The 144,179-nt window shown below is 41.8% G+C and overlaps 3 protein-coding genes and 1 long non-coding RNA gene across 9 annotated transcripts; 2 read left to right on the top strand and 2 right to left on the bottom strand.

Annotated features, from left to right (window-relative positions):
• The first annotated feature begins 55,541 nt into the window (after positions 1 to 55,541).
• ATP6AP2 (ATPase H+ transporting accessory protein 2) lies at positions 55,542 to 67,029 on the top strand. Its single transcript, XM_053386911.1, has 9 exons — positions 55,542 to 55,671; positions 60,664 to 60,794; positions 61,219 to 61,347; positions 61,558 to 61,653; positions 61,833 to 61,970; positions 62,712 to 62,765; positions 63,936 to 64,085; positions 65,055 to 65,171; positions 66,238 to 67,029. The coding sequence occupies exons 1-9, from the start codon at positions 55,626 to 55,628 to the stop codon at positions 66,430 to 66,432; spliced, it is 1,056 nt and encodes a 351-aa protein (XP_053242886.1). The 5' UTR covers positions 55,542 to 55,625; the 3' UTR covers positions 66,433 to 67,029.
• Positions 67,030 to 71,620: 4,591 nt separating this feature from the next.
• C4HXorf38 (chromosome 4 CXorf38 homolog) lies at positions 71,621 to 85,992 on the bottom strand. 3 transcript variants are annotated; one of them, XM_053386912.1, is made up of 7 exons: positions 85,678 to 85,992; positions 79,437 to 79,571; positions 77,509 to 77,631; positions 76,482 to 76,631; positions 75,050 to 75,217; positions 72,056 to 72,224; positions 71,621 to 71,796 (listed from the first exon to the last, which is right to left on the bottom strand). In XM_053386912.1, exons 1-7 carry the CDS (start codon positions 85,891 to 85,893, stop codon positions 71,762 to 71,764), a joined length of 996 nt encoding a protein of 331 aa, XP_053242887.1. In that variant the 5' UTR covers positions 85,894 to 85,992; the 3' UTR covers positions 71,621 to 71,761. The 3 variants fall into 3 exon arrangements, with proteins under 3 accessions (XP_053242887.1, XP_053242889.1, XP_053242888.1); XM_053386914.1 differs by lacking the exon at positions 85,678 to 85,992 and adding an exon at positions 79,760 to 79,779; XM_053386913.1 differs by lacking the exon at positions 79,437 to 79,571.
• Positions 85,993 to 87,850: 1,858 nt separating this feature from the next.
• MED14 (mediator complex subunit 14) lies at positions 87,851 to 125,524 on the bottom strand. Of its 4 annotated transcripts, none has more exons than XM_053386906.1 (31): positions 125,134 to 125,524; positions 123,643 to 123,669; positions 120,479 to 120,584; positions 118,624 to 118,797; positions 117,642 to 117,771; positions 117,164 to 117,292; positions 116,718 to 116,825; positions 114,370 to 114,502; positions 113,235 to 113,385; positions 109,312 to 109,423; positions 108,132 to 108,257; positions 107,235 to 107,313; positions 104,937 to 105,096; positions 103,213 to 103,407; positions 101,548 to 101,682; positions 100,484 to 100,560; positions 99,694 to 99,857; positions 99,436 to 99,582; positions 99,233 to 99,324; positions 98,679 to 98,831; positions 98,025 to 98,294; positions 97,015 to 97,152; positions 96,189 to 96,297; positions 95,839 to 95,970; positions 95,142 to 95,324; positions 94,328 to 94,563; positions 93,024 to 93,203; positions 92,471 to 92,578; positions 92,244 to 92,369; positions 90,646 to 90,835; positions 87,851 to 88,439 (listed from the first exon to the last, which is right to left on the bottom strand). In XM_053386906.1, the coding sequence occupies exons 1-31, from the start codon at positions 125,313 to 125,315 to the stop codon at positions 88,366 to 88,368; spliced, it is 4,326 nt and encodes a 1,441-aa protein (XP_053242881.1). In that variant the 5' UTR covers positions 125,316 to 125,524; the 3' UTR covers positions 87,851 to 88,365. The 4 variants fall into 4 exon arrangements, with proteins under 4 accessions (XP_053242881.1, XP_053242882.1, XP_053242883.1 ...); XM_053386907.1 differs by having other exon boundaries at positions 97,018 to 97,152; positions 125,134 to 125,523; XM_053386908.1 differs by lacking the exon at positions 92,244 to 92,369.
• Positions 125,525 to 125,968: 444 nt separating this feature from the next.
• On the top strand, positions 125,969 to 127,397 carry LOC128413091 (uncharacterized). The gene is made up of 2 exons (XR_008330231.1): positions 125,969 to 126,342; positions 126,853 to 127,397. It is a non-coding gene; the product is annotated as an uncharacterized LOC128413091 (long non-coding RNA).
• Positions 127,398 to 144,179: the final 16,782 nt, after the last annotated feature.

Here is a 144,179-nt window from a genome sequence, read left to right as displayed (position 1 = left end):
AGAATTTTGATTTGGAAAACCGTTAAAATGATGTGCATTGAAATTCAACCAGGGGGATACGAGGAAGTCACTTAACAATGTTAATAAGATTAGTTTTAATAAGGTTTGATTTCTGTTTGTTTAATTGTTAGCGTGTTTATAATTTTGTGAAAATCAATAAAAAAATTTGGGGGGGGGGGAAATAGAGTGGACAGTGGAGATCTACATCGGGAACAAAGGGAGGAATCAAATCAACCTTACCAGATGGTTGAAGTGGGAACCAAAGGTCCACAGTGGAGAGAACGACCCCTGCTCTGAATCAATCCAGATGGAAGCAGAGCTCAGGAGAACCCCCCCCCCCAAAGGGCAGCACCCACCATTGGGGGGGGGGGAGAGAGAGAGGCGGCAGCAGGCCATGTATCCTTGGAGCATAGGAGCCAACTCCTAGGAGGTGAGGTCCCTTCAGGCCCCCCCACCAATAAAATATGTGAGGGGACTGGGCTCCCCCAAAGTTGATGTGCATTGCCTCTGGCACTAACTCCTAGGGGCCCAGGCACACACATTTTTTTTCCTATGGGCGCCTGGCCTCCACCCCTGCCACTGCAACCCACTCCTGCCACTGCACATGGCCACACCTCGCCATGCACTGCTCTCTGCCACCACCTGCTAGTTAGTGTATCTTTTAATGCCAATCTTCAACAACACTGGTCATGATCCTGCCAAAGTTAAGCATGATCCCCAGCATATCTGTGGATTTGTGGTTGAAGATGGGATTCAGCACATCCATGGCGTTGAATATTTGCATTGTGCTTTAATTGTATTTTATTGCTTCTTTTATTTCTTACATTGTATTTTATTGTATTGCAATTTGAATTGTATGGAACTACAATTGCAGCAAAAGTGGTCAGCAATTTTTCACTGGCCCATTGGGAAAAAGTTTGGGAATCACTGCTTTAGAACCCTAGCTGCATTTGTTATCTAAGCTCCCTTTTAAAAAAATGTAGATATTGGTTGTTCCTGGGCCAGCTGCTCCTGTATTTGATAGATAGGACTTAAAATATGCTTTATAATAAGATTGCTTGACTAGATCTCTGGCTGAAAGATTAGAGGAAAACTGGCAACGCCACTGAAGAGCTCCAAGATTAACAAACCATCAGCATTGTATCTATTAAAAACCATAATAATTAAGATTGTCTCCACCAGTCTTTCTATAGTCCTGATCCCATGAAGAGAGATCTGCCCAGGCAATGTGCAAGAATAATCTCTGTTATTGTATGTCCTGGGCTCAGCCAAACACCTACCACATGCTCACTCAACACTGAACGGAAGACTCATCACCAGGTAATAGGAGGGATATTTCATTTCCTTTATCGCTGCTGGCTGGATCCCTTTCTCGCTGACTTTAAGGCCTTCACTATTTTTAATGTTTTGTGTTAAATATTAAAGAGATGTGTGGGTACATGTGCAATCTAGTTCAAGAAGATATGGAAACTTTCTGATGTTGAATGTGGAGTTCGGAAGATAATGATAACAGAAGCCAAAGTTTTGTCTGATGCTCCAGACATTCATAATTTATCTTCATTTGGTAGTGGTCTAGTGTCAAAATGTTTTTTGTATCTGAAAGATTTCAGGTGGATTGCATTTATGTTATTTTACACAACAAGCCTTTCTGCTTGTTTGTTTTGCAGAGGTGTCTGCTGAGTCAGCTAAGATGGACAAGTTGTGACTGTCTAACTAATACTGAGAAGAAACAGTAGGCTTTCCTCTGGGAAATTCACACTTCTGTTGTTTGCAGGCAAAATCTAATATTTAATTCTAAGGTCTTACCTTGGAAGTATTATTCCGCAGCTCACCCCTGCCCTATGAGCCTAAGGAAAGTTTTACAAGCGAAGACTTGCACTGATGAGTTGTAGCAATTTCCTTTGCTACTTTTGCTATGTATAAAATATCTCTGTTGTTTAAACAATGTTTTCCCTCCATCTACTCAGCCATCTGCTGTTCCCATTCAATCCTTCAATGGCAAAACGTTGCATATTATATCACATACATTTCCAAGGCAACAGTGTGATGGCATAAATACCGTATGATGATTTCATGCAGCTGAGTTAGGAAGAGGGAAAACCTTTCACGGAATCAAACATTTGGAACAACTCTGTGGGTTAAACCACAGAGCCTAGGACTTGCAGATCAGAAGGTCAGCGGTTCGAATCCCCGCGACGGGGTGAGCTCCCATTGCTCGGTCCCTGCTCCTGCCAACCTAGCAGTTCGAAAGCACATCAAAGTGCAAGTAGATAAATAGGTACCGCTCCGGCGGGAAGGTAAACGGCATTTCCGTGTGCTGCTCTGGTTCGCCAGACGTGGCATAGTCATGCTGGCCACATGACCCGGAAGCTGTACACCGGCTCCCTCGGCCAGTAAAGCGAGATGAGCGCCGCAACCCCAGAGTCAGTCACGACTGGACCTAATGGTCAGGGGTCCCTTTACCTTTACCTTTATACTCAAGCAATGGCTTTCAAATGGGTTTCTCCCCATTATTTTTCCTTCACATTTATCCAAGATTCACTTTAAAGGATGAATTCCTCTCAGTATGAATTCTTACATATATAAAAAAAGGTGTCTGTGTATATATTATTAGTATCCCATCCTAACTATGAACATGATCCAGGCAAAGTTAAGTTGTTTCACTTCAAGAGTTAAGCATACACAGGACTATGGATTCAGCTCTATGTTTGCTTCATGACTCTTCACATCCTACTTGATTAAGAGTCAGTGTGATGTACTGAAAGGAGTGCTGAATTTGTACCAGAGACCTCAGGTCATGCCCTTGCTTGGTCACGAAATCCCTGCAGTTGCCTTGTACGAGTCACTGTCCTTCAGCATCCTGTCTACCTCAGAGGATAATCATAAGGATGCAGTGGAAGGAAATCCCATATACATTGCTCTGTGTCCCTTGGAGGAAGGGTAGGATGAAAATGTAATAAATACATGATGTTTCTAAGAAAGCACACTGGAGATTGTAGCCTAAAATTCAGTACAGTGTTACCTCGGGTAAAGAACTTAATTCATTCTGGAAGTCTGTTCTTAACCTGAAACTGTTCTTAACCTGAGGTACCACTTTAGCTAATGGGGCCTCCCGCTGCCGTTGTGCCACCACTGCGCGATTTCTGTTCTCATCCTGAAGCAAAGTTCTTAACCTGAGGTACTATTTCTGGGTTAGCGGAGTCTGTAACCTGAAGCGTCTGTAACCACTGTATTTCCCCCCAGAGGATATATAACACCATTATGACTACTAAAAAGGAAATGAAAATGGCTATCCAGCCCTCTTCTAATGTACCAACATCACTAAACTTCTAACATAATGACTTCTTTTACTTTATGTATGGTATTGTCAGTGCACCTTGCGAATGCAGAATAATGTAAGGAAAAAGTTCTCTGCTCTGGTGTGTATACACTCTACCCATGCTCATTGTCACTCCCAGGTTATATTTTTTGATTTCTGGACAAATGTACAGTTATGAAAAACTGGCCTTTTGGCTTGGAAATTGTGGGATCAGTTAATGGGGGAGCATAAAGAACAGGGGTAGCATAGAGGAAGTCATGAGAGCAAAAAGAAATGTAAGCAGCCCCTTCCATTTTGTGCTGGCAATGAGAAACCACAAAGCATTGGGCGGGGGGGATGGACCCGCAAGAGCAGAAAGTGATTTATTCAAATTGAGATTTGTGAGAGTCACAATTCCTGATAGTATTTTTTGTTTAAATATATGTACAGTGAGGGGGGAAAGCATTTGACCCCCTGCTAAATTTGCCCATTTGCCCTCTGACAAAGAAATGACCAGTCCATAATTTTAATGGTAGGTTTATTGTAGCTGTGAGAAACAGAATAACAACAGGAAAACTCCCAGAAACCCACTGTATTTTAGGATAATTGTTTTTCATTGTAAGGAAGGTGATGGAGAACATTTGCCAGTACATAAGCAGCAGTCTTGTCTGGTATTCATCATGGAAGTTGATCCTGCAAACTGAAGGATCCTGTCCATTTGGGTTTTATTCTGGGGAAAGGAGAAGACAGTGGGATGGAATTCTTCTATTATCATGTAGAAATTGAAATGGCTGAGGAAAGAATGACATTTGTGAGTTGCCTAATCTGGAAGGCATATTGCATGGAATCAACTAGTCTTAGGCTGGGTACACACTACTGGCTTAAAACACAGTGAGGTTCCCCCCCCCCCGCTACATTTAAATTATAATTTGTGCAGTGTGGTACACACCACTATGCTTTGATGTGTTTCTACACCAGGCCCTGCTGTCCCTCCAAATGAGGGGGGCGTCATGTCTTCACCAGATGCAACTTGCTTGGTTGATTTCGCTACCACTCCTTCCACTCACAATTCCTATTGGTGAAGCTATCATCCCCCTGGAAATCATCTGCAGCCATGGTCCTATACATTGCCAGATACAATGGGATTTACTCTTAAGTAAGAGAGGAAACATCTAAATGGACACATCACAGATTCAATGTTTAAACTCCCTAGCATTTATAGCCCCTCCCTCCTTCCCTCTCTCACACACAGAGCTTCCCCTCATGTCACCTTTTTTAAAAAAAGCCAGCAATCATTTATTATAGCGAGTGGCACAATTGATGCTCTCTTGTGCAGAGATGGACGGGGTGTTGTTGGCAAGGGGGAGGAAGGGGGAGGGAAGGGGCTGCTTGTGCATTCTAGGCTTGAATTGTTCAGACTGTCTTTGTGCTGCTTGCTTCTCTGCCTTTTTGCAGCACTCTCTGATCCCTTTACCCTCCATGGCTCCTGACTATAGAGAGTTCTCCCAGTATTGGCACTTTTGAAAATCAAAATGAGTGAGAGGAGACAGATCTTCCCCTTCCTGTTTGCAGATGCTCTGGGTGGGCAGAGATCTCCCCCTTCTTGCTTTAAGGCAAATTTATTTGGGAGTAAAGATTACATTCCTAACCCATTTACCAGGAAATAAGTCCCATCAAAATCAATGGGACTTACTTCTGATTAAACACAGTTAGGATTGCAGCCTTAATTCTGAGAACAGGATTAAGACAAGGCAGCAGGTGGGAAGTGGGATGTCCCTCTGTGATCCCTCTCTGCTGACATGTGGGACCACCCCCAGCAAGACAGGCAGATGCTTCAGTTATGCCCAACAGGGATCCATGAAGCATTGAGTAAGCCTATGGTTCTCAAGTCAGAGTGCAGCTGGCTTGGGGAAAACTGCATCAGAAAAAAATGACATGATACCTGTGGACTGTGGGTAACATCATCAGTCCTAGCAATCTTAACTATAGAAAGCCAGTGTAATTTATGCCATTTCAAATTAACCCTATTCCAAATCCCAGTCAGGAGTAATTTGGCTTACACCACCCTTTTTTGCCAGCTACGTTTGACTAGGTTGAGAGGTCGTGTGACTGAGTTGAAAAGGGTTTGAAACAGATGTAGACCTCTCCTTGCCCTGCCCCAGCCACACCCCTGGAACACCCCTTTTGCAGGAGTTCTGCCAGTATAAATTCTGCTGGCTTAAATTCTGCTGTCTGAGCTACAGTGAGGAATTTATACCAGCAGGTGGCTCAGCCCAGGTTCAGGACTTATACCAGGGAGGTCCTGGCTCAGGTGGGAAAGCCCAAGGTCCAGTGCATCTAGACTCTCATCTCAACTCTTAACCTGGCAGATATTATTTCTCTGCTAGAAAGGAGATTGAGAACCAGTTTGGCCTTTGTGTACACAGAGTCAGTTGGCAAGGGAATTTTAGGTTGCTGGTTTTGCTTTGGTTCCCAGCTGCACCCTTCCTACTCCTTGTCCCTATAAATGTATAAAGAAACATGTTTTCAAAAACAAAGACACCATAAACGCCCAGTGTTCTCCTTCCAAAATATTGATCTTGCAAAGGTAACCCTGATTTCCCCATTACTCAAGGAATGGCAGAAAATGAAACAAAGGGGATGTTTAGACCATCACTGAAAAGACCAAGAACTCTGGCAAGGTGCTGGGGGAAAAGGATCAGAGAGGTTGCAGGAAGCTGAAATGCTGAAGAAAAGAAAACATACTGGTCAGATTAAGAGTGGATTATACTGACATACTCCACAGAAGCATAATCAATCTTTGATTTAATAATTCAATATCCCTGACTGCAACCCCAAAATAAAGTGTATCAAAGCCTGAAGTATCGATATAAAAGAGCATTTCTTGATATAATGACTTTTAACTGTAACTTCCTGTGGTTGGAACACAGAAGACAAAAGAGTTTATTCATGGTTTCATCCAACATCAAAGTCTAGAATGTTCAGAGAAAAAAACTAGAATCCTCAGAACCAGCTTCAATGAGACCGTCAGTGGCCTCTTCAGAGAGACAGGAGGAGAAAGCTGAGGATGAACTAAGAGCCTACAAAAGCTTTCAAATGTCCCGGGGAAACAGTGGCAGTAATTTTGTGTAGTTAAGGACACCCAAGATGCTCAAGAGATTTCAATAGAGTCAATCTCCATTAATTTATTTTTAATTATGTATGCATCATGGGCAAAACCCACAATCAGTTTTCTTGGCCCCAAATAGCATGTGTCCAATGGGAGACCATTAATCATGTTCTTAAAGAACCTTACAGCCTACCAGACTGTTTTTTAAAGCCCTAAACAATTTAAGACCACTTTGTCATGTTATTTGGCTTTTGGGCCACACCAGCATAACCACCGTGAGGGACTGGGCTTTTTCTGCAGTGAGACCTCAGTTGTGGAATTCCCTCCCCTGCATCTCGCTTGCCTTGTGTTGAATTTGAATGGCTTTCAGATGATAGGTGAACGTGTTTTTATTTCCCCCAGCTTTTAGTGGTTAAAATAATAATTCCTTTGGTTTTGCTCCTGCTTTTAGTTGTGGCTGTGTACTGTCATTTTACTGTGGCTGTATTTTAGTTCATAGAATCGTAGAATTTGAAGGGACACCAAGGGCTATCTAGTCCTTGCCCCTGCAATGCAGGAATCTCAACTAAGCAACCATGACAGATGGCCATTCAACCTCTGCTTTAAAAACTCAAATGAAGAACAGCCCCCCACTTTCCGAGGGAGTCGTTTCCATTGTCAAAGAGCTTTTACTGTCAGAAAGTTCTTCCTGATGTTTCGTCGAAATCTATTACTTTGTAACTTGAATCCATTGGTTTGAGTCCTACCCACCAGAGTAGGACTCAAACCAAGCCTGCTCCATCTTCCATGTGACAGACCTTTAGAATCAAGTTGCTGGCACCAAGTACATGGAGTTTGCTGTGAGCAGAGATTGTGTGTCCTGTGTGTCTGTGGAGTGAAAGTGCACAGGAGCAGCAGAGGAAGTCAGGCCATTGGCTCCATCTAGCTCAGTAGTGTTTACACTGGCTTTCAGCAGCTCTCCAGGATACTGGCGGAGGAAGAGGAGTGCAGAGGGAGCGCACCCTCCCTGGCAGCGCAATCCCGGTGGGGTGCCATCACGGCTGCCACCCCCAGGATGCGCGCCAGCCCCGCCCCCGCCTGCTCTCAACCCCCCAGTGCCAGAGCATGAAGCTCCGCCCCTGCTTCCACAGAGAGATTGCTGTGTTGTTGTTGTTTTTCACTGCAAAAATCAACAGCTAGATCAAAACCTAAATATATGCAAAAAAGAGGGGACCAGGAACAGCACTCTCCAGGGTTTCAGTCAAGCAGTAACTCCCAATCCCACCTGGGGAGGCCACCATAGATGGAACCTAGGAGATTCGGTGTGCATAGCAGGCCACGGCCTTTCCCCTAAAAAGGAAGTAAGACTCTAGTCCTCATGATTCCAAACAGTGCTAGTTGTTTTAGGTGACATTGGGGGTGTTCATACCTGAGTACAAGTTTCTTACACATGTTCAGCTGCTCATGAGAAAGTTTATGTATGTTTATTTTTGTGTAGCTGTTCTCTGAAGAAAGTGGTGTTTTGCTCATGCTTTGATTTGCCCCTGCATTCTGTCCGCGTGGCTTTGACCATCTGCAATCTTCTGCTATAAGCTGTCTTCAGATTTTATACTGAAAGCCAGAGGAGAAAGAAAGGTGATTTCATGAGAAAGAGAAGTCAGGTTGTGCGGTGCATATGGGTTAAAATTAGGGCTGTCAACTGGCTCAATAATTTCAGTTGATTAATCATCTATCTGCCTTTTAAGCAACTGATCAATCAATTAAATTGTAATATATTTGCATATTATTAAATCCTCATTATAAGTAGCTATTTTGAATTATTGACGGTACCGTAGATAATGAACAGCCTCATAAACAAAAGCTAACACTAATTGTTAGAAAGTTAATATTTTCTTTCCCAATCCCTATTACAAAGCACTTCAATGCAGCCTCAAAAAATAAAGAAGTGTGCCCTTAACATTCTTATTAAAATTTGCACCACCAGATAAAACGAAATAAACTGACAGCTACAATGCAGTCCTAAACATTGTAGTCCTACTCAGAAATAAGTCCTGTTCAGATCAAATAGATTTGCAGCCTAAAGCTTGTAGTCTTAATTAAGACTAGAGCTGATGGAGAAATTTGATTCAGTTTGCAATTAAAGCTGAACATTCCTAACAATATATGAACTGAAACAAAGCCATCCTTCAAAAATTACACTTTTCTGAATTTTGAATGCATATCTCAAGCCAAGTGATATGTAAAAAAGGAGAGCATATACTAGGGTATAGCATGCATTAAAATGCACATATTAGTAAAAATAACATACAAAAATTCATTATATTAGGGAAAGTTGCATCAGAAATGTACATAGTAGGATAAATTTGCACTAAAAGCCAATGTATTTTCATGATGACTTTTATTTTTAAAATTGCACACTGGTGTGGAAATGTGGAGATCTGAAGATCGGGGAAATGAGAAATTGAGAGGAACTGAAAGCGAGGATGTAGATACTATGAGAGAGCAACATGCTTCTTGAGGAAAGTACCAATGGGGGAGACAATAAAAACTGGTCCACAGTACACATGTGACAGATTCATGAAAAGTGCTGCCATTTTTCAGTACCAGCATAATTTTGGGAGTAGGATTCAGGGATTGCCAGAACCATAGATCTTGGCCAGAGTGCTGGCTTTTGTTTTTTCAGAATTTGATGGCAACAAGCCAGAATAACTGTACTGTTAACATTTCAAAAACTAATGGATTTCCTTAGATATTTAGTTTAGAAGAGATAATGTTGCAATGTATTTCCATACTGTCCCAGGCCAATAATACCTGGCTTTATTTTTCCTTTCCATTAGTCGTCAACCAATGACTATAGAAGATAAAATGCCACGCTTGTTTCTGTGGTTTAACCTTGGGTCCCTTCGCATCCTTTCCTTCTCCCCTTTAAAGACAAAACATTCACTTATGTATAGTTCCCAAGGTTCATTGGCAACTACATGCTATTCTTCAGTAGGTGCTAAAGCAGAATAATTTGAAAGGAGGGAGAGAGCAGGAAGTGTGAAGACTGTAGATCTGGGCTTATTCACACATGTTAAGGGGGTCGGGGCAGGGAGAGGCAGCTTCACCTTTTGGTGCAATGGAGAGCATTGCAAAGCCAAAGTGTGTGACTGTTATAAGCCAGGGGGAATATCTGTTCCCATCAGGGATGCTTTAGCAGAATTCAGAGGAGGAGAAATCTATCAGAGGTAGGGAAATCCCCACTCTGGGAATGTTTAGGGAGGGAGGAGAGAATATATTATTTATTAATATCCTTCCTAACTTGCGCTAGCAAGTTCTATAACTTAGCAGAGTTTACATTCCCCTTTTAAATGCACAGCAGATAACTGGTTGCAGGCTTGTTTAAGCCTCTCAATACAGTGCTACCTTGGGTTAAGAACTTAATTTGTTCTGGAGGTCCATTCTTAACCTGAAACTGTTCTCAACCTGAAGCACCACTTTAGCTAATGGGGCCTCCTGCTGCCGCTGCGCCACTGCTGCGCGATTTCTGTTCTCATCCTGAAGCAAAGTTCTTAACCCGAGGTACTATCTCTGGGCTAGCGGAGTCTGTAACCTGAAGCGTCTGTAACCCAAGGTACCACTGTATTAGACTTCTGGTAAGTTCCCTTATATCCCTCTTAAAAGAATAAACACGTCACAATCTTGTGTAAAGTATATAAAATAAGTTTATTCACATCATACTCCTGGTATGCCCCACGGAGAGCCTCAAGGTCCATAAATAACAACACTCTAGTGGTCCCAGGCCCTAAGGAAGTTAGATTGGCCTCAACCAGAGCCAGGGCCTTTTCAACTCTGGCTCCGGCCTGGTGGAACGCTCTGCCTCATGAGACCAGGGCCCTGCAGGTTCTGATTTCTTTCCGCAGGGCCTGTAAGACAGAGTTGTTCCGCCTGGCCTTTGGCTTGGAGCCAATTTGATTCCCTCCCTCCCTCTCTTTCTTTTTTCTTTTCCTTCTCCTCCTGCGATGAGGCTACATTTTAATATTTTAATGTTCCATTATTTTAATGTTGTATTTTATTTTTGTTTTTAAGTTGTAATCATTCATCTTGTTTTTATTATTGCTTGTAAGCCGCTCTGAGCCCGGCCTTGGCTGGGGAGGGCGGGGTATAAATAAAAAATTATTATTATTATTATTATTATTATTATTATTATTATTATTATTATTTATTATTATCATCATCATCAGTTCACAGTTGGATCCCTGAAGGCAGACTTAGTTACAAAGTATATACAGGTAGAACTATCCCATATGGAGATATTCCCAATGTCTTCTGTTGGCTGAGAGCCAACAGAGCAATTCTAGCTAAGAGCTGCTGCTCCAGAGACGAGGAAGTCAAAGAGAGAGAGTGTGCTGCGTGCCTTGTCCTTTTTGTTACCTGGACAGGTAAGGTCATGCCCGCCTCTAGTCACATGCAAAAGGAAGCATGCACCAGCCAGGAGGAAACAGAAAGTTTTCGACTGGCTGGACCAAACATCCCCCCACATGTCCACTCAAGGAAAACAAGGAATGTTGTACTTGACTGCTACTTACGGTATGTATCACATCCCACACCCACACCTATTGTCTGTTATTGCCTTAGAGTGCTTTGTGTTCTAGGGGAATGAAGAGGAAATCTCACTGTGCATGCTGTGCACAGTTTTCAGGAGATGGGGAGTCAGTGGCGTGTACTAGGATCTGGGAGACCAGGATTCCAATCCCCGCTCAGCCACAGAGCTCAGTTGGGTGACCTTGGGCCAGTCTCTCACTCTCAGCCTAACCTACATCACAGGGTTATTATTCTGAGGATAAAATGAGGAGGAAAACTGTGCATGCCACCTTGAGCTCCTTAGAAGAAAGGTGGGGTATAAATGAATAAATAAGATAAGATCAGATCAGATCAGACAGGGAGCCATCCTTTCACATTTCTTACTATTATTATACCCAACGGGAGGAAAACAAAATACATTACAGACCAACCAGAAAAGGATGGAGGAATGCAAGAGCTCCACTCTCACTTCTGCCCTACTGAAGAGCCTGGCAGTGTGTTGGGTAAAGTGGATGAATTGCCTTTGGTTCCTCCCTCCCTGCTTTAGGATTTTGTCCTAAACCTCCATTCCCAAATGGGAAGAAAGGGCTGTGCACATTAGGAAGAGTATGGCAAGCTCCACCATAAAAGACCCCCCGTGGATGGTCATTTTTGATCCAACAGCACTGGGTGAATTAGCACTGGAAGATTAATTCCTTCCTGTCATCTCCCCAGGGGTATTAAATGATATCTGGTACAATTTTTCTTGCCTACAACGCTGTAATCTGGAAATACATTGCTAACGGCTTCAGCTTATAAGAGGTCTAATGAGACCAAACGATTGTCCAGCTTCTGAGAATGGATTATCAGCCCAAGGTATGTTTTCTTAATGAAATGGTGATTTCTTGCAAAGCAATTCCTCTCTAATATGAAAAGCCCAGCAAAGCAGTTAGGAGGATGAAGCTTAGACAATGTTGGCAAAACACACACACACACACAGGGTGCTAAGTCTCATTTTCACTGTAAGGTACGTTTATTTCTACGTTGGTTTCCCCCATCTCTCAACCACAAGGTCTCCCAAGGTGACAGCCACTCTTTGGGGAGCCTTCTTGTTGAAAGGTAGGGAATGGATGTTGAAATAAATGAAGACAAATAACAAATGTTTTTTTTAAAAAAAATCACAGTAAAAAATACAATTAGTAGCAGTATATAATAGCTTCTCTCAGTGCTGACCCAATAAGTTTTGAGATTTAAGGCAGACACTACAAATGACTCCCCTCCCCCTTCAAGTTAAAATGTAACAATTTAATGGGATATAATAAGTGACAATTGCCTGCTCTGGAATGATGCTCAAAATCTGCCACAGGAGGCAGTCATATCATTCCACCTAATGATAAGGCTGGTCCTGGTCCCCGACACTATTTGTGCAAATGTCTTTAAATGTTGTTAACGTAGAAGAGGAACCAAAAGGTACATTCCACCCTTGGTAGCTTTTATATTTGCATCTGAGACTGATTTAAGCAAACCAATTTTAAGTCTCACATATTGAAAATGCCCTTATTTCTTTATTACATTTGCCCAAGTGCATTTCAGTGCTGTTGTACAAATTTAGCAGAAGATGCGCTACCAACAACCCCATTGTGCAAGCTCTTTATTATCCTTACCTGTCTAGCACCTTAGATGAGGGTTGGCACCTGTCAGGTTTTTCTTAGACCTTGCTGGCAGATACCATCTATCATAACACTTATATCAATAAACAGTGTGTTGCATCTCCACAGTAAATTATGCAGCATCCTGTTAGCATGCTTTTAAAATGAACAATTGTCCTCATCCGTCCACGCATGCCCTGGTCTGGTTCTGATAACGAGCCCTCTGGGCACTGCAGGACAAAGCAGCACCTCAGTCTCCAGGTCTGGGTCTGGGTCACTGGTCACATACCCTCAAACATTTCTCCAATGAAAATAGGGACGTCTCATTCCATAATGATAATTTTGCTACTTATACCTCACACATCTTACTGGGTTGCCCTAGCCACTCTGGGCAGCTCTCAACATATGTAAAAACATAATAAACATTAAACATTAAAAAAAAACTTCCCTACACAGGATTGCCTTCAGACTGTTTCCAACATTGGATACCCTCCAACATTTCTCCAATGAAAACTGGGACAGCCTAAGGAAAAGTGGAACCTTCTGGGATCAAATCAGAAACTGGGACGGCTTATCTAAACCAGGGACATCCCTGAAAAATGGGGACACTTGGAGGGTCTGTGTTCATCTCCAGGTTCATGACAACATACAGCATTTAGTCCCATTAAAAATCAGATGGAAAAGATGGCTCTTCGGACAGTAAACAGAGACAGACACTTTGCTTCAGAATTCTACAAAGGGCATATAATAGTGAGCCAAAGACATACTGGGTTCACCAGCATACATGCAGAGAGCAACAGCGCCATTTGCAGTTCTGGATAATAGCAGACAGTGTCAGACTTATGCATAGTTCCATCAGGATTCCATCCTTACAAATGTGTTCCACTCCATACTGTCAAAGAAACAAATGGATATTAGGTTCTCTTTCTGGCATATTATAAAAAAAGCAGGAAGCAGGCAGAACCTTATCCCTAGAAATGCATTCCAAGGCTTAAGAGTTATATATTCCTTCACAATGACCAAGTTCTGGCACATGGAGACCCTTTCCAGTGTAATTCTGTATACATGGTTTTCCTGTTTTTCATGGTATGATTTGCACTTCCAAATGAACATCCAGAGGTCATTTTTAAATGCTATCTCTGTGTCTTTTCCTGTGTTTTCATTTCACTGTCCAAATTATCATATTCCAGCAGAACAATGCCAACATCTTTGAATTCAAAGATGATACATGTATAAGGAATCCTTTAAAACCCTTGGGGAAGGGCCATAGAAGTTGGAGCTTTGCATGCAAAATGTCCCAGGTTCAGTTGCTGGTGTCTGCAGGTAGGACTGGGAAGGATCCCTGCTTGAAATCACAGTAGAACCAATGAAATTAATGAACTCAAGTCAGTCATATTAATTGGCTTCAGTGGGTCTGCTCTGAGTAGGACCAGCATGGGCTACAGCCCATGGAGAATTGCTACCAATTAGTATGAACAAGGGGCAGCCAATGTGGTGTCCTCCACATGTTGTGTACTGTAATTCCCATCAGACCAAGACAGCATGACCAATGGTTAGGGATGATGATAGCAGAGGACCTGCTGTTCAGGGAATGCTGCAGTGCAGGCCCATGCAGAGTTGTCTGAGGCCCGGGATGGGAGTCTTGTTAGAATAAAGTTAGAAACACAAACAAAAAAGCGGCTGCTCTCTGGCAGGATCCCCTGGCCAGCTTAGCCCTCTGAGGTCAGGGACAAGGGTAAGCTGTCCTCACCTCTGCATGGGCTTGTTCCTGTGTCTAATTTAGTGATTTTGGGTTTGCAGCCCAAACTGGAGAAACCAAGGATGTTGGCCAAGCTAACATATTGCTGATAACAGTGACATCCAATGGGCCTCTCTGTGAACAGCATCTTATATTTCTGCTACATCTTCTTCATGACTTGTTCTCTCAAAATCTTACATAGATGTTGGAGGGCAAAGCAGGGCCACCTCCAACATTTCACCACCTGATCTAAGTGCTCCTTTCTCCCACCTCACTGCCCGATCTCCAATCTTCAGTCCACAAAAGCTTACAGAATAACAAATGCTTCAGTTTTTATGGGGCCACAAGAGTCTTGGTCATTTTTTATATTTTTTATATTTTTTGCTGCAATACAGGTTAACAGTGCTACCCCTATGGAAATTATTGTCAGATAAATAAACCTGCATTTCTATGAACACTCTGATTTTGGAGTCCCACTAAAAGCAAAGAGACTTACACTTGAGTGAATGTGTGTTGGTCTGCTCATACAAATCACTTCTTTGCATATTCTGTGATGGTCAAGTTGCAAGACTTCAAGAAAGCTAGCAAACTGATAGTGGCACCCGGTGGCTGGAAGGGTTAACATAAACAAACCACCTTTGTCTTCACAAAGCTACTCTCCTTCCAAAATAATACTGTTATGAGTTTTGAGGGGGGAGGAATTAGGCTGCATGCAAGACCCTTCTAACCCCTGCATTCTGCAAGTGTTAAAATATAAGCCAGGTTTGCTTCCTGTGTTGAGGTGATCGCCTGGGTGATGGGCCATTAAGGGAAACAAAGGAAAGGGGCTCTATGTGAGATGGCAAATGGGTGGGGACTCTCCCCAGCTCACGTTTAGTTCAAAGGATGAAGGCAGAGTTTGGAGCAGAGTAGCAGTGATGTGACCTAGAAACAAAGCCGCTAGCTGGAGAGTCAGAGCAATGTTTGACAGCAATGTTTGATTTCTTCTGGAATCCAAGGCTGTGGTTAATCTATGCTTCTGTATCAGATAGTCATGTTTAGTCTTTGGATTTATTGACATTATAATTTATGAGCATATAAGCCTAAGTGTGCTTACAGATAACCTCAATTGTTATCCTTTATGGTAGGGATGGGGATTTGGGGGTCAACTGCAACCTTCCATTCCCCCCTCTCTCTCTGGTCCTCTGGACTCTTCCCAACACATGCCTTTTCCCCAGGCTGATGACATTTGTAGTTTACATGCATCAGCAAAAGTTGAATCTAACACTGAATCACTGTGGAAGGAGCACACTTTACCCTGGATTACAATGAAACTCTAAATTTAGGAAAACAAGAAAGCTTCTTTTATTGCAGGGAACACATGCTTGATAAGAAAGGTCCTATTTCTAAATAACTAAGGAGGAGATGCAACAACCTTGCTCTTGCATCTTGGATGGAGAGAGATCCAAAATAGACGTCTCCTTTCCCAAGGTGAGAAGGAAGGAGAAGGAAGTAGGAAATTCATTCAAATATCATGGAAGAAATCCTGCAGTTCCAGCCCTCTGCGATCTGCAAAATACAGCCACTTTATCTAGTTGCATGTGAAACAGGATAACAGCTCAGTAACTTCCTGGTAACTCTGTGTCTTGCCCTGCATTTGCAGTGATCAGGGGAAACTTTGTTAAGAAACTTAGAATGTGTGTTCATGCACCGCATAGGAATTGGAATGTGAATTTTTCTGTGCAGTTTCATGATGTTCATACAGGGGTGCCAACTTGAATAAAATACCAGGGGGGCAGTTTAGCCCCACCCCACATAATTGATCACATGACATGGCACCCCCCCATTTGAATGGCAATGCCCAACAACTTTGGGGGGGCTGGCCCCCTCAAATAATTTATTGGGCAGGGGCGAAGTGACCTTGACCCCTAGGAGTTCGCTCCTATCTGTCCATAACTGAAACCATTGCTGTCTTTGACATAAATATCTGTGCAGCATTATTATTATTATTATTATTATTATTATTATTATTATTATTATGTTGCTTATGTTGTTCATCAGATGAAAGGCCCATTCAGAGGTTCTCTACGAATGTATAACAATCCTTCGGTCCTGTGCATGTGGAGCCCACACTTCCCTGAGCAGTGCGTGAAGCTAAGGCTGCACTTGGATGGACTTTGAATTGCTCCCTCCTGGCTGAAGAAAACTTAGGAGCGATACATTAGCTGAGGAATGTTCACCTAATCTTTACTCACATTCTGCTTATTTTGTGGCAAGAAGGCATCTGCTTGGAATTAAAAGGTTTTGGGGGAAATGATCTTCAAGCAAATTATTGAGTTTGCTTACATTCTACCTTAGAATTTATATTTTTGTAAAACCCCTCTTATCAACATTCCCAGCTAAGGATATTATTCGAATTTGATGGCCTAGGATTTGAGTTGTGGGAAAGATAGAAAAGAACTGAGAACGTAGTGAATGTTCAAAATGAAAAGCTTCAAATTCTGGAGTATCACCAAATTTCATATTGGTGCAAAATTGCATTTTAGGTCACACATAAAAGAGAGAACAAAGTCAGATATTAAATAGCAGCATCCTGTAAATCTGAGGCTACAATGAGCTTTGGGTTTGATCTGCCGTATCTAGCAATCCAGCCTTTGGGTAAGATTGACCAGTAGATGAGAGCCAGCCCTCTTCCCCGGCAGCTATAGCATTCTTCATTTTCACTCCAAGGCTGAATGCACTTCATTTTCACTCCAAGGCCGTGATTACTGAGCACAAAGGCCAGTGCCATTTTGTTTTTTTCTCACAGGAACAAGGAATCAAAGCTGTGTTCTGTCTCTCTGAGGAGACATCCTGCTGTTGTTTTTCTCTGGGAGAAACAAAGCATCACACCCTATGACAAGGAAGTGTCCAAAAAACAGTCCAGTCTTCCGAATTAGATTATTATTTTTTAAAATTTGGCTTAAAGGGCTGTAGATCAGGGGTAGAAATGATGTTCTGCATGCAGAAGGTCCTAGGTTCAGTCCTCGGCATCTCTAAGTAGAACTGATAAAGAGCCACTGCCAGAATATTGAGCAAGGACTTGGTAGGCAGCTTTCTATGCTAGTTGCTGGGTTTCCACATAAGAAATTTGCTTGGATCCTATAATAGGTTTAAATTAAGGTTTACAGAAGGGAAGCTTCTAGTCTCCTTCCCCAAATGCAACTCCCTCTCTGGGTAGCTGTCCTCCAGAACAATGTGGGTTGGGGCAAAAGGTGCTGTTAGGGAAGGGAGAAAAGTTCCCAGTTTTGTGCAATTCTCCCTCCCACAACCCTCTCCACACCTACATTTATACACTTTATATGCTTTATATTTACTATGACACCAGATGGCACTGTGGAGTCCCGTTTTCCTACAACTGAACTTCCCTGTATGAAGTTTACAATGCTTTTATCACTTCTTTGATGTGTCTAGATCCAACACTAATCTCTGATTGTTCATGAGGTTCTCTGGCCCTGAAGAAAGAGGCTTTTCTGTGGGTCCAGTTGGCTGCAGTCAAGAGGAAGGACAATAAATTTTGCTTCTGTGAGGGTAAATTAACTGAACCAACTTGGGTCATGTGGGGTAGGAGGATAGCAAACAAACTGAAAATGCTGCTTGAGTAATTTAGATGGAAAATCAGTCAGCTTACCTTGTGTGAAATTTAAATTCTAGTAATGATTTACACACCCACACACCCACCCCAATTTTATACAAATGTGTATCTATGGACCTAGGCATCTAACAACATCCCAGCATGGTAAACCTCCTTAACTCATCTAGGATCCATGCCATTGTGTTGAAGGGGTGACAAAGCGAAAACAGCAGAAGTGAGTCTGCCGATTTCTGTGGCACTTACTCCAGCCAGAGTAAGTGTGTGCATAAGATTTCAGCCTTAAATCTTGAAGGGTCATGGTGACAATGTTTGACAATCTTTGATTTAATGTTTAAACAGTCTGTAATATTCCTTTTAATCTTCACAGTGGGAAACATCAAAGATTTCCCATGTTCTAACAAAAAATATAGCGTTTCGTTTCTGAAAGGAGAGCTGCTGCACCTCAAGGCAGCCTGAATCTTATACCCTCTGATATATGGAAGTCCTCTACGAGGATACTATGGACACTACTCAGGGGAGCATTTCAGGCACTCTGCAGATGCTCACAGGAACTCTGTTCTTTACACGATGTAGAGAAAAGCTGCATTCCCTTCTGGGAAGCCACCTGGGAAAGAGTCAAAAGTGGGCAGAACAACAAACGTAACATTTACTTTTGCACAGTGGGCTCATTCCCTCACATGCTCACATATCCTTCTTTTATCCTCCACCCCAGCACAGTTCAAGGACGGATTCAAGCCTGGCATAAACACTCAAGGAGAGAGTGAAGCAGGACCAGTGAAGGGTGAGGCTGAGTGAGGGGTGTGGATAGGGAGGAGGTGTGGCCTGCAGAGAGAGTCCCAGTGGGCCAATGGAGAGAGTTGGAGGGCTGCATTCAGCTCCTGGGCTGAAGTTCCCCACTCCTGACAGCATTTAGGTATCATGTTGAGAGTCCCATGGACTGCAAGAAGATTAAACCTATCCATTCTTAAGGAAATCAGCCCTGAGTGCTCACTGGAAGGACACATCCTGAAGCTGAGGCACCAATACTTTGGCCACCTCATGAGAAGAGAAGACTCCCTGGAAAAGACCCTGATGCTGGAAAAGATGGAGGGCACAAGGAGAAGGGGACGGCAGAGGATGAGATGGTTGGACACTGTTCTCGAAGCCACCAGCATGAGTTTGACCAAACTGCGGGAGCCAGTGGAAGACCGGAGTGCCTGGCGTGCTCTAGTCCACGGCGTCACAAAGAGTCAGACACAACTAAACGACTAAACAACAAAGTCATGTTGAAACAAGTTTTAAGACCAAGCCCCCTTGAGCCCCAGTTAAGGTCTGAATTACCTTGGCAATAGACGGCAATACTCATTGCCTTTAGAAGATGGTATTTATGACGTATAGAAGCAGGGGTGGGAAATATAAAAGGCATTCCGTGGAGCAAAAGGTATTTGCTGCTCAGAAGAGGACAGCACAGAGCTCGTGTCCTTGAAAGCTATTTTAAGCCTGGGCTAAGTTGTTACATCTCTGGTGGGACAAAGGGGACAAACAGCAAAAAAGAAAAATTACAAATGAAGGAGAACGAAACCTGTTTAAGGATGATGTTTCAAAGAGCGTTTTAGCACCGACATAAAAGTGATTTATCTTTAGCCCAACAATAATGCTGGATGCAAATGTTACCTTTAAAAAGAAAAGAAAAAAGAGAGCAGAGACTGTTGAGCAAGGAACACTCTCACCATGACTGCTTCCAGTGCCAAACAGAGATTTTCTGGGGCGCTGGGTGCACTGATTCAGCACTCTGCCCCCAGCACATCCCCATGCTGATTCTTGCCAATGCAAACAGTAGGATAGGAGGCAAACAAAGTATGTGGGGATTTCAGAGGCCAAAAGGGCAACTATGGGACTGAACTACCAAACCAGTGGGTAACTCCTGCAACCATTACATCCCAGCTTCTTTGTCATTTAGTATAGCAATGGATCATGGATAAGGCCCAAGAGATAAAAGCCAAACCTCGTTAGACTAGCCACCTTTTTTGTATTTGTTAACAGTCCCACTTCTGTGCCCTTAACCATAGCTGGCAACACAGATATTTTAGCAGCCGAAGTTTTTCTGTTGCTTATCTCCTTGCCAGGAGAAGCTTTGGCTCCCAAATGTAAACGTGTCAGGCTGCCACTAAAGGCAGGGGAGCAAGGCCATTAAAAAGATGGCAACCTTCCCTGCCAGACCAGCCAAGCCGGGGGGGGGGTGCTCCTCTTCACCCCACTTGCAGGGCTGCCTGACTCTTTGCCTGCTTACTCAGAAGCAAGTCTCACTGTGTTCATAGCGCTTACTCGCAGCAAAGTTTTAAAGGATAAAATTGCAGATCTCTGCCACTTTCCCCCACGTGCAGCAGTGCCTCTGATATTACAGGGACCTTCTCCTTTAACAGCAACAACAAAATTGTTTAGAAGACTGTAAGTTCCTTGCTCCAGCACAAATCTTCGGTTTCTGTCAGCTTCACTTGCTTGTGAGGTAGGATGGCAAGGTGCAAAGGAAGAAAGGGCTTTGGTATCTTCAAACGCTTTGCAGAAGTGGGCGTTTTGGCAAAGGAAGAAAGCTATGTGTCTGCTAACGTTCCTTTGTGTATAGATTTACTAAATGTGCAGGAGCCCTGTTTCCTTTTGTATCTAGTAATCCTGATGAGAAAAGAGGAGTGGATGCTTCATGGAGGCACAGGGCAACACTTTCTTATTTCGCCTCAGGTGATGAAATGGGATGGGCCACCGCTGGACCCCACCCACCTCTGGCATGCAGACCCTCAGAAGGCTGTTCCTGAGGGAATTTAGCTCTCAGGCTGGAAAAAACGTTCACTTGCCCCTGCTCGAAAGTGTTAGCAGAGCATTCGTTTATTTATTTATCCATCCATCCAGGGAGTTTCCAAATAATGTGACAGGCAGTTACAGTTAGCCAGCAAGAGCTGAGCTGCTAAATCGTCCCAGAGCACTTTGGATTTTCAGTCCCATAGTTGCCCTTTTGGCCTCTGAAATCCACACTTACCTTGTTTGCTCCATAGTTAGCATTAGCCTGAGTGACAAAAGTAGCAGATCTTTGCAATCCTATCAAAAGTAACATACAGAATAGACGGAAAACAGGCTTTAATCCAGTCTCTCTTGCCTTAAGCATGATAACATGAAGTGTCTCGCTTTTGTAGGTGTTTTTGACAAGCATTTTTTGCTTTTAACATACCTTGAGGAATATGATTTGAATGAATCCAAATTTAAGAGTGGCTGACCTAGTTTTATTGGCCCAGGGAATGGGGGATATTAGGTCAGGGGACAGAGCTAAAATGCTCCTCTTAAGCTTTTCAAAAGTTTACGATGATATCATAACAAAGAATCATGTGCATCTTTAAAAGATGAACAAGTTTTATTATGACCATCAGAAGCTTTCATGGACCTGGGCCCACTTCATCAGGTACCTGAATTTATTAAACGCTGTCTGCAACACACTTTTTCAAGAGCATGATCTTGATAATTAGTTCTTGGCCTTTCCAGCACTCAACAGAGAACAATGGAGGGAGAGATACTTTTAAGAATGACTCAGACTACACTCAGATACTATATAAAGCTAAAGAGCAGGGGGGTGGGGGCGGGGGCGGTGGGGAGGATTAGGGGCTCAAACACCCCACTTGGTCTGCAAGGTCTCCTCGCTCATGCCACAACAACACACAAAGAGAAGGGAGTGAGGAGGGGAGAAAGAGGGAGGGAGTGGAGAGAGATTATGTGTGTGAGAGAGAAGTCTGTCTGTCTTCACTGTGTGACAAGTGTGTGTGTTTGCTAAGTGTACATGATTGTGTCTTGCCCAGTCTCTAGTAGTGTATCTGGGCTCCCTTGCACCCTTGGCAAAGAGCTGCACTGGTACCTCCCCATCTTGCCTAGTTGCCCAGAGCAGTGGAGAGGGGCCAGGGGAGCATGCAGGTGGGTGGGTGAGATCCTAGCCATGTTGAGCAAGAACGGAGAGGTTATATTTTTGCTCCCACCCACTCTGGGCCTGTGCCCTTTGGCAGGGTCTGACCTAGCCAACCCCCAGGTATGCCCTTGCCATTCTCACCCACTTTGGGTCCTTGCTCACTATTGGATTGCAGCTCTCAACAGCTTTCCACCCAAATAATGAGATTTTTCAGCTCCAAAATACTGTAGGTTTCTCACCTCTGCAGGAAAATAAGAAGGGGGGCGGAAACCAATATTTTGAGGTGAACATTGAACATTTGATACAGCAACAGAGTTCCCTTCTCTCAGACACTAACAGACATAGTTTTACTTCTGCATATAGTTTTACTAGGCATAAATACATATTTGTTTGTTTTCCATCTTTGGGGTCTGAAGCAGATTCCCACCTCTCCCACCAATTGAACTGGAACTCACCACTGCCATCAATTCAAGCGAATCCCACTTCTGTATACTGTATAAACACCATGGGTTATCTTATGGTTTTATTGTGAGGTATAACTTTTTTGGGTGTGTGGGTGTGTGAGGTAAAACCTTGATACTTGGAGACTCAGGCAGAAGCTGAACATATAAGAAATATTTATTTCACAGAACAAAGTTGGTAAAATGAAAAGATGTGTCGGGTTAATTTTATCAGTTAACTTATTCATAATTATACTAAATTTAGTGGATGTTACAGTGCTATCTTTCGGGTCACAATGCAAAGCCTGCTTTAGGGTGGCTGTGTGGGGTTGTTTGTTTTAGGGAGAATGTTCTTCCTTTTGCCCCTCTGTGAAAGGGGCAGTACTGTATTTTACTGGAAATCTATGGTACATACACACTGAGCAACTTAGATAAGACACATCTTACAAACCAGATAGTAAGTAAATAGTCTGGGGAGAGCTACAGCAGTGTTTTTTCAGCCCAGGAGGGAAGTGGCAGTGACTTCAGTTCAGAGCAAGGTCACAGTGCATGCCATAAATTTCCCACACTTAGGGTTTCCTTCATGCCCTTCAGTTAACTTTTTTAAATGGGAGGTTTGGCAGCAGTCAGATAAACATTAATGAATCTTTCTCTGCATAGCCCTTCCATTGTGCATAGTTCATGTGTTAATCCAAGTACACATCTATTTTAGAAAGGTTTTAGCCAGCTGACCAGGCCTCCCTACAGTGACCCAGAGTGGGAGATCAGTTTAGGACAGAACAAATGAACAAGGTCACCACCTCTTTCTTGTCAGGGCTCTGGGGCTGCTGGGGCAGACAGAAGTTCACCCAAGGCGGCTTTTCCAGGCATGAGAGTATACCTATTGAGGAAAGCACCATGGATTGGTTTTCTGCTTGCCACACAGCTGTTGAGGGCACACAAGTCCTGCCTGCCTGAAAGGTGGAATTCTTAGTGACCAGATTGCTCAGCTCAGTTCACAGGGCATTTACAGCAGAGGCCTTTAAACTGGTGTATATACTGATAGGAAGTAAACAGCATTGTTTTAAAATGGGACCCAGAGCCTCTTTGCACAACCACTTAGGAGGAGGGGGAAATGCTTTTGGTTGTGTGTGAAAAAGCATTTGGCCTGAATTGCTTATCAGTGTTAGCAAATATTTCATTGGTAGGGATGGCAGGTTGCAACCTGAAGATCCATGATGTGCCTTTAAATCTCCCCATGCAGTGAGAGTTGTGTCTTCCCCTATCCATTTCTCATTTAGTCCTGTTGCCTCCCTTCTTTGTCAGCTGTGCAGCACACCTGGATTCCTGCTTGTTACAGCAGGCAAGGGAGGAATCAGACAGAGGAATGGACTGAGTGGGGGAAATGGACAGGAGCAGAAGCTATAGCTGCCTTGTCTTCCACCTTAAAACTACAGCATGAACCTCCAGGTTGTTACTGTTGGGAAATAACTGCTGAATACCAATTAATCCTGAAGGCCCACTTGTGCAGGAAACTAAGAAAGAAAGAAAATGGCTGACTGCCTGATTTCAAAAAAGCGTGGGGCTTGATTCACTCTCTAGTCAAAAGAGCCCCAGCAGTTTCGAACAGATATGCATGCAGTGTTTGCAAAGCATGGGAAAGATAGGTCTTAAGCGCTTACAATGTGCTCCTCTGCCTCTACTTCTCTTGGAATGAATAGAGTACAACCTTAAGTAAGCTTAAATGCTTTACTTACAGAGGTTTCACTCATGCATTGTTCAATGCTACAGCAGACACAACACAGGCAAGGTATTCTTGATTACAAAATGCAGTTTCAAACACGCAGTCTGAGTCTGCAGCCCCAGCTTCAGACATCTGCTCAGTTACATGGTTCGAAGAGGAGATATGGACATGGACACCCCCCTCCCTCCCTCCCTCCCTGAAGGTGAGGGGGTGTGACCTAGCCTTGCCTTCTCTAACAATTTTCAGCTTTGTAGTCCCTAACAGCTTAACTCCTTCATTTACTAACTAGCTCAGATATGCAGATGACATAACCTTGATGGCAGACATTGTTTGGTTTGACTGAAAATCTCCCACAACAACCTACCAATCCTACCCAAAGAACTTAGATTCTTAAGGTGGGAGAGCTAGGCAGACTTAGGGTAAGATCTGCAAATTATATAAATGGCTCAGAGATTCATCTGTGAATGAAATACTGCTAATAAATGTTCTCTCCCCCCACCCTCTCATGCACACACATACAAGCAGAGCAGAGCGAAGGTAGACTTTTACAGGAGTGTCCAAAAATGCTGACCTAGCTTCACACTCCCAGAGTGCAGCAGTGAGGACCCTCTGCTGCTCCCAGGCCAGCTAACCTCACAGTTCTCTCTCTTGCCTTCCAATTCAATCTGCAAAACCACAATTATTTCTCTGCTCCTCCCACTAGCTGAGGGATGTTATTTTCCAAAGGGTTAGGGAAAGTGATTTCTACTCATTAACTTGCCTTCAGAGACCATCAACTGATTGTCTTTGATTATTATTATTATTTTTAATAATCAGTTTGTCTCCGATTATTAGCGAGCAATCAGTCTAACAATGAATGATCACACGGCACCCCTAAGATCACATCTATCTATAAGCTAGTTCAAAACACGTTATTCCACTCTCCCAGCAAGTATGACCAAGAAACAGAACTCAGAATATAACAGTGCAGAGAGCAGCTGCCTTTCTTCTTCACTGCTGAAGTCACCGAGGGCAGGAAGCAGATTTCACTTCTTTGTCAGTTGTGTCCCTCAGTAAACCCTTTTATTTCCTTCAGTATAAAGCATTGATTGTCATTCAGCCCAATGTGGGGGAAAGTCAAGCAATCAACTTTGAGCACATTGTTGCAGCTGCAGCCAAACCTACTCTCTGACGCTGGCAGCAAGGGGCCAGACCCTCATTGACAGTGATTCCACAGCATGGGGTGTGTGGGTGTGTGTACAGCTACACACCCAGCAGCACCAGTGTAATATAGAAACCCTCCTTCCACACACACTATCCCTCATGATGCTGGGCATTTTACAAATATATGATATAAGAGGCCATGGAGGTACATGCAGCTGCAATCCTATACAGCAGGGGAGAGGAAATGCCAACCCATGGGCCTAATTAGGTCCACCAGGTCTCCCCATTTGGTCCACCAGGTCATTTTGGCCAAGCCACAGTCACCTGTCTATCACCAGGTGCCATATATACGTATTATGTGCAGGCTTCTGAAACTGATCAGCGCAGAATTAGCTGATTGCCAGGGCTTCAAAGGGTTTTTTGCAGGGACCCTCAGAGACAACCAGCTGATTGTCAAGACTTCACTTTTTTTTTGTCAAGACTTCAAAAGACCACACCACCTGACATCATTGTGATGGCAGGTGATTGGCATGTGGGTAGCCCCAGAAGGCTCTCAAATTTGGCTCACAGAGATAGTAGAGATAAGGGTCTGGCCTACAGCTGGATCCAGTTCCACAGCCCTACCTTTTGAGTTGACCTGCGTGTTGGACTTCAGTTCCCATCAACCAACATGGCAATAGGGTTAGGAAGATGGGAGTTGTCACCCAACAACATCTGGAGGGCCTCAGCTTCCCTGTCCTTGAGTTATAGTTAATCTAGCCGACAGCAATACTAAAGGATGGGGGAAGAAAGATCAACAGTGGCATATTTCTGCTGCTCTTGGTCCATTCACTTCAATGAAACAAAATCAGTAAAAGCCACAGCATTGGCCCTGAAAGCTGGCATGTTTCTTGGCACATGGCTTTCAGATGCTTATTGACATAAGAGGAGGAAGAAAACTCTCCCAAATTGATTGCAATTAATGCAATTAGTGCTTTACAGTTTTTCCTAGCCTTGTCTTTTTGCCTTAGAGACCTTCATTCACTGAAACATTTACGTGCATTCTTAATTACTTTTAGTAAGCCAGCTGCAAATAGTAGATGCTACTCTTTGCTACTCTTCACACTTTCCTGGTCCAGGGCTGGTGGTTCCCTATCCCTGCTCTGCAGGAAAATAGAGTCATAGAATACCAATACCAATAGCTAGCCATAAGGACATGAAGTTGTATGAAGATTGCAGGATTATTATTATTTTTGTCTCATCCCAGTATTGCAGCTAATTCATCATGTGACTTTGGGCACAAGATGCCCTTGATTATCTTTTGAGGGACTAGGAGAATGACAGTTTTCTAAGGAGGTTCTTTCTCAGAATATCCACGCTGTTTCCACCTGTTCTTAACATCTGAAAAGTCCTTCAGTAATGTAAGCACCATTGTGACTTAGAAGGCTGTGATTGAATCTCTTGTGCCTCAGCACTTCAAAGCAAAGTAGGTAACTAGTTTCTTCAACAACTTAAGCCATCTTTTTTTTTTTAAAAAAAAGAATCTTTTGTCAAACTGCAAAGAAAACAAAATACTGTAATGAGTTTATGGGGTTTCTAGACTCCCCTTCAAAATTCCTGTGCCCCCCTTTTCTAATTTATGGGTTCCACACACTGGATTTAGCATGTTAAAATACAAGCCAGGAGCTAGCCTGGTGATGGCCCACTAAAGATGAATCATTAGGTGACAAAGAGTGTTTTGCCAGAGGGCAAATGAGAGGGGCCCTTCCCTCAATTTAGAATTGGTTGGAAATTTATAATTTCATTAATTTAGTCAATTTAGAATTTTTTTAGAAAGACAAAAGCCCTTGAAGTGGAGTTTTAGAGCTGGAAGAAGAACAGTTGTTTTTAGTATTGCAATTTGGGGGTTATGTGGGCTGGATGAAAAATAGCTGCTGTCAGAGGGCCATGACTGATTTTTGCTGGCATCCAAGACTGTGGCCATGGAAGAAGCAAGAATCTCTTGGAGTGTAATGCTGTAAGCCCCTGCATTGTAGGCTCAGGTTGCATATGTGTGTAAAGAAACCATAGATCATAAAGATACCACAGTCTCTGCTGTGCCTCATTGTCCAAAAAGAGACAGAGTCCTGGGATAAATGCCTGGAACCCCTGGAATCTTGCACTGCTTAGAAAAGATTGCCATACGTCTGGATTTTCCCGGGGAATTTCCAAAAGGTGGTACCTTGTCCTGAATCCTGGCAAGTCAATTGAAAAATCACATGTTTTTGTAAAAACAACAATTTCAGTCATTTCCTTAAAAGTAAAGCTCAGCAACTTTCGGGGTGTCCTGGTTTTTACTTTTTGAAATATGGCAACCCTAGCATAGAGATTGGGATGGCGTGTATCAATATATAGGGCAATGATCTAGCAAGTCCCATTGATTTCATGCCATTTCAAATCATGGAAATTCCAAGTCCTAAACGAAGAATGGGTTATGAATGTAATGTAGAAAAGATGTGTTTCTTTTTTGAAAAACAACACATTCTAATGTTAAAACTGTTTGCTTCTGAACAGTTTGTCCCATTCAGAAAAAACCCCCAATTGTTTTGGAACTTCGTCCTGAGAGAAGGCTGAATGAACACTTTCCAATTCCACTTTTATTCACTTATCCATCAGCTGTCATAGTTGCTGCCTTCCTTCTCCAACTCCAGGAGACTAGAGACATCTAATGGAAAAGTTGGACATTGCAAGCTGCACGTTTCCAATGAAGCACCAGTGTTCTGTATGAAACATTGGTTCCAATGTTGCTCCTTTTAGAGCTTTTTTTGTTGTTGCAAAAGACACTAAAAGCAGATTTGCGTTTCCTGCATCTCTAAAGTGAAAGCAAACCTATGTTGACTGCAATGTACACTGCATTTAAATATGGCATTCATCTGCTTTCTATTATTCGCTAACAATATTGTGCAGCGGCATAGCTTGGTTGCTAAGAGACTGAACTACAAATGAGGAACCCCCAGTTAAGATCTTGCCTTTGCCATGAGCAAACTAGGTGGCCTTAGGGAAGCCACGATTCTCTGCATCTTACCCTTCCCCCAGTAATATAGGAATAAAAGCACTGGCTTCTTTTTATAGGGTTGCTATAAAGATTACAGTAAGATAATATATGTGAAGTAGCTCCCTGGACACTCTAAAAGTGCTATAAAATGTATATTTATTATTACTATTACTATTATTTAGTAGTAGCAATATTTGCAAACAATGTATTCCAGATTCAGAAGTGTTTTTAGTGTCCCTTATGAAAAGCGCCCCCTCAGGATCTCCAAGCCCTCAGCATGTGAGTCAGGAATCATCTATGTCTGTGGCTGCATCTGAAACCATTGTTTTCCATTGAAAGCAACCTGTTTTGTAAATTGTGCTACAGACCACATATTAATTAGCTAATTCAGGGCACACACCCCACATTTCACTCTTTTGCCCCTATACATGCAGATATAAGAAATTCAGGAGGAGAGTGAGAGCCAGCAGTAGATTCCTGTTCTCATACAATGTCCATCAGAGTACTCTCATTTTAAGTCTAAGGGTTACATTGGTGTCAAAGCTGCATTCTTGACAGTTGACAAGCAGCAATTAGAGTTACTCTCAAGCTGTATAAATGTCAACATAGAAATAAAACCATGCCTGCTACCTGAGAACGGGTGGGGTGGGGGGTGAGGATATCAAAGAAAAATTATGGGTTGAATCCAATGCTGGTCCTATTCAGATAAGACCCCTTAAAATGGACATGGCTAATTTAGTCTAACTTAGGTGGATACAACCCATAGTCATATACAAACACAAGTGTCTCATTTTCTGTTTTCACAGTTCTGTAAACTTCATTACTGAAGTCAAGTAAGGAACACATCTGCACAGACTGGGCTGTAGCCAACTAAATCAGGCTCAGAGCAGGCCCATTGAGGCTAATGGACAATGACTTAGTTGAAGACAACCTACTCTACTCATAGACAATGGATGATGCTACTGAAGCCTGTGGCGTGCAGCGAAAGAGAGGTTTTGTCTCCACAGGCCATATTGAGCAAGCTGGATCAAACTTCCTACAAGAACTGGTGCTACTGCTGTGTTTACTGTCCTGACAGAGCCCCTGAGGCTTTGCTCACCCAATGAGCCGAGGATAATAGCAGTTTTCAAGCTGGTTTTCAAAATTATAGTGCCTCCTCAAGCTGCACAATATGAAGAGACTGAGCATGGGTGACACATTCTGAGGACTGACTGAAGCCTTTCTAGGATCTCTGTTCAGGAAAACCAGGGAGATGCGGCTGCAGGCCTGCTCCCTGCGTGAGTAGAACAGAGTGCAGAGCTGCCTCCCATAAGAAGCAAGCATTGCTTCTTCTCCTCCCACCAGGACATCTCTGTGCTCTCTGTGTCACTGCCATGTCAAGCACCCTGCCTCTAGGTGGGCCCACCCCCCTAAACCAGGGAGCCTTTTCCAGTCCATGGGCAGCCTTCCAGAGGCCACATACCAGTGATAAGTGGAGGCTGAAACAAAGGATGGGGATCTTACCTTTGCATAGTAGTAGAGACAGTGTGGTGTAGTGGCTATAGTGCTGCACTAAGACCTTGAAGACCCGAGTTCAAATCCCTTCTTGGCCATGAAGCTCACTGGCTCACTGCCTCTCAGCTTAACTAAATGTGGAGTGGTAGAACTATGTATGCCACCTTGAACTCCTTGGAGAAAAAGGCAGGATAACATACCTTCCAAGTGCCCTGGGAAAATGGGGGACCTTGCTGGCCATTTTGGTGCCGCAATCTCATGCTCTTGGGCTGCGCTCTTGCCTGAGAAAAGTGCTTTTGGGGGTGAGAGCAAGACATGGATCACATGACTCACCCGGAAGCGCATCCCAGAAGGTGCATGTCACGGTTTTGGGTTGGAAAAAGTTGGATTATATGGGATAGAAATGCAGTAATAAATGAATAAACAAATTTCAGTCATGCAGAAGTAATTGATTCTATTCCAGAAGCCCCATACACACCTCTCCAGCCTTCAACAAGGAAAGCAAGAGGCATTGTCCCAGTTGCAAAAGCACTTGAAGAGGGTGCTGACCAGGGCCTGGGAGGGTTTTGGCCTGGGACAGAGGGTGTGACCTGAGTAGGAGAAGGAGACAAGTATTGTGGACACATTTTAGGATAAATAGAGAGGTTCAGAGGGCCACATTCAACCCCCAGGGCTGAGGATCAGGGTGGGGGCCAAGAGAAGGAAGCTGCAGACTGTGCTTTTCTTCTCACTTTTACTACTATCTCCTTTCCCTCATCAAGCATAACTCCAGGTAGGAGGAGAAGGCAGCAGGGACCAGTGTGCACACAACATAAGAAGCTGTCAGGATGCTGTCAGAAGCTCCCGGCTGGTTGCCCAGGAAAGTATAAAGACAAGGAAAAGTTTCTTACCGTGCTTTTTTATTTCAGTCTTTACAGAGAGAGGCTATAGAACCCAGCCTCTTGGATAATGGCGTTGTCCACTCCGTCTCTCCCACTTCCTCATTCGTCATTCTCATCATCTCCTCTACGGGTGCTGCTACGTGCCCTCTGTCTTTGAGCTCTTTGCTCTCCTACTTTTAAGGCTCGCCGGATTCTGGGAGATGAAGGGTCTGGAATAACAACATGACAGCTGGATGTTGTTCTGGCTCTCCCATGATTTCCCAGCTTTCCCCCTCATCTGCCTCTGAACTGCTACCTCCCTCAAACCCCTATTGTAAATCTATATTGTCTTCCTCTTCCTCCTCCATGGAAGGGTCAGGATGGGGAGGCGGTCTCCACCATTCCTCCTCTGCCAAGTCCCTGTCAGAAGTAGTGCCAAAGCACATGGGAAACAGGGAATTGAAGACCGTTATAATATATGTGCCAAAAATCATATGAGAAGGAAGGCTGGTAATTTTATGAACTTCAAACAGGGAAGAATCATATGCTGATCATTAATAGAAGTACAGTTTGGTCCAGTTTGGTTCATTTTAGAGTGAAACCCCAAAATTTAAAGGCATCTGCCCAATTCTATCTATGTATACTTAGGAGCAAGATCCGTTGTTATGGGTTACTCCCATGTAAACATACATAGAGTTGTAGCCGATATAAATTGCCCTAGGATGTGAGACGGTGGGATAGAAATAATTTTTAAAACCACAAGAATGGCATTAATGGGTTGATAACACCCATGCAACCTCTTGCTCTCCACTGAAGAATTCTGGAAATTTTGAAATAATCCATATGCTCCCTCCTTACACACAAGCATTGGTTGTGTCCCACTTCTGTATTAGCAAAGAAAGGAATTGGTTTCCTCTTGACCCTACCATGAAGCAGAGTGAGGCAGCTGCCTCAGGCAGCAGATGCTGAGGGACAGGGAGTAGACAGAGACCCGTGTGTGCCATGTGCCCTGGCTTGCACCCCCTAAGTCAGACTGCTCCCATCAGGTACAGTGGAGGGCACTATCCTCTTGCTAGCATCCAAGTAAAATGGGCAGTTTAGCAGGCTTTTGGGAGAGGTGCTATCTCATCCTTCACCTTAAGCATAGAAACGTCTTGGGCCTGCCATGTTAATAGGTAATTTAATTAGAGAGGCCAGACACAGCCACCACATAGGCCTAGTTGGCTCAGGGGGAAATGAATCAATTTGCAGCCAGACAGAAATGCATCAGTCAAAGCAGAATACACCATATGAGTAATGAGCTCTTAAACACACAAATGGTGGGAAAAAACCCCTCACCACTAAGCAGAGCACCAAGGACTAGAGCCGCATGGAAGTTTTGCGAAGTTTGCCACCTTCCAATGCGCCTCAGGCTCTGGTGCTTATGAGTCAAAGAGATTCCAGTGAAGGATTCTTCCCTAGGAGGTTGCCTTGGGCTGTGTGTAGATGACAGCTTTTCAGAGTCTTGGCAGTTGTACAGTAAGGTGGGCATTGCCAAAGGTGCTCATATTCATAGTTTGCATCCTACGATGGTCACTGGTCAAAACAGTTTGGCTGGTTTTCATAACCCACCAATGTGCATCTTGAAAAAGCTAGAATTCTATTATTCTCCCCCTCTCTGTTTTATCATCACAAGAACCCTGTGAAGTAGGTTAATTTGAGAGACAACAGGCCCAAGGTCACCTAGTGAGGTTTCTGGCTGAGGGGGGATTTGAACACTGCTCTCCTATGTTCTAGTCCAACATTCTAACCAGTACACCAAACAGGATTTCAATACAATAGCCCTTTCCTCAGCAATTGTTATTCAAAGGCATGCTGTCTCTGATCCTGGAGGTAGCCTGCATTTGTCATGACTTGGGATAGTCAATGTTGGGATAGCCTTATCCTCCATCAGTTTGTCTAATCCCCTTTTAAAGTCATCTATGGAGCCAGCATTTGTCCGCAAACAGCTTCCGGGTCATGTGGCCAGAGTGACTAAGCTTCTTCTGGCAAAGCCAGAGCAGCACCCAGAAACACTGTTTACCTTCCCGCTGGAGCGGTACCTACTTATCTACTTGCACTTTGATGTGCTTTCGAACAGCTAGGTGGGCAGGAGCAGGGACCGAGCAACGGGAGTTTACCCCGTTGCGGGGATTCGAACCACCGACCTTCTGATCAGCAAGCCCTAGGCTCTGTGGTTTAGACCTATAGAGCGAGATGAGCATGCAACCCCAGAGTTGTCCACGACTGGACCTAATAGTCATGGGTACCTTTACCTTTACCTATGTTACTATAGGCGCCATGTCTAGTGGGCCCTGGGTGCCAGGGCACCTACAACAAGGGGCTCTCACGCGACTTCTGGTTTTTACTGGAAGTCGCGTTGGAGCCTCGATGCAATCTCCCAGAGAACATTGAAGGCCCTGCCAGGCCTCCAAACACAACTCCCAGTAGAAACCAGAAGTCACGTCAGAGGTCTCGCGAGGCCTTAGACGTGACCTCTGAGACCCTGTGTGGTCTCAGAAGCGACGTCCGAGGCCCTGCCAGGTCTGAGAACACAACTGCTGGTAGAAACTGGAAGTTATGTCGGAGGCTTCGTGAGGCCTTAGACATAATTTCCAAGACCCCACAAGGCTTCAGAAGTGCCTCTGCTGCAACATGACATCATGACATCACATTGCATCACACCTGCTACTGGGCACCCATAACCTGGGGCCCAAGTCAGCACCCCTGTATGTTACAGACTGTCAGCACATCTTGTGGAAGCCAATTCCATACTTAAACTATGTGCTATGTGAAGTACTTCCTTCTGTCTGTCCTGAATCTCCCACTGTTCATTGGGTTCTTGTTATTATACTTGGTTGGCATCTCTCTGTCTCCGGAGGCAGTGGAAAAGTGTGCCTTTGTGGGTGAAGTTAAACCATTGGAGAGTTACAGCGACTGCTGTGGCTGCAGAGACTGACTGGGAAGAGACATCTTTTATTGCAGCTGGGGAAGAGGAAGGTATCCGGTTTTGCTGCTACAGGTGCACCATGGTGTTCTTTCTCTCTGTGCTCCTCCCAGTGGTCGTTCCTCCTCTGGTCCCTGCTGTGGATACATGACCTGACTGATTGACTCCACACAGCGGGGTTAATATTGCTAGCCTTCACCTTTGCAGGTACCTTTGTAATGCAGTGGGAGAAATGCCGCTCTCTAGCCACACTGTAGATAATTATAAATGCTACCCTGTCCACCCCTTACTTGAATATTTTTAAACACTAAAATGCTCCCAAAATATTGTAATCTTTCCCTAAAGGGGATTTTCTTCAACTCCCCAAATATTTTGGTCGCCCTTTTTCTGCACCTTCTCCAACTCTACAATACGCACCTGTATGTGTGACACTGACTATACCTACATTTCTTCTCAGCAAAAACAAAAACAAAAGCAAAATTATTCAGGACAGGCTGTGGGGTGAAAAAAATCCACATCCAAATTTATTGTTCCTGCTGCAAAGTACAACAAGAACAACACATGAGAATTAAATGTGAAAGGCAGTTCAGGTTGGTCGAGGCCTAGCCATCCTGGAAGTCACATGTAACTAAACTCCTGAAGCCGACACAGGACCCTGTGTACAATTCAAGGGACAGTCCGATCTCTAATCTCAAAATTTATGTAACAGGGATCTGATGCAGTGGGGGATGATATCAACCATCATTTTAACATGAAGTCTGTTGGGATTTAGTTATTTATTTTCACCTTCATAATCTGTAACAGATTTATGTTTAATCCCAACACCAATCTGGTTTGTTCGCAGCTCATTATGCCATGCAATGTAAATATAATTGCCATAATATTTTTATATACATGCAGCAAAGGAGCATGCTTGATATCAGCAAGACATCCTATTCTGGTCAGTCAGAAACAACTGGTCAAGTAAGAAATAAAGCATCTCTTCTTGCGGAGGGTTATCTTTTGAAGAGCTGGCTGTCACTGTTTATCTTCTGCACCTGGGCTTGGAACAAAGATGTATCTCAGGAAGCAGCCGAGTTGTCAGCGTCTAGATTCCAGTGGAACAAAGGGCTAGATTCATTAACAAAGGAAATGTTTCTCCCCCATAATGCTCCCCAGAGCCCCGATTCACTTTGGCCCAACAAAAAGCGAATTGTAATTGGGTTTAGCAGCCTGCTGTGGACTCTAAACTAGATCAGCATTTCGTTAACTTGCGACGACAGCTCCTTGTATGAATCTGTCTTCCTAAGGATCAGAGGAGGAGGAGGAGTGCCTGGAATGTTGGACAAGCGTGTTTGTTTACAACAGTTTCTGAGAAGAGAGTGAACATTTCAAGATAGTTGCTGTGGGTTTAGTCTGTAGCCAGTTGGCTTGTACTTAGGGCACCTTAGAGGCTAAAGGGTAGTGCAGGGAGCTGCCTGTTGGCTGATGGCCTGTTCTTTGGTTCCCACAGCACTGGGGTGAAGAATGGCTCGTTTTATATGGCAACCCTTTCAAAGAGCTCTGAACAGAGGTGTGCAAAGTAGCAGGTGCTGCTCATGGTATGTATTTCACCAGGAAGCAGCTGCCACAGGCACCAGAAAGAGAGAGTGTTTCCCTCTGAGGCATTACAGTGGTACCTTGGTTTAAGAATAGCTTAGTTTATGAACAACTTGGATTAAGAACGCTGCAAACCCGGAAGTAGGTGTTTTGGTTTGTGAACTTTGCCTTGGAAGCAGAACACGTTCCACTTCCTGTTGAGTGTAAATTGAGTCTCCCACTGCTATGGGAAAGCACACCTTGGTTTAAGAACGCTTTGGTTTAAAAACAGGCTTCCGGAACGGATTAAGTTCGTAAACCAAGGTACCACTGTACAGTGGTACCTCGGGTTACATATGCTTCAGGTTACATACGCTTCAGGTTACAGACTCCACTAACCCAGAAATAATACCTCAAGTTAAGAACTTTGCTTCAGGATGAGAACAGAAATCGTGCTCCGGCAGTGCGGCGGCAGCAGGAGGCCCCATTAGCTAAAGTGGTGCTTCAGGTTAAGAACAGTTTCAGGTTAAGAACGGACCTCCGGAACGAATTAAGTACTTAACCCGAGGTACTACTGTACAGTTTTTCTGTTGGAGACCATGCCCTGCTGGTGTTTTTAAATTCTGCATACCAACGATCCAGTCATATGATCAAATTTGGCATGCTGGACAATGTGGGTCAGGTGGACCTGTGTAGGGCTTGTCGGATAGCAAAGCAACCCCAATATTCATTCTTTGCCATGTGCTCATTTGGCTATTGGTACAGGATTTCGTAGTGAGAATGCCAGTGGAAGATAGGCATTCAGGTCATATTGCTGTGTTAGTTACATGGGTTGCCTATTTTTTTCGGGGTCCATTCCAATTCAGAGTGCTGGCTTTGGATTCAGAGAGGTAGCTGCATCATCTGCCCTCAGACCATGCCTTGGAACACACAGGGATTATTGCCTTAAGAACAGAGAAAAACAGGAAGGTTCCAATGAACGCAAGTGCTTTTAACCACCACAGTTTGTACAAGCATTTGACAAATGGATTAAGTCTTTAAAGTCATAACATACTACCTAAAGACATGCCTCGATGACATGAATGTATAATACACCAGGACTGAAGGAGCCAATTACATCCAGACATTTCTATGTAGTTGCGCCATAACAAGGTAACATTATTTCAGTGCACACCGATCATTTTTAGTTTTAAAAAGCTGTTTCTTGGTCTGTTAACTTGCGCTTTTCAGAGTAACGTAGCTTTCCACTGCAATTTCGTTAATGCAATGCAAAAATAGAAGGGACTTTTATTTTCATTTTTCAGGGAAAATTATTCCATGGCAATAGCCATGCATGAAATATTTCAGAGTGGGATTTTTTTATAAAAGGAATGATGTTATCAGTGAGTGTGTACAATACATATTGATTTACAATATGATTGTTCAAAGAAAATTGCTTTTATTAACTTTCGGTTTTATACTTTCTATTAACTTTGTATTTTTCCTGCTTCTGCTTGATGGTTGTTTTATAGTTGGCTAATTTTAATGGTCATCATCCAAATGTTGTGGGGAAAGAGTTTTTTTAATAATTGTTTAGGAATTAGTGCATGATTACTTTTAGTGTTTTCTTCTGTTTTAATATTTTATATAATTTTTATATTGCAATGTACTGTGGTTTTTCAGTTGTAAGTTGCCTTGGCACTCCTCTGGAATAAAGCAGTTAGCAAATGAAATTAATAATAAAAAATAATATTCTTACAATTAATTCAATCATATTTAGAATTTGTCGTATATCATATATGAAATTTTACAAGCCAAAGCTCCCTTGCAAATTAGAAAAGTTGGAAAATATATATATTCACATTCTGGGCTAAGCCACTGAATTAAATATTTCCATCAAGCGTTTATATCACTTTAGACTGTTGAAAGGACTTCAACATTCTTAGCTCTTTTCTTCTTACCATGCCACCATGAGGAAGCTTAGGATGAAGACTTGACTGAGGACATCTAATGGACTCCATGACTAAGCAAAAAAGTTAGAGGCAAATCTTATAGGTTCACCCAGTGCTTTTTTCCTGGAGGGACGCAGGGGTACACATACCCCTAAACATTTTGTGAATCTAAGTTTGACCTCATTGAGGGGCAGTATTTCAATATGAGTAGGAAAATGAGAGCACCCCTAAACATTTTTTTAAGAGAAAAAAAGCACTGGGTTCACCACTGACAGAATTTATGCAAAGTACCCAGAGAGAAAACTAAAAACACTTGAGAAGTGTGATTTCTTCTTTTCCCCAACTAATCATATTATTTGTGTCCTTTTTATTGTTCCCCTTTCCACCACCAAATTGTTTCTCAATTTGCAGAAAATTGAGAAATCTTCAGCAACAAGGAAGTAGTGACACAAGTTGGGAGTGTGCATCAATGAAGCTATCAGGTCCTCCGGACTCTCCCCAGCTATGCACACACACCTCAGGCCACATCAGTCTTGCTCTGCATCCTCCTTGGGGTGTTTTTCTCTGACCTAAAGGGGTCCATGAACTCTGATAATGCTTTTTTGGATACCGGAATGGGGCATAGAGAGGCAGTGGTGGAGCAAGCCGATTGGGGGCCTGGGGTGGCGCGTGTGCCCTGCGGGGGCGGGGCAAGCTGGGGCAGGATGCTCCACAGGGCTTCTGAGGAATCTGCCTGCCTCCTCCCACTCAACCACCCTACAGCTGAGGGGGAGGCAGCGGGCAGACCATTTGGGCAGCGCAGAGCCTGTGCGCACTTGAGCCACCGCGTCTCTCCCAGGAGAGATGCGTGGCTCGGGCACACTGCAGGCCCTGCGGTGAGTGTCACCTGGCATTTTGTCACCCCCTCATTGGTGACACCCAGAGTGACCCCCACCCCCTTCCTCCGCCCCTGTAGAGAGGCATTTGTGACTGCTCAAAGCCTTTTGCTTTTATTGTAGAAAGCCACATCCAAGCTTGATTTGAGAGGGTTCACCCTCTAGAAGAAGGGAAACCCAGCCAGATGGGTGGGTAGAAATAATAAATTATTATTATTATTATTATATTATTATTATTATTATTATTATTATTATTATTATTATTGAAGATATTAAGTTATTATAAAAAGACTGGCTTTGTGACTGTTCAGGGTGCACTTCCCTCATCCCTACAAAACTGCAGCCCATCCCCAGATTTCTGGGATTAGCAACAAGTCTTGGTCAGAAAGAAAACTCCCTAGATCTGACCTGAGTTCCAGCATCTTTCTTATTTCCCATCCCATTTTAGGGATGGATACAGCTGCCAGTTTTTGCTCTCTGAGCTTCTCATTTTTCTAATATTAAATTCAGCTCTCCACACTTCTGCAGCAATTTCTTTTTTGGGGGGGATTAAACCCTCATGAAAATGCATGAAAATTCTTTTAGCATTTTAATGTGAATAATAAACACATTTTTGTATGCTATTTTGACCGATGTACACCTTTTTGTAGTGCTTTTTGTATATTTTCATGAATACATTCATTCTGATGCACACATTTACCTAATACATGCATTTTTGCAAGCCTTGTTTGGTTGGCATCCCAACATTCAGATAGTTGTGAATTTCAAATGATGGTTGTGTTTCCGTTCTCATCTTGTTTTGGAAAGCGAAAATTTGAAACATCTGCCTTTAAATGAGAACTGAACAGAGTTTCTTCCCATCCTGACTCTGTGCTATGCAAAGTTACAAACAACCAGACTTTCATATCTTGAAAATATGCCAGGGTGCAAATTTAAGCCACAGCACAGGCTGCAGGTAGGAAAAGGTATTCTTCGGATTTAAAAGTCTCCTGCTAGCCCCTCAGAGTCACATTGTGGCAGCCTGCCTGTCCTATTCCAGCACAGACCCTCCCAATCATGTCAGGCTCACTGGCCTTCTGATGCTTTTCCTGGGCTTGGAATAAAAATAAAAGTAGAAGAAAGTCCCTCCCCCTCTTTTTTAGACCCCAATTACTTTCTCAAACTGCTGAAGAAAATTAAAGCAGTGGCTAGAAAGCAAGAAGAGAGTTTTATAGCACGGAAAAGCCCTGAGCAGGGACTATTTCAGTGTTATTCCAACCAAAGTGTATGGGGGAGGAAGGGGGAGAGATTGACAATGAAAACAAACAAGGCAAGCATTACATATTTCCCTAGGCTTGGGAAGTTTGATTATTGGTTTTTAATTCTGATGCAGTTTTTCATCCTGATGGCTCTTTTGCCTGACACTAAATTACCTTGCTGCAAATTAAATACAATAAAATTGCTAATAAGCCCATTGGAATATGCTGACAGTGTGATATCTGGTTCCTGGAGAACACTGTCCCCCTTCAGTGCTTCTTTACACTAAACCTGCATGATGTCCAAATCAATCCAGATGCCTATCCCATTCCTTAAAAAATAGAAAAGTCCTGCGCATGCACGCACACACACACACACACACACACACACACAGAAAGCAACCAGATCATCCACCATGCAGCACGACCACTCCATACAGACTTTGTGTGTGTGACACAGAAAATCTGTATTTACAAACTTGTATACTGATTTTAGATCAGCTTGCCTTGTCATTGTTCCCCTAAAGAACCCTAAGAATTCTTGTTTGGAAAAGTTGCTGATGTGAGTGTTCTCTGTGAGAGTTTTCTTTACACTTCATCAAACTAATTGAAATAAAGAGGAAAACCACCCCACGCAGGCCAATGAGGCCTGAGCATGCTTAGTGAGTATGCAACACTGACTGATGAGGAGGGAGAATGGGCAAATACATCCGTTTCTCTCAGTTTCTCATTTTTCCAATGATAAAATCAGTTCTCAGCATTGCTATATATATATATTTATTTTTAAAGTGCTCATGGAAATTCATCAGCATTTTTGTATGGATTTCTTCTATGGTACACATGTTTATATGCAATTTTGCCTAATACTGTATACACATTTTTGCACATTTTCCTATTATAATTCATTTTTATAGTATCTCTATTTCTATATTTTCTACATTTTGATATTATCTTCACTAATATATGCACACTTTACCATAGTGTATTTTTTTTGGTACATATTACTTCACTGGCGAACTGCATTGCAAAATTTGGATAAGCGCAAATTTCAAAAGATGTTATGTTTTGGTTTGTATATTGTTTCAGAACAAATAATAGCAATATTAATAATTCTGGAGAAAGAACAATATATTCCACTGCACTTGAGGCGAGCAGGCAGACTTAGGGGTGTCAGGGCAAGCCATATGGCACTCACAGATCTGTCCCCTCCCTGAACCTCAACATTTGTTGCCTGAGGCTGCTGCCTCACTTTGTCTCATGATAGGGCCAGCCTTGATTCACATGTTTCAAGACTAGGCCCTAGCCTTGAAATAAATTGTTTTTAATCTCCCATAGTTTTGTTTCTCTTAGCCACAAATAAGAGCAGTTTTGTAAAATGACCTTCAGAAGATATCCCTATAATTGTTGCCTCCTATGCTTTTTAGTTACACATATTGACTGTGGGCTAACAACACTTAGCAATTTCTTAGCTATTGAAAAAGATAATGAACTTGGAGTGTAAAAACGGGGCCTTCAGCTTAACTCAGGAAGCAGGGAGTCTCAGTGGTAACAGGGGGACTGCAGTATGTGCCTTTTTCCCTTCTGTCAAGACGAGCTAATTGGAAAACAATCATTTTTGTATTGGCAAAGAGTCCCTATCTGCAACAGCCAGAGATATAATCCTCTTATGTAACAGGTCAAATAATAATATATCTTCAAGGTGCTTTTAACTTCATTTGTAAAATTCCCCTTCACAAATGACATTTTAATTGCATTATTAGATGCAGGTCTTAGGAACTTAAGTCCAAACCACATGTCGTTAATATTCCTAAAATAACTGAGAATAGGGGAATGGAAGTCCTAACAAATATTTTGTTGAGCATCTTTGCTGCGCAAATGGCAATATTTTCAATGTTAGTCTAAACAACAGGGTAAGAAAAACTACTCAGAGAAGTTGTTTATACACTATGGCTACAGACCATTTTTTTGGTTAAGAATACAGTGGTACCTCAAGTTACATACACTTCAGGTTACATATGCTTCAGGTTACAGACACTGCTAACCTAGAAATAGTACCTTGGGTTAAGAACTTTGCTTCAGGATGAGAACAGAAATCGTGCTCCGGTGGCACGGCAGCAGCAGGAGGCCCCGTTAGCTAAAGTGGTGCTTCAGGTTAAGAACAGTTTCAGGTTAAGAACGGACCTCTGGAACGAATCAAGTACTTAACCTGAGGTACCACTGTACTTAGACTCACTGAAATTAGTGGAGTTAAAGTTGCAGCCCCAATGACCCTTACTGGAAAGAAAAATTTGCTGAACACAGTAGGACTTACTTCGGAGGCACCGTGAAAAACTGTAAATATGAGTAACTCTATGCTGGATTTGTGTGGCCTGTGTGTTTTGACTTTTTTTGTAAGCTTTTACAGGTGCTCAGGTTTACCTAACTCTTGCATATCCAAATATGCACAGGTGCCAGTGGGGAATTTTCCCCAAAGCAAATACCAGATTTAGAAGTCTAATTTCCCTCAGGACTACAGCAGGTTGAATCCCCCCTCCACACCTGCTCTGATCCCATGAATTATCAGCCACCCAATGCTGATGTAATATACTTCTAAAAATCCAGTACCCCACAGTAGTTGGGCCCTGAGCCACTCCCATTATACAGAATGATGCTGACAATAGGACAGTAATTTTTGCTTTATCCCTATTTTGCAGCTGATTTCATGTGAGCTTCTTGCACTTTGGATGTGGCAGCAGTCCTTCTGACGATATATTGCTAATCCGCTCTGTCCTGAACCTCATGAACTGTGAACGACTTAAAAAGGAAAATTGTGGGATCATCTTGAGATCGCACTCAATTGCGCTGGCTCATGTTGCTAACTGAAAACAGTTTACAAACTTGTGAAATTTCTTAATTTTTCTAAAACTGTTCTTGTGAGGAACTTTTGGCTAGCATAAAGTGTTATCTAGTGGCTGACCTAAACTGCAGCAGTTCAGATGCAGTTTCTAACTCAAGTGATAGTTTGTTTGAGGCAGAGCTTTGTAATTATTACTTGAAAATGTTGTTTTCTGCTATTAATGGCTGTGTTTTGCCATATGCCCCACTATTTGCTGCCAGCCATTATTCATAGATAGAACCTGGAAATAAATCTTGTCAAGTACAGTGTAGTTGGCAGGACAAGCTGGGAGCACCAGAGGAAGCCAGTTTAACAGAAGGACTTGGCTTCAAGTCAGTCTCTGCTCTAGCCCTAAGATGTGCTGTTCCAGCGCAAAAAGTGCTTAGGATATGAGCATCCATGCTGTAATATGCAGAGGCTTTCTTTACATTGTTTTTACGTTTCATATCTATAATCCAGAGCTCTGGAAATGTTTTTAAAGTTGAAGGGGAACATAATGACTGTTGCCTACATATCACGTGCATTTTTACATCTTTATTTAATAAGCGACTAAAAAAATTATAAGCCATTGCATTCAATATTTGTAATAATATTTTTATTTCCTTTTCATCTTGCCATCAATACGTACTCTGTTACATTCGTGCTTAAAACAAAAATAAAGGCGATAAACTAAATATAAAACATGAGCATATACTGTGGTACCCTGGGTTAAGAACTTAATTTGTTCTGGAGGTCCGTTCTTAACCTGAAACTGTTCTTAAACTGAAGAACCAAATTTAGCTAATGGGATCTCCCACTGCTGCCGCCATGCGATTTCTGTTCTCATCCTGAAGAAAAGTTCTTAACCCAAGGTACTATTTCTGGGTTAGCGGAGTCTGTAACCTGAAGTGTCTGTAACCCGAGGTACCACTGTAATAATAATGGTAACATATCTACATTCCTCCAAGTTGTTTAATTCTTATATGTCTTTACTTTTACTTCCCTTCTACTCTTTCCATGATTTCCTATCTCCTATCCTTTTTAACTGTGTTTTCTTATTCTTCTACATTATTCTCATTACCTTACATAGTCTCATGTTGTAACATATACTGCTGAGTGTTTGTTCAACCTGTTATGATAATTTTCTTGTTATAATATTTTTCCATATAATATCCAGTCCTCTTTCAGTCTCTTATCATCTTTATCTCTTAATCTATTTGTCATACTGGCTAGTTCTATTACTTTCAGTATTGTCAACATGAGTTTAGCATAATCTTATGTACACTGAAATAACTAGTAATTCTTCATGATGATAATTGTAGACCATTTAGAGAGCATCACTTGGCTTTGACTTCAACAATGGTCTTTTCTTCTTTTTTTACAGATCAGCTGTGGGGTGAGGTCACACAGCCCCGCCCCCAGCAACTAGGGCAGTGCTACCTCGTTGCATCCCAACTTTTGGAGCCTATGGGTGCCTTCCCAGTCATTGATTTGCAGGAGGGATTCAAGCACACACCAGAACTTTGGGTTTGCACATTTAAAGTGGATTAAAGGGCTCTATAAGCCTAGCCAATAAATCCACTTTTATAACTGTTTTGTACTGCTTTTTTGAATGGTGTTTTATTGTATACATATTGTTGCATACCTTCCCAACATTTCATTATATATATATATATATATATATATATATATATATATATATGACACACACACACACACATTTATATACATTTCAGTATATACCGTATTTTTCGCCCTATAGGAAGCACCTTTTCCCCTCCAAAAATGAAGGGGAAATGTGTGTGTGTCCTATGGGGTGAGTGCAAGCTTTCACTGAAGCCTGGAGAGTGAGAGGGGTCGGTGCGCACCAACCCCTCTCACTCTCCAGGCTTCAGGAAGCTATCTGCAAGCCTGCAGCCCGAAACCCAGGGAGCGCAGCTGAGCACCCCCGGGCTTCGGGTAGATATCCGCAACCCTGGGGAGACCGGCGGGAGTTCCTGCCGGGCTCCCAAGGCTTGCGGATAGCAGCCTGTTCTGGGGGCTGGGGTCGGGGGAAGCTCGGGCTTCCCCCGCCCCAGCCCCATGCCTGGAGGGGGAATAATTTTTTTCTTTATTCCCCCCCAAAAAAACTAGGTGCACCCTATGGGCCGGTGCGCCCTATAGGGCGAAAAATACGGTAAGTATTTTTATAATTAAGGACCATATTTTTCTGTGTATAAGACACCCCCATGTATAAGACAACCCCTATTTTTTGGGCCCCAAATTAAGAAATAAATAATTGCAACATTCCGTGTATAAGATGACCCCCAATTTTAAACTTAAAAAAATTGGGGAAAAGTATAGTCCTATACATGGAAAAATACAGTAATTCAAGAATCAGACTTTCTGACGTTTGGAAAGCAATGGAGAAATGCATTGCAATGTGTGGGACGATTGAATGACTAACGGTAAGGTATGTAAACACCCTACAAGCAAATCAGGAAAGAATGCAGCCTGAAAGCTCCTTGCCGTATGCTTTCCCCACAAACAAATCCAAATGAATGCTCAATAAACAGCTGATCTGGATGGGCTTTCTGTCTGTAACTCAAATGCAAAACCTGCCTAGCATGTACGCCTGATTTTTAAATGAATCTGCTTGCTTTGTGTTTTGGAAGTGAAGGTTTCTAGCCAAAAAAATCTATATTTTCAGGCTCAAACTGTTAGTGAACACACATTTGCTGTGGAAAATGGCAGCTGCACATCTGGTTTCCCCTTAACACTTCATTAGGAAAGTATGATGTGATGTCACTACATTCTGCATTTCCTGCTCTCCCCTCTGCTCCAGTGGTAGCCAGGGCAGGGAAATACGTGACAGGAGTGTTGCTTTGACACCCCCCCCCAAAAAAAATCCTACATGAGGCAGATTGCAGGGCCTCAAACCAGCCATTCCACCATCTGCACCACAGCCATGCTCACATATCCACACTTGTGATCTCTGCATGTGGCTGTCATGTGAAGGGGCTCTACATGTGTACTGACGTATGTACATATGGCTCCCCTATGCAAGGGGTATCTTGATGTGCAGACTGCAGTGGCCCTCCACATGCCAACCAAACATGCAGGTGATGGGAGTGTGTCTGCTGCTACCTGGGTCAGTGGTGGGGCTGGCCTATGTGGCCCCACACCCCTCACACATCCTTTCAACATGGGCTGTGGGAACTCCCCTCTTGTGATGCTTCCCTAACTAGACGTTGAAGAGAGAGGAAAGGAAACCAAGTGCATGCTAGTCTTTTTACATGGCAAACACATTTGCCGTACATTTAGAGCACATGGCTTTCCTCCAATGAAACCTGGGAGCTGTAGTTTGATGAAGGAGTTGGTAATGGCGGTTCAATGACAGTTTCCACTAGAATTCTTTGGCGAAGCCAGATACTTTAAATGTGCTTTATATATGATATGGATGTGACCTTAGCATCTTACTGTATATTTTGTGTTATGTAAGTGCAGCCCCTTCCCTATTTGTTTTTCAGGGCTTTGTGTCTAGATGGCCTGTTGTGAAAGAAAGAAGTGGGAGAAGGGAAAATGGGAGAGAAAGGGAAAAGGAGGCAGAAACGGTAGGAAGCAAAAGGTGAAGAAGAAGAAGAAGAAGAAGAAGAAGAAGAAGAAGAAGAAGAAGAAGAAGAAGAAGAAGAAAGATTGTTTACATCCTTCTTCTATGAACAAGATACAAAACACCATTAATTGCCAGGAAATGTGATCCTGTAAGCTGTGTGTTTAGACCAGATATTCTAAGGTTCACATCTCTAATCAGGGTAGAACTGGAAATCATGTAATAAACCAGACTGAGAAAGTGAGAAACTGAGAAAAAACCAAAATTGACACCCTCTAATTCTCAGTGGCTTTGGATGTCTCTTTCAGTCTTGGTTGGTTGCCAGTCATCTGCCTACCTCACAGGGACGTTCTTTTTCTTTTTGTTTTTAGTTAATCCATACATTTCAAGCAGGACCTGTGCTTCAGAATAAAAGGTGACTCAGAGTTTGATTTGCATCCAGAATGAAAATTTGTTTGCCCAGAATCAGCCCAGTGAAATTTCAAGCAGCTGAGATATTAAATGCACCAAAACAGAATACATAATGGAAATGCTGGCAGGTTTTTAATTATTGCTGTATGTGTTGGGCAGTAATATAATTTCAGAGGGAGAGTGATGCAATCTTTGCCGATGAAATGCCCTTTCTTGTCCTCCCATCTCTCACAAACACTCTCTCCCTTTTTTTAAAAAAGCATTTTTATTTAAGCAGCAACTAAAAGAGAGCTCATACTCTCTGAGTCCCTATTCCAAATACTATGATTTAAAACCCAGGATTCTATGCGTATTGTGGATTTAATACAATTCTTGTTTATTGATGTTTCCCATTAACTGCAATATGAGCTGGAGTGCACTCCATTTATATTATTTATATTTTAACCATTGGGGGACATTGTTGATTCTGCAGTCACCAGATCTTGCCCATGTAACTGGGAAAAGGAATCCTCATTAGGAAGAGCAAGGCTGAAGCAATGCTGCAGGCTTCCCTACAGCGCCGCTTTTGATAGAGCCAGCTGCTGTCCCAGCAGAGGATCCTTCTAAGCAGGACGCAGATGCTCCCATTTTACATGGCCAGATGCTCTGGAGACAGATACCAGGCGCAATATTTCCACCCAAAATGAAACAGTGCAAAGTTCCAAAAGCTGAATGTAAACTCCTGGTTATCAGTGGCATGACTGATATATATAGATATAGATATATATAGATATATATATCACCCTAGTCTTTATTTAGCAAGTGTGATGATAAGGAAGATAATTGTTCAGGGTAATTTCTGCCAGTCCATTGTTTTTGTTCAGGAGTAGCTCAGGAACGGAACTTAAACTAGACCTGCAAAATGGCCGATTGCACCATCTCTGGGGCACAGAAAACAAGGAGCTTGTCAAAGGCACATATTTAATTGGACTCATGGCTGGCAGACTGACATGTCAGCACTTGCTCCAGGCGGCTATTCTTTTGCAGGAAATGTGCTACCTATGTTTGCCATTATACTGCTTCACGCCACCCCAGTCTCTGAGCGGTGCGCAATTGCAGGGGTTCCAGGCACTTACCCAGGGTCCATGTTTCCTTCTGAAAATGAGCCACAATGGAGACTGTGGTGTCTTTATGATATATGGCTTATTTATAGATATATACAACCTGAGCCTATGATGGGGGGGGGGGGGTTCACAGCATAATCACCCCAAGAGGGTCCTGTTTCTCTCATCATGCATCCTTGGATCCAAACAGACATTGAGCATCATGCTCTGCCTCTTTCCCTCTGGTTCACCTCACAACAACTCTAACTCTAAACTAAGCTTCTGGCTCTCATTGCTTCCAACTCCCTTCTCTAAACTCTGGCTTCATCCACTGAGGGAGCCACCCCTATTACTTTTTTAAAACAGCAGCAGCAGCAGCAGCAGCAGCAGCAGCAGCAGCAGCAGCAGCATATAAATCAAAATAAGCCCTCTTGGCAAGGCTTGTGTCAGTCTACATTAGGTATATAAGAGATGGTTGAGGAGAAAGAGGCCAGAATTAGCAAATGAGTAGCAGTGGCATGATAGAAGAAAGGTAAAAAGTGGAAGCAAGATGAAGTTAGGGTGGTTCAGGAAAGAAGCAACTCTTAGTCAAGGATAAAGACTACATATTGCTTCATCCCCATATCACATTGTCTCCAGAGCACCAGCTGGTGAAGCTTGCTGGGATAGTCTCCTCATTGTATGCACTGTTTCCATGCTAGCAACAGCCACCTGAAGGACCACAAAGGTGGTGAGGAAATAGAAAGGTTCCATGAGATCAGAAGCATCCACATGGCAAGCCATGTTGGCTGTTAGCAAAGGAGAGTCATAGCAGGGAAGTGGACATGTGACGGAGATATGCATATAAGAGGACAAGAATGCGCCATTGCTTTGCCGTATCACAATATCTAGCTATGTAGCCCTCTATAATTTTAAAGGGTGTACTTCTTTACCCCAGGAAACTTCACATCCTGGGGTAGGCTCCCTGCACAATTGAGAACATTGATTATCTCTATTTTGTGTCTTTAAACGCCTAAACGAGGCTATGTTGATCAGGCAACGTGCACCAATTCCTTAAAAAGTAAAGAAGGCACATGCAATAATAATAATAATAAAGACCAGACACAGATGTATTTGTTCTCATTTTGAAATAATAATATACAAGCAGAAAACATAGAAACTGCTGCTAAAGTTTCCAAAGAATGAAGGAACCAGATATAGAAGCAAACAGCTACTCTATCATCACACGTCTTACTTCTGTAGCTGCCTAAGTGTGCAAAAGAAGCACTCAGCTAGCCTGGTAAAGAAAAAGTGATTGATATGCGTTGTATATGTGGTATAACATTGTGCCACCATATGATGCTGTGGAGTCCCATTTTTCTCTGCCTGTTATCCCTGTTTAAATGTTGTTGTTGTTGTTGTTTAGTCGTTTAGTCGTGCCCAACTCTTCGTGACCCCATGGACCAGAGCACGGCAGGCACTTCTGTCTTCCACTGCCTCTCGCAGTTTGGTCAAACTCATGCTGGTAGCTTTGAGAACACTGTCCAACCATCTCGTCCTCTGTCATCCCCTTCTCCTTGTGCCCTCCATCTTTCCCAGCATCAGGGTCTTTTCCAGGGAGTCTTCTCTTCTCATGAGGTGGCCAAAGTATTGGAGCCTCAGCTTCAGGATCTGTCCTTCCAGTGAGCACTCAGGGCTGATTTCCTTCAGAATGGAGGGGTTTGATCTTCTTGCAGTCCATGGGACTCTCAAGAGTCTCCCCCAACACCATAATTCAAAAGCATCAATTCTTCGGCGATCAGCCTTCTTTATGGTCCAGCTCTCACTTCCATACATCACTACTGGGAAAACCATAGCTTTAACTATACGGACCTTTGTTGGCAAGGTGATGTTTAAATGTACAACGCTTTAAACTGAAACACTTCTTTGATGCGTCTCTAGATCCAGCCAAAGTCTCCAAGGAAGCCAAAGGAGGTGAAAGGTTAAAAGTGTCATCGACAGGTGTGGGAAGATAAGGAAATTGCTAATGGTCAAAGTCACTGGTTGAAATCCAACTTGGAGAGATGATGACAGGCAGGGTTGCACTGAATGCCATGTCTCAGAGCTTGACAGCATTGATAGCAGCAGAACTGCGGTACTGTATATCCCAGTACATCATCATTGCAAGATGCACTGGCCAGGAATCGGCTCAACCAACTTAGTTCAGCTCTATGTAAAGGCCAAGTGTGTGGGAGAATCTACTTAAAATTTCTGATGACATTTATTTTTTGTAAAATATCAATATTTAATGTCATGCTGATTAGCTTCACTCTAGTTGCTAAGCAATGCAATATATTTGAAGGTGATTAAAGAGGAACAAGTTCATATAGCTTTTGTGTAAACATTGCCACGCTTTCTTTCTGCCTAAATGAAAAGGGGTCTGGCAAAATGTTGATGGGAGTTGTAGTCCAAAGCATCTAGAGAGCACCACATTAGAGAAGGTTGTGCAGCTAAAAAGTTGTTGGATGGGGAAGCCTTAAATGAGTCCTTTCAGTGATGCACAGATTACAGAGAGCCAGGAGGACCATGCAAAACCTGGCTGCCAGCTTCAAGGGCTTTAGCATCTAGTACAGTATACAACTGGGAAAATCTGTTTCAGTGCCATATTATCAGAGATCCAATTCTGAAACCGTCAAACATTGCATTAGGGGGGGAAAATGTACAAGATTCTGTGGTGTGCATTAAGAGAGGGGAAGGAAGTTTCAGAGGGAGAAGTGTAAAAAAAAAATCATATTAATGTGGCTGTAGAAAAGCAAATCATATCACTGTAACATGGCATCCTCCACAGCCCGCTTTAAAATAACTCATTTCCTGTGCTCTATTTTTGCCCAAGATGGAAATAATGATGCTGCCCCTTTTCTATATTCAGCATTTCTGTTCTCATGCAGGAAATCAATAATGACAAGGCTGAAACGGAATGCAAAATAGCTATGGCAAAAACATCATTGACTTCTCCAAATCCTAAACCTTCAAAGTTAATGGGAGTTTAGTCTTTGACACCAAACAGAACAGAATTTGACCCTTAATGTATGCAGTGCCAGGGTCTAAACACTCCATTAGTGGCAGAGTTAAAACATAAGGTTAGAAAAAGCTAAATGGAGAAAAGCAAAGCTACCAGTAAGTAATTCCCAGTGTCAGAGGCCAGAATGGGAACCCAAATGCTTCATTAACTGGGCATCACATTTAACACTCATAATTGAACAATGTAGGTTCCTATACTATATTCACTTACACAGGAGTAAGGATGTACGGATACAGCTATCTCCATCCCATCCTGTGTTTGTCACAACCAACATTATGTCCATTCTGCTACAGTTCAGCTTCAGTCAAAACCTACATTATTCATCTTGCTTCCCGTTATAGCTAAAGCTAGTACCATTAATTACACAATTTCAGTATAAAGGAAATGTCAAAAACAAAGCAGAAAACACCTTGAGTCAGCACATAGCGATTTTCAGTTCCATTTCTGACATTCCTACCTGTAAGCTCCATTGGACGTAATGGAGCTTACTTCAGAGCAGGCATGTATAGGACTGTGCCAATGTTGGTTCTGGCGTTTGTTCTCCTTCTTCTTACCAGAGTATTTGTAAATGCACATTTTCCTGTCACCTCACACTCCCAACCCCTTAGTAACCTGCCACTTCTCTTGTCTTTGTCCAGTCCTCAGAGCTGTGGGGAAGAACAGTTCTTTTGCATTGCCAATGCCTGGTTAGGCTGGTTTGCATGAGCCTCCTTGTCTGGCATAGTTCTGCGGCTTGCATTTTCCCTTCCTATCCTAAATATTAACTAATTTCTGACATTCGTTAATTTATTGGGTTTAGGGGGGCGACTCTCAAACTTAAAACGCTTTGTTAAGGGTTGATCACACTTTCCTTCTGCAGCCTTTTATCCTTCCTGAAGAAGCAGCCACCCCACTATATTTTTACAATTATCAAGCTACTGAAGAAGGATTGCAGATAACACCTTCTCACAGCAGTAAGAGGAGAGTTTGTCACATTCAGCATCTCCACTTATGGTAAGTTGTTTGTATGCATCCTTAGAAAGAGAAGCAGAATAGGTATGGAGATACGCTCATTTCTGTAGGAAGGACTCAGAAATGGTTATCAGACGGAATAGTATTTCAACTGCCTGCCGAGCTTTTCAAGGCTTGACAAAAACAACCGTTTTCCAAAGGTCTTTCTGATCTACTGAGCCTCACAGAATAGGAAGAGATTCAATTTGTGGTATATTTGAAGAGAGGGAAAATTAGTGTATCATTCATGGGAAACCTCCGGCCAGCAGCCCTATGAGACCCAATGGTGGTTCTAATTTGGGCAGCTAGGCTGCTCTCCCAATTCCACACTCACTTGGCACATACCTGATGCCATAGGATATCAGGTGTGGGACAGGTAAAAATGCAGCTGCAAAGGAACAATTAGGAACCTTCAAGTGCACTACTGCTTTTTCCATGGCAAGCAGGACTTTTAAATTTGGCTACAAATGCAAGTCCTACTAGGAATGATACCACTCAGGAGCAATTACAATAACAGTTATGCTATGTGTAAGGCAGAAGTGCTTGAGCATGTTTTAATGACAGTTCTCTCATGAAAAATAAAATGGAATCCCAGGAAGCAGTCAGTACTTTCCCCCAAATCACAGTTGACTTGCACAAGGAATGCAGCTAACAGCAAGATAACTGCTGTAAACCAATTAGAAAATGAATGATAATAGATTCTTTTCTCAGCTGAGAAACAGCACTCAAAAACAGCATTAAAAGATGTGCATGCACAGGTACAGAAGTCATTGTGTACAAGCCCAGAACAGGTAAAGGTAGTTGAGGGTGGGAGAGGAGGTCGTAATTAAAGATAAGGGTTGGGAAACATAGCATAGCAATGTTGCACCAAAGGTTGCCTACTGATATGGATGTGAAACAGCAGAATACCTATGAAAATGTAAGACTAAAAAAAGAGAGTGTATGGATGTTTGTGTGTCCATAATGTACCCAGAAAAATTGGATCTGAACAATCCATTTGCGACATGAAGTCCCTGCCTGGAAACACCCAATGAAAGTTATTTCTGCCTGGTGTGTCCTCTAAGCCTTCCATGGCAATCATTTCATTTAGTGGTTTGCTAAGCTATATCATTAGGTATTAATGATGCAAACATTATTCCTTAATGTTTTGATGCTGCCCAGCACATTATTGCTCTGGGCCTGTGCATTTTAAAGCTTTGTGCCAATGTTAGAAAACTATAAAAACATGCTTTATTGCATTTCTTATTGTAATATCCTCCCTTTTTCAGAACATAAGCTCTTTAGAGCTAAGTCTTATATTGCTTTTGCTTTAGTTGACTGAAAATTTACTTTTACCCTGAACAGAGCTGTAGTTCTTCTCTATTATTTTTCTTTTTAATCAGGAACATGTATATACCACCTTCCCACGAGAAATCCACAAGGCATCTAATAATCAATAAAACCCAGTGGCAAATATTTAAAACCCCAATATAACCAAAAGAGAGTAAAAATCAGCAGGAGCAGGTAAGTACAACCCCTACTACAGCTATCATATAGTTCCAAAGCCCAGGGACTCGATAGTGTCTTGCCAAGCCAGGTAAAAGACAAGAGGAACCAAGTTGTGTTGGTGCCACAGCTGAGAAGACCCTGCATGATCTCCACAATCAGGACCAGCAGGACATGGATGGCTTCCCACAGCAAGCATGATGAAGAAGAAGCAAGTATGTGAGGAGAGCCTCCAAGGAAGATCTTAATGTGTGGGTAGGGTGATGGCAGAAAGTGAGGAGGAATTAAAGAACCTTTTAATGAAGGTGAAAGAGGAGAGTGCAAATATGGTCTGAAGCTCAACTTCAAAAAAACGAAGATCATGGCCACTGGTCCTATCACCTCCTGGCAAATAGAAGGGGAAGAAATGGAGGCAGTGAGAGATTTTACTTTCATGGGTTCCATGATCACTGCAGATGGTGACAGCAGTCACGGAATTTCTTGGGAGAAAAGCAGTGACAAGCCTAGACAGCATCTTAAAAAGCAGAGACATCAACCTTGCTGACAAAGGTCCATATAGTTAAAGCTATGGTTTTCCCAGTACTCGTAGTGATGTATGGAAGTGAGAGCTGGACCATAAAGAAGGCTGATTGCCGAAGAATTGATGCTTTTGAATTATGGTGCTGGAGGAGACTCTTGAGAGTCCCATGGACTGCAAGAAGATCAAATCTCTCCATTCTGAAGGAAATCAGCCCTGAGTGCTCACTGGAAGGACAGATCGTGAAGCTGAGGCTCCAATACTTTGGCCACATCATGAGAAGAGAAGACTCCCTGGAAAAGACCCTGATGCTGGGAAAGATTGAGGGCACAAGGAGAAGGGGACGACAGAGGACGAGATGGTTGGACAGTGTTCTTGAAGCTACCAACATGAGTTTGACCAAACTGCGAGAGGCAGTGGAAGACAGGAGTGCCTGGCGTGCTCTGGTCCATGGGGTCATGAAGAGTCAGACACAACTAAATGACTAAACAACAACAGGATAATAAGGAAGAAGAATAGGTCCTCAAGGATCTGGGAACCAGGCTTGTTTATGGTAAGTCACTACAAACAGTTTGCAATAGACCTGGGAACCAATGGGAAACAAACACTGCTGCTGTAAAATTGATGTAACATGGCCCAATCCAACTAGCCAACTTCAGCCTATAATCTGGCAACTGTGTTCTGTACACAGACATTTTGAACAGTTTTGGAAAAGCAGCTTCACAGATACAGCAGTGCAATAGAACAGTCTTGATGTGACCAATGCATGAATCACTGTTTTCTGGTTGTTCTGTAAAATAAAAATAAAAATGGAGAAGTGATATCAGTGTGACTGCATGAGAGGGTGGAGGGCAGCTGCAAGGTCTGTGAAACTCATGCCAGCTAGTTCCTGCAGTCTTCGCTGAAGACAGAAACAATAGCAAGTCCAGCACAGAGAATGTACTCTGTATGCTTGAAGAGGCTATCACTGTGAGGTTTCTCTGATCACATAATTTGTGTTATTTAGCGCCAACCTCAAGACAGCAAGAGTTCGTGCAAAGTGCCTCACTGAAGAAGCTGAACACATATTAGAGATTTATGTTGAAAGATGAAGTGGTACATAAATGAATTAAATAAAATATTCATATCAATACAACACACTCATATATTTTTCATTTCTCAAAGTACTTATTTACCATCCTCTCACAAAGTATCAGGGGAGTGTACAGGAATATAAAAAGATAATGAACAATAAAAGTGGTGGAAATCCTTCTGAACAATGTGAGTCTCCAGAGTTTTAAACTCAAGGGACTGAACAATAAAATTAAGAATCCATCTATTTGCTTTGGAAGTTATGCTACTTTTCAGAAAGCAGACTTGGACACCAGACGGCATTCCCCCTCATGCAGAAACTGCAGACAAGCCAAGGAGAAGATATCTGGGGGGAAACAGGTCATTAGTGAGGCTGACAACCTTCTGCTCTGCAGCAGTCTGTCAAAAGTATCCGTAATTTGGGCACAGAAGCCTCCAAACGAAGGGGTGGCCTTTCTTAGGCTTAATTGCGAAACAAATCAAATGCGCAGGAACTTCCGCAGTTACTTGACAGCGCATGGATGGTTGTCAGGCTGCTACATTAGGAGCATATATCCCACTAATGCATCGCAGAGTACCATGTGCCACAGAAGTACTACGAAAACCATTTATTTTTGTTTTCCATGCTCATCTATAAAGAAACTAATTGATTCCTATTAACGTTCAATTCCTCCACCAGCGTGGATAACAAAAGAAAGCTTCTGAATCCTGCCCTGTGGCCAGAATTCAAAGAGTCGTGCAACCAGATCAAAAGAGTGGGCGCGTGTTGCAAAAGAGGGGATTTGGAAAAGCAGCGAGGTCTAGGCACCACCTGCTGAAGCGCAGGGGAGTCAAACAACCCACTATGCAATTATGGCAAATTGAGCAAAACACCCCGCCCTTTTCCAGCTCTATAGCTCTATAGCTCCTTCCAGCTCCGTCGATCCTTCTATATAGGTCAGTGGGCTTGTCAATCTGACCGAAAGACATCCGTTCCGTAAGAGAAGCCTGAGGCATCAGTGTCACGGGATGAGACGAATCCTTCGGATCCTAAGTGGTTAACTTTCCTGTTAACCACTGGGCTGGCCCCGCCTCCTGCCATTGGCCTTCTTACCCTCGTGCGCATGCCCATCGTTTCGCGGACACACTGGTTGGTTTCTCCTACCTCCCCCCGTTAAGTTACACCTCCTCTATAGCTTCACGGAGCGTCTGGAGATCCTCTGAATGGCTAATATGGCTGTCGCTCAAGCTGAAGCTTCTAATGAATCTACTGAAGTAGATTTGACTGCGGTGGGTGGTGGGTGGGAGGGTTTTTTCTCATGTTCTTATTGGACGCATGGCCTTGCCACTCAGAATGTGGCATCGCCTTCTTCCCTTATGGGCCTCGCCGCGTGCGCTTTCTGAGCGGTCGCAGACCTTGTCAATTAGGGTTGGAGGCGGGGCATAGTCGGGTCGCGAGACCGGCTGGTTCATACTTCCTCTTCTGCTTTTCTCTGGAACGCGGCGGAGGGAGCAGCAGTGATGGGGGTCCCGTTGGCTCTTTGGCTGGTGTCAGCCCTTGTGGCAGGTGAGGCTCTGGGCGGCTCTGCATGGGGCGGGGGAGGCTGGGAGGAGGGGGGAGGGAGAAAGGGGGTGCCCGGGGCGGGGTCCGATGCAGACCGGATCTGAAGGATGGTCTCTGCGCCAGAGATAAGGGCACCTGCGTGTTGGGGGTCGTCGTGGCAGGATAGACTGTCAGAGGGAGAATGAGGGTTGGGTCGTGTTCGTGGAACTGTAGTGGCCGTGGGTTTATTATCATCATCATCATCATCAAACGCTTATAAAATGCTCGACATTTCCTGCTGTAGTTCTGTTAAAGATAAAGACAGCCCCTGCTCACTGGCTCTCAGTCTCGTAGACATTGTACAAAAGGTGGAGGTGGGAAATGAGGAGGAAAGAGGAAAGCAAGCATTTTTTTGGAGCAGCATCCTTACTGGCTAGTGGGAGGCCCACCAGGCCTCCCTTTATTTTTTTATTGATTACATTTGTATCCCACCATTCCTCCAAGGAGCTCAAGGTGGTGTGCATGATTTCCCTCCCCACACTTTTGTCCTCAGAACAGCCCTGTGAGGTAGTTTAGGCTGAGAGGCAATGACTGGCCCAAGGTCACCTAGTGAGCTTTCATAGCTGAGTGGGGATTTGAACCCTGGCCTCCTAGGTCCAGAGCTCTTAACATTCAGAGGGGGTATTTTTCTTATGGACCTTTGCTTTTTATGTTTTGTGCCTACCTGTGCAATCAAAATCTTACTCCCTATAGCTTACACAGTACACCAGGCCCTCCAAGCGTCCCTGTTTTCCAGAAGCCATCCCGGTTTCTGATTCTTCATATCTTTCCCCACTCAATTCCTCCACTCAAACTGGCAGTTTGTCTGTTGATTCTCATTTTTTAAATGCCTGGAGGTCATTATGCTCATCTGTTTTGTATATAGTTTGGTCTCTGTATAAAAAAGGAAAGGGGACAGAATGAAACCCTTGGCAGCTCCCTTTATACATGATGATGATAATAATAATAATAATAAATATTTTGTTTATACCCTGCTCATCTTGTCTGAGCGGCTTCCAACACATATAAAAACATCAAACATTAATAGTAATCTGATCCAATATAAAAAGTTGCAGTAACTTTAAAATAGACAACTCATTTCAAACAAAGCAAGTAACATTCAGCAACCCTTCAAAATCCAGTAAACAGTCAAATTAAACATCAGCAAATAATAAACAGTTTACACTTATCAACCACAATAAAGAATTACCAGTCTATAATCAATAAAAAATAACAGCAAATTGCAAAGCATAAAATACCACAAAACATACCAAACCGTGTAAAAGGATCAAACTGAGAAACACTCTTGTTGTTACTACAGTTAGTCTTTGTAGTTCTGCTTTTGTTTAATGTGGGGCATTTTAGTATGTGTATATTCAGAGGCATTTGTGCTGTTAGTTTCCAGTCTTGGCTAGCTTGAGGAAGTCCAGTTTCTTTGCCTAGTTTAAGACATGGCTGACATCTTGTGATCTGATACTCAATTGTTTGTCTTGTTGGGACAAGCCAAGGATCTTTGGTCAGTTTATTCCTGTACTTTCAGCATCAGCCTGGTTATTTCTTCCACAGCTTCCAGCTGCTGTTGGTTTTGTCGGAATTCAGTGTCACTTTAGACTAGCCTTCTTGTCTGGGGAAGGAATGTCAAGACTAAAAGGCATGTGAGGGAAGTCTTCCTACTCCATGGTCAGCTGATAATATGTTGCTAGCCAGTAGCTGCTTTAATTACTTGCTGCTTGAACTAAAATTGATCCTAATGATGTAGTAGAAAGCAGGGCCATTTACCTGTTTTCCCCTAGTAAATACCTTAGATGGTTTGTCTCAAGTTTAGTGGCTGGGAAATCTGAATTAATTATTTTCCATTGACTATTCGGGTGTAATTATCTTGTAATGGGAGGTGCTGATATGAGTGTATTGTAGCAAGTCCATGTTTCTGGATTCTGCCCATATAAGTTTTTGGCAAAGTATTAAGAGCCATCCAAAATTTTGACACTTGTTGTCATAAGAAAATATATTAGGCTGCAGTCCTAAGTCCCCACTCCACACTGGTGCTTTACGGAGCAGTGGGGCTACTGCTGCATTCACAGGCCTGTCAGGCACAGGAGCCAGGGCAGAAAGTAGGGGACAAGCAGACTGCTATGCCACTTTGGAGGTGGCACAGCCATCAGGCCTGGATTGGGCCCAGTGCTGTCACGTAATGCCAGTGGGTCCAGCTTTGGGTACAAGGAATTGATAGGGACTGAGTTCAACATCTGAAGGACCACATCCCTGGGCTACCACCTTCTCCTATCCTCAATCCTTCTTCACAAAAAAATACAAATTGAGCAAAACCTTACATATAGGGTTGAGTGTAATGCTTTAAAGCAGAGGTTTTTGGAGTCCTTGGCTCCCTTGATCAACTACATTCTTTCTGCGACACCCCTGTGGGATTCAGAAGCCCAGTTATATCACCCCTTGCCTGCAGAGCTGGCAGCTTCTCACCCTTTTTCCAACACTCCCTTGTGGTGTGTTCCCTCAGACTCCTCTCCCATCTCTTTGGGAGTGCTCTGGGCAGCCGCATCTGCTGCCCCTGGTCTCTGAGCTGCCCCACCCCAAAGAGAGGTGCCTCCTCACACTGCCCCACAGGGGCCTGGAAAGCACCCCCTGGCCAGTCCCAGAGGCACCATTCGCCTGGGGAGCTTGTAGCCAGGGCTGCTGCAACAAACAGCTGTGCAAGCCTTTGGGAGGCAGAGACGCAAGAGGGCATCAGAGGAAGGGAGGGAAGGAAAGTGAGATAGAGGCCAGTGTTGCCCGCAGCACCCCTGACTATCATTCAAGGCACCCCAGGGTGCCAAAGCACACTGGTTAAAAACCACTGCTTTAAAGGAACAACTCACAAAATTTATGCTAATTAGCTGCATTTCTTTGGAATATATATATATATATATATAGGAGTATAACTATTGCACATGCATGGCAAAGTGATAATATGTGTCTAAATGTCGGAAAACTCCAGGATTTATACCCCCCCCCCATTGACAGGCCATGGCTGGAATGAAATAGTTGCAGCTCTCAAATGTGTAGGTTCTAATTTTCACTGTAAATCAACTGTTGTGTGTGTTAATCCTGTGTGCAAGATTGGAACAAGGGAGTTAAAAGTACAGTGGCACCTTCTTCTTAAATAAAAGTGCTTGTAATGATTTTCAAGTAAAAGCAAATGAGCAGTGTTAGAAACTGAGATATGAAAGCTAGGAGCTAAATGGCACCTTAAACCTAGGTTATGGGCACAACAACGGAATGTCTAGGCCCATTTCTGAATCTCACAAGTTATCTGCGAATGATTATATTTTCTCTGATTTATACACGCAAGAATTTTTTTTAAAAAACCTAGTATTGAACTCCTCCTTTGCCCTATATTTAAATGACCTGATGGGTATATAATATTTACAGATACAGTGCTGTTGTTGGAAGCTAGTGTTATGAAATGACACATGTTTACTGTCAATACCACCTGTATTTTTGTTAAAAGTTGAATGTGGTTTAGACCTAACTCCAAGGTTGATGTGGTCAGAATAAAGGAAGAAACATATTGTAGCTGAAGCGTTATATCTGTTGGAGGCTTTTGTGTGGTCTCAGTTTTTCTGCTTCCTTTTTGTGGAACCTCATTCTGCCTCTGGAACATGTAGGATTAGGATAAGCAACTGGAAGCTTTCAGCCAAATCTTGCTTTCTGAGAGGTGCAACTTAACCCTGTAGTTGGCTAACATGGAGGCTAACATGATGCAGACAAATATAGAAAGCTGCCTTACACTTGGTCCATCCAGCCCAGTATTGTCTACCCCAGGTGGCAGAAGCACTCTGGATCTTTTGCAGACCCAGTACCTGAGATCTTTTTCACTGGAGGTGCCAGGGGATTGCTCAAGAAAACATCTGTATTCAAAGATGAGCTCTACCATTGAGCTATCCACCCTCTCCTAAAGTGGCATTTGTAGCCATAGATTTTGAGTAACGATTGAGCTGCTAACCCATTACCCCCTCACTTCTCAGGGTAACTCTCCAGAAAAGGAAACAGCTGAGTAGGGATGTAGGCTATGACATTAGCGATCCTATGATGGAAAGTGGGGACAGCATTTCCTTTGACTCAACCCTCCCCCCCCCCAAGTATGTGTATCAGTTGCATTTAGTGATTGTACCAAGGCTTCCCTGCAGCCCCTATTGGGTACCGCATGTAGGGGTATCCTTATTCCTTGCCTTTGTAAGAAATAGCCTGGGGAACAAGACTTCTGTTTATGATAATTAGATACATAGCCACACCTGCAAATTTAGTATGTTTCCGTGCACTCTGGTTTCTGTCATGGTGATCCGTTCTGCCAGAAGCAGTTTAGTCCTGCTGGCCACATGACCCGGAAAGCCGTCTGTGGACAAACACTGGCTCCTTCGGCCTGAAAGTGAGATGAGTGCCGCAACCCCATAGTCGCCTTTGACTGGACTTATCCATCCAGGGGTCCTTTACCTTTTACATTATTTAGTACACCATATTGGCTGTTTCCTACTATCACAATATTTTCTTCAGGAGTGTCCAATAGTTTAGTAGAGAAATAAACTGAAAAACATTAGCTGTAGTTTGAAAAGGATTTACTGTAATCAAAGGCTCTGTGTTGTAGGAATTGGAATGACATGGTAGAATGAAGTTCATGTGAAGGATCCCACTTTCAGGGCTCCTCTCACACACAAAAAGAATTTCCTGTGTGATATAAAATAAGCACAGCTGGGCAAGGACATGGGCTGGCATATTTTCCCCGTGAATGGTCTTTCTATTTGCAAACAGTTTTATTTTACCTGGGGGCAAGCATTCAACAGTAGTAGCTGACACCTGTAGTCTAAAGTGGTGTGGCCCATTCTCCCGCCTCATTCTGCTTGTGTGCTCAGGCAAAGGCTTTCCAGAAAAGCTGAGATGCTGTTTAAGGATGTGGGTTTTTTTACCAGCTCTACCTTCCTTTTTCAGGTATTTCTGCCAATGAGTTCAGTGTATTAAGATATCCTGAATCCATTGTTTTCCATGAAGGAAGTTGGCCAATACCCGGCGAGCGAATTCCAGATGTGGCAGCGCTTTCCATGGGCTTCTCTATTGAGGAAGTATGCAACTCACTATGTCTCTGTTCAGCCACATTGTTCATTCCTTTGAAAATTGTTGAAACAGGCCTAGCCTGTGCAGTCCCTTCTGTTTCTCAGCACTCTTTAGGAATCAGGGGCAAGAGCATAATCTAGCTTTCTGTAGGCTTTGCTTTATATTGGGCCTATATAGCAAAACCAGGCAATGGTGGCTACTTACCCATTATTTCAATAATACACATGTGGCTTTTCATATATAAATATCCCAAGTAGCATAAACCCTTCATGCCTTAATGACTGCCTCCTTCCCTACACCCCATATTGATTGGGAATAACTTTTCATGTGACCCTAACTCTGCTTTTCTTGCTTTGTTGTTGTTGCTGCTGCTGTTGTATTTTTTAAAAGCTAAAACATTCCTTTTTAAAAAAATAATCTGAATTATTATAGGATCTCTCTTGGCCGGGGCTAGCAGTTGGAGATCTCTTCCGGCGTCCTCGAGCTACAGTTCTAGTCACAGTGACAGGGATAGACAAACTAATGTTGCCTAAAAACGGCATATCTTACCCAGTTGAGAATGTAAGTACTGTCATGTGTAGCTTCAAATGCTTATTCTGGTAGACCTAGAGACCTGACTATATTTGGAGGGGAGAGGGTCCTTGTTAACAAACCCCTGCTTTTCCAGTGTCTTGTTCTGTGTACATTTCTGCTGGGGTTAGTTACCCTTCTTGCAATTTTCCATATGCCGCAGCCAGACATTGCTTACTAATCCTTTCTGTATTGCCCTAGGCGGTTCCTTTTAGCTTGGATGGTGTTGCGAATGCAATTCACACCTTATTTTCTGAAGAAACCCCTGTCGTGGTACAGCTAGCTCCTAGCGAAGAGGTATGTGCCTGTCTCTTTCTGAAAGCCCCTGAAATTAATTAATAATGCCCTACTCATGCTTCCAAGTATAACCTTGTGTAAAAACTTTTCATTTTGGGAAAACAGTTGTGTTGAAGAAACGTCCTTTTCTCAGGTGAATGTTGTTTTACCCTCATAATGCACGATGGTCGTTCTTTCAGAGAGTGTACATGGTGGGAAAGGCCAACTCTGTATTTGAGGATCTTTCTGTCACACTGCGGCAGCTTCGGAACAGATTGTTCCAGGAAAATTCCATCCTAGCTTCCCTTCCTCTCAACTCACTGAGCAGAAACAATGAGGTAAGGCATGGCTAGACAATAGACACAACTTTTTCCATTTTATATTATGCCACTCTTTCAAATTTAAGGTACACAACCTAGTTTTCCAGGGGGATGCAGAGGGATGGTGGTGGTGCATATGTTTCAGTTATTTGCTTAATACAACTTTAAGCACATATATGTACAGTCGTACCTTGGAAGTTGAACGGAATCCATTCCGGAAGTCCGTTTGACTTCCAAAACGTTCAGAAACCAAAGCTCCTTCAGCCAGTCGGAAGCAGCACCGGGCGTTCGGCTTCCAAAAATCGTTCGAAAACTGGAACATTCACTTCCAGGTTTCAGTTGTTCAGGAGTTGATTTCTCTGGGAGCCAAAGTGTTTGAGATCCAAGGTATGACTGTACTCTGTCCAGCTGCATGATGACCTTTCCACTGACATCAGTCTGCATCTCCTCCCACAGTTCTGAAGCCCCCAAGCCCTTTGGATTAGATTTGGGATGGGGTACAAAGTACTAATGCACAAGTCTGCAGTCCTATCTGTGTGCTCCACACTGATTTTTGAGCCTTGTCTGAGCATGGCTGAGGTTAATTTGTCACGCTTGTACATTTAGTGCCTAAATAAATATAATAAACAGTAATAATCAGTAAGCAGAAATATGCAAGTGATCCTGACTTCTGCCATCCCTGCTAATAGTGTAACTTCTGAATTAGATGCAACATATTCAGATCCTGTTCCAAGAAACTTAAGATTATTGTTTCCTTAGGTTGACCTGCTCTTCCTGTCAGAATTGCAAGTTTTGCATGATATCACAAGCTTGGTAAGCAACTAAACAAATACTTATTTCTGCTATGGGGTTGGCAGCTGTTGATCTGTTATCAGAAGTTAGGCAAATAATCTTCCGTTTTGCCCCAGCCACAGTGGGAGCTGCCACCATATAACTTTTCCAGTTGTGGACTCTTCAGCTGGCTGAGGAATTCTTAAACTGAGAAGAAATGTATGCAGTTGCAGAGGAAGCAGTCCTTCCCAACAAATTAGAAGAATAGAAGAGAGATCTTGGTCAGGGTTCCTTGTCTGTGGGGATCTATTGCTAGCACATAGATCTGGTCCTTAAAAGATTGCACTAGCTGCCCATTTCCTACTGGTAAAGTTCAAGGGTTCTTGTATTAACTTACAAGGCGTATGACAACTTGAGGCCAGGGTACTTTCTGTTTTTGCCCATTCGGAGAGGTCTTTAGACGAGTCACTGTTAGTATTCCTCGTATGGTTTGAACACAGGTCTTGCATCCACTCAGAGCAATGAATTAGTAATGTTGGCCCAATGCTATGGAACTCCTTCCTTAGCTGAGGCAGGCCCCTTTCCTGTTCAGCTGGGAAGGGTGTTGCCAGCTGCTGCACCCCTTGCCTTTAGAAGCCTTGCAAGTTGATGCAGGAGACAGGCTGTGAGCAACATCACAGGAAGAGTGTTTTTAGGACCAAATTGCAACTTTTAAGCTCCCTTGTTATTTTTGCTGCTGCCATGAGGTGTACTTTTGCTACTGTAATTAGTTATATTTATAGTCCTGAAATGTTGTTTTCTGTATATTATATATGATATTGTGTTTTTTATTTTCTTATTATGAAATTATTTAAGCACTGTTTGATTTTGAAATGCATTCCTGTTTTCTGTTGTAAGCTGCTTTGAGCATCATTTATGTGTGTGCAAAAGCGACATGCCAGTCAAATAATGCAGTGCCTCGTGAAGATCTTTATATTTCAGCAGGCATTTTAAGCATGTTTTCTGATTTTATGGTTAGCGTTAACTAACTTTTTATGTATTGCATCTTTTTAGCTTTACAGTACATGCTTGGAAAGTATGGTATTAAGTGATATATAAATTGTGAAGATAAATAAAGTAGGGCGGCATAAACATGCAACCATTTAAAATGGAAAATACCCACTTTTCACTGGCATTCTTTTTTTATGTCCCCGCCCTCCACTTCTTCAAAAGCTATCCAGGCACAAACATCTGGCCAAAGATCATTCACCAGATCTATATTCTCTAGAGCTTTCTGGGTTGGAAGAAATTGGCAAACGTTATGGGGAAGATTCACAACAATTCAAGGATGCCTCTCAGATTCTTGCAGACTCCTTACAAAAGGTAACATGAGCAGAGACCCTATTTTATATATTTAATGCCAAATATGTTAGCATAAGCCCAAAGAACACCTGCTTTTATCTGCAAACTAGCACAGTGCTTCTGCTTTGAATAAAACGTTATGCAGTACATCACTGCTGACCCTTATTTGATTCTTTTAAAATGAAAGTGTCTTAGATGAATGGACAGTTGATGGCCAGATCAAAATCTGTAGCCCTGGTCGGTCTTAAGCATTTGGAAGTGACTATAAGAGAAATAAGTGGTACTGGAAAATTAGGTTAACCGTTGACAGAGCAATCTGTTCAAGGGATTCCTTGCAAATTAGCAAAGGTAGACATCAGGTGTTAGCTTTTCATTCCTCTTCTGAGTAGCTGGCCCACACCATAACATCGAAATACCAAGAGCCGTTCCAGAAATCCGGCAAGAAATAATGCTAAAACATTGCACTAGAGTACCTTGAAACGAGCAATTTTGAAAATGAAACTAGGACTGTTATCCAAAGAAACCCTTTAGGAATGCTACTATTGGAAGCATATTCAGCCTACCAGAAAAATACCACTGAAATGTTCCAAAATCAGATATTCAAGTGATGCCAGAAGCTTTTGTGTACCCACATGCAAAAGTTACTATCCAGTCCTCCAGTTGGTGAATTGAAAAGAAATCCATTGGCCTGGGTATAGCATCTTTTTAAGTCTTGATAGGCAGTGCCTGAATATTCCCAGTAATAATTATTGGATACTTGCCAATAAATAGTTTCAGGATAGCAGCTTTGGCCTTGTAGTTTAATATAATTAATGATATATTTCTGGTAGTAGACCATTCTACTGTTAAGTCACTAAGTTAAATCTAGAAGCAACCTAAGAGGTGTCTATGCTTCTTACTATTCGGTGGCTATTAAAATGGTACCACTCCTGTCTCATGAACTGTGCATCTAACTCTGATGGTGACTTCTGTCTTAAAACATGTTTTCAGTTTGCAGACGAGATGTACAACCTCTATGGTGGGAATGCAGTGGTTGAGGTAGTGACCGTGAAGACATTTGACACGCCCTTTGTGAGGAAGTCACGATCCATTCTGCAGTCTACACAGGTTGTACAAACGTTTAATAGGTTCCTAAGAGAATGCAATAGCTCAATCCTGAATAGTTTCTTGGGAATCTCATAAATTTCACTGGAGCTCCTAAGCAAATCACTTAGAATGCAGCCTATCAGTTATAAGCTGCCTGCACTATGCCTTGTTCTTTGTCATCTCGACTGTACAGTACATAATTCTAAGAACAAAACTAGTCATTTGAAAGACATTTGAAAATGTCTCGGCCTTAAGCTAATATAAAGACTGAGCAACTTGCCCAAGAGACTACCGTATCACTTTTATAGCATAACGCTGCACAACTGTGGACATGGTAGGTTTTATACTATTGTAAATGGACATGACTTGCTTGCTTTTCTGAAATGGCCTTACCTGTGTTTGTCAAGCTTGGGTCTCCAGATGTTGTTGGACTACAACTCCCATCATCCCTAGCTAGCAGGACCAGTAGTCAAGGATGATGGGAGTTGCTGTCAAACAACAGCTGGAGACCCAAGTTTGAGAAACAGTGATCTAAACTTTGAGAGGGAGAAATTAGGAGAAATACTTTGGGGCCAGTTTTGACTCTGAAATGTTGCCATTGTATTTCCAAATTACTCACATGCCTTCTATTTTAAAGACAGCCACAAGCCTGAGAATACTAGTGAACCATGTACTGTATAAACTTCCAGAGCTGTTAAGTTGTCCATTGTTAAGTGGAAGAGGCAAGTGTCCCTGGTCCACTGGCAAGGACTCTCAGAAGCCTCCGACAGACTTCTTCAAACTGCAGTTAAAAAGCAGTTTATCTGGCTTGTTTCTTCCTTTTGTGATACCTCAGTACAAATGTGAAGTCCCTGTCTCCTAGTAGTGAGGAAAATGGAAGCTGGTAATATTTATGGGCAGCTGGTGGTGAAAACACAGGTGCTCGATCGGTTATTTGCAAGTAACTCCAAACAGTAGAAACTGCTTTGCCTTTCAACGATTTATCCAAAATATTCCCCGTGTTTCTTTCAGGCAGGTGTAATCAGTATGGTGTTGGATTATCACTCCTCTCTCATTTTTTAACAAAACTTTTTGTCTCTTTTCATAGCCCAAAGATGAAAATCCATATAATTTAGGATATGAATACAACTTTAACTATGCTGTGGTCTTCAACATAGTCTTCTGGATGATGATAGCCCTTACCATAGCTGTTATAGTCATCTCCTACAACCTCTGGAATATGGATCCAGGCTACGACAGCATCATTTATAGGATGACGAACCAGAAGATTAGGATGGATTAAGGTTTAGAGTCAGGTTTTAAAGGCGTAAGGCTTTTCCAGGGCTTTAGCCCGGTTCAGTATGGACTCTCTTGGTTTTCTTCAACAGTGCAATGTGGAGTATCCCCTTGTGTTTTCCTTTAAGATATATTTAAAAGGTTAGCAGTGGGCATAGTCAGCTTGCAGAGCTGAAGCTGTACACTGCTGTTAAATCATGAGCAATTGCCTATTGACACTATGTGAAAATGATTCCATTTTGTAGCTGTGCAATATGCATTGAGTTCTAAATATGCTCCTCTGTACTGTTGTGACTAAATGTGTGAAATGACTGCACTGAACATATGCTAGTAAGTTGCTTTGTTTAAATTCTTTGCACTGGTGATTTAGGATGTTACCTTGAGACTCTGTTATAGATTATGAATTAAATTTGTTGTGAATGTAAATACTTTAAATTGCCATCTTTAGAGATCTAGTCCTGTTTACAGTGGAACTTCAGCAGCTCCTGCTTTGTGTGTACAACTTGTAAGCCACCCTACAAATTTTGTTCAGATTGAACACTTGTTTAAAAATGTACAGGAGTTTGAACAAGGAAGAAAATACATGTGACTATAACAGAAAACATTAGAATTTGCAGGATCTTGTAATTAAATGTCATGGATTGTGTCAGAGGTTGAAAACAAGGGCTGGTTTAGTGCAACTGCAATGACTGCAAATATGTAAATACAGCCTATTCTTATTCTTATTCATATTGGGAACAAAAACAATACAGCAGCTCAACACATAACAGTAGAAACGTAAGCAATGCGCAAACAATAAAGCAGTGCTGCCATTCACTAACTACTAGATGAATACAAAAACTCCACACTGCCACCCTTCTTCCTAACCCCCCCCCCCCAAAAGCGTTCACATTGGCCTGGTGCTTTTTATCCCTCTTAACCTCCTGAATTAACCACCAGTGCAAGACACAGTGGAGAGGTGTGATTTTTGTGGCCGCCCTTGGTGGGGGCCAACCTACTGGCTGTAAATCAGTGGGGAGGGGGTCCAGGATCTTCTGGGTTGGTCCTCCTTTCAAGGAGAGCAGCTTTAAATTCATTTATTACAGTCACAGACCAGAAATGCAGACATATACAGCAATAGAGAACATGTAAATATAAAAAAATTTAAACTCCATAAGCTAGAACACGATAAATAATACAGATATAAAACAATTGAAATATGTAGGTTAAAATCTTAACCACCAATTTGAAATACGTGTGTTAAGACATTGGCCATTAAATTCATTCAGAGCATCTCCTTAATTTTATAGCAGCAGTACAGAATTTAGCCACATTCCTCTATTATTTATTTGAAGTAGTGGTCATCAGATCTGCTTGGGATTCGCTGCATGATTGGAGTGATATAGAACATATGTCCCTATAATAATGACAGTATTGTAGGACAAGAGTAACAGCTTCAACTTCCTTCAAACCACATGGGCATATTCTCTCTGAATATGTTTTACCTTCAAATCAGCCTGCAGTAATGCAGATGGTAGGACATTGAACCTGGCAAGGGTAAACGATCATCTAAATTTGGGTTTTTCTAGCTTGGATAAATACTTCGCTGGAGTAAACCCCCTCCCATTACCTTTAATTTCTGGATACCTGATCATCTCATGCACATGGCATTGCAAAACAGCATCCAAGATTCATTGCTTAATTGTGGATTTTGTCTTTGCAACCCCTTGGCTTCTCAGTTTCTCTTGCAGTGAGGATTTCACTTTTGTTTGGCATGTAACTATTAAAGTTAAGAGTGCCAGACCTACCAGGAAGAAAATCAGTTTTAACCAATAATGGATCTTCAAAATGAATATCTGGGACCTAACTGGAATTTGCCCGACCTCCAGGTGAACTGCTATGTTGGGCACACAGGATGAAATCCCCAGCAAAGAGCAATAAAATTTAGTTTGTAAAATTTCAAAAGGAGCAGTGTTTTTATAATTGCACACATGGGAGCCATATATCAGTTGTGAAACAAATACCTGGGTGGCAGCAGGAAGGGGAGAGCAAAGCAAAAGCTGAGCAGAAAAGTGGTCAAAGTTGTCCTAGCTGCTGCACTGCTCTTATGCTGCTGCTGCTGCTGGCAGCGGTTTTTTTAAAAAAAGGTGCCAACAGAGTACACCATTCATTAGCACAAATAAGAAAAACATATAATTAATATAAATAAGAAGAATGTAACATATTTTTAAAAACGACAAAAAAATGTCATGCACGAAAACACCAGATACACCAGATACATGAGATCTTGGTGTCTCTCAAGAGCATGTTTTGCTACCTGGGTGTGGTGGAGAGTTCTGCACTATAGGACAGTTATGTTTGAAGTAGCATGGCTTGCTGTTGAAGATTTCTTCCAATTGAGGACTTCACAACCTCAAATACTACACTAGTGTCAAGTAGTGTATATTATGGGTGTATGGCTGTTGGTATTAGTAGATTTCTTCTCCATGCTTCAACCAACTTGCTGAGCAAGCTTTCGCTCAAGCTGTGTTCTCTTCTTCCATCTGCTCCCAAGCCTGCAGCGCCTTGCGAAGGTGACCTTTACACTTCTGACTCTTTTCCCCCAACTGCTGTTTCCCCCCTCCTCCAGTTTTGTTTCCTTTGTTCTTCAGCCTCTTCTTCCTTCCTTCGCTTCACCTTTTCCAGCTGTAGAGCTCTACAATGACCTTCTTTTTTTGGTGATTAGCTTCAAGTTCTTTCAACAACTTCTTAGCTTTGTCCTCTACCAGTTTTTTCTCAAGCACCTTGTCAGCGGGGCACTGAGAAGATACAGCCCTTTTCCTTCTGATATGAGAAGTCATTTTCTGAGCACTGTCGATCTTGCTTATAAATGCTTTTTCATTGCCCGGCTTTATCCTTTTCCCCAATGATTCTTCTGCAGTTGTATTTTTGGCATCAACTAGGTTCACTATCAGAGCTGCTGTTAAAAAATATTGATGACTTCTTCAAGAATTTCAGTCACAAAAAGTCTGTGTTGGTCACATCTTGCAACAGGTTTCTTCATGGCAGCTTCTTCCAGTCTCTGTCAGGGCAGAGTCTTCAACATGTACACTGTAATGTGTTAAGTGGCCTGTGTCTTCCAGCCCAATTGAGGTTCCAATTGAGGTTAAACATGATAGGTGTGTGTTCCCAGATTACATTAACTAGCTGCTTGAATTCCATTTTTAGAGGTGAAATTATATGTATAATTGCAAAAACGATATATGAAGAATACTTTACTTCCAGTTTTAGTGCAATCTTTCCATCTCTAGCAGTAGACATAAATGTTTTCTGCTTTAGAGTACTTATTCTTTATATACAAAGATTCTGTATGAAACTTTTACTTTCTAACTTAAGTGTCCTCCAGTCTAAAAAACCTGCTATAATGGTTACCAGGTGCATAAGCCACTTGATATAAGTTAAAAGATTGATCAGTCCTGTTGCAGATCAGCAGATCTATTACTAGATCAAGCATCTGTTTTTCAATCCTAAAACTAACAAATCAGTCCTAAAATGAAATCTAAAATTAAAACTACCTAGTAATGTAAAATGAAAACTGCACAGAGTTAGACATATCTAAATCCGTTAGCATCCTTGTGCCCTTTATCAACTGTTAACTGATTCAAGTTTTCGTTCTATTCTGGAGCCTGTATTTATTAACTGGGCTCCAGTAATTCATAGTGTGGGACAACATAAGGCTTTTGACTCACAATCGGAGTAAGTTATCCACTGGAACCAATTGGACAAGTTCATCACTATCAAACTATTCCATTCTTTTTTTACTGGCATTGAGTAGACCACTGGATTTTGTAGTTTATAGCTGTGATATATGCAAGAAGCCTTTTGAAAATGCAGGTGATTTTACCGAGACAGCTGAGAGAAGGCCATTTTTGAACCTAGTCCTACCTGAGATATCAAATAGGACATGATCCTAACAAATAATGCCATGTTATACAGTTGTATCAGTGTGGCAGTTCATTGTTATGTATGTTGAAGCGACCAAACCTTGGATTTGGATGAATTTTTGAGAGTCTATCATCAGCCTTCTAAACCGCATCCCTCTAACAGATAATGAAACAGGTATTGAAGCACATTCTCTCCCCTAAATGGATCATGTGTGCATTAGAGGACAATGTTTTTCCTCCTAATTTATATGGAATAAATGTTTGTGCTTGTCAAGATTTGTGTTATTCTAATGGCTTATTACTTAAGCACCTGCTTTTTCTTCATATTACCGTTCTTCTGCCTTTATATGCAGGCAGTTTCAGCGAGGGTACTCACTCCTGCTCTCCTGTTTAACATACTAACTCATGCAAGTCCTATATCGGCCATTCAAATGTAATCCTAAATTTCTGAACAGAGCAAGACCCTACGCTAGCCCCTTTACACTTGAGGAAAGCAAGCATTTACACCAGAGGCATTCAGCTTACCTGAATGCATTTCTGAAATAACTCACGGTGGTTTTCGTGTTCCTGAAAAGCTACTGATCCTCTGCCCAGGAATTTGGTTAATGCAAGTCCAAGACTCAAAATTTAAATTCTTTTGAATTTACCAGGTTCAGTTGCTGTGAAAAGGGCCCCTTTTCTGGATTTCTTCCTATCTTACAAGTAATTTCTTTCAGGTTTAGAGTATTTGACAAGCATTAATTGTCAAGCTTCCTGCAACTACTCCCTAAGTTGGAGCTCCGCGTATTAATCCCCCCCCCCATTTCACACTTAGGAAAGAGTACATTAAGACACAGTAGTAAATGATCATTGTTGCTAGACTGTAATAACTTATTTAATGAATACAAAGAATCCTCACATGATTTTGCTCATGGTGAACTTGGAAGAATTTAAATTTTGAGTCTTGGACTTGCATTAATGTAGAATTTAACAGGGAAACATCATGGAGATGGTAAAGAACTGTCATGTGAATGCAGCCACTATTTAGTTTCATGAGAAAAAGGCTGTGTTAAACAAAAGAGTGAGGAGGGGGTCATGTCCTAATGAGGCTACGCACATTAAGATTGCATTTGGTGCAATGTAAAATAGAGAGATTACAAAATTGATAGTTCCATTTGTCAAGAGGAAGTAGTATGGTCAAAACATTTGCACAGGGGTGAAACAAATCAAACTGTCCTGGGTAGACAGCAAAATACTAAACCTCTGAAAGCAAGCCATAATACAGTTCAAAGGAAACTGGAATTTTTAAGGAAATGACTGTTGACCCTTCAGGTTTATTCTCCAAATTCCAATATAACTTGAAAAAAGGATCGCTCTTTAAATGAGCATTCCTGTGGAATTATGCAAGTTTCCTATTTGGTAATGCATGACATCTTCACAGTAGAGTCACATTCTTCATATCGTACGCTTCCTTTTTTCTAAATGACAATCTAAAAATTAAACAAAAGCACAGACAACATTACATATTTTGCATACTTAAGAATAGCACCTGGCCTTATTTACCAAAGGTCTGCCTCATGGCAATCCAAATAAAAGCAATCTCAAAGCTGCATATTCTGATTTCTGTAAGGCGGTATTCCTTCCTAAGGTGGTATTCTTTCCTAACACCTTACAAGGTGTCAGTGAGTTTTGCTATGCGACTTGTTAGAGCGATAAAACACAAATTTCATTTTAAACATATGCACTTGCCTTCATCTGTCTCCTCATCGTTCACTTCCTGGGTTTCTTTCATGGATTGTTTTTGGCCGTCCAATTTTTGCACAAGGTCTTCTAGGTTCTGCATTTCAGCCTGCAAACTTCTTTGAAGATCATGGTTGCCATTTAAGAAATCCTTTACAATTTGTATTCTGTTTAAATCCTAAGAAGGGGAGAAATACCTTGTGAGTAAAAAATGTGAAATGAGAACAGGATGATGGACTAGATGGGCCTTTGCCAGGATATTATTTTGTTCTTATTACCACCTCACCAAAAGCATCTCAGGCAAGTAAGTGTTTGATACTGCCTAGAGAGTTTCATATCTGAATTTCAGCTTATCACCGCCAACCCAATGCACACAAATTGCTACACCAACCCTGTTCTCTGGTTTGTCTGTTGCTTCTCTCTCTTTCCAATGCTTCTTGCAAGACCTGCAATTCCTAATTTAAAAAGGTTTCTATAAAGCAGTAGACAAATGTTTCCATTCTAAAAAAAGCCTTTTTACTATTTTACCTGCAGAACTTGCCACTTCATCTGAAGCTAGAAGTATATAATCTTTAAAGCTGAAACCAGGAAGCTAATATGGAAAAAAGCCACAAGTTACCTGACAGCAGAGCAATGAATGAAGTGAGCGATGTTAGGCATATCAGTGAAGCACAGGAAAATGCAGCATCGGACAAAAATTAATTGTGCCACAATTGTGGGCAGCAAGCCCTTTGCTGACTGTACTAAAGTGGCAGGTAAAGGGCAGGACAAGAAACCCATTCAGCTATAAGACTACATTCCATCCTATATTCATCACTATCAACCAACACAATACAAAGAAGGGAAAAAAGAACACTGCAATGTCTCTCGCAATACTAGAAGAGTTCATTAGTTCAGACACTGAGTGGTCTCCGGTTCTCGCCGTTAAAAAAATATCTATCCAGTGAATACATGAATAACTTACTTGATTCCATTTATTTAATTACTATGCAAATGGATTTAAGCAGTTCACAAACTAAGAGGGGGATGGAATTTCCTTATATTCAGCATTTAATTCCCTAAACATTCTGTTGCATTTATTAATTATGTTTCCACAGACACACGCACACAAAATTCCCAAGGCAATACATGACAGAAACACTTCAAATATATTTTGAAGTGGGCTTCAAAAGCTTTTCAGTAGCTGCCTCCCAAGTATGTTGCAGGTTTAACTATATGCTGCTGCCTGCTCTTTTTTCTGGCAACAGGCTCCTCTGCCTTTACCTCAGGGGGAGGGGGCAAGGTAATTCTGAAGTAACCAACTGATAGTTGTTGAGGGAGCATGAGGCCACTTCAACCAGCAAGATCATGGGGAGCAGGTTGTTCTTTCATGAATGGCAAGATCATGCGTCTTAAGTAACTCTCTGTTGGCATTTGGAGGGAGTTAAGTAATGTCAACTCTGTGATCAGTGCAAGATTCAAAGCCTTCACAGACTCATAAAGTACTTGTGACCTTTACCACAAGGCCTCAAAACCTAGTTGATGGGCACATACATGCTATAAGTATAATTTACATTCATTGAACACAAAATAAAGAGACGCCAAATGTCAACTTTCAGGTCGCTATGTTCTTGCACAAGCTGGAATTGTTTGTACTGCAAACAGATGAGTAATTCCTTTTTTCACTGAAATACTAGGGGAGGATGGTTTTTAACAGATATGTGTTTCTCCATCATTGATCACCTACAACTAAGCAGACACAAGGAACTATAAAATGGAAGCTCCACCTGCTCTCCTCAATCTGTCCCTTTGAGTCTGCTAAATTTCCCCAGTCTTCCATAATCTGCATATGGAGGAGTTACATCCAGGAGTAGAGGAAAAGCTGCTGGATGGCTCACCTCACTGTAAGTAGCTATAACAGGATGGATACTTGATCTAAAAGCTGCTGCTTGTTATTTTCTTGAAGAAACAATCTGCCTCTTTCATTTCTCCTCTACCTTTCTTTTTGATTCTTAATAAACTTCGTAAAATTTGGCTGTTGACGTCTTGGGTACATTTCTGCCAGAGTCAAAAGGACTTCTCCTCTCTGAACCATTTTTGTGACAAGCTACATCAGGGGCCTGAGAGAAAAAAAGCAGGTTACCTTGGGCTCAGGGAAGAGCCTTGTAGGCTGGGTGCTCTTTCTGTCTGCCCTTCAAAAAACCTGCCCTGGACCCCCTCCTGTCTGGGGGGCAGAAGGTACAGTTACAGCTTCCTTGGGAGCCTCTGTGCACAATTGGGCTACTCAGTGAAAGGACTTATCCCATTTCTGTTACAGGTGGCACAATGGGTCAGTTCATCTGGTTATCAACCAAAAGGTTGGTGGTTCAAGCCCACCCAGGGACAGCTGTGAGCAGGAGTCCGGCATTGCAGGGAGTAGGGCTAGAGAACCCTCAGGTCCCTTCCAGTACTATGATTCTATTTCTGTCCCAGAGGTAAGGTAGATCTAAGGGGGCTGAGCAGGTAGCTTCTTTCTCGGAGCAGAGACACATCTGCTAAAACTGAAGGAAAGAAGCTTCACAGAAAAAAAAGAGATCACTATTCTAAATTTCAACACTGAGTAGTAATTTCTATAGGACCTCTCCTCCATCAAAGCACTCAAGCCAGCTTATATGCGGATCCCTTGTGGCATCTAGGCACTGACTTGACCCAAAGCCACTTAGTGTGAGGCAAGATGTCTATATTTGTGTGTTATCAGTCCATGCCCTAGGGGTAGGTTTTAAGCACCCTGGCAAATGTATTCCAGTTGAATTTTAAAGCGAAGCAGTGTTTTCTATTAGGGTACAAATACAATGGAGGTGCTGGGAGCTCAACTGCATGGAACAAGCTTTCCTTGGGCAATAATCTATTCATCTGAAAAGGTTTGTTCCAATAAATTCTGAGGAACCCTCTAAATGCACCCCTCTTATTACACAGATGGACCTATTAGCATCAAACTCTTAAGCATGAGTGCAAGCCTGCTTTTATGTTTTCAAATTAGGTTACCTCTTCTGACATCATTGCTTGTTCTTCCACGAGAAGACGGATTTCATGAAGTCTCTCTTTTATCAGTTCTGCTTCTATTTCACTGATCTGGCTTCGATTCATTTCACCCTCCAATCCATCAAGCTGATCTCCCCCTGGTACATGCACAGCCCAATCAGATGACAGAAGCTATTGGGTTTTAGTAAAAACAAAATGAACATGAAAAGCTATGGGTTTCTTGACAAAATAATACACTTAAGGGCTTCAATAACCCCAAAAGCACAAGATGCTTTTTGAGAAATACAGATGGAACTAGTTACACATTTCTTTGGATCCAGTCAATGTTGTTTGTGACATTAGAGATGAGCAACAGTATTCGTCAATACTGAGGTATGCCAAGTACAGTGGCACCTCGGTTTTTGAACATCTCTGTTGATAAACATTTCAGTTTTCGAACACCATAAACCTGGAAGTAAACGCTTTGGTTTTCAAACATGCTTCCGCTGAGTGCAAGATCCTGAGGCCTAGCTGTCGGCTGTTGAGTTTTAGGCTTTCTAACATTTCAGAACTCGAATGGTCTTTCGGAGTGGATTACGTTCGAAAACTGAGGTACCACTGTAGTTTCTGAAACTTACTGGCATTCTGTGGATTTAAAAACATTATTTGGAGGCTATACCTTCACTGCAAAAGAACACATTTAAACAATTCCCAGTGGAATAATATGCATGTCTACTCAGAAGTAAACTTCAATGGGACTTATTTCCAGATAGGTATGCATAGTAATGAACTTCTTTAAAAGAATTTTAAAAATGGTGGTTTGGCTATTCCTCTGCAGCAATGTCCCTGCCATTTACTAATTCTATTTTTAAATAATCTCTTTTTACTTAAATTCTTTTCTAAAACAAATGAACTGTTTTGAAACGATGGGAAGTTTCAGAAGCAGATTATGTGATACAGCATAAAAGTCTGCTGAACAAAGATTTTTTTTTATTCCAGTAGTGGGCCCAAAATAGATTTTGTATCCTGGCTTTTGTGTTCTCCCACATAGGTACATTATTTAACCAGTTGTTGTTATTTTTTTAATGCCACATAGCATAATGCCTGTTGCCTCCATGCAAGGCTATCTGCCTTGCAGAAGTTTTACCTTTCCATCTATATAACATGCAGATAAAATGCTGTACTATTGTTTTGTTTTGTTTCCCCCCCAAAAATAAACTTTTGATATGGTAATCTCAAGAGTAAAACTAAATTGTATCAATGTGCCCAAAAACCTTGAATCAACAAATTATGAAACAGCCTCAGATATCCTTGATCAAGCACAAAAGCTTTGATTTAGAGTGCAAACCATCTGGATACAGACTGTTGCATTTCTATATTCAATACTGTGCCTAGCTAAAAAAAAAAAATGGTGAATAGCAGCCAGCCTACAAGTTGAAAGAATGGCAACTATTACCTTTTCTATCCTTGTACGAGCCATCTGGGCCTCTGGAATGTGTTGAAATTCAGTTAGCAAGTTCTGAACATGATTCCCAAATTCTTTCAGCCAGGAAGAAGAGACTTTCATATCTGAAGAATGCATTAGTTCATTGCGGCACTTAATCACCTAGAGATAAAAACATGAAGCAAAACCAGTAGACTGAAAACTCAGTGTAGGGCAATGGTAAGCAAAAACCAACCCTCAAGTTACAGCCCTGCATTAGGGGTTGCTGACTGAGTGATCTGTTTTCACATCAGAGCCACATATTGTTGTTACTAGAATGGAAATGCCCCGTGTGGCGAACACCTTGCCAATGTTATGTTCCTCGACTGTCTCCTCCTCGGAGGCCGCTATATGATAACCAGCCTTAAGCACTTTATTATATTGCATTTTATACTTGTAGGCATGCACAATTTAAGCTCCATCTGCACTATATGTTTAAAGCAGTCTCATAACACTTTAAACAGTTATGGCTTCCCTCAAATAATCTTAGGAACCGTAGTTCGTTAAGGGGGCTGAGAGCTGTTAGGAGGCCCCTATTCCCCTCACACAGCTACAGTTTCCAGATTTCTTGGGAAGAGAAGAAGAAGAGTTTGGATTTGATATCCCACTTTATCACTACCCGAAGGAGTCTCAAAGCGGCTAACATTCTCCTTTCCCTTCCTCCCCCACATCAAACACTCTGTGAGGTGAGTGGGGCTGAGAGACTTCAGAGAAGTGTGACTAGCCCAAGGTCACCCAGCAGCTGCATGTGGAGGAGCGGAGACGTGAACCCGGTTCACCAGATTACGAGTCTACCGCTCTTAACCACTATACCACACTGGCTCTCTGGGATTTATTGTTATACAACTCTGGGAACTGTAGCTCTGTGAGGCGGATAGAGGTCTCTGTAGACAGGACAGGATGCTTGCCCAAATGGAAGAGGCAGTCACTGATTGCAACCTGGTGAGGGTGTTTGTGGAACCCTGCTAAGAAAAGATGTCAATAGCAGTAGTTGGATTACCTCTCTGACTTTCTTCTGATCGATGTTACTGAAGTGATCGCAGAAGTTGAAAAGGTTTAAGAGTGCAGATGCATCACATTTGTCTGGACCACAAATGTCTGCTTTCCCATGAGGCATGTAAGCCTACACAGCAAAGGAGAACGCATGCAGTTAATGTCTGATTCAGAAGCTATTAGTAACACACCATTTCTAACTGATAGTTATATCAGAACTCATGTTTATTTAATTGTAGCTTTGTCAAACACTAAAACAGTGGTTTAATTAGCATCTTGTTGCTGTCCTTTTTCTCTTTACAATCCCATTGGATACTCTCGCTGGAGTCCTGCATAGTCATTCCGTACTGTTCCACACCATACAGGAGGACACCATTTAGAACTTTTCTGATCAGCTACTGTTGGTCAGCCTTAGGCTGCCACTCCCTCTTGAATCCAAAACAAGTTCCACTTTCCATAAGGAAGCACCAAACTTGTAGATGAGACTTTTAGGGTGAGATGTATTGCCTTGCAAAGCTCATCAACATGCTTTTCATCACATGTTGATTGTACTGATGTCTATTTCACAGCATGTCTACATCTTGGGAGCCACAACGAGGCACAGTTTCCCAGAGCACACATCTACACTGTGGGAAGCCACAGTGAAACAGATACATGTATGATCACCACACATCAGTTTTCATGGGCTTTCTGTCTTTCCTTGGGAGAATGGGAGGAAATGGAGGCACTATTTTCTCTAACAGGGCCCAGCAACACTAATACAGACATAAAATTAAACAGATTTGTTTGCCAACCACAGTCCACAGCTTCATGTGTTGAATATCTGCCTGCTGTGCTTTTGTCAAAATCACATAACTTCTGCTGAGAAAGAGAGATGCAACTTCTATATGATAAAATGCTATTATGAGTTTGTTTGGTCTTACTAACTGAATACAAACTTACAAATGCTGCTTTGGCGAATTCTCAGACTGTTCAAATCCAGAAATAAAGAAGGAATAGAAACCTGAATAAACTCATAGAAGACAAAAGGTGGCAGTAACAAAAGAGGGTAGCAATTGGTTGCCTAGAATTCAGAGCAGCACGAGCTGCTTCTTGCTCCTGAAGCAGTTTCAAAACTAGCCATATCATACACAGGGCCTTGCAGATATTGCTGGACAACTCCCATCACCCTGACCACTCGCCACGCTGTCTGCAGCCTATGGGAACTTGTAGTCCAACAATACCTGAAGTGCCACAGCTTCTCTATCCCCGATTTATATCCTACCCTGATGCATGCTGCAAAAGCTGGAGCAGAACATCCATTTTACATACAGGGGTGTAGGGGGTGGGTGGGTCACCCCAGGTTCCATCGTAGAGGGGGGTGGCAAATTATCAAGGAACAACTACTGCCCTACTAGGGAGGTTCATAAAAAAACTTTTTAGAAAAATTCCTGCTCCAAAGGTCTTATCTTACTACACTAGGGATTATGTAGCTATATATGAAATTTCATGCATATCAGTTAATATCTTGACCCTCCTCCACAAAAATAGCTGTTTACTTGGCCGTTTTCCTATGTCGTGAAGGCTGAAATTTCAATTCAGTGGAGCACTTACTGTTCCCAACCCTAACCCTGCGGAAAGCCATCTAATTAGACTTTAATTTGATTCTGACATGTTTTTATGAGGTAATTTAATTATTGTTTAATTTTATACCAATGTTATATATCTGATGTTAGCCGCCCTGAGCCTGACTTCAGCCAGGGAGGACAGGATATGAATAAAAGTTTATTATTGTTATTTATTATTATTCCTTTGTAAGAAAATATGAAATAACGTAAAACCATTTTTGCAGGCAAAAAAAAAAAATCAATGGGGGGGTGACAAGAAATTTTCTGCACCGGGTACCACCTGACCTTCCTATGCCTCTGTTTACATAACAGAACTTCCAGGCCTTACCTTTGCCAACTCCCATGCATTAGATGGCCAGAGCCAAGGCCTGCAGTTTCCCCAGTGGACTTCCCCATTCTTGTGCGTGTGATGATTCAAAATCTCTTTTTTCCATTCTTTACACAAGGAGCACGCAGGCTGAAACTACAAAGCAAAATGAACACCAATACAAGTACTGTCATTTAAATCATTGGTTTCAAATTTTTTATCCAAGGGGTGGGACTCAATTTGGATTGTCCAAGAAATCAAACAATGTCCAGTCCCCAAACTCAACAAATTACAATTCAGTAAATAAAAAGGGATTAAAAGGAGTTAGGGATGGGACTGCTTACTGTTGGCAGGAAAGAGGCAGAGATGCTGAGGTTATATGGGTTTACATAGTCGTAGTGTCTCTCTAGTGGGCTTCCGGTTTCTAAGACCCTTTGAGAGATTCCTGCATGTGCATGCTAAGAAAAGCCGCAAATACTCTGGAATTAAGGGAGGGGGAGAAATGCAAATAGAAAGTTTGCTTTGAATGCTTTGAAACAATTGTGAGCTTTATCCTTTCAAAATGCAAAAGAAGCTGCACAAAAAATGCCACAGCCACCACAGCAGAATTCAGAGTGCTCTTTGCAAGCAGGACTCGTGTGTTTTTAAATGCCACATAAACTTAACATGTGGAGATGGGTTGGGTAGAATGGCATCACCAGCTATACTTCTTAAAGGAAATCAGAGCATAATTTAAGATTCCATTCTGTTGCAAATATAATGTCCTCTCTATCAAAACAAGTAGAAAGCAAGTTATTTTAATAAGGTGGAATCTAAGTACAGTGGTACCTCGGGTTACATACGCTTCAGGTTACAGACTCCGCTAACCCAGAAATAGTGCCTCGGGTTAAAAACTTTGCTTCAGGATGAGAACAGAAATCGTGCTCCGGCAGCACAGCGGCAGTGGGAGGCCCCATTAGCTAAAGTGGTGCTTCAGGTTAAGAACAGTTTCAGGTTAAGAATGGACCTTCGGAACGAATTAAGTACTTAACCCGAGGTACCACTGTATACTATTATTTGCCATGTTATGAACTGTCTTGTAAGGGAAAATACCCTGAAAGGAAGCTTAAATCTATTAAATAAATAAAATTAAAATACATTGGGCTAAAAATATTGGGGGAGGTGTGTGTGCTGGCTCCTGTCTCATTAAAGGCTGAGGCATGCAGAAATTTAACAGGTACAGCTTCCTTTGATCATGGAGATAAAGCATCACAGAAAGTTGCACCTATTGAATTTCTGACAGATATGAGATGAAGCCCAGCATTATAATGCCAAAGTACCCTTAGAGGGTCAGAACTGAGAACATGTACCACAGTGTTCTTAAGGTTTCCTTTTCAATGTCTGGCCAAAAACATGTATCTTCCACCACCCCTTCTTTCTTCTAACTATTATCTCTCTTTTCTGTCTCTCTGGCAAATCACATACTCTGAATGCAGAGTGAAAGGTTCCTTGAAATTCTGCTGGTTACACAGCATTGCGGCTGAGAAGAGCAAGGGGCAGCTCTTACTCACAAACACTTAAGAATACCGCCATGCACTGAACACTCATCCAGAGAACATATTGCAATTTGGGGAAAGTAGGGAGATAAATTATTGTTTCAGAGCACAGCAACAAAATGGAGCCATTAACCCTGCCCGTTTGTTTGTTTTTTAAAAATCAATCTATTCCTATCTAGGCCCACTGCTCTTTCCTTGAGCATGGAGAGTACTGTTTGTAATCAGAGCGATGTGTGGAATGTTTGATATTTCATGTGTCCTTGAGGCTGTGTGGGAAGAGGTGGCAGAGGCAAGCTTCCCAGCTTCCCAGAACATCACACATTCTCACTGAATCCTTCATTTTCAAAACCCAAATCGACCTCTGGGCAATTCCACTTCTTCCCAACCCACAAGGAAGCAATTCCGTGAATTTTACTCAAGACTGAGACATGATGAGAACCTGGAATTGTCAGCCTTGTTGTCAATAAAAGTTTTGTTCAGTATAGTCCTGTACTGCAGAGTCAGGCCTAAGTATCACAAGCTGTTCCAAAAAGTACCACAAGAGTGGTCAATGAATCATTTTATATCCCGTAACTTTTTTCCTGTGAGGCAAGATACAGTGGTACCCCGCAAAACGAATGCCTCGCTAAACGAAAAACGCGCAAGACGAAAGGGTTTTCTGATTTTTTAGCCGCTTCGCAAGACAAATTTTCCTATGGGCCTTTCTCACAAAATGAATTTTTTTTTTAGTTTTTCCCCACAGGCTCCCTCTAAACTTCAGCGGAGCGGGGCGGGCTGGGAGGGAATCCCTTGGACCCCCGCCGGACTTCCCGCAGCTCTTTTGAAGTCCGGTGGGGGGAGAAGGGCTTTTCTTCCCACTGCCAGCCTTCAGAACAGCCTTCTGAAGGCTGGCGGTGCGAAGAAAAGCCGTTCTCCCCCCGCCTGCCTACAGAAGAGGTTCGAGGAAAGAGGCGAAGGAGCGCTGCCCCTTCACCTCTGTCCCCGGAGCTTGCCATTCTCCCCTGGCCTGCCTTCAGAAGAGGTCTGGGGACAGACTGTCCCCGGACCTGGTCTGAAGGCGGTCTCCATAGGAACGCATTAATTGATTTTCAATGCATTCCTATGGGAAACCGTGCTTCGCAAGACAAAAAACTCGCAAGAAGAAAAAACTCACGGAACGAATTAATTTCGTCTTGCAGGGCACCACTGTATCTGAAGCATCACAGAAGTTGGGCTGCACTCTCTGCTGCTGTTATTGTGGCCAGGACTGTAGCTAGGGTGTGGTGAGGTGGGCCCCCGCCAGGGGCATAGGCGATGAGGGGTGCACAAAATCGGCTAAAAATATGTCCATAAATATAAATATTGATTACTGTATTGCCTCATAAGAAATGGTTTTAAATAGAGGGTGAATTGAAAGGGTGGAAGGGGTTGGGGTTGGAGGAGGGGCAGAAAGAAGAGCTAGGGGACATAGGTGGCGCTGTGGGTTAAACCACAGAGCCTAGGACTTGCCGATCAGAAGGTCAGTGGTTCGAATCCCCGTGACAGGGTGAGCTCCCGTTGCTCGGTCCCTGCTCCTGCCAACCTAGTAGATCGAAAGCACGCCAGTGCAAGTAGATAAATAGGTACCACTCCGGCGGGAAGGTAAACGGCGTTTCTGTGCACTGCTCTGGTTTGCCAGAAGCGGCTTAGTCATTCTGGCCACATGACCCGGAAACTGTACACCGGCTCCCTCGGCCAATAAAGAGAGATGAGCGCCAGAACCCCAGAGTTGGCCACGACTGGACCTAATGGTCAGGGGTCCCTTTACCTTTACCTTAGGGGACACAATCTGGACAGTTCTTCCAGGGGCACAAAATCATCTAGCTATGGCTCTGATTGTGGCTGAGTTATACCTGCAAGCAGCTCCATGTGTGGGTACATGAAGCCCACATACGCAGAGACAGCTCCATGAGGCAAGGCATTTGCATAAAGTGGCTGTTCCTATGTAGTTCCAGCAATTTCAACCCATGCCAGAAAATTCCCCAAAATTCAAAAAGGGGAAGCCTTCACCAGCATGGAGATTCTGTGATGGTAAAAGTTGTGCAGATTGAATTCTTCCAGTCATGTTAGTCATGCAGCAAAGCAAAAAGCCACAAACTTCCATCTATCCAGAGCATTTCTGATGCTTTCTTCATAATTCAAATACGAATGGTGCCATTTTGGCATCACTGACTAATTTTACACAAATTGTCAAACTACCATGATGATGCACAGCATAAGATTATATAGTCCAGTTTCGGAACTTCAGTTATTTAACTGTGAAATGCTGCCTGCCCATTTTTTAAATATAATTTTTGTGCTATAACATTTTGTGAAATAATAATTTGAGTGGTGACATCCTGGCACCCTTGAGCAATTTGTAATCATTGAGATGGCTGCCAAATTAGTTTGGCAGCTTCGCAAAAGAATTGGAAAATGCCGCCCACCAAGTATATTTTGAGATCTGGGCGACTTGTATGTCTCTTAGTGGAAGACCTGCCTCCAAAATTCTCTTCCCACTCAAGTCTCAAAGATATAGGAAAACAAGCACTCCACACACGTCATTTACAGGGTAAGAGCAGTGAAAGTATGTAGGAATCAAGATTATAAAAAAAAATAAAACAGGCAGGATTAGAGACTCCCTTTTGTTGCAGTGCTTTAAAATAATCATTTTCTGGTGACAAGCATAATCATTTCCCGAAATATTTCAAAGCAGCGAGTCACGCTGTCTTCAACTACATCTTTAGAAAGCATCAGTTGGGCTTCATTCTTGGCAGGACTCCATACCTTTGGCTTCTATGCAATTTTCTTCGCAACCTTCATAATGGTACCTGGTCATTATCTTAATCTGGTGCTAAGTAAAGCACACCAGCAGCAGTTTTTCAAAACATGAAATTAACTATCCATAGATGTTAAAGTAAGAAGTTCTGATTCAAATAATTCTGTGCAAGTACTCTGAGAGGGCAGGGTCTCTTCATTACAATGTTTTGAAAATCCTGGCCTGTTTCCATTAGTGAAACTGTTTCTCTTTGAAGCCTTGATTGCAGAACAAAGTTCACTGCTATGTATGCGATCAGTGCAATATGTTGTATCAGCTGCTGCACACTGACTTCTCTAATCATTCTCACTTATCTTGCCTGCACGCAACATCATTGTAAGCCTTCAAAACCTCTAAGATTGTTCCTTGTAAGGATTTCATTTGGGGTCTGTGATTAGCAGTTCTACAGATAATATTCCCCTATCAACTATGATGTTTAGGATTGCGACTGAAGGTGCACATTTTGCCCCAAAATATATGGCACGCCAAAAGCTAAAACCTGGATGTCTAGTTGGATGTGGAATTTAGTTTGATGTACCATTCCGAAGCTTGGCTGCCATCATGCTACTAATGGCATCAAATACACATTTTAAACCCCAAATGAGAAAATCCAATGAGAGATTACGTAATCTGGAACAGAAAAGCAACCCTCTGCCCACCTCCCCTCTGCTGCAAAGCAAAAGTGAAACTGGCACCGTGAAACAACTGTGCATTTTTATTAATGATTGTAGGTGCATCATAAAGGTAAAGGTACCCGTGCCCGTACAGGCCAGTCGTGTCCGACTCTAGGGTTGTGCGCCCATCTCACTTAAGAGGCCGGGAGCCAGCGCTGTTCAGAGACACTTCCGGGTCACGTGGCCAGCGTGACAAGCTGCATCTGGCGAGCCAGCGCAGCACACGGAAACGCCGTTTACCTTCCCGCTATAAAGCGGTACCTATTTATCTACTTGCACTTAGGGGTGCTTTCGAACTGCTAGGTGGGCAGGAGCTGGGACCGAAAGACGGGAGCTCACCCCGCCGTGGGGATTCGAACCGCCGACCATGCGATCGGCAAGTCCTAGGCTTTTATCCACAGCGCCACCCGCGTCATAGTGCATCATAGTGGCACTCTAAAAATAAAATTGCTCAGCATCCTTCATGTTTGTAACTAGCATCCCTAATGTTTTTTTTAAAATCTAAGAATTAATGGCATTTCTTGGGATTTCTTCCTTCACATCAAAACTAATTTGGCAACCATCTTGAACATTTCAAATTTCTCAAGGATGCCAGGTGCCATCAGTGCAGCTATTGCTTCACTATAATAGAAGAAAATATTTCAGCATTTCACAATGAAATAACGGAAGTTCTGCAACCACATTAAAATAAAGAAGCGAGAGAACCGGCCGTGTTGCGCTGCCCCTGAGCTTATATATAAAGAAATGAAATTATAATACATTAAAAGGATAGGAAAACGCGCGGTATGCTGCACAGTACTGTATTATAAAGCAGGGAATCTCTCGCCTTGCAGAAGGGGGCACTGTTCGAAAGAAACAGTTTTGCAGAAAGCGCTCGAGATCCGAGACAATCCGGAGTTCTTTGTTCTGGCCGAAACTTGCCACGAGCGCGGCGCGTATCTTTCCGCGCGAGAAAAGAGGGATGCGCAACCCCTTCTCCTGTTTAAAATCGTTCCCTCCTCTTTGACTGAGCAAAGGTAGTTTCCCCCCCCCCGGCCCCCCCCACCCTCCGAATCTCAGGCTGCCAAAAGCCTCGGGGGGCATTGAAGGGACCGCTGGGGCGCGTCACGTGCACTTCGGAAAGGGTGAACGACGCGCGAGTGTTTGTTTCTCGAGCGCGCTTTTGGCGGGAGAGGGGCGACCCGGCAAAGCGAGGCAGGAGCCTCCTCCGACCTCCGCTTCCGAGGGCGGAGCCTCACCTGCTTGCCTCGAGGGGTGCAGCGCCCGCTGCAGCGGAGGCCCGACGGGCTGAGGCGCGCGGAGGAGCGCGCGACGAGCTGGCGGTGAAAGGCCTGCACTTGCTCCCCGGCAAAGCGCTGCAGGGCGGCCCGCAAGAGCAGCAGGCTGTGCCCGGCCTTCACCCAGTTCTTGTATTCGGCGCAGTTGAGGCGAGAGGCCAGTTCCGCCAGCGCCATGGCATGCCCGACTCTGCCGCCTTGCGCGCCAGCCTCCAGGGGGCCGGGCTAGAGGCGGCGGAGCCGGCCGGCCTCTGTGGTTCGTTGCCTCAGGGGAGCGCAGGCAGGAGCTACCGCTCATCCCGAGGTCATCCTGTCAGCTATAGGTTCACACTTGCAGACACTTTCCTAAGCAACCGTGCAAGAGGTAGGTATCGATTTCCTTGAAACCACACTTTGACTATTTAAAACGAGGAAAAATCTTGACCCCTCCCTACCCAAGGGCACTCATATTTTTCTCAGCAGTGTTAGCTTCATAAATAAAATAGTGTACACTTACGTTAATTTCCAGATGGTAGCCTCTTTAGTCCTTTGCTATATATATATATATATATATATATATATATATATAGCATCACCTTAAAGGCTAGCAAATTTATTATGGCATAAGATTTTGTGGAGTACAGTCCACGCCACCAGTTGCGTGAAATTTGAGAAAATGTAAAAGGCAAGGTCAGCTTCTCGAAGCTACCAGCATGAGTTTGACCAAACTGCGGGAGGCAGTGGAAGACAGAGGTGCCTGGCGTGCTCTGGTCCATGGGGTCACGAAGAGTCAGACACGACTAAACGACTAAACAACAACAAAAGGCGAGGTCAGTGGGAATTGAAATGCAGAAAAGTAAACAGTGGTATTACGTATTTTTAGTGGTAATTCAACCTATAACAGTTCTTGATTCCTCAGAAAAGTCAATGGCACCCTAAATATATATATTCAATATATGATCTATATCCTCAGGTTATGTTCTTAAGTATTTGTCAGACCATTTGCCACCAGTACTCAGTTACATATCAGAAACCACCAACTTCCTGAGGAAGCTTCTATTGGCAATTGAAAAAAAGACAAACCCAAAAGGGCAGCAAGATAAAAGTTGATAAAGTATTCCTGGTTTGGATAAATGTAATGGAAGAACTATAGTTACCCACAAAATTGACTGGCGAACCGCATAAATGGAAGTACTAATTAACTCATGGAATTCACTGCCACAAGATGTGGTGATGGGCATTATCTTAAAGAAATCAGAGCTAACCTATATTTTGCCTATTAATGGCTATAATGTAACCTCCAAATACAGTTATTACTGATATTGAACAAGGTTCAGTTTTCTTTAGCTTCCATATACACGCTTTATAAAAGTTGTCATGTTCCCTTCAATGTTCTAGTGTTTTGTCTCCTAGATCATCTATATCTACTGATATGGAAGCTGTCAAATTTCCCCCACTTACTAGCTGCACCACATGGGAATCTTTTAACATGCATTAACTTACCACTTGGGATTGCCATGTGGAATCGCCATGCTAGCACCAGATGTCTCTGTGGCTGCTGCTGGTGAACAGGGGAAGACTATGAAATGTTGCCATTCCATATGGCAAGCTACTCTACAAGGTACAACTGCCAAGTGGGAGATTTTCCCCAGAGGCTGTTTCAAGCGGCTTCCATGCAATACTTTCAATGTGAAGAATAGTCAGAATTCAGAGAAATACCTTAGCTACTGCTTTAGTTGGGTACACTTACTGGGTCTTTCCCGTTTTCCCTCTCCATATGCATGAAGGTAAGTCCCTCCATTAAAAACTGCTTCTGCTACATCCCTGAGTTTCAAAGTCAATTGCTGTGCAGCACAGAATGCTGCCCTTGCTCTCAAAAGGCCTACTGAACTTGTTTCAGGGTGCTTCAGGAACTTGCCTTGAATCAGGTATGAAGATCTGCAAAATCATACCACTTACTGCTTGCTCAATCCAACTTTTAGAGATAATATACTACTGTACTTGAAAAGGAACTGGCAATTTCCTACTTCTAAATTTGGTGCACTGAGTACGTTGAGCTTTTAAGGCAGTGATGAACTACCCAGAAACAGCCCCATAAGCAAGCAATCTGGCATTATTTTTTTCACATATAAAAATGAAACATTTTTAAAGCAAACACAGAAACATTTTTTTTTAAATCTAGTTTATTAAATATTGCTTTTGGGGGGACATGTTTACAACAAGCCCAGATTTAAATGTAAGGATTCAAAGCAGTCATATTAAAATACAGTTTCAATATAAAGTTTGTCACAGTTTTACAGTATTCAAAAAATGACAGACCTGCCTTTAAAAAAAGACTATTACACCAAGACATAAGAAAAAACATTTAAATAAACAAATTTTGGCATTTTCATAATCTTTGTAGTATAAAACAGAATATTAACTCTATTTACTGGCAAGCGGATACATAAATCTATTACGACTTTGAAATGTCTCCGTAAAACATCATACAGAGTGCTGTACAAAAAGTCTGATGAAAGTGCATCCCTGAAAGTGGGCCAATCCATTGTATTAGCTCTTTTTAAAATGTGACACGTGAAAATGTCTCTTCCATTTTATATAAGTGAAGGCTTATTTCAGAGAAATGTTTTTGCCTCTTCATCTCATTTTTACCCTTTGCTTAAAAATAGCCTATGGACGCCCACCAGGGGGCAGTGTAAGGTTAGCCATTAAATCACGAACAGCTGCAAAGATTGTACATTCACCTAGAACAAGGGAAAGAAAGACAAGTTAGCTGGAGAAAAAACAAGCTGGGTTATGGCAAGTGATAAACTTAATCAAATGCATTTCAATTTTTGTCACAAGGCACGCCACAACTCAAACTTTTGTAAATAGGCAATTACAACCTGGTGCAACAGTAATCAAAGAACTTCAACGTTAAGCAAGTTTGCTTTATTCTAACCGATTGGAAATAGTGTAGCCAGCTTGGGTGGAAAATACAAATCAACATGTTGATAAGGTGCAGTTTGCCCACTCAACCACAACTGGACCATTAGGAGTCTCCAAATGCAGCAAAAAACCCAAGAGTGGTGCAGAATGTTGGTCTTGGGCCAAGGAGACCTGGATTCAAAACCCTGCCTCATTTGGCATTGGGTGAGTGCCTATTTCTCAGCCCAGCAGAGTTCATACAACACCCCCCAACATGTGCTACCCTCAGCTCCTTGGAGGAAAGGAGGGATGCAAAGCTGACTGACAACCAAACTTCCTTGTCAATAAAGACTCGGAGACAAGGATAAGTGTCCAGTTCAAAAGTAACAGCTCAGCCAGTATCTCCTGATAGGCAAATACAATCACAGCAAGCTAAGCTATACTGCTGGTGTTGGAGCTGGTATGTTGGTGCTGCTGTGGACACTTCTAAGGATTAGGAATCTTGATGAGGATTTGATTTTACAGGAATGCTCTAATAGACAATAGGTTACTTACATGTGCATTGTGCTTCCACTTACAATTTCAGAATGACAAAGCAGTGAAAAGTAGCCATGAAGTCTTCTCTAAACTTCAGTTTAGATGGCATATATGTTACTATTTTTATGCCATTATATTTTAGAGTAATGGAACAAAACTGCAAATGCCAATAACTCCCCCCTCCCTTTCAATAAAGCCCCATGGCCCTGTGTAGTAAAGCCTGATGACAAAATGCCTCACTGGCAAAGATGACGCTTGTTTAGTTATGTATAGAAGCTATACCTGCATTTCCCTCCCACAATAGTAAGTGCCAAGGTAGCTGAAAGTTGCTCTTTGGAGCATGCATGAATTATGGGTGGCATGCACGATATTCCAACTGCTAGTGACACGCAGCATGGATGTTGAATAACTCACCTTGAACCTTACTGCCCAGGTAGAAACACAAGGCTAACCCCTCCCAACATCGCAGTTACCTCAGTGACGATCAGGGGTTCAGGATGGAGTGTTGCCAAAAGTAAAGGCAAGCATTTGAAGAGGCAGACACACATACCACATCAATTCTATAAGCTGCTTCAATGTAGTCAAATGGTATGCGTATCCACACAGTGCAGTCTCAGAATCAGTGTTCATGTCTATGCTATAACACTACACTAAGAATATGCTGGCACTTTAGAAAAAAACAACCCTAAACTAATATCATGATTTTTTATTGTTAAATCAAGAACCAGTAAGCAACAGATATCCTTTGAGGGGAGAAAATCTTCCATTGAAGAAGTTAGTGTCTTGGGTAAAAATATCATACCCAAGAATAAAACTGTTAAAAAAATCACTTTTCAAAAGTTTCTAACACTTTTATTAAAGGAAAAGTGAAACTGAATACAAAAGTTTCTCACAGAAACAAAGCAGGCAGCATAAATAAGAGAGAAGATACAGTCAAGGCAAGATGTTAGTCATGAGATACAGAAAGTATAAGCCAGAGCTGTAAGGTGATACTTTATGGAATAATTTATAAGTAGTTCCATCTTCCTGGACCCCAGGCTTTCCTCAGAGGAGTACAATTGAGAACAAGACAGGTAGTAAAACCTTGTAACAGTAAAATTACAAGAAATGGGAAGACATTCCTACAGTGCAAGATGACTTAACAAGCACTAGTTTTCACAGAAATATATACACAGTGCTCACATGACAAAAGTTAAAATCGTGTCGCTGTGACTACAGTAGTATGAGCCAAGTCATTAAGTGCATTACACTTCCTTGGTCAGTGTCATAAAGTCCATGTTGTGTCAATAATACAACCCTTCTGGCACCACAGAGAGGTATATATTCAACAATTTATCACTAACATGCAGTAATCCGAAGCCAGGTCTTATGAGGTCAGTTTTCAGGAAACCAAAAAAAAAAAGGCAAAGCAACACTGGTGGAAAAGTGAAATTTAAAAACTTTAAAAGGTTGGACTCTGTCCATTCAAGCATGCAGAAGTTTTGACCTACTGGACATGTACAGTACCTGGTCGTGGCGAATTCAGTTCTGCAAACCTCTTTAGAATATTGCTAACCATCAAGGGAGCAGCAACTGAAGAGTTCTGCTGTCTGGGGATGTCTGCCTGTTGTGTCGTACCTGAAGCCATATCATAAATGATGGGGACTATTATGCTCATGGCTTCCTGTGAAACTGTAGTCTTCTGTGTTAGCTGAAGCTGTGAACAGAATAGAATATGCAAAAGGTAATCACAGCAATCTTGCAATATACCTTTGATGTAGATATGGCAACATCACATGAGTTAAGGCATGGTCTTTATTACTGTGCCAGTTTGAATCCATTCCTTAGCTCAAGAGGAAAAATGAAAGCCGATATACGACCGACGCAAATTAGTTATCCAAACTTAAATCAGAACCGTTTCAAACTGACAACTAAACCAAAGTGCACCAAAAGTCCTAGTGCAGCTTGAAATGCCCTAATTTCCCTACTAGGCATTCAGGAGTAATATATGAACACAATTTTTTACAATCCAAATTGCTTTGTAGTACAAAAGGGAAACTGGGAGATTTAGAAATAAGCACTATGTACTGTCCAATTTTTCTTTAAAGAAATTTGGAATGGTGATATTCCAAAAAGTAAGATTATCTTCACCATTCATCCTATTTCAATGTCAGCTGGGTTTTTTAAATCCAAAGTGTTCACTTTAAACACACTGGCAATTACATAAACTGCTTATCAAAATGGGTCTACATAACCATCTCCACACATGCAAACTTTCAAAGCTACGTATTATGGAAAAAGTAGGTGCCTTTTACATGGCATATGTGAAAAGAAATACTAGCACAAATCAAATATAGTGCCCTGTTTGTAAAGAAATTGACTATGGGTCTAATTGCATAGAGTCATGTGTTAGTCATGGCCTCTTACAGCAGAAGCAGCAACTTCAGCATTTAGTCATCCTTAACCCCAATTGAAGCAATGGAACATGTTGAAATTTTATATTTTGGTTTCATATATTGTTACTGGCATCCATATGTCTTGAGAGATAATGGAGTGCACCTCCGGGGTCCACTGTGTTAGTAGTACCCTGGGGCACAAGCCTGGGCAGTGTGTGTGTGTGTGTGTGTGTGTGTGTGTGTGTGTGTGTGTAGGTCCTGGGCTGCCCAGACAAGATCCCTCCTCCTGGCATACTAATGTGGTCCAAAGGGAAGCAGAGCAATATGTTTAGAACCAGCTTGGCTGCAGGAGTTGCCAGAAGGAAGGAATAAAAAATGTCATCCAACTGTCTTATGGACTCCACTCCGGATTTGTGTAGGTTTTACTCCTTAGCCTGTCCTTCTGAGGATATCCCACAAGGCAGCAGAGGTTTAAGAATAGAGTTTTTCTTCTCCTTCATGGGCTACATTCCTAGGTTGATGACCCCATCTGCCCCTCACTTTCATGTATAACCAGAATTCAGTTCCTAGACTTCAAGGGGATGAGAATAGGACAATATATTCTGTAATTAGGTATCTCATTTGCTACTTACACAATGGCTGACGGAAGTCATATTTAGACTACTCCTTACAACTGGACACTGTCAAAGACTGCACCAAACATGTAACTGACTTAGTTGCTCTACTTACAAAGAACAACATTTTGGATTTCAGCACAACGGCCGGTGTTCCTGGAGGAGCAATTGGTGGAGCACTTGGAGGAATTGTCAAACAAAACTGTACATTCCATTTCAGCTGGCTGGCCTGATCGGGAAACTGTTTCAATAAAACATGCCACAGAAAAAGACAGATGAACAATCCAGTCTGGTTTATGAGAAAAAATACAGAATGTTGCGAAGACGTTAAAACTAACTTACCAGCTCTAGTTTCATAATGTGTACACAGTCCCGGAGAATGTGTGGAGGTGCCCCTAACAGCTTTGTAAAGGCTATTAGAGTATTGGATTTGAAGGGTGGTCCTGCAACCTACAGTGAATGCAATGTGTTATTAGAATTTCCTTAGGCAGCTCAATGATTCTTCAATCCTGCTCTTAATCCATATCACAAATCCTACTAAAATCAAAATAACAGCACAAGGATGCGAAATTCCCATTATGGCAATCTCACAAATTGAAATTCTCTACAATAAATGCTGGAAAGTTAGGTAAAAACCGTAAGAATATGAAGTGGCCCAGTTCATGATCAACACAAGCATCAGAACAGGAACATACAAAGGAGAAAAATCACATGGAACATCAATGGCAGCCTGGCAGCTTTTAGGGAGGTGCTGAACTGGCATGAGTATGTTCTGCATAAGCTCACTGGACATGAATCACATATGTGTGATGTATTATGAACTTATTTTATGAATGTGGTTTTCAAAAATCTTATCAAACATCAAATTACGAATAAAGTAAGATGGGGTACATACTCTGGTTTCAAAGAATTTCTCCAAAACCTGCAGTTCTTCTTGTTTCCACTGCCCTGCAGTTTCAGGTGCTACTTTTAGCTGCAAGGTCTGGTTAGTTTTAGGGTTGAGGGCAACTCTACATTTCAGGGCATCTGTCTTGAACATTATTACACCTGGTTCATTGGAGTTCATAAGCTGTAGCTGTTTAAAAGCCAAGACAGTTGATTAGAATGCAAGAAATAAGCTGCTGCCCACACTTCATTATACTCTAAGCAGCAGGAGCAAAAAATTCACAAACCCTAAGCATTTTAAGGTTGGCTGCATGTAGCTTGTCAGGTACATCTCCACCTGCCTTCCCCAATCTTGGGTTCCCAGTTGTTGCAGTACTACAACTCCCATTATTCCTGACCATTAACCAAGCAGGCTTGGGAAAATGAGATGCTCTCTATTGTCTCAGCAGGGTGCATTGTCTTATGAACCCCCCGCCTTATCTGCTAAGAGGAAAGTGCTGCTTCTGCTTTTTAAAAAACAACAACAACCAGTTCTTATATTGTTATTATTCAACCTCTTCCCTCTGGCTTTCCCCTACAAGCCCTGAGATTTGTCAATACAAATTCCTGTTTCACTAATCCTAGCAAATACTGGATGGTCCTACGCAAATAATAAGAGTTTACAGCTTAGCCAAAGTTTGGACCATGTTTTTCCAAACAGAAGTGCTAAATAAGCAGTTTTCCACTTGCATTGCTAGGAATCCAGGAGCTACCTGCTGAAGAAACTGGTAATGGCGGAAAAGCTGTCTGAAAGCCCACTTGAGCACCATTCCAAATGATTCAAGGATGCAGTCTTAGTTTGCATGGGGGGGGGCGGAGCTAGCCCCACCACCACTTACACAAACTGAGTGTGCACCCCAGAATTTTCTGCTCAGGACTCCACAGTCAACATGTAAGAGTTCTTTGGCAGACTTGTAGAAAGTATTCCCTATAGGCAGAAAAAATAAAAACCACCGTCCTCAACTTCAGCAATGCAGTATACCAACTCAATGTGGTTAAAACATCACAAATCACATCCCATTTCACACCTCTTAAAATGCAGAATGGTTAACATCTATTAGGCTGTATCCAACGAAGTCATAGTAGAGCTACTAAAAGTAATGGCCGTGACTCATACAAGTTCACTAATTTCAATGGGCAGAACCCAACATAGCAGTTCCGTTAGCACAAGGCTTTGTGGCTGCACAACAAAAATTTACTTCTCTTATTGCACAGAAGCTAGGAGAAGTCTAAAGTGATTGTGTAAGGAACTAAACATGTTGAGTCCTTACATACCGGCTCCTGCTGGATAATCCTTTGGAGATGTCTTCTCATGATAACTGATCCAAGGAAACGTTCAAGTGGAGAGCAGAGATAGCTTCCGGCCAGCCCCGGCATAAGCCCAGGGGTGGGAGAGGGCAGAAGAAGAATGTTCAAGGCACTGTGAGTGAGAATTGTGGGTATGGATGCAGCCCAAGAGCGATGAGGTAGTTTACGAGGTGGCGGCATATTTGTTGGCATTACTTGGGAACCTAGTAGAAATAAGAAAAAGCACACCTCACTCTTCCTGTCTAGGGATGCATGGCTATTTACATACATTTAAAATGCTAGGCAGTTCCCTGTAAGACTTGGCATAATGAAACCTTCCCAAACTCAGCACCCCAACAATTCCAAAGACTAAGAAACAGTTAATGGCTGTGTCCAATTCCCTCTATTTCCCTCATGCAAACAGAGAGGATTAACTACTCAGATCACTATTCCAGAGTTAAGGTGATTGCACAGTCACCTTAGCTTCAAATCACAATAATGTTTGATTAATGTACTTTGTTTATTTTGTATTAACAAATAACTCAGTCATAGAATCACAGAACTCTACAGTTGGAAGGAACCATGAGGGTAATCTAGTCCAATCGCCTGCAATGCAGAATTTTTTTGCTCAAACCTACAACCCTGAGATTAAGTGTCTCATGCTCTACCAATTAAGCTACGTCTGCCTGCCTGCCTTTGTCTAACTGGGTTGCCATAACCATGTCAACAGCATTTTGTAGTGAAATACTAAGTTTGAACATCCCCTCTATTGGCTTTGCAACCTCTTGTTGATATTACTTACTTGTTCCCGCTCTTGGGGAATGGGAAGCATCTGGTACTGGAGAATGTAAAGAAGGGTTCGCTGGTGACATTCCAGGCATGCGTGCTCCTGGAGAGGGACCAGAGACCTGGGGCGAGCCTGGCCAATTCCCTGGACGCTGGCTTGGAGACATCATTGTGTACGGTGAAGTAGGATCTATAGGACCTATGGAAATTGCAAGAAAATTGTAGGCAGCTTTCTCTGGGTGTACTATCTGTACACCAGGATCCATAGCCTTCCTAGACCCTGCCTATCTAAAGCCTAACGCATCAAACATGCCTTGATTACGTACATTGTTTAAGTGGTGAATCTTAAAAAATGAATGCTTTATTGCTCAGTCTATTCATTGATAGGGGGCTTGCTTGCTCTGCTTACCACAGAAGGCTGCAGGACAATGTCTGTTGACTCAAGAGATTTTAGAAACCATTTGCTCCAATTTTTCCTCCCTGCTATGTTGGGGCTGATAAAGTCGGCGATTTGTCAGCAGCAGCGGCTCCTGATTAAGTAGGAGCAACAGTTCAGGTGTGTGAAGAAACAGTTGCTGTCATTTCAGAGCCTGCATCCCAACAGGGAATGGAGCAGTGCACTTTCCCAGAGTCAGGAAAAGGGGTTGTTTGTTTTACGGTATCTGAAGTGTCAGCTTTCTATCAGTATCCAGCTGTACAAGTCATGGGCTTACCATGTGGGCTAGCATAGTTCGTATTTTGTCCCATTGTGATTCCAAGAGATGAAGGAGAAGGAGTTGGACCAAATGATGCTGGTGACGGTGCTCTTAATGCACCGCTCGGAGAGTTTGCAGGATGTAGCGTTCCTAAAGGGGACATTCAGGACAGCAACTACGTTACGTACTGCCCAACTATTCCTCTCCAAGTTTAAAGAGAACTCTCTTTTTAGTAAGTTGCCAAGGTTATTTGAAGGTACAGTGATTTATAAAAACACAGGGCGCATCACAATTCATTTATGAAACACCTTAGGAACACTAAATGCCATGAACTGCTACTGGCGATGCATAAAAGGCAGCCGTCTTACCTGGGGACTGCGTGTGCATCATGGAAGGTGACGGGGTGACTGTACTGTGATAAGATGTAGGGGGTGATGTCAATGGGTAAGCCCCTGGTGCTCCTGTCTGTTTTGAAGACTGTTGAAATAAGACCTTTATTAGATATAGTAAAATATAGATCCCAACAATTCTACATGCTTAAATATCTAATACTTAGAAGTTCTGTCCTCAGGCATTGGAATTCATTAAAGCTGAATTTCTAGAGTAGCATTTCACTTCTTTACACTACCTTTCCACAAACTACCAACATAAGCCATTGATTCCAAGAGCCATTTCCCCTTTCTATTATATCTCCAAGTCTATTATGTGGTCTGTACTTTACTGCTTCTAGCCAACAGCTTACGCACTGGACATCAACATCCACTCTAACTTACACACGTTGATGTATTAGGCACATATCTTACACAAATTCAGACCATTACTTCATCCAGTTCAGTGTCTACACTGACTGACAGTGGTTCACTGGGGATTCTGACAGAATACTTAGAACCTCTGGCATTCCATGAATATGCTCTAGCAATGTCTAAGGCCTGGGCAGAGGTCAGTTGCCATCCTCATTCTGCCCCCTCCCAAGGTCTTCATAAATCACCACTACATTTTAAAATATGTTGTTATGTATAAGTTTTCACTTACTGTTGGCCAGGAAGAGCTATAAATATTGCTACGCAAGTACAATAAGGAGGATATGACCTCACTTGCTGTTGTTATCTCTTTGGACATACACATTTGTCAAAAATGATCACCATAATCATAGGGGCTTAGCCTTATACTGGGAGCCTTATACTGCACACATACAACCTGCGGCTGTGGCTGAAGCTGTGATATCAATGAATCCATCATGTCCCCTCCAATAGGAGATGGTGGGTTATCATCTTCATTGACAGATCGTCTTCGTGCATCCTGATTGCTGTCAACAAACATGTTCAGGAATGTCTGTGGATACAGAGTATTCAGATTTATGAGTCAACATGTCTTCCTATTGTATCTACCAGACATCTAGATCAATCTTAACAGCAATATTCAAGGATTTTATAATTATTTCAGCTAGTCAGTGTCTGTAGAAGCAGCTGAATTCTGTTCCATGAAAGGGATCATAAATCACAAATAATTGTATTATCTATACCCTGTCCATCTGGCTGGGTTTCCCCAACCATTCTGGGCAGCTTACAGCATATATAAAACATAGTAAAACATCAAACATTAAAAACTTCCCGATTCAGGACTGCCTTCAGATGTCTTCTAAAAGTACTCCTTTTAAAGATTTTTCTGTACCATTAAAAAATGGCATCCAGGACAGAAGCTGAAAGTTACTTTGATAAGATCAGCTGCACTACACTTGAAAAAGCACAACTCATAGAAAACTCAAGTTTTTTAAAACGCCATAAAATGATGGATATGACATATTAAGTCACAGAATGGTCCATTCAGCCCAGCAGTGAGCACTCTGAATGGCAGCAGCTCTCCAAGATGTCAGGCAGGAGTCTATTCCATCTTGCTACCTGAATTTGGCTTTCAGTAGCCAAAAAGTATTGAGTAGCAGTTGTGAAAACACCCAAAAGTGATCTGAAGGATGTTACTGTCCAAAACCCATGCCCAACACTGTCATTATATCCTAAAAAAGTGCAGAGCAAGCTATTTAATCCCCTTAGCACTGGACAACCTAGAGTCCTAAAAATAAAATTTATTTGGAGGAGCTACAGTTGCCAGCCCCTTACAAAGGGCATTTACTCTTAAGCAAAACTTTCTGAAATATTAATGGGAACCCAGCCTTATTTAATTACACTGTAAAATAAAGATAAAAAGACCTTTAGTCCTGGTGCAGGGTAAAAGCCTTCCACAATTTTACTGTTGTCAAAAAGGCTGTATGCTCCATCGCGAATTGCCACCACCCCACGGCTTTGACAGTAAATGTCAATGCAGTACATGTTCCGAAAGGCCAGCCTGATGTGTGTGGGTGACTGAGGCAGAATTGAAAAACATTGGTAGGCAGTGTTGGTGCGTTGTGTCAGTCCCAGCATTGGCACAGTTGGGAGCTTATTGATAGCATTTAATGGAGCCTGAGTATCATACAAAACCTGCAAGTAAAAACAAAACTTGTTTAGTTTCACAATAGCCAACGAAATATACTTAGCCTTTAGAAACAATCAACATAAATGCAGCTTTAAAGTTGTTTTTACCAGGGGTAAGAACCTGCTGGCTTATTTACTGTGTATTAAATGTTCATATCAACCTTTCCCACACACTCTCTTTTTTTAATCAAAAGCAAACTCTTAACAGCAGGTTAAATACGTAATGAATGAGCTTATTCTCCCCTGCAGCCCTACACACAAGTCATTATTGGCCTCTTGTGCTAAATGATACTCCTGAGAACTGGGAACAGAATTTGTCCTTTGGTGCTTTTTGCATTTTGAATCAAACATTTCTCTTCCAAGGGCAGTTTGGGGAGAAGGGTTAGTTACCTGTAAAAGTTGGACTACATTTGGTGATTTATTGAACATCTCTTGGAGCTGATGCAGGATCGTATTATGACAGTTACTGCAACCTGAGTTTGGTCCAACTGTTCCTAATGATATGTGGAATTTCTGGTGTGCAGAGTTCCACTGAATGCTGATCTATAAAAAACAAGTAAGAGCTTTAATGGAAAATAATCCAACAACATCTAAGCAAGCAACTGTTTCACAACTCAGCAGGAGGGTGTGCATGTAATCACTAAACTATGGTTTAGCACAGCTAGGAAGAGTAACAGACCCAAATTCACTTTCATTTTCACTTATTCCTATCACTTATTCCTATCTTGTTCTTCCCTGTGAACCAGAAAATCGTACTTTAAGAGTAAACTGGTTTGTTAAAACAACATGCAGCTTCATTATCCATGGTTAGAAGTTGGCTTATTTAGAAAATGACTAGCATTAATTTTAAACCACAAATCCTGGTTGGTACATAAAGACAAGCTAGAAATCAAGCAAAGTGAAACTAAATCCTGGTTTATCCCTTCTCCAAAAAAATTACTTACTGAACTTCCTTTAGTAGTTCCATAACAAAGAATTAGCTTCCGATAATTGTAGATTCGGACCTCCGAGAAAACTTTTAGATGGCTGGGTATTTCTTCATAAGGTGAAAGAAAGTAGATGGGGAAAGATACAAAAATAGATATATGAATTGTTTCGGTAGACCTCATACAGCAACATAAGAACAAAGAAGAATGTATTTATGTACCTGGTAAGGATCTGAAATATTCCAACACACATTCATATAAGCGAGCAATGCTATTCCAGTCATTGAGGAACATCTCAACTACTTTTCGTCCACCAACTGGTTCAGACAATTGACTTTCATATGTCAGGTACACATGACGGGTAGGTCCTACAAAGTGAAAGAAATGGTCCAATATGGTCAAATCACATTGGCACACAGAAAACATAAGCAGAAAGTAGGGAAGTGCAAGACAGAACAAGTATAAGTTGGAACACTAACCTTGCTCCCTGGAGGAAGTGCTATTACTAAGTGGGCAATTTGCAAACACCAGTTCAGCAACCCATGTGCGGTTATTTCTACCTTGCAGTCGAAAAGTGCAATCGAGAAGGGAACGGTCTAGAGCCTTCTGGGTTTCTTCACTTGTACCCTTACATGGAGGAATTCTGTTGAAAAGGATAAAGGTAAGACCATGTACTTATTTTAGTCTTACAGACAAACAATTCAACGTAAGCTGCTCAATGTTTTCTGGAGGATATAATTTGTACAATAAAATGTGTCCCTGCAAGGAAACTCTGAAGTTACTAGAAAATGTAAAATAGTAACAGCATACTGAGGTATCATCTTTCAGCAATTTATGCAATTTTTAATCAATCAAAAAAAAGGAGAAAAAAGAAAATTCACATAATTCATAGCAACGAGGAAGTAGTGAAATTTTGTTGTTTGGTTTTGATACTTCTCCAGGATGCTGCTACATAAAATAAAGTTAAGAAAAATTAAGGATAAGTAAGGGGCGGCAGGAAATAAAATTATTGTGCCAAAATTAGTGTCAAGCTGCTGTACACTTTTCTGCACTATGTATGCCTTAAAAAAGTGTCTGAAGATGGGTGGGTGTTTTTTTTGCTCTACAACTATTGTTGTAAAACTTTCAGTTTTATAAATGAATAAACGTATAATATAATACAAGATGAGTTTTAATTCTACAACATGTTGTATATTAAATACTTTCCTCCCCTTCCATCACTCATGGAATATTGTACACATTAATGAAAGTGTGGCATAATCTCTTTACTTTAATAAACGAATAGCATGACTGAAGCCATCTCCTTCAACCTGGACTCCTTGATGTGGGATCTCCATATTGGATAGCTGAAACAAAACAAATCACGTTTTTTATATTTTCATAGCAAGAGAAAAGTCCAGGCTAAAGAGCATCCCCCCTGCCACCACAACTGGCCCATTCAGCCAAGTGAAACTTCCAACATTTTCCGTCCTAATACAGGGTATTAAATGGCCTACCTGATCCTTAGCATCTACAGTATGAGCTATATATCACACAGGTAGTGATTCAGATGGTACCAGAGGCAATGGCAGGCTGAGACGCCCTTCACAAGGGTTTAAGAGAATGGAGAAAGTTGAACTTCCTTCTACCTGGCAAGGTATCAGTATCTTCTGCAGCATTAAGTGAAGGATCTATGCTCCTACCTGATTGCAGATTATTGCTGAGAACTCTGCTTCAATCTACTTTCCAAACCCTTCACCCATTAGATTATTAGAAACGGCACTCCCAACAATGGCTACACCTCCTCCTTTCCAGTTTATATATAGTGTTGGGGAACCTGTGGCCCTCCAGTCTTAGCCAGCATGGTCAATAGTAACAATGGAAGTTGTAAACCAGCACCATCTGAACAGCCACAGGTTCCTCACCATTGACATAATACATCCAACTTCTTCTACGTAACAGTTTCCCCAAATTATCACACAAATAATTTATTTGCAAGTCCCAAGGTTCGCCACGCAAGTCATCCCTAAAACCGATTAAACCCAACACACCAATGGATATTTATGGTAGTTAGCAAAATGTTTTACCAAGCTGAGCACAATGCTTTCTGGTCTATGACTAAATTATCCACATTCTGGCAAACCCTGAGCTTTGTGCCTAAGCCAGCAGTTAGCATAGCTGAACAGGAAAGTCAAAGCAGGAGTCTCTTTCATCCCCAATGGCTTTACAGTCTAATTGTTCCTCCCTACTATTGAAGCTGAGGTCTAGGCTCTTTTCCATACAAAGAAAAGTCCCTGTTTAAAAAGACTTGTCAACATGACCGTCTCTTGCACAATGGAAATTATGTTACTTACCTCCATACGAAGTCCTATAAATGGCATATTTGTATCGCACATTGCTACAATGTGAGCTAGAACTTTATTGAAGGCACACATTTCTCCAGACCGCTTTGGTTTCTTGGGTTCAGTAGGACACGGATCACCAGACAACTAGAGAATAGCAGGAAACCTCTTTTAGCCAGGTGCAGTTAAAAGCTGGGTTCAAAGTTCTAATTATAGGCATACGGGTCACAGCACTGAATTTGTCTTTTTCATGTAAAGCAACAGCAGGCATGCCTCTGACAATGTGGGGCAGCTGCAGAAGAACTATCTGGAGCCTTCCATTGCGCTTGGCAAGAGGGGCTTGTGTTCGGTGTCTTTTAAATTTCTGGCTCCAAATGCAAGCCTCAATAGGATGGGTTCCACTCAGGAATTCCCAAGTGGAACCCATCCCTGCCAAACACAGGTTGCCAATGGCTGAAAACTCTGCTTTCTTTGTCAAACGGTCAGATTTCAAATCATGTGGGCAAATAAAGCAGAAAGAGAAATGCTTCCTTTGCCCGCACAGTTTGAAACTCTGCAGGCAAAGGAACATTTGTACTTTGCAGACCAGCTTGAATTTAAGATGGCGTGAAAATACTTCACACAACACCATGGCCATGTCAGCTGGTCAGCCCTGCCCTCTATCATAGGGGCCCACAACTACTTTTCCGCAGACAGGGCTTACTGAGATATATGCATGCTTCTATAAACATATTTCCACTTCAAAACTATAGTTTTATTCCCATGAAATCTTGCACAGTTTAAAAGCTAAAGGATTAATTGATTCATATTTTCTGAATCAGTTCTACAGCCCTAAAAGTTGCTACTCAAGAAAACACACATACTAGTAAATGACAGTGCATCTATCCTCATGATTTAATGTTTCCATGTTAGGTAAGGAAACTAAATACTCAGGTTCCTAGGTGGCTGTGCCATACGACAGCATGCTCCTATAATGTACTTTTAGAAATTGCCTCTAAAGATGTAAGCAAACATTACTTACATAAACACTGTGAAAATTTCTTTAAAACTATATGCAAGTTACTGAACCATAGAGGACTAGGTCATTAAATACTTACGGTAATTTGAGTATCATTATTTAAAAATGGAGAATGATGGCTAGAATGGCAGAATACTGGAATGCTCCTCAAACCCAATTTCTTCCATTTCTGCCTTGTAACCAAAGAAATCTAGTTGCACTTATTCTTGACCATGATTCACTCAGCCAGAAGCCAAGATGTACCTCAATAATTCTCTGCTTACCTTCAACTAGGATAATTTGAGTGTTCATGCTGGTGTTGTGCAGGGGATAGATTGCATATGTGGCAAATGATTTTTGTAGATTAACATATCTGGTGTGGTGGTGATGTTTTTCAATTGAGAGGTTTGCTGAAAATTGCAATACATTGTATTTTGGCATTCCACTTCCAAGACTTTTTACGTAGGAAACAAACTAAATAAACAACAACTGGTCATGTAGCACGTTAAAGATTAACAATTTTACAATGGCATGAAGCTTATGCCATAATAAAGCTGGCTATTTATTTTGCCTTAATAAAATTGTTAGCCTTTAACGTGTCACTAGACTCTCTGCTTTTAACAGACTGGTACTTCTCTGGAAATGCAATTTTAAAAAACTGCCTGCTCTCAAAGCCATACCTTGCGCTTTGTGCCACCTTTTGCTTGCTTCCCACTTTTTGTGTCCAAAACCAGCTCTTCAATATTTGGTTTAAATTGCTGCAGCAGAACTGCAGTGGCAGGGCTGTCATCTCCTTCAGCATAGCTCACAGAAAGAAAGTAGTATTTGTATTCCAGTTGTGTGGGGTTGTTGGGAACGTCAAACATCTCTACTACCTAAATCGTTAAAAAAATTACATTGGGAGCTTGAGAATTTTCACAGATTTAAGAACTCTGTCATTGCAGAAAGCAAAAAACAAGTTTGCAACAAGAAATCCTGAACTCTCATAATGAGCACACAGTTCACATGTTTAAACATTCTAGCGAACACAATTTGGGTATATGCATGAACACGGCCAAGATCAAACTACAGTTTATAGAAAGGTTTGTAAGCGACTCAACAATGACTTTTAGAAAAAAATTCCAATCAAATGGGGGTGGGATGGGGAATTGAAGCAGACCTTATTGTAAATGAATGACTTGGGTAAATTATACGCAACTAGGTCTGCATATCAAACAGGAGTTAAGAATTGCATTTCCTGAACTACCCACCACAAATACTTCATAATGAAGTGCTTTTGAAATGGAGGTACATTTCAAAAGCTAATTGTGATATGAGGGGAGCTGAGAGATTTGCTGCTCATAAATAAATACAAACAGAAAAAACCTACTTCAAATACGCAAGCACTCGTATGACCAAAAAAAGCCCTCTATGTATTGCCACCAATTACAACTTTTTAAATTTGCCTAGCTTCCCACCTCTTTGATCCATGCCTGATCCAGCCCCAAAGCAGCCCACTCACTAGTCACTCTACCAAATTTTAATCAATACATGACTGTAGTTTTACTCAACATTTTTGTTAGATGTAAGAAATAAATTCCACACTTTCACCTTTTTTATTTCGCATGCATTTTTATGAACTATAGTTTCATTTTAAAATTAGTGTACTTCCTTACTACATTGCTGGACTCAACAATATGTGCAATACGTAATTTTGTCAAAACCAGTGTCCCCCAATTAGAATATAGAAGTTTGCCATTGCCAGTGTTAAACTAAATTGGATTGTATCCAATAATTGTGCAAGTGGTTAGCCACCAATCTCTCTTCTCATCCTCTCTGGAGGATCGAGGGGCCTCTCAACATGATTCCCCCCCCAACTTTTTCCCCTAGTCAGAAATAAACTGCACCCAGTGATTGTGCAACTGGAAAGCAGTCTGCGTAGCCTATATATCTCTTCCCCAAATCCAAGGGCTGTGTTATGGGCGGCTGCAGTGAGCAGAAAATCGCCTTAAACAGAGTGCAGGAAGCTTGCTCCAGCAGGAGGTCCACTGGGCAAGATCCTTTTGCCCGATTTCCATCAATCTCCCACTTCAATGCCACATGACAACCTCCACTATTCAGGCTCCCTGGAGGGTTTTCTCCAGAGGGTACATGGGGAGGAGGGGAAGAGAAAGAGCAGTTACACAAGTTGCTTTCCACTCACGCAACCACTGGGTACAGAATGCTTCTAGGAAATAAAAAGAAAAAATTGCAGCCAGTGGGGCAAAGTGGGAGGAGTGGTGATGAAACACTCCCAACTGCTCGTTTGCAATGTTCTGGCAATTCAAAGTGGTAAAAATCAAAGCAGTAGTCACAGCTTAGCCTATTACATTTGCTTCCTTCATTCTAAGGGTCCAGTTCATAAGAAGATTCCACATTCACTTACAATGTAGTACTGTGGAAGTCGGGTGAGCTTGATGAAGAGTTTGTGATTGGAGAGATTTCCCACAGGGTGCATAGCGTAATTAGCTAGCTGTAGTGTTTCGCTGCTGACTGTAGGCAAATGTTTTATTGATTGTTTGCAACGCTGCTGTCCAAGCCAAAACCTTAATTGAAAAAAAGAACATACAAAAACATTGGCACTTCTGCATTAGATAGAGTGTAGCATTGCTAATTTGCCTGCTAGACTGCTTTTGACCTCTTTGCAATCATGCAGAACAGAACAGGACTTGCATTTTAAAAAAGTTGTTCTCAAAGGGCTACTATACAAATTCTGGGTTTTTTGGGTGCACATCTAAAATACTTTACATGTGTACTTCTAAAGGAAGATGTGAATATGGCAGACATGTTTATGTACCTTATACACACACACTTGACATTTGAATAAGATCAGTTGCAGCTGCCTGGCAACTGTACATATTGTAGTAAACCCATGCTTACTGACTCATAACTATAGGAATGGAGGCTTTTACATGTGTATTCACAACACAAACCCAACATTAGCAAGTCTTATGAGATTTTGCTTGTATATAGGACTGCCACATTTGGGGACTTGCAAGTTACACAAATACAACTCTTATTTGGAATAATTTATATGGTGCCTAATATATATAGTAAGGATAAGTTAGTGCCTACCAAAAGTAGCTTGCAATCTGCTTTTGTTTTTGCTTTTAAATGTCCAATTGCTTCTCTCCTTGGTATAAAATATCACATAGTAATTGAGTTATTTATCAACTGTGGGCACCAGTCAATAATAAAATTATTAACTAATATGTTCACAAACAAACCTAAAGATTTTAAACAAGGAATTCTAGCATGAACACTTTTCTTTTGCTCTGTTGCATCTGTAAATAAAGTTACTGGAAGTAAATAAGGACATTTTTAGAGAGCCTTCCACTTTCAAAGCCACATTGCTGCAATATTTTAAATTTTAACAGCTTTGCCAAAATGGCAACTAGGTTCATAAGTCTGTAAGAACCTTACTGGACCAGATCTAAAGTTTTATCTAACGCAGCTTCCTGTTTCCCAACCAATGGCTAATCAGATGCCTCTGTGAAGGCCACAAGCAGAACTTGAGAACTGCTGTTCTCTCCAGCTGCTGTTCCCCAGTGACCGATATTCAGAGGCATCCCTGGAGGAAGTATATACCCATCATGACTAATAACCATTGACAGCCTTAACCTCTACGAATTTACCTATTTCTCTTTCAAAGCCCAAGTTGGTGGCTCATTGCCACATTCTGAGGTAGCAAATACAAATTAGTCTTTTGCTTTAGTGTGTGCATCACTTCACAGTAAATCATATTTGACCTTTTTTACCCACCCCCCACCCCCATTTTGGTGATGTTAATGTTATCTTGACCATCTCATCCAACACTTACGAACAAGTTAAAAAGCCAAAGTCCCAATACAGAACTTTGGAGTGCCCCATATCTTACACCCCTCTACCACAAGAACTGTCCATTTATTCTTACTCGCTGCTTCCTGTTAAGAGGACCAGTCCTATTATCTCATGACTAAATTCTCCCAGGAGGCTCTTGTGAGGGACTTTGTTTATTTAGATTTTCAAAAAGCTTTTGACAATGTCTACTAGATTACCCCTTCACCACACATTTGTTGGCACTCTTGAAATATTCTAAAGAGCTTAGTGATACACAGCTTACAAAGTGATTTTATTTGCCCCCTTGACCAAACTTTTTAATGGGAAGTTTTTAATGACTGATGTTTAAATGTATTTTTAATCTTTTGTTGGAAGCTGCCCAGTGGCTGGGGAAACTCAACCAGATGGGTGGGGTATAAATAAATAATAAATTTTATTATTATTATTAGCTACTAACTAGCTACTAATCAGTCTGCCTTCTTGCTACTCAGAGCAAGAAGGCAGACTGATTTGAGGGGAAGGGAGATGGGAAGGGAGATAAAGTCGCAGTAAAGGCAAGTGAAGTCAGTAAAGTCAGTGGAGTCGAGGGGACTATAATTAGAGTATAATCACATTGAATGGTTTACCAGTTTCTTGTAAGATCAGCAAGTTTGCAACAATGTCTTTTGCAATTAACAATAAAAAGAAGGGAAACTGGCATAGAGTTTGAAGGACAACAACCTTCTACATAAATATCTTACCCTGAGTAACGGAAGGGGAAGAAGTTTAGCTTTCAAAAATAGTTTCTGGAAGTGAGTGTTATTTTCACAGTTCTGGAGGCAAAGAATAGGCATAGCACCAACAGGAATAGCTACATATTACTCACTTGAGCTGCTGGAGCCACGTAATGATGCGTTTCATGTCATCATTGACCGATTTCTCTATGTCATCCAGCGTTTGCTGGTCTGCAGGGAAACAGGATTAGTTACTACTCAAATGTGGCATTTTCTGCATTTATCCAGAAAAATGAAATCCAGAGTTGTAAGTCAAAGCACACGCATAGGTTTATGGTGCTTTAAAAATCAAACCACCCTCTGCAAGAAGTGCCATAAAAGACAGTTCAACATGCAATTTCAGCGCGCGCACACACACACACACACACACAGGCCCCACTCAGGCAGTTGTGTCTCACCTTACTAAGCCAAGATACAAATAACCTTTTCGTTAATGCACATAGTCCCTTTGCAGTCCTCTATAAGCCAGGACATTCCTAGTGAACCACAGTTTCCCGTTTTGTCCTAACCAGGAAACCATGATTAAAAGCTTCAGAGCAAGCCAGGATCTTGTCCCAAAGCTTGTAACCAAGTAAGTTTTGTTTTGCACCTGAAGCAATAAACTACAGTTAATTAGGGACTTTGTGGCTTATCAAACTGTGCGATGAAGGAAGGAGCAAAAGGCTTATGCATTTCTCAGCTCATTGAAATCAGGTCACTTGCAAAATACATTCTACAAATTCACCATACTCTTTTCAGCTTCAGTTAAGCTGCTAGCCATAACTACTTCCTTTGTTGGGCAGCTTAAAACATCACACTGCACTGTGCTTTAAGTAAGCTGCATGTTAATTCACTATAATCTATATTCACCTCTACTCCTGCATCCTTACCAACCAGCCAGCCAACCAGAAGATTCAATTTTCATTTTTTGCATCAAGGCCAAAAATAGAGAGTTGAATTCTACTAAGGAAGATATTAGAAGGAAGCACCTGAAAGTTTTATTTACATACCAATCCCATAAAGCATTAGTTGAAACATTCCAGAATGAAGGTCTACAAAAATGTGTAGACATTCGGATCGACCACATGGCTCCAGAATAGGGATGACAAGTGTGGGGAGAGCCGTTTCTATAAAAGCTAAAATTAAAGAATCAAAAATTCATAAATCCAGGTACCAAGTTTTACTTGATTAAGCAATATGGAGACTTCACAGTAATAAAACGGAACTTAAAAAGCCTTCACAGCCCCATCATAAATTAAGTACTTTTGAATCAAAGCTATTTTATTCGATTAAGATTATGTTGAGCACAAAAAAATGACCATTTGTTTAAAGGTATGCTATTCTTGCTAACTTTGCCCTTTTCCTTGGCAGCTTGTTTGGATATATAATATCCTTGTTCACTAACTTGAATGTACACTAATTAATAAATTTCAAAGATATCAATCTGTATACTAAAGCCAGCTGCATTTTTCCATATAAGGCACCATACACCCACTCCCACCAACCCCAAAATCATAATTCTGCGGCTCTGATTTTGAGATTTCAGGACCTGGGTGAGGGATGGGGAGGAGAGAGTTTGCTATATCAAAGTATGAAGTGGAATTTCTCTCCCCGCCCCCCGCTCTGTGTGTCTCCTATGAACTGCAATCTAAAAAAGCATTCATAAGACAGTTGGTTGAAAAAGACTTCCTCACCCCCTCTTACCTATACCCACCCAAGCCCCCAGAAAAGCCTTTCATGAAGGTCAGGAACCCTTCTAAACAGGGCAGACAATGAGACAGGAAGAGTTTTTCAATATCAGGCACAGGCAAGTTGTGTTTAAGAAGCTAAAATGCAAGTCAAATGACTAACAAAAATTTCCAAACCCCATCTTCACTGATCATTTAAGTAGAGCTTAAAAAGCGCCAAAATCAATTCCAAAGTAAAGCACTAGTTATACATATCATTACATTTGCCTCACAGAAATAAGAAAATGTTTGCCATTCATTTCTTCCTCAAGTTTTGTCACTCTCCTAAGGGATGCTCAAGGCAATGAAGGACCAAAGGAAGCATTCAGTTCAAAGTGCATTAAACGACTTTGGTTAGGTTAGGCAGAGGAATTTCTGGTTTTGAAGAAGGTTAAAAAAAGGGCACATAAAAATGTAGAACATCCCCCCCCCAATTCAATGTAGTTCAGATACCATCACATACAATTGTCATTGACATTATAATTCTTAAGAATGGCTTTCAGTTCCTGGAGTTTCTGATGAGCTCTTGCATGGACACTGTCTATCAGAAGCTTCTCTACTGATAGGTGGTCTATCTATAAAAAAAAGAAATAAAAAGCAGTTATTCTGTATTTTATATGCACTCTAAAATGGTTCACAGTTAAAAACTATGTGCTTTGAGCTGCTCAAGCAAACTTCCCATACTGGCCTTGTTTCACAAAAATCAGCAGCATGTTGGATTTAAGAAGAACTTTAAAAAGGGTTAGACTTTAGAAAGTTCTTCTTAAATCCAGCATGTTGATTTCTATACAACAAGACCACAGGAAGGAAGTATCTCTGCAGCCTGGTTAGTGAAGCGACAATGCCTTTCCATCACAGACAACTAGAGTCCTTTTCTGAAACTCCAAACAGGAAATGAACTTTGTGATTTGGAACCCTAGCCTGCCATCCCCCAGTTTCCAACACGACAAAGATCAAAGTAATAAGGCTCTTCAAAACTGATCAGCTATTTATAATTTACTTAACTACCCACAGGCTTACCAAACGACTGTAATCTTTACTGCAATCAGGTTTTGAAAAAAATGGGCTGAGATGGGGAAAGTGCAAAGTTGATTCATGTGCAGTCCAGCCAAGTGGCAATTTGCATGCAAACCCCTCCTCCTGCTCCTCTCTGTGATCCCCTCAGAGAGTCCACAGAATCATAGAATCATAGAGTTGGAAGAGACCACAAGGGCCATCGAGTCCAACCCCCTGCCAAGCAGGAAACACCATCAGAGCACTCCTGACATATGGTTGTCAAGCCTCTGCTTAAAGACCTCCAAAGAAGGAGACTCCACCACACTCCTTGGCAGCAAATTCCACTGTCGAACAGCTCTTACTGTCAGGAAGTTCTTCCTAATGTTTAGGTGGAATCTTCTTTCTTGTAGTTTGGAACCATTGCTCCGTGTCCGCTTCTCTGGAGCAGCAGAAAACAACCTTTCTCCCTCCTCTATGTGACATCCTTTTATATATTTGAACATGGCTATCATATCACCCCTTAACCTCCTCTTCTCCAGGCTAAACATGCCCAGCTCCCTTAGCCATTCCTCATAAGGCATTGTTTCCAGGCCTTTGACCATTTTGGTTGCCCTCCTCTGGACACGTTCCAGTTTGTCAGTGTCCTTCTTGAACTGTGGTGCCCAGAACTGGACACAGTACTCCAGGTGAGGTCTGACCAGAGCAGAATACAGTGGCACTATTACTTCCCTTGATCTAGATGCTATACTCCTATTGATGCAGCCCAGAATTGCATTGCCTTTTTTAGCTGCCGCGTCACACTGTTGGCTCATGTCTAGTTTGTGGTCAACCAAGACTCCTAGATCCTTTTCACATGTACTGCTCTCAAGCCAGGTGTCACCCATCTTGTATTTGTGCCTCTCATTTTTTTTTTGCCCAAGTGCAATACTTTACATTTCTCTCTGTTAAAATTCATCTTGTTTGTTTTGGCCCAGTTCTCTAATCTGTCAAGGTCGTTTTGAAGTGTGATCCTGTCCTCTGGGGTGTTAGCCACCCCTCCCAGTTTGGTGTCATCTGCAAATTTGATCAGGATGCCCTTGAGTCCATCATCCAAGTTGTTGATAAAGATGTTGAATAAGACCGGGCCCAAGACAGAACCCTGTGGCACCCCACTAGTCACTCTTCTCCAGGATGAAGAGGAACCATTGATGAGCACCCTTTGGGTTCGGTCAGTCAGCTAGTTACAAATCCACTGAGTGGTAGCATAGTCAAGACCGCATTTTACCAGCTTCTTTACAAGAATATCATGGGGCACCTTGTCAAATGCCTTGCTGAAATCAAGGTAGGCTACATCCACTGTGTTCCCTCCATCTACCAGGCTTGTAATTCTGTCAAAAAACGAGATCAGGTTAGTCTGACATGACTTATTTTTCAGAAATCCATGCTGACTATTGGTGATCACAGCATTCCTTTCTAGGTGCTCACAGACTGTTTGCTTAATGATCGGCTCCAGAATCTTCCCTGGTATTGATGTCAGACTGACTGGGCGGTAATTATTTGGGTCCTCTCTTTTCCCGTTTTTGAAAATAGGGACAACATTTGCCCTCCTCCAGTCTGCCGGGACTTCGCCTGTTCTCCAGGAATTCTCAAAGATGACTGCCAGTGGTTCTGAGATCACATCTGCCAGTTCTTTTAATACTCTTGGATGCAGTTCATCTGGTCCTGGAGACTTGAATACATCTAAACTAGCCAAGTATTCTTGTACTATCTCCTTAGTTATTCTGGGCTGTGTTTCCTCTGCTGAATCATTTGCTCCAAATTCTTCAGGTCGGGCATTGTTTTCTTTATCAGAGAAGACTGAGGCAAAGAAGGCATTGAGGAGTTCAGCCCTTTCTGTGTCCCCTGTTTGCATTTCACCATCTTCTCCTCTGAGTGACCCCACTGTTTCTTTGTTCTTCCTTTTGCTACGAACATACCCATAAAAGCCTTTTTTGTTGCTTTTAACCTCTCTAGCAAGCCTGAGTTCATTCTGTGCTTTAGCTTTTCTGACTTTGTGTCTACACGTGCTGGCTATTTGTTTGAATTCCTCTTTGGTGGTTTCCCCCCTTTTCCATTTTTTGTACACATCCTTTTTTAATCTTAACTCAGTTAAAAGTTCTTTAGATAGCCACCCTGGCTTCTTTAGGCACCTTCCATGTTTCCGTCTCATTGGTATTGCCTGAAGTTGTGCTTTTACTATCTCTCTCTTAACAAACTCCCAGCCATCATGAACTCCCTTTCCTTTTAGTATTACTGTCCATGGGATCTCACCCAGCACTTCCCTAAGTTTTATGAAGTCGGCTTTCTTAAAGTCAAGAAATTGAGTCCTAGTATGCTTGGCTGCTCCTTTCCGCTGTATAGTAAACTTCAGAAGAGCATGATCACTCGCGCCTAATGATCCTTCCACTTCTACCCCACTAACCAGGTCATCAACATTGGTTAGGACCAGATCTAAAATGGCTGTTCCTCTTGTCACTTCTCCCATTTTCTGGACAATGAAGTTGTCTGCAAGGCCAGTGAGGAATCTGTTTGACCTTATGCTCTTGGCTGAGTTTGACATCCAACAAATAATTGAAGTCCCCCATTACTACTATCTCCCTTCCTTTTGCATGCTTGGCCATCTGTTCCAGGAAGGCATCATCTATGTCCTCCGTTTGGCTTGGGGATCTATAGTAAACTCCCACAATGAGGTCACTGTTATTCTTCTCTCCCTTAATTTTGACCCAAATGCTCTCACTTTGGCTTTGAGGTTCTAAATCTTGGATCTCTTCACAGGTATACACATCCCTGACATATAACGCCACTCCTCCTCCTTTCTTGTCTGGTCTGTTTCTCTGAAATAGATTGTATCCCTCCATTATTACATTCCAATCATGGGACTTATCCCACCAGGTTTCAGTGATGCCTATTATGTCATATTTAGTTTGCTGTACCGCAGTCCACAGTCTTCACTGCTCACAGCAATGGCCCAAAGCTCATCTAACTTGCGGTAGGTGAGGGTTTTTTTTGTTTTTTTTAAAGAAGAAAGGTACTCTGGCCTTTGTCTCAAGTTAGCCTTCCTGGATTCAGACAATTGATTTGTAACATATGCCTCCCACCCAACATACCTTTTGGGTTTCAGTCACTTAGGAGGTGGCGGCAAGATTGGAAAAGGAAGGTTTAAGCACTGTTTGGACTCCATGGGATGGCCCCAAGTCAGAAATGGGGCTGGGGGCCAATTTTTGACAGGTGGATGACCCACCCACCTGTCAATCATATATCATTATGACATCAAATGACTGGGATATAACCCAAACACAATACATTGCTTAAGAGAGATTAATTTTAAAAACAATGCCAACTTATATGCCAACTTCACCTGGCAATATTTACCTTCATAGCCCTTTCAATTAGTTTGGAATCACAGGCTGGAAGGGGAGGTTCATGGGAAATTTGCAAAGGTTTTGATACATCATTCTCATCTATCTTAATGGTGACCTTATGAAGAGATGCAGTCCCTGTTTTTCTCCCAACCACCTGTTGGCTTAATACAGAAATGTTGTGTTAGCTGATAAAGAAGCTAAAAGATTCCTCTGTAGAATACTGAAACACATGAATAATATTTACAGTTTCATACCATGAAACAATACCATACAATTGTGTTGTGCCAAGAAGTTTAGCGCCCTATTCCTGTATCAAGTCTCTAAAGAACCACTATCAAACTCCTTTCACAGATACACAACCATCACCTATAGCAGCCTATGAATCACTACAATTTGCTGCTTCAAATTCTTGAAAGCTTTGTTTTTCATGTGGGATCCAATATAAAGCCTAACTTAAGATGCCATCTCAATCTAGACAATCACCATTGTCTACTTCTTTCTTCTGCTGCACCTGAAAATGTTCTTTGGGGAGGCTCAGCTGATGCCAACTCTGACTTCCAGCACAACCCCTTATTATTTTCCCATGCCTCTTAACTTTTGTTGAGACTACGTTAATGCTATGTTTTATCTGTGTTTCATCCTTGTGCAATTTTTTTATTTAATTTGGAATACATCCTGGGAATATTTACTGTTTTGACTATGTGTTTCAAATGGATAGTGCTTGAAATACTGCGATGGCTTTCTTTATAAAGCAAAACTTGACTGAGTGAGCATGCAAAAAACAGCCTAAACGCGTTGTTTTAAGGTACCATTAAATATAAACAAGACGTTAATCTTAACTGCAAATATTTTGGCTGCAACATATGTTATGATAATTAATAACATTATTGGACCAATAGCCTTATCAAAGGCCAGAAATGATCATCATAAATGTCTATATTCCAAAAACCAATTATGCATTATTTGTCTGACACTAATATAACCCCTCTAAACCCAAAAGATCAGCAATTCCTATGCTTCAGTAAAAGGCAATTAATATAATATGGCATCTAAATATGCTAGTACTGTATAGAAGTTTCCAAGCTTTACTTGAGATTTAATATTTCAATCGAACATTTACAGATCTCATGAATTTTTTCACTTACTTCCAGACAGAAAGAGAGAGGCATTTGCCCGCATGGTATCTCTCCACTTGCACAAGATCACCCCAGCGCTCTCGAACCAGCATTAAAGTCTGTGAATGCAAAACTTCCAACTGCAGTGACAAGCAGAAGGAGTCTAAAGAATTCAGGTTAAGTAAATGCAGTAAAATATTGGAGGAACTTTTGATAGTTCTCAACTTACACTAAACCAAAGACTTGCTGGCCTTTGTACACACTCATATACATGGTAAGTCAACACTGGTCTTGTTAAGCATATTTTAAAGCAATTTTTGACAGTCACACCAGGGAACGGTTTCTTGTGTGAAATCTCTCTCCCTCCAAGCCCTCCCCCCCCCATATAATCAAACAGGATCTACTGTAGAATATCCAAGGGTTTAGGTCTGTAGGCCACCAGCATGCTAAAGCTAAGCAGCTCTGGTTAGTGCCTGAATAGTGATTACTTGGGAACTATATGTATGGTGTCTTGGGTTCAATGACAAAATGCTGTCATTCTGTAATATGTATGTTCCATCCACACCAAGCAATTTACATATTAAGATGAGATGCTATACTTAGAATAAATGTGTTCAATCTAGGCCTTCTTTTCCAAATTACTTACTTTACCTCCCAAACATATCTAAAAAGTATTAACACATTATTCATGTGACAGTTATATGTATGCTTTCCCAACTGTATTTGGCACATGTGGTTTCCATAAGTTGAAGATTTCTCCCTAGCCTAGCCTTTTATGTTGTTAATAAGCGCAGGTGGCACTGTGGGTTAAACCACAGAGCCTAGGGCTTGCCGATCAGAAGGTCGGCAGTTCGAATTCCCATGATGGGGTGAGCTCCTGTTGCTCAGTCCCTGCTCCTGCCAACCTAGCAGTTCAAAAGCACATCAAAGTGCAAGTAGATAAATAGGTACCGCTCCGGTGGGAAGGTAAACAGCGTTTCTGTGCGCTGCTCTGGTTCGCCAGAAGCGACTTAGGCATGCTGGCCACATGACCTGGAAGCTGTCTGCGGACAAATGCCAGCTCCCTCGACCTATAGAGCGAGATGAGCACCCCAACCCCAGAGTCATCCACGACTGGACCTTTACCTTTAAGGTTACAGTGATCATTACACCATACTGATGACACCCAATGCCAACCTCCCTACCCCAGCTCAATAGCTACTCAGGTTACCAGGAACACCAAGTAATAATCACTTGTATTTAGTACAGAATATAACCAAAATCTCAAAGTTCGAGCAGGGAGAAAGGATAGTGCTCACTCTTCCCTCCCACCCTACTTCCCCTGTTCCCCAGGACTAAGGAAAGAAACGGACTAATGTTTGCTTCCCTTTCCCACTATCAAGTCAAAAGGCACCATCAGTGTTCTCAACATTGGCAGATAGAAGGATTCTAGCACCCAGGTGAAGAAAAAGCATTTTGATTGGGTAAACCTAGTTCTATGGGTTCACAAAAAACACAGAATCTGCTACATAGAAAAGGACACCAAGCAGCAAAACCAGGCAGCACAAATTGGTATGATTCCAAAGGCACTTCAAACAATTCTTCCCAATGAAGTGGAAGAAATCATATTCCTTAATAAAAACTGCTTGGGAGGAAAAATCATGCAAAGTCATCTTCATCAAAAGAAAAGGGTTTTTAAAAATCCTTTACTAAAGAATACTTTGAAATCCAATAGGAATACTACCAACATGTGCAGCTGTCATTGTGTTTTGTAACTCATTTATGGCCCTGCTCTAACTGAAGGTGTTCCAGATCCTTCTGTGTGAGGAAAAAGAGACTAACAAGCAGTAGCAGATCAGGGCCTAAGGAACAGCTGCAGCTTCATGTTAGCAATTTCACTCCTCCAATGCTGCAGATGAGATTGTTGTAAATTACATGCCTGTCTTGGATGAGTCTGGGAAAGGAAGACAAATCTTATCTCTTCCGCTGCGGGTACTATTACACTGTACTTTCGCTTTCATTTTTTTTCTGTTTTGTTCTCTCGGAGCTGGAGAGAACAGATGCCATTATGCTTTTGTCTGTACATAGTGTGTAAATAAATAGTAGATTAGCTCTACTATGTCTAACGCTTCTTGCTGTGTTATGCCAGAAGCTTAGTGTGCATATATCATTATGATGTATGTTGCTAGAAGCACACTGGAAGAGAAGGGAGGATGTTCAGAGTTCCGGGGGCTTGCAGGCACCCCCAGGGTGTTTTTCCAACACATAAGTATATCTACAATCTACTGAGTCAACTACCCAAACAATCCTTACCATCTAAATATATACCTACCCTGCATTTCACATCTCAGATTGGGAGCTAGTTCTATGGGTTCACAAAAAGTCATTGAAAAGGATACGTAGGCAGTTGTACATGTCCTGCAGAGGTTTCTCATCAGCAAAGAGCCGGGACTGGACCAACTGATGGATGAAGCTAATCTGCATACTGTGAACTAAAGCTCGACCATCTTCCATTAAAAGAAAAGAAAATGAATCTTTTGTGTTTTTCATGAATCTTTAAGATGATGTAACACTACTTAAAAGGTTTATTAAAAGCCTCAAACAATAGTGGAAAGTATAAAGTATTAATGCTTGGAGAGTGGCTTCTGATGCAATGTTCCCTTTGAGAACACGCAGCTGGGGATACAGAGTAACATGCTGAAGAGCAGACACCATCAACATTTAAGATGGCATGGTTGAAAACAGCTCAATTTACTTTAATAGAAGAGGTTAATGGAGTGTATCAGTTTAGATGAGTGCCCCAAGTCTTAAGCATTAGATCTATCATAATGTCTATGGGCATTACCTCCAGTCTCTTTATCTTCAACCAGAATTTCCAGTTTGAGAAGACGCCATGGGACATCAGGATCATCTCCCATCACTGTCAAAGTAGCCTCAAATTCACCCTCAACACGAAACTTCACACGACCATTAGCTAGAAACAGAAACCATACATAGTGCGAAACAAAGCATAAGCAAAATAAAACTCCAGTTTGTTTGTTTTAAAAAACAACAATGGGGGATATGGAAAAGATTCCCTTTCCTCTAGCAATGATGACTCCTCTTTCTGGTAGTTTTGAGTTTCAGACATTCCTTTTAAGTTACTCTCAATAAATCTTTATTACACATTTTAATTAGCTGAGAGTAATCCATCTGTCATGGATGCTTTAGCTGAGATTCCTGATTGTAGGGGGTTGGACTAGATGACCCTTGGGTCCCTTCCAACTCTAAAATTCTATGATTCTATGAACTAAAGGAGTGAAGGGATCAGTGCAATGGCTTACCAACTGTAAGATTTGCCAGCTGTGGAGGAAGATCTGTTGTCACCAGTCGGTGGCGAAGAATCTGGTTTAACTGATGGAGCGTTGTTTGTTTCTCAACTTTTGTTATTGGATCAGGAGGAATTATTTTGTCCTGTAAAGTTACAAATGTGCATTTTTACATACTAATTTAAGTTATCCCGAATTCATTTAACCATTTTGTAAACATGAATAAACTGCAAGGACAAACCTCATCATCCATGTTATAGATCCACAACGGCCTGGGCTCATGCAAAGGACTTACTACGGTTTCATGGATTATTTTTTAACTTTTTTCTTTTAAAAGTTGAGTCTCACAAAATATCATCCGCTTTTGTAAGTGAAGGTACAAATTTTGTGGCCTTCACAGTGCAACACACAAGGTAGTTTGGCCTTTGCTGTTGTTGAAATAAACAATAGTGGAAATGTGTTGAGCCACTGACAGAAAAGGACTAGTCACTAGATAGAGGGGCTCTCATAATGGGTAACTTAACACAGCAAATCAAAACCCAGAAAAGGAGACGTGAAATAAACCACATCATGGAAAACTGATGGCCCTTGCTTGCTTACTTACTTGGAACCAAGCCCAACAAACAAACAAACAAACAAACAAACAAACAAACAAACAGTGTCTTAAATATATCTATTATCTGTACCAAAGAAACCTGCTAATTTTAGCCTTTAAACAGTGAGCAGTGGGGCAAGGGCCATATTTTTTAATTGTGACTCTAAAAAGTTCAAAATAAAAAGTTTTTTTTGAAATACACCAATGATTAAAATAATCTTATTTGGTGATGATTCAGCCAACTAAGGTGTCTTAGGCCAATCAGAAGTATTTGGCATCAGTTATCTCAAACATAAGCCTTTTATCCAATGCAACAAGGCTGTGAGGAAAAAGCTCCTGCTGAAAGCAAACTGGGACAGAGGTCTAAGTCTTTGGTTGTTTTTACATTATACAGCAATTTACCCGTATACATGTTGGCAGCCGTGGATATGACCCAGTTGTCAGTACGTCAATAGCATATGGAATAGCAAAGCTGGGCAGACGAGCATGGACCAAAGCATCTCTGGCTAGTGATGCTAAACGATCAGCAGTGTCCACGAACAGAATAGCTTGTTGATCAAGAAAGCTTGATATCATCTGTAATATATATATATATATATATATATATATAATATTAATATAAATTCATTTAAAATTATTTACCCACATCTAAACTCCTCCATAAAAGCCAACTATATACCTCCTGTTCAAAATGTCAAAGTCTTTGGTGGAATAAACATTGCAGCTGATCTGTGAAATAAATTGTAATGTGAACTGCCCTGTGATCTTCAAATGAAGGGCAGTAAACAAATATAATAAATAATAAAAGGTAAAGTAAACTTTTCAAAAATATATTATCATACTATAGACCCTTTCAAAGGAGGACAAGAGCATGCCTTTAAGAGGCAATTTGGAAATTATAGCTCTGGAAGTACCCTACAAGAAACCCAAAGGAAGAGAAGACCAAAAAGAAAAAAAGAACACATACCCAATAGATCAGCATGTGTGTATGGCCTAAAGAACACCCTTATACATCTACAGTGGATACGCACACCTCTGGTGCGTATTCTTCAGGATGTGAACGTGCCAAACCCGGAAGTATTTTTTAGGGTTTCGCCGCACGCACACACCCAAAAGCGCTCTACGCGCAGAAGTGCTCTACCACGCTGCACGTATTCGCATAAGCGGCACCTCCAGTTGCAAATTCCTAGGGATCAGACCGGAGCTCCGGAACGGATTCTATGCACAACCAGAGGTACCACTGTAGACTGATTTATCCAAGAAATACATACAGCAGTGTCATACAGTGGGAAAGATAACAAACCCACTGTTCAAGACAGTCAGGATGACAGGAAATGTAACACTGGGACCACCCTGACCTGTGTCCAAAGGAAACAGACTAACTACTGGCAAAAATTCAGTTTACCTACATGAAGTGCTTTCTGATTACTAAGAGCCAGTGACAGCACAGCTGGGCAAGGTGTTGGGAGAAGAAGTAGGGTGGGGGCAGAGTATGAAACCAGGCAGAAGGCTAGAGAGAAGCTGAGGTCAGGAAGAAAAGCCTGACCAGGCCAAAATCTTTGCACAATATATAAACTGATAACCTAAAACTAGAAAAGCCTAAGAAATCATGGCAGAGCTCCAAATGTCACTTAGGAGCATGTATTCACTTTAAATGACTTATTTCTATTTATTGTTACAGTAACATATTAAAGGTACATAAAATTAAGCAAGGATCTTGGACAGGAACAATTTCTGCAAATATGATGCCACTAGTATTACATGCACCATATTGAAACATTTCTCAATAATGGGGGCATGTCAACATTTAATATAAATCGACATCATGATACAAAATTTTGTTTAGCTGTCATTTGTTATTCTACATTAGTTTGTAACTAACTGCAGAACTACATTCTGAAAACAGAAGATTTTGCTATTTTTCAGATGTTTCTAGTCCACCCAGCTGTAGGCAAGTTTTCCAAGAAACAATCATTCACTGCATCTTTAAAAAAATGAAATCATAACTTTTTTACTAAAAATATTTTTGAAATTTATGACCACTATATTTGAACATGTGGAATGTCAGTAACTATTCTCTCATGCTTTATGGATGGTTCCTCCTCCGCTTTTATGATTTTATTGTCTAAATTATGCCAATAAAGGCTGAATGAATGAATGACCTATTTTCTCTATTTTCTCAGCTGGGTGACGTACAGAAGCCATCCCTTGCCTCTGTAAATTTCAGCTGAGAGCTAATGAATAGTATCAAACTTACCGCACATTTTTCCACCTTTCCAGCGTTATTTGCCCATTTTACCAAGGCTAACAATCGGACAAACAGCTGCCGTGTGCGACTTGCAAACTGCACTATTTCTATTTTTCTGTAAAGAAGCAAATTGCATTAGAAAATCTGTAGTTCAATTATTTTGAAAAAAGCAGCACATGAAAGGGGGAATCAGATATGACAATAATTATTCCAGATGCAGAATGAGATACTAGACTAACACTGCAATCGGACACATTAGATAACTCCTTTTGGCCAAAAGTCTGCATTCGCTCTTGGTGAACCCTCCAGGGGCTGCCTGCACACTCTTATACACACTCTCACATGCACACAACCCCCTTACTTTATTTTATTACCGCTTCCAATTTTTTAATTGATTGATTTATTGTACTTCTGTGCTGGTGCTCTATGATTTTCTTCCTTTCCTTTCCTTTCCTTTTTTGGGGGTGGGGGGCTTTACTTCCCCCTGCTCCCACCTCACAATGCAGCACACTGCACCTCATTATGCCAATGCTGGCATAGCTAGGGCTCCATTTTATTTAGGGGGGGAAGGGGGTTTCAAGGGAACAAGGGCATTTATGATTCTACTGCCCCCAACATGCCCTGTTTCCCTTGCTCACTGCTGGTGGTACAGCTAGACTCATGGAGCTCCCTGCAGCTGTTCTGGAGGCCTCCAGCAGTGTTAAGTGCTATTCTGCTGATAGGCCTCCTTCTCTGACAGAGAAGAACTTACACTGCATCCAAATGTCCCTCAACCAAATTTTAGCCTGCTTTAGAGCTGCACCCTAAACTGTCTTAAATACATGTACACCTGCAGTTAGTGTGAGGCCGCGAAAGAAAGATTTCTATGCCCCATAGTAACAAAATGCTAATGCTCTCTTTACTGATAAACAGGAGCACTTAGGGGATCTGTTCCTATATATAGGCATAAAAATGCAGGAAGCTCCAAAATGATTTTAACTTGACCGTCTCATGTATATATGCTCAACTTTGTTGAAGGAACTCTCAGATTATCCAACTAGTTCCAAAGCAATTATCTGTTTTGCATGTGATCCAACTGGGTATTACACGCCCAGTAATAAAGCTATCATATGGGGCTAGTTATTGGCACTAGCCCCATAGTTAGTTGCGTACAGATGCTACATATTACTAGTATATATTTTTTAGTTTTAGCCCACTTATTGTTCAATATAAATGCACAACATGACACTGCAAGTTTCTAAGTTTTATGTCTTGTATGTGGAAAACATGACATTTAAACTGCTGGCTTTCTGCTGACTTTGATTTGTAGAGTTTCAGGAAAGGTCATTACAGGTATTTATTATGCCAAAAACACACACACCACAAACGGAGGTTTTGGCTGCAAGAAGCATATCAATCTCATGATTAAACTTGCGAACATAAGAGCCCTGTTGAGACCAACGGCCTGTCAGATTCAGCCTGCCATTCACAGCAACCAACCAGAGGCCTATGGGAAGCCCACAAGCAGGATTACTATATAGCCATAATGACTAACAGTTATTGGTGGCCTGATCCTCCAAGAGAAACACTTGCTTTGTCTGCCCCTCTGGACAGTGTCCTATGCAACAACCACTATTCTTGCTCCTTCTCATGCATGGCGCTTACAGCAAGGCTCTTGAACCAGCTTCTTAAGAGGTCTCCCAGACCACTTCAATATTGGTATTTTAGTAGAAAATAAATTATTTCCCCCTCTTTTCTATTGTCCTTTAAGTAGTTTAATTGTGTGCAGTTGCCTTCCATTTTGTTGACACTGCTTTTGTAATGTCTGATCTATCTAATTTTATTGATTATAGATTGCCAAGCTTTAAAAACAACAACAACAACAACAACAACAACTGGAGGCCAATTAACTAATTTTCTCAAATAAAATGGTACATGCAGGAGATTTATGGACTCACTTGCTAGTCAGTTTTACCAGAGCACTGCTGCAAGCATTCATTTTCAATGAAGGACAGCACGCTAGTTAATTAAAACATTCCCTAAAGCAGCCGCACTAAAAAAAGCAGGAAAAACTCTTCAGAGCTGAGTTACAGTCATTGACAAGTATCAGCAGTGACAGCCTGGAGATTCTGGAGAGACGACTTTGTGTCCTGCCCCAATTTAACCCTTTACACCTTCAGGCAAAGGCCAGAACACTGCTAAAGGGTTTAACTGTGTGATAAATATCTATGCATTACAAAGCTCACAGTTTTAGAAGAAATCCTCAAAGAATACAAGTGAACATGGGCACAGAGAGCTGCACGACCCAATGCTGACCTAAACTTAACTATGGTTAACATGTCAGATGTACAAGAGATTATGGTTTAGTTTGGCAAAGTTAGTTCTGCCCTCAGCTGATGTGTATAGTGGGACACCAGCAATACCTATTTCTTATCTTATAAGGGGAGGCTGGAGAGGTGGATTAATTATCCTAACCATACTCTGTGCAGATATATCATTGATATACAGTTAATAAAAACCATGGTTTGCAACCCCACGGTTTCACATCATGACCAACATTTAGTATTCAGAAATTATTCTGAAGCAGGATCTGCATGAGGCCATAATTCTACCCATATTCAAACAAGTCGAATATCTCCTATCAATTGCTAACACTATCTGAAGTGGATAAAACTTACGGGTTCTCTATTTGAAAACCTGACTCCTAATTTGCATTAGAAAACTTTACAGTGCAAACTATCCTAATGTTACATAGGATTTTTTTTTGAAAACCCACATTACACAAATGTTAATCCTTTATTGGTATAGACTTTTCCTCTGCAATAGTGTGAAGTCTCATACAACATTTCATAATCCAGTAATCCTGATCCAGAGGAAAGCACAAACCATGGTTTTCTGATTTGAATGCAGCTTAGATCTGTACTACAGAGGAAATTCATCCAGCTAGAGTGCTGGGCAGGGGTGGGAAATAAAACCACAAGGCTCATTCTTCTGGCATCAAATCATGGTTGCCATTACATGTAAACCATCCCAAAATGTTTTGAATTTCAAACTAGGCACTTAATAAAACTGAAACACTATATTATTATTTTTTACTCAGGTAAAGTTAAAGAAAGGAAATATTTGACCCAGTGATTCAATACCTAAATTTCATTAAAATTTATTACAAATCCTCCTCAATTGTCATTACTCACCTTTCCATATCTGTTTTTCTTGGTAATCTGTTGGGAAGGGGAGTTGGAGTGGTGAAAAAAAAAGATCAAATTATTATGTTTTGACAAATACTACAAAAACATTAAACAGGAAGCATGAGTTAATTTCAGCTCTCTGACAATAGTTCTTGTACAATTCTCAAGTTTTTAAACAATCTTGTAACTCATTCACATTTTACATTTTGGGGTGTGTACATTTATGTACACTTTTACATTTTGGGGTGTACATTTGGGGTGATGCATATGTAAAAAAAGGAATTGGTTTATCCTGATTTTCACAGCCAAGAACCTAATTGAGCATATTCCTGAAAGAGACTAAATAAGTAGTTGATGTGAATATATTAAAGCTATTAACTTCAATAAGGCTATTTATTATTTAAAAATCTCATCCAACCAACCTTCTATTCATTACCTGGGCTGTTACTTACAAGAAATACTCCAGAGACCACACAGAGGGTCTGCTGCTTTGTCCATCATTTACAATATTTGAGATTCCAGCATTGCAGGGAATTGGACTAGAAGACCCTTGGGGTCCCTTCCAACTCTACAATTCTATGGTTCCATGAATAGCTTGTGGCAAAGATGTAGCCACAATGGGAAATGATTTTAAAAGGCCACAATAAAGCAACCACAGAAGTTCCAGCTATGTGACAGGAGATTGTAGAAACTTCATGAAAAGTATAAATACAATTTCTTTTTAAAAACCTGTTTAATACAAAGACAGCAAAGGCCTTGCTGCAATCTAGACACATAGGATGCTTCCAACGGTATCTGTCCCTCAATAGTCTACACACAAACAGCTTTCACTGGACCAAAATGGTCTGTACCATCCAGATGACTTACAGTGAAAGGAGGCTACCCTTCAAACTAAAATACAGCATCCAACTGGGAGCACAGCACCCTTGTCACCTACACCCTAGTGTGCATGCACATGAAAGTTCATACCAATAACAAACTTAGTTGGTCTCTAAGGTGCTACTGGAAGGAATTTTTTTATTCAGTCTTTCCAATCAAGCAAACACAAGTTTTAGTTTAAGACTTAGCCCTTATCTTCTTGATGCCCTTATTAGGTTTGCCAGCAAACATAAACTCAACCAGGAATCAATTCCAGCTCTTTAACAAATGCACTTGTATGTATGACACTCAAGTTTTTGAACGATTGTTTAACTCTATTCACCCTTTACATTTTGGGGTGTACATATTACTCTTAGGCAGGTCACCTAAGAGTCACAGCGTGCGAAGAGAGTCTGAAGATTCTAACTGAACCAGAAGATCAGGCTTCCCCAAACCACCACCCTCCTTCTCCATCACGTAGAACAAGCCACAAAGGAGGAGGACCTCCTGGGCGAATGGGTAAGAGGCGTTCCATAAGTCAAGGTCGCCTAACACGGGTCCGTCGGAGAGTGAACAGTCTCGCGAGGGGAGGCAAGTGGGCAAGGCAGGTATGTGGGCAAGGGGCTCCCGGGTACTCACAGGTCGGCCAGAACGGTGAGCTCCGCGTAAGTGCGATGCAGCAGGAAATCGATGAGGGTGCTGAGTCGGAAGCCAGCGCTGGCCGCCGCCGCCGCCGTTCCCGGAGGCTGCGGAGCTGGGGCCGAGGTGGGCCCTCCACCCGCCGGGACCAGCTGGTGGCTTTCCAGTTGCACCGGCGCCATCGTTGCCTCGGCGGAAACCGAAACAAGCCGGCCGGCCGACAAGAGCGGGTCTTCGGCGTCCTTTCCTCGCCCGGCTCGGCTCTCCCTCGCGGGCAACCAGAAGCAGCCGCGATCACAACGCGCCTCTTCGGCCGCCGAGCGCCGCCGCTGCTGGGGCTGCCGCCACCATTGCTGGGGGCGGACACCGCACCGGAAGCAATCCCAGGACAGCAACGGACCGGAAAGAAACCTCTTCCGGTAGCCTGCACGGGATCATAGACTTCCCCCCGTCTCTCCAAGAAGCCTTTTTAGTCACCCGTTATTAGACTGACGGGACGCGGGTGGCGCTGTGGGTAAAAGCCTCAGCGCCTAGGTCGGCGGCTCGAATCCCCGCGGCGGGGTGCGCTCCCGTTGCTCGATCCCAGCGCCTGCCAACCTAGCAGTTCAAAAGCACCCCGGGTGCAAGTAGATAAATAGGGACCGCTTACTAGCGGGAAGGTAAACGGCGTTTCCGCGTGCGGCTCTGGCTCGCCAGAGCAGCGATGTCACGCTGGCCACGTGACCCGGAAGTGTCTCCGGACAGCGCTGGCCCCCGGCTTCTTGAGTGAGATGGGTGCGCAACCCTAGAGTCTGTCAAGACTGGCCCGTATGGACAGGTTTACCTTTTTATTAGACTGACAAAAGGTTCCAAGTTTCCGGGTTCACTCTGAGCTCGATTTTAGCCTCCCAGGGAGGAAGTCAGAAAGAACTGCTCACAGGAAGCGCTGGCGGAAGCCCAAGTTTTAATGTAGCTGCGTTTGGGCAGCGGTTTGTCCATTAAGAAGCCAACGGTAGTAGCGTTCATTTCAATGAAAGGCGGCGTGGAAATACATTTCATCTTTCTAACATAGCATGACTACCAAGCCCAAGTGGGAGGTGCCTGCCGTGCCCGAAAGTTGCTTAGCAATAGCCTGTAAGCGCAGATCTTTATTGCAGGTTGAAGATGGACTGAGGTCGTTTTACGTTTTCCATTCAGAAATGGTATCCATCCCATGCAAAACACTCTCGAGTTACAGTGTTCAATTAAATTGATTTAAATCGTCGCCCGTTTAAACAAATAATTAAACGTGCGATTTTATTTTTATGTTGCGTCATACTGATTTATTTTAATGTAGGCGACTTTCGCTATTATCCTAATAGGAAAAGCGAGTTATAAACATTAACTAAACCGATCTATCACTCAGCGCACACCCAGCACTACTGCACAAGGAAGCCTTGACTTGCACGGAGATGCATTGTGCATTTAGCTGCAATTCCTTATCCACTAAATTGGGATGAAGCCCCATTGAATTTTATGGAGCTTCTGAGTAATAATGAAAATAATGACACTGCTTTATGCTTAAAACTATGGCTTCTACGACTTCATTTCCCACCCGAAATGAAACTTGAGTAGCAAGAACATAAGCTCCCGTTTTTGCTATTATTATTATTATTATTATTACTATTACTATTACTATTACTACTTTAGGAGACGGAAGAAACTCTAATTTTCTTTTGGCAACTCTCATTTCCTCCCCAGGGAGAAAACAGCGCCAACAGGAACCGGAGCTTCCTTCTTCAGGCATCTGAATCACGACTTTACTCTTGAATCTCGATAGTATAGACTCTATGGAAAGCAATGGGGGCGGCCTGGCTTTACCGGCCTTCGTCTGTCTGAAGCGCTCGCCAGAGAGGGAGGCGCCGCAGAGTCACAGAGGCCTAAAGCGGGCTGTGCTGCGCGAATTCCTGGCTCAAGAAGAGGTTGCGGCTTCTCCTTTTTTCTCCTGACAGCTCTTGTACCTTCAACAGCTTTCAGAACAGGCTGAAATTCTTCATGCTGACAGGAAGAGAAGCCGCTCCTGCAAATCATGCAACAGTTAAAGACGCTTTGTCAGGGGGAAAAACCATATATACTGGTACTGTTTAGATTGCCAGGCTCCAGCTGATCACTTCCATTTTACTCCTGAGTATTTCTAGCTTTTTAATGGGCTTGTTCCAGCAGAAAACAAGCCATGTCATCTTGCAGTAACAACTAGACCCCTTCAAAAGCAGAAATATTTTCATAAATTAACACTTTCCATAGTATTTTTTTATTGTGGAATGTGATTTAGAATTGCTTGTAGTGAGTTGGTGTGGTGTAATAGCAAGCGTGAAATGGAAATCTCTCATCAGCCATGGAGTTCGGAAGTTGCCTTAGGCAGCTCATTATCCAGCCTCATCAAACTTGGTACCAGGGCAGTGGGCCAGCATAAAGCATTCCACACTGAGGCAATACCACTGAGTAGCTGCTTTCTCCTGCCACCTCAGCTCAGGTGGCAGGGGGTACACAGAAAAGGGCTTCTGAAAGTAACAATCGGGCAGGTTCATTTGGGAACTGGTAATCCTTTAAAAACTGGATCCAAGTACATGTTTTAAATCTTACTTTTTTCATCTGCAGTATTATTATATGTATTAGATTTCTTATCCGCCGTTCACTATAGGATCCCAGGATGTGTTACAATGGCAAAAGCAATACTGTTTAAAACAAAACCAACCACTAGTAAAATATTTATCATCATCATATTAATTGACAGTTTCAGATAGGTCACAAAACAACAGCCCTATTTCAGATTGGTGACAAACTCTTCACTAACAGAGAAAGGTCCCTGAGATACCTCAACAGGTGGTCACACTATGTTTAGGGTATCCAATGACACAGGTGGGCTGTTCTTCTGACAATCCACTTGTTCTTTCCCTTGGATCCAGAGCTCTATGTCCTAAGCCCTAGGACTCTAAGTTCAGACTCCTCCTGGGGTCCTAGATTCCTATCCCCTGCTCACTAGAACCCTCTTACAGGCTGGCATCCTCCAGTTCTCTGATCTCCTCCCACTTTTCCTCAACATTCAACCCCACTCCCTATACTGAGACTCTTGGTTCCAGCTCCCATCAGACCAAGCCAACATGATCAATGATCAGGAAAGAGGGAATCTAACAATATCTGGTGGACCACAGGTTCCCCAACCCTGTACTAATTCCTGTAGTTGCTTTTTAAAAGTAAGTAAATAATATAAACAGAAAATATTCAACATTAATATATAAGATTGGCTAAGGGTTTTAAGCCAAGAAGGGAACTTATTACTTAGAAACTTCTACCTCAGTACCACCTTCATTTGTAAAATTATATTAAAGGTTTAATATAAATTTGTGGATGCAAGAAGTCAGAAAAATTTCTAGCAATTCTAAGTGTTAGTTCAACATACCATTATATCTATCTATATCTAGAGAGAGAGAGATAACCTTATGCTTCCCACTGTAACAATCATTTATTATTAAAAGTGTCTCCCTACATAGTTTGTGCAATGCAATTTAGAATTATTTATAAACATTTTAATATCAAAGAAATGTAGTATAACATGTCACAAATTTGGGCCCATTAGTGACTGTATTATTCCTAGTATATTCAGTTTGCTGTCACAAACTATTGGTTTGTCAATTGTTAAGTGATTGTTGTATGTACAATAGAGCATTCTTTACATTAGCAGTAAATTAGTTACCTATTGGTGCCTGTTGAAAATACTGAGAAATTCAGATGCAATTATATTTGAAATGGCAGTTTGAAAAAGAAAATGTCCCCCTAGAATAACATTATCATTTGCTGGCAGCTGCTGGTGCTATATAAACAGTATAATACTTCTTATCCAATAATTTCAAACACTCCCTCCACCAGATTCTAGAAAGAGTCGTTCTGACTGAAGGATAACATTACAATAGGCAGTCTACATATAATAAAACGGGGGCAGTGGTGGCAGGAGCAGTTAACCATGCTGCAAGGTGGTTTTTGACCAGAGAATATGGGAGTAAAATACAGGCTATAATAGATTTCTTCTTCCATTTGTAACTAGCATAAACTTCAGGTCTCCATCTTTACAGACAAAACCAGTTTTCAGCTCCTGCCTGGAGCTGACAGAAGTGACTCATGTTCCAGGATTACTTTTTAATGGCCCAACCAACAATTGCTACCAAGCTTATGAAGACCTGCAGAGGAGGACAGAATAGTTAAAAACAGAATATTGTAGTCTGAGTGCTGAGATAATGCCATAGCCCCCAAACAAAAATATTTCATTCAAGGAGAAAGAGCTGGATCCTAAGAAACAACTACACTTTTATTGTGCTATAAACATGGTGGGGGTATACTTCCTGCCTCTGACTAACACATATTGACACATATTGTTAATATCAGAAACTACTTATAAAACCTTGTTTTCCGGATTAAGGAAGAGCTCGGCTTTGTGAGGAGTAGATTGCGGAACAGAATCTCCTTTTTACACAGAAAGTCAATAAAACTTCTTACAAAAAAAGACAATAATATCCTGCTTTTCTTAGTTCATTCCGGAAGAGGCCACATTGCCAAACTTGGGGCCACTTCTAAATGGTGATGCTGTAATAAACAAAAATGATTCTCATGTAGAAACTCCTAAGGATGTGGGGCGTTTTTGTGCTTGCAGGAGCATCTGGTGCAGGTGCTAATATGACCTCCACCTGCCTGGGTCCTACAGAGGTTAGTAGGAATAAAACTCGCAAAGATCTGAATTAAACAAACTTTCTTCAACTGAAACCACATTCACACCGAACAATATGCTACAGCAATTGCCCACATAGAACTAAATTTATATGTAATCTATTTAATACAATAACAATGGAACAAATAGTTCCACTGTCCACAGAACAAGGAAAAAAACTGCATAGAAAACCAACCTGTCCAACCATTTAATCTAGTTCACCAAGGTGCTGAACACTTCAAAACTTACTCCATGCATACAGCTTTTGTCCCAAAGTGACAGGACAACAATAGAAAATGGCAATGTTTAAAACACCAAATCTTGAAGGACGCATACCTTATACAAGGTGATAAGAGACCAGAAATCTTATTCAACTTCCAGCGGAACAAACTGACTTTGATTGTGTACATATTACCATTTATTCCAGCTCCAGTCCACTCTCACCACTGATGTTTGAAGCCAAGTAGACATGACATTAGCCACAATCCATAAACATAATGCAGTTTCTTGAGAAATATTTCTGATAGATGTGCTTTCCCTCAAATCAATTTCTATCTTATTTGAAAAGCTATGGCCATTCGTAAGCCATGGTTAAGCTGAAGTATGTACATTTCCTGTATCTGTTGCTCATGCACAGATGACAAATTCCCTGAATAAAAGTTCAGGAGGTTCACAAGACTTGAAAGACAGCTTGGAGAAACAACCTTACTGCACTGTAAGCCTCTCCATCTTCACCTATACTGGCCTAAATCAGCCCATTAACTAGTATGGAAGCAATCCACTCCATCAGGAGTTCCCATGTGATAAGCAGTTCTACACATTATAGCAGTACAGTGTACCTCGGGTTACATACGCTTCAGGTTACACACTCTGTTAACCCAGAAATAGTGCTTCAGGTTAAAAACTTTGCTTCAGGATAAGAACAGAACTCGGGCTCCGGCAGCGCAGCGGCAGCGGGAGGCCCCATTAACTAAAAGTGGTGCTTCAGGTTAAGAACAGTTTCAGGTTAAGAACGGACCTCCGGAACAAATTAAGTATTTAACCTGAGTACCACTGTATAAGGAAGTCTGCACAATACTACTGAATTTTCACTTTAAATTGTGTAAGTCCCTACACACTGTAAGTTTGATTTAACTTCCTATCTCGAACATGTTTCTAATTAACCACATAAGAAGGTACTATAATAGTTGTTATAAACTAGGTATTTTGGAAGTAATGTCTATGTCCTAGGAGGAGTGCCTGTATTTGCGTGAAATATTTAATAGTTCGTCTTGGGTAAGTGCAATGATTGTGAGTTATTTATGACGCTGTGAGTTGCAATGGTGATCTGGGGGTTAGGCTATATGCTAGAATCCATTCTGTATGCATTGGGGGAAACACCAGGGAGAGGAGAGTAATTCTGATATATGCAGTAGCAGGAGGCGGATTGTGCTGTAAATACTCTGTCTTGTGACCTTGGCCAAGTTAGAAAGGAAACTGATAAGATTTAACTGCTGCTGACCAAATTCACCCCCTTAGACCAGCCCATAGTCTAGAGAAGCCGATGCACTTGGATTTAAATTGTTTGGCACCTAAGTCCTAATAGCATTTACTTGGTACTAAGATGCATTGATTTCAGTAGAACATATTGCCAAATAAGCATGCTTATCTGTGAATAATGAAGGCAGTTGATGATGATGATATCTATACTGCCCTTTATCTGAGCATTACAGGGTGGTTTTCAGATTCTGCTATGTTAGTCTTATAAATGAATTACATTGGCTTAACTGGGTTATAGAGAGGAGATGTGAATATGGAGATCTTGTAATAGAAAGAGCTTCGGCTATTGATGCCTTCCCATGCTGATTGGGGCTGGTGGTAGAGTCTAACAAAATATAGAAGACACAAATTCCCTATGAAGCCTTTGCCTATTAAAAAATAAAATGTGCAACTTTCTAATGTGGGGAAAGTGCTGGTGCATGCATTGCCAAACACACTATACTGTATGTTTGTTTTATGTACTGCTCCATATGAAATGCACATGGAATGCTGTTGTGCATAATATGCTATTGCATGTGTTTTTCCGTGGCATACTGCTGCATGTTTCCACATGTTAGGGCGCTACATGTCTCTCTGCGTGTATGAGATAGTGTGACAGAGAGAATGCAACTGACATAACACTTCATTTGCAGCCACAGACTTTGTTCACTTCCTCTTATCTGCTAAGCACCCTTTGAGATCTCTGCAATGTTTGCAGTCTGTGATAACAGTGGCCTACATGCCAGGATTGTTGTAGGCACACTTTTTCATCTTTTTTCATGCCCCTTTTGGGGCACTACACTGCCAAGTATATTTTTTGAACCATTGGACTAACTATAAAGATAACAACCCAAACAGCATTAATTTAGAGACAATTATTAAAAAATGGCTACTTTACAGTGTTTATGTAAAGATAACTTAGATAATATACTTGAAATGCTTTTAACACCTTCAAATGCAATATACTCGCAAAGTTGCAGAGCCATGCTGAAATTAATTTTTGCTTCCCCACCCTGCAACCAATAGATTTCTCTTAACATGAATATCCTAGAATATTCAGGTCCTTGACTTTACAGGTTAAAGACTGCTCTGGGTTCCTTCACACTCGCATTTTACTGACACTTCTGTTCCTAGCATTTGTGAGGCACCAGGTTTTTAATCTTTTTTCTCCAATTTGCAGTTGGGGGGAGGCAACTTGTTTATACACTTATTTACAGCATTTATCTAATTCAAAACTGCTGAAAGTGAAGCATAAACTAAAAGCATTGTAATCTAAAATGCAGGCAACCCCCCAATTTGTGGGGAGGTTGCTTTCTGTGTCATTGCACAAGTCAGGAGAGCACGCATAAGCCTTACCTTCCCCACCCCCATTAGGAGCCTCTCCTGGATCGTGTGCACTGTTGTGAGTTCAAAGGGCGTGTGCAAAATGGTCGTCCCCTATATTGATAACAATATTATACCATGGTTGCAGTTGGAGACCCAGATCTGTAGAGATGCCCCTTCCTTTCATAAGGATGATCACAGGCTGGTAATCAGGCATGTATGTGGTCGGGTTCAAAACTTAGCAACATTAAGAGCTGCTTTTAATCACTTACATTTTTTCAGTGATTTTTTTTTCTAAAAAAATGTTTAGGGGTACTCTCATTTTGCTACTCATATAGAAATACTGCCCCTCAATGAAGCCAAACCTAGATTCACAAAATGTTTAGGGGTATGCGTCCCCACAGAAAAAAAGCACTATTTTTTGCAGAAATTTCTAGAAGCAACTGAAAATGCTACCTTTGGGTGCTAAATCATACAAGGCTCTGAATAAGGTAGACAACAAATGGAGCCAACAATCGCATTCTGCTGCAGTATATTTTCTGCAACAGATGAAGGAATTGAGATCTAAACTGTGATTTGCCACCTGATCAGCTTTTTATCAACCATTTTTACTTGCTCAGGTTTCACAGAGCTAGTGATTTTCTTGTGACTCATTCATCTCACACACTCAACATTCTCTTCCGCTCTTTTCCTGTGGGCACAAATAATTCAAGTGTCTGAAAGATACCTGCAGTAATTCTATTGTGGACTTCTAGGCACCTCCATTTGCAGCACTTACATACCTTTATCCCAACAAAATAGAATAGAATTGCAGCTTCTATACTGAAATGGCTGCAACACAATAGCAAAATGTCCCGCATTTGCTCTGAACTCCAGAGTGAGCTTGTCAACTATGGACACTTTTACAAACCTTTTGTAATCATTTTTGTAAAAGTCACTGCTTTTTTAAAAAAAAAATGTTTAGGGGTACTCTCATTTTCCTACTCATCTTGAAATACTGCCCCTCAATGAGGCGAAACTTAGATTCACAAAATGTTTAAGGGTATGCGTACCCCTGCATCCCCCCAGAAAAAAAGCACTGGTAAAAGTTGTTATTTCTTTTTTTTTTGTAAATACTGCAGATTTCCTCCTACTGTTTCCTTCCCTACATGATCCGTCATTTGGTGTAAATACAGAACTGTTTCATTTTATTTTAAAAATATTATAATTCACACACTTTAAGTAATAAGAGTTCTTAAAAATTAATAAATATTTGAATTGAAAGAGTGTTCATTTCAAGCACAGACCAATTCTTTCTGCAAGCATCTATGTATACATTTTAGTCATAAAATTAAAATTAGGAGAGCATGGAAAAATTGTTATTTTACATGCTGGTGCATGAAAGATATTTAGACAATTTCTTTTGTTTATATTTGCATCAAACATCTATACAGCCACAATGGGAAAATATTGTAATTTATTTATTGTTAAAAAAGGAAATTGTTAAAGCAAATAGGTAAAATATAATTTATTTGATAGAAGGTGGCACTGAGATATGAACTGCTTCTTTCAAAACTGAAAAAACCTGAGGTTGGAAGAACCCATCACATTCACCACTAAATGACTAGTGCATAATATCTTGCCACAAAGCAAATTTACCTCTAAGAGATATTTGTATAATTCATATTACTATGGTAACCAAATGCCTTCCAAAGCATACATATTATATACCAAAGGGATTTGCTATTCTCCTTTTTTCCTTTCATACCTGAGGGTAGCAATTTTATGTATATTGTTAGGAATTTGACTTTTGCTGTTAATGCATCTATCACTTTGGTTTTTCATAAAGTGTTCCTTAAAAGGGGCCAAAGAATAAATAAAAGAATATTAAGATTTTTTGAGAGTGGAACTTTGAAATGCAAGTGTCATCAAAGTTTGGGAAGGCGACACTTGTTCAACAGAAACAGTCTGGATCCAGTTTGCAGGTTGAATTAAGGGGGTGGGGTGGAGAGAGAGAAAGAAAGAGGAGGGAATTGTGATTTGGGGGGGACAAAGTACCTTTGGGTGCAATAGCTCTCACTGGAAATCTGATGCAGAGTAAGTGGGATTGCTGCCTGTTATAGGAGTGTTCTCTCCAAAGGAAACTAAAGCTTCGCTTGAACTGTTCACCCCTTGAGGAAGTGGAGAACATGTCACAGTTGTGGGATGGGTTGACTCATTCATTGGGTAATTAAAATTATTTGTTTAGTTGCATATAACCTAGAAACCTCTCTCTCTCTCTCTCTCTCTCTTACACACACACACACACACACACACACACACACACACACACACACACACATATGCACTGGCTCCAGGGGGCTGAGGCACTGTGTCACCCCCCATGCTTTTTTAAGGGGAGGCCATTGTTAGAACTGGGCACAGAACAATGCCAAGATGTTGTGTCGGGCCACCCCAATGTGTTTCAGAAGATGGCACCTCTGATCCACACTCATTGGCCTTGCTGTTGCATCCTCTACCAGTCCATTCTCCTGCCCTCCACCTGCTGGAGCTTCAAATCTCCTCTAGGCATGTAGGTTCTTTGTGAGATGGAGAAATGTGATTGTGCAGGTTTCTAAATTGCATGGGAAGTCCAGTTGCGTAGAGCAGGCTCCTCACTTCAGGACAGCAGCCCCAGTGCACAGGAACTGGCTGATAGGGGATGTAATGGGGGGCAGCCAGGTTGATCCTATTTCCCCCATCATGTGATGGTAATAATGTGAGTGGCAAATGAGTGAGCAGCCTACATCTGTCCCTCAAAATAAGGTATATGAAATATACCCTAAATCAGGACTTTTTTTCAGCAGGAACTCACCAGAACTCAGTTTCAGCACCTCTCAGGTAGGCACCGTTGCCATTCTAACAGAATGAGGAAGGCAGTCGTGGTGAGTTCCGGTACCTCTTTTTCTATAAAAATAGCACTGGCCTAAATGCCTAAGGTATTGATGATATATTTGCTTTTAATTGCCACCATGCCTTAATTTATTGGAAATTTCTGGCAAGTTGATTTTTGAACAGTTGCCAAGGCAACTATTTTGTGCATCTGAGGGCTAAACCAGATGTGACAGTGACGGGCAAGTGTTTTCCTCTTACATGGCTTCCCATTCCACATATACTTCACACCCACCCTATACATTTAAAGCATGATTAGAACACATGACTCCCCCTCCCATGGAATCCTGGGAACCATAGTTCATTAAGGGTGCTGGGAATTATAGCTCCATGAGGTGAAAACTACAGTTCCTAGGATTGTTTGGAGAGAGCCATGTGATTTGAAGGTGGATGTGTGGTTTTACTTCAAACAGAAAAGGACAGCATGTGGTGAGGGGTGCTGAACACTGAGCTCTCCCGTGCCTTTCCTCTCTTCAGACTTTTATCTGTGCCTGATTCGCTTCTGGCATTAGAGCTAGAAGGAGAGAACACTGGCCCTAGAGCAAATGGGTCGGAAGTGAGTGAGGCAGACCTTTTGTATGTGCTCATTTTACCGTTCAAGAGACCCAGCTCCATTCCCCACATTCTGAGGGTGGTAGTGGTTTTCATCAAATCTAATTTCACTCTGAGAGTGAATAACTTGCCCAGGGCCTCCCAAGTATTCAGACAAGGCCTCACAAGTATGTAGAGCGTGGCCAGCTCTGCAGAGCAAAATCATTTTCCACACTGTATAAGTTATTTCTCAGTGTTCCAAGTACAATAAGCTTTTGGACTGTCACAGAGCTGCAAGCATGTACCGGTAACTCTGTGGAGAGCTGTCTTGCTCCAGCTGTATTTTCCCTGTGAGCTAAGCATTCAGAAACATGAGTCACTACAGAGCAGTGAAACGAAATGGGAGCTACTGAATAGAAGCAGTCTTCAGGATCATTATATGGATCCTTTGCTTGAGACTCCCACAATCCCTTCATTAACATCTGTGATTGAGAAAAACATCCAGCAAGATTCCTGAGGCAATGTACTGTGACCAGTTTTTGCAGTCTTAATCTAAAAAGAAGCTTTGTTTCCAAGAATGGAGGGAACATTACGAGGCATTTTCTCAATAAAGATGGTTCGCAGCACAGCCTGATTTTTGGATGGGAGCCTTCCAAATGTTGCTATTAGAACAAAAACAAAACCCACAAAACCATTTCGATTGCTATGTGCATTTCTGGATTTCCACCAAAAAGGGGGAGGGTTCCTCTCGGCAGTAGAAAACAATTTATCCCAAAATAGTACAGCTTAAAGCATGAGTGGGACTAATATTTTAAAATATGTGCAACGTGCAATTAAAATGAAAATACTTAGGATGTGTGCATTATTGTAGGTAGTTTCTTTTCTTCTCACCTCCAAGTCAGATACTCATCAAGCAAATACAAATGTGTGTTTGGCTTGCCTATGGAAGGGGAATTACAGTGGTACCTCGGGTTACATACGCTTCAGGTTACAGACTCCGCTAACTGAGAAATAGTACCATGGGGTAAGAAATTTGCTTCAGGATGAGAACAGAAATCGCGCGGCGGCGGTGCGGCAGCAGCGGGAGGCCTCATTAGCTGAAGTGGTGCTTCAGGTTAAGAATAATTTCAGGTTAAGAACGGACCTCCAGAACAAATTCAGTACGTAACCAGAGGTACCACTGTAGTCTTCAGAACATCCCTCTTGTGACATTTATTGACTGCATAACTCCATAACTTGACTTCCATAACTCTTTCCTCTCATGCATTTAATTCTCACACCAACTCCATTTATCAGATTTATCAGACACTCTGTAGGCTCTTCAGTGGAGTACTAAAGGATCACATCACACCCTCTATCCAAGTTTATTTCTTGTACTAGGAAAGTTCCGTTATGCTATGTTCATCTCTTCTTCTGCTTACAGTTACAGTACATGCCTTTGTGTGAGAAAAATGAGAGCCAACTCCCAATGTTTTAGAACATAAGCAATATATTCATGTACAAACAGCTGAATATTTTGTAACTGGTTTTTATTGGTGTTCATCCTCCTATCTCTATAAAGGTAATTGAAAGGAAGTTTAGGGTACATACACTGTTGTGTCTCTTTAAGCAGGCAGCAACTCTACTCATTTCTCAGGCGTGGGGGGGGGGGTTGCATAAGCAGCAAGGGACCTAACTAGCTTTGATAAATCTTTTTTGAACTCTGATGGAGCAGGTAAAGGCATGGTATCCTCTTTTTATAAGATGTTATTGGGAATTGATAGATTTGAAGCTCAAGCAATGAGATTGGGAAATTAAATTGTAGATTTAGGTAGACAAAGAGGACCAGCTGATGGGTTGTGGACACTTTAAGTCAATATTGACACAAACCAGGGAACTGTCTTTAAAGCTTTTGTATGGCTGGTATCTAGCACACCTACCATCGTATCTGGTGGGACTGCATGGAGATTCAAATGTTCCGGTATCTGTGTGTGTGAGTTTTTGAAGAAATCTCTAGGATTACAAAGCGAAATGTCCCAGCATCTTCAACACTGGCCTTATTATGTTTGTTTGTTTGATGGATGGAAAGCTGCACTGAATAAGAGAAACACCTTGCTGTTGTGTGCTTCGAATGTAGCCTACTTATAAAGGTAAGAACTATCTTCATTGCCTCTGGTCCCAGTCACCACTGGCATGTGGCCCCCAGAAGGCTCTTAATTTGGGAATGTGGCCCTACCCCTGCCATAGATAGACAGCAATGTAAAAGTGGGCCTGGAATACAAGTTTCTCAGAGGCCAGGTCTACCCCAACCTCACCACTGCTCCATCACCAGTTCTACCAGCTGTGACAGATCTACTTGCTGAAGCTAACTACGTTTTATTTTGTTTGCCTACCTACCCTGTAAAAATTAATGTAGATGCTCCTGACCACAGGCCCCCGAACCCTGCTCTATAAACTGGGTGGTTCCTTTTCTTTTATTTTCTTTTCTTTTTTTAGAAAGTGTGAGCATTGTCAAGCATATTTTAATCATTTTTTAACCATCTCGCTAGGTTTTGGACCTCAACACATATTGCTATGGGTTTCCCACTGTGTTGTTGTTTTCCCCTGATGCATCTATTGTATCCTTCAAAACGTGTACATGGTAAACTAACAGATAAAGGTGGCAACCCTACTAAAATTTAATCAATAGGGTAGGTGTCTTTTTTATAAAACTGCTTATGTTTAGCAACCGTTTCATTTAAAATATTGTTACAGGCCACCCCAATCTCCGCCAAGTGGTAGCAGAGAATCCAGGGGTCTGTGCACTTAATCAGGGTTTGTGTTTCCTTGGGGAAAATGAGGCACAGCAGAGACCAGCGTATTTGAGAAATATGGTTTATTTTACACATATTTACAACCTAGGTTTTGTTGGAGAAATAATTCATAGGATTTACATCCCAAGAGAGGTTTCTTTTTCTCAGCAGTGCAGCATTACATCCCGAGGCATCCTAAGTGCCATCCCTATATCTCTCTGTAGTAGTCTGCTATAGCCAGCCAGCATTTCTGCTGCCCTTCAGTCCTCGCATGAAATTCTGCCCACTTCCTGCTCCTTTACCCAGAAACCCCTGCTCCCAAACCTCTGTTTTAAACCTCTGTAGTGACATCATGCCCCCTGTTACCCTCCCCCTTGCACTTCTTCTGTTCTGTCCAGTTCTCAGTCAGGGAAAGGACAGTATCTGCATGGTCAAATTGTTCTTAATAGCCTAGTACTTAGTTCTCCTTAGTTCTCCTTGTGCGATCTCCTGAACAGGAGAACAGGTTCAGCCTCTATTTTTCCCTGGCCTGACATCTTCCCTTTATACTCCCAAAATCAGCTAAATTCTACCTCCTTACTACATCTAGGATTATGGGGAGTCTGCAGCCACCCACACATTTGTAACAATATGTTCAAAACCCACCTCATCTGATAGCTCTTCATACTTCATTTATATTGCAAAGTGGAAAGTTTTGTTTAGGTTTGGCACTTCCCTTGGGAGGAGTGAGGACCGAGGGTGACTTTGCAGACATCTGTTTATTTACAGCATATAAACGGAGGAAGACGTTAAAAGAATGCAACAGGAGGAAACCAGCAGGCACTGCTAATTCCACAACAATATTTAGTGTAGGCTAAGTATCAGCAAGAGGGATCAAGATGGATTAAAAAGTGCTTGATCCACATGAAACAAAAATTTGATGATTGACAAAAGCAAATTTATTCAGAAGGTGTCTTGCAATCATGAGCTGAAGGTGCCATGCGATGGTAAATGCACAAATTTCCCTGGGCAGTCTGTTTTAGCATCATCTCCATCACTGAAACAAAGTGTCTTTGTGTTTTAAATTTGTTCAGCATTACCCACAGTATGGATACTATCATTTAATCTGCAGTGTTTTGTACCTTCATTAATTCTCCATTATTATCAATCTGATTATCTCCACCAAATAACTCCCTTCCCACACTTTCCCCTTCCTCAGTCCAGATATTCTCATTTCCTCTCCTTTTTGCAGTATCCCTCATATGAGAAAATCCTGACTGTGGGAGAGGATAGTGTGGGAAGATGGTGGTTTGGAAGAGAACATCATATGGACAACAGAGAATTAGTGGAGGTGCAGGAAGCTTATTATCCACATTAAACGACAATGTGGATGAGCACAGAATGTCAGCCTCTGCAGGAGTTCCTTACTTGATCTTTGTCAACTCGTGTGTATTTGCTCTTTCTGTATTTGGGTCAGAAGCAGCAAACATCTGGTCAGCATTCCATACTTTTTGCCTCTGACATCACGTCATATCTTTAGGGAGACTCTGAGTTTGTCAGACACTAATATAAAATATTTGTTCCAAGGTCCTCTAGATTCCACAGCTAGACTAGTTACTGAGTGGCAAATTACATGGCAATTTGGTACTAGGGATCTGCCAGCACACATGGTGTGCCTCCTATGCACAATTATTGTAACAGGGGAAAAATGCATTTCAGATTAGAATGAGATGCATTGTATTTACTCTGGATCATACTGGACAGCAGGCAGCATTGTATAATCATCATGAAAGAAGCTATTGTAAATCATATTCTTCAGGGACAAAAAATTGCTGCTAGCTGAATGTGAGGCCTCAACCATTATCTTGCATCTGCAATTTTTACTTATATTTGGTTTGGCTTTGCTCTTTATGTAAAGTAAAAATATAAAACGACAAAATGAGAAATATGTTGGTATGACTAAAAAATGAAGCTTGGACCAAACAGGTAAGAAGTGTCAGGCAGGTGGTTAAAAAAAGCATTTTGCTAAGCTCTACCCATGATTCAAAAGAATAAAAAATAACCCAATGCAAGCACAGAGCTACTACATTTCCTTGGAATTTTTAACTATAGTTGGAGCATGCTCATTGAGTGTACTGGGTGGAAGGTTTGAGGCCTGTTAAGTATTCTCATGAAAGTGTTTAGTGAAAAGTGTTTTGCCCTGGAGTGTGGCATTTAACCTCTTAAACCTATTCAAGTAAATTACAGCAGGATCATAACAAATTACTCCCACTGGACAAGGAGAGGGTTGTTTATAAATCTCCTTTTGCTGGCAAAAGAAAGTGTTAATCTGGCATAGTCAATTTACACAGGGTGTAGCAATGCTTCTGTACTAGCAGTATGCTACATCTGGAGATCTCCCCCCTCAGCCACATAAGATAGGATTCTGACTAACTTTGGCCAATCCTAACAAGGGTATAGAAGGCCCGGCAAGGGAACATAGCTCATGGGACAAGACCACATAGCATGAGGCTACATTATTCTGTATCTGTATTTATCAAATTAAGAACCTACAAGCTGGAACTTTGGTAAAAGGACCGCAATGCACAGAAACCCCGTAAGGAACATCTTCTGTGCTTGTGACTGTGTAGTTAAGAGTCTCTTTTTCTGGAAGGAAGCCAGGTTCTATTCCTATTGCTTCTGCTTTTTCCCATGTGATTGTCAGCAAGTCACTCAAAAGATACATTTGGCCTTGTGGAGATCACATTTACATTTTTCATGAGTTTGAATCAAACCATCCTCTTGCTTCCGATTGCATTGCGCCTTCTCACAGAGCTACTAGCAAGTATTGTCTACTGTAAGCTTGCTACTGTAGTGCATTCTTCCTTGTTTATGTGTTCCAACTGAAATGTCCGGGAAAATCCAGACATGTGACAACCCAACTTTTGTGTCCGGATTTTCACTTTTTGAAATATGGCAACCCTACTTTAGAGACACCAACACAAATACATTAAGTGCAGAATCATCTTCCCTGCTGTGGGGTCTGAGCCCTTTAGGAGAAGGCCTGTTGCCTACAGGTTCAATGTGTTGTACTTCTGTCCTCTGGACTATAGGAATCGTTGCTGCTATTTCTTATTAATTAATTACTAATACTACCACTACTACGAGAATGGCACCCATTGCCCTGACTTTTCCCATCAAATGGGATACTTGAAGGCTGCTACTGACTTTTTTGATGGGATTCAAGCCCCTAAGTAAAAAACTGGAGCTTGTGGCTGTGTTAACAGCTGTCCTCGAAACAATGAGCCATGGAGGCTCCTGAATGAGCAATTCTTCTCAGTGTGTTAATCCATCATGCACTGGAGGAGATGCAGAATGGATGCTGTAACACATCATCATGGCATCCCAGTGTTTGGTGTATTCCGTGCATAGATACTATTTGGTGGTCATCAGTGATGGCGGGTGATGGTGGACTTGTGGAGGCTGTGGGAATGCCTGTTAATGTTGCTACTTTATCTCATTTATTTTGGTACTGTTTTTCTTTCTACTTTGCTGCTGAGAGTGTAGGGTTGTGACTATTTTATGACATAATTACACCAGCCTAGCTAGTGGTGCTGTGGCTGCTGGAAGCGGCATTGTGTTCTTTTTTTGCCGTCCAGGGTCAACAGAACCCACTGCGCCAGTCCAGCACTCGCCAGGTATTAAAACTCATGAATGTGGGGAAATAAAGCAACAAAGATGTTTCACATAGGATGCTATAAAAATCACAAAGGCCATGGCCTAACACAATTCAGGATGCTTTTGCTCACTAATTTCAATGAAATTAAATATGCTTGAATTATTGCTGTATTGTGACCAATTAAAAAATGATTATACAGTATATAGCAAAATCCTTAATTAGAGCCAGTGTGGAACCTGTAGGCTTCCCATCAGCCCTAGCTATCATGGCCAACAGTTAGGGGTGTAAGTTGGGAGCCCAATGACATTTGGAGGGCTACAGGTTCTCCAGGCCTGTCCTCATCTGTCCTGCTCTCAGTCATGAACCTTCTACTGCCAATCTTTTGTTGCAAAACAAATCCTTAAGTGGGAGGAGAATGAAGACATCTAAATGAGATTTTGAGAGATATATATATATATATATATATATATATATATATATGATCAAATGGTGTAAATGTTTCCATTTGCAGGTGTCCTCTAGATTTAGAATCCAATTTTTCTAGCAGAAAACTAGAACTATGAAAATGTTGTAAGGGTCTGTGGGGAGGTAGTTTAGATTTTATGGTATAGTGGTATCTAGGCTGTATTGCACCATAATCTTATGTTTCTATTCAGTTCATGCCAAAAACTATCTTTTTTTCTGCAACCAGGTGCCAGAGGTATAAGAGAGAGCAGCTACCTAATTGTTTCAAAAACTATGAAGAAAGCATGCAAATTAATGACAGAAATGAGGGTAGCCCTCAGGGTGCATGTGTAGAACAGTTCAGTGAGCAGTTGAAAAACACAGGACACTTGATCACCATATTGAACAGACAGGGAAACACTATAAGGTATTCCTGCTGGTAGGACTCTACCCTCCAGCAGACACTGGTGAGTATGGACTCCAAGTGCAATTCTTAGCAGACACTTCTTGCTTGCAGTTATTGATTCACATCTTACTATGGTTTAGGTATTAGTTTGAAAAAGTTATTCCAGCGTCTGTTTACTTGAATATTAAATAAAATCACTGAATGGAATCCCTGCACGTGCATTCCAACTAGCAAGATGTTTTTAATTCCAACTCATGTCCAGGAAGATAACAAAATAACATCATAAGCTACAGAATAAAAAGATGACAAAGTGCAATGGGTGTGAGGTAAAGCCAAAACAGTAAGGTTAGCAATGAAACGTGAGCCACTATATGTAACATATTTTTGCCAGGTCTAAGAACGTAAGGAGTCAGTGAAATTTAAAAGTGTTGAGTACAAAAGTAGTCAGGAGATATTTATGCATCTTGCCAAGATGAGGCAGACGTCCCACTGCTTATTATTATTTTAAAATAATAGTAACAAAGAGGGACGAGTCCTCTCAATCTGGCAGAACACAGAAACAGCACTCCTCTCGGCTCTTTTACACCCTGCACTACTTCTGCTCTCTTCAGAGCTGTTTCCGGTGGTTTTGTCCAGACGACGGAGATGTGCAGAATAATTTCCTCTGGCGGTGATGATGATGATGCGCAACGCCTGTCTCTCCAGCCCGCGCAGTGAGAGGACGCTCCAGCCGATAACGCCCCGAGGCCTTTAAAGGGCTCTTGCTCAGTTTCCCCAGGTTTGCAGCCG

Source organism: Podarcis raffonei, chromosome 4 (genome assembly GCF_027172205.1).
Source record: "Podarcis raffonei isolate rPodRaf1 chromosome 4, rPodRaf1.pri, whole genome shotgun sequence".
Classification (NCBI taxonomy): Eukaryota; Metazoa; Chordata; class Lepidosauria; order Squamata; family Lacertidae; genus Podarcis; species Podarcis raffonei.
This window is presented reverse-complemented; position numbering and strand designations above follow the sequence as displayed.

Excerpts from the sequence above, each read along its gene's own strand:
- ATP6AP2 (XM_053386911.1), top strand. The coding sequence starts at position 55,626 with ATGGGGGTCCCGTTGGCTCTTTGGCTGGTGTCAGCCCTTGTGGCAG. Across the intron at positions 60,795-61,218 it reads TGGGCTTCTCTATTGAGGAA|GATCTCTCTTGGCCGGGGCT; the intron begins GTATGCAACTCA and ends GAATTATTATAG. Across the intron at positions 62,766-63,935 it reads TGCATGATATCACAAGCTTG|CTATCCAGGCACAAACATCT; the intron begins GTAAGCAACTAA and ends CTTCTTCAAAAG.
- C4HXorf38 (XM_053386912.1), bottom strand. The coding sequence starts at position 85,893 with ATGGCGCTGGCGGAACTGGCCTCTCGCCTCAACTGCGCCGAATACAAG. Across the intron at positions 75,218-76,481 it reads CTCGTACAAGGATAGAAAAG|CTTCTGTCATCTGATTGGGC; the intron begins GTAATAGTTGCC and ends AAAACCCAATAG. Across the intron at positions 72,225-75,049 it reads AAGCAATGATGTCAGAAGAG|GATTTAAACAGAATACAAAT; the intron begins GTAACCTAATTT and ends TCCCCTTCTTAG.
- MED14 (XM_053386906.1), bottom strand. The coding sequence starts at position 125,315 with ATGGCGCCGGTGCAACTGGAAAGCCACCAGCTGGTCCCGGCGGGTGGA. Across the intron at positions 113,386-114,369 it reads CTCTCTCTTTCTGTCTGGAA|CCAACAGGTGGTTGGGAGAA; the intron begins GTAAGTGAAAAA and ends TTCTGTATTAAG. Across the intron at positions 101,683-103,212 it reads AAGGTGGCACAAAGCGCAAG|TTGTCTGGTGATCCGTGTCC; the intron begins GTATGGCTTTGA and ends GCTATTCTCTAG.